This window comes from Acipenser ruthenus, chromosome 8 (assembly GCF_902713425.1).
Source record: "Acipenser ruthenus chromosome 8, fAciRut3.2 maternal haplotype, whole genome shotgun sequence".
Classification (NCBI taxonomy): Eukaryota; Metazoa; Chordata; class Actinopteri; order Acipenseriformes; family Acipenseridae; genus Acipenser; species Acipenser ruthenus.
In genome coordinates this window covers 16,984,243-17,091,036 of record NC_081196.1, presented here as the reverse complement: position 1 = coordinate 17,091,036, position 106,794 = coordinate 16,984,243, and the positions used below count along the sequence as shown (strand labels likewise).

The window sequence follows — 106,794 nt, the reverse complement described above, 5'->3', positions numbered from 1 at the left end:
AGAGACATATCATTCCTACTTGAACTAGTAGACTAATAACATCGCAAGCTGTTATGGAAGCAAAACAGAAACCAAACATGTACTTATCTTTCTTAGCACAACACATTTCTTGCAAGTTCCTTATTACTTTCCTGTAATAGTTTAATTTTCTGGACTTTGAAAACCACCTATAGTTCAATGTGCAGCATGGGTAGTGTAAAGTATAGGTGTGGTCCTTATACCTGCTACACAAGAAGTGGATCTGAATAGTGGTGGCAGGATCAAATGTGTTTGTTTATTTCTTGTTTATGCTAATTTTTTTTGGTTATTTAAGAAAGAACTACAGGGCGTACATAAGTCAAGGGAGACGGTTGTGTCGAAGAACACTAAAGGGAAGAGCATAGCAATTACACTTGTCATATAGTTTATTAACTAAATTAGTTGAGTTGCATGTAAGGGTTCTTGTTCTGAAACCTAGACTTGTTCATAGTAAGCAGTGGCTCAATGTTATGTAATATATAACAAGCATATGCCTTTTCTCAGCTCAGAGTTTATTGAATCAGGCCTTCAATCTTTTAGGACGTGTCACATAAGACTCATCGTTTGCTTTGCTGATCACGTGATGATTCTACTGTGCAAATGCTTTTCATACAAATCTTAAAAGGCATACCCAAAACACAATTATTCTCCTGACAACCATAGTTATTTCTACAACATTCTCATGAATTAATTATTGTGTGTTTGGAAAAGTCAGTTTATTCAAAGTCATACAAAGAGTAATTGTAAAAAACAATTTTGCTCACAACATAATTTTACATGGTCATAGCTATTTGAATACCTTTGTAAAAACACTATCATATAGTATTTACAAAAATACAATTGAATAAATATCTGTCGTTTATAAAACAAATTATAAAACAAAACAAATAAGCTTTCAATATGCAACTAAAACACTGATTGTACAATTATATAGAGTAGAATAGCCTCATTAATATTAGGTCAGTAGTTCAATTATTGTGCTAGCTTTTGTCCACCATCTTCTCAAGTTCTGCTACCCAATCGAAAACTGATTCTTCTTCAAAGTCCCTGAAAATAGAAAAAAAGAGTTGTCCTGAATGTTGAATACAAACAAATGCATACATAAAATGCATCAATAAATCTTATAAAGCAAATAATGAACACTTCAAAAATATATAGTTGTTCTGGAGAGACATTTGACTGTTACTCAAGACTTACTGGATACAACCAGCCCTCCATCACACAGTGTCTGTCAGATCTGCTATCTTGCCCATCATGACTGAAACCAACTTTGAACAAGGTAGTGTAGTTTTAATATATTACAGGACATGCCAGGGGTGCTTTTTGAATAACAAACTAATCTGCACATTTACACAAACGTGGACCTATATATGATAGGTATGTCTATTTGTCCAAACCCTTTAGCCACACAGACTTGTAAATATCAGAACTTTTTTGTTTGAATTAAACTCACGTGTCCTCGTCATCAGAACGTGGCTCTAGTCTGGCTGAATCTACAGTTTCTTCCATGTCACCATCAGTGTCATCTGCTCCGACATGTGACAAGGGGCCATGGAGTAACTCATGTGAATCTTGATGGGGAAAAAAATATATAGGTAGGGGTTTAACTTTAAATTGGAGTTGATTAGAGCATGTAATTCCTCATATAAGTACCATATGATACGGAATTACAGTAAAAACCTCCCCAAAACATTCAGTAAAAAAATAACTTCTACATTAAAAAATTACCGTATTCCTTTGCATTTAAGATGCACTTTATAAACCATTTTTTTCTTTTAAAAAATGGCCTGCGTCTTAAGTTCGAGTATTATTATTTTATTATTATTTATTTCTTAGCAGACGCCCTTATCCAGGGCGACTTACAATCGCAAGCAAATACAAATACATTCAAGTGTTACAATATAAGTCATACAATAAGAACAAGAAATACAATAATTCTCAAGTGTGACAAATCACAATTCAATAATACAGCAGATAATAGTGAAAGTTACATCAGGATATGATTAAATAGTGATAGTTACATCAGGATATGATTAAGTACAAAATACTACAGATTAAACACTTGGCAGATTACAATATTCTGAGGTACAGGATTAAATGCAGTAAAATAGGGGGCAGATAAGAGCAAAATAAAGCATATTTAAATGAAGGGTGATAGTGTCCCAGGATACAACAGAGGAGTTCTACAGGTGCTGTTTGAAGAGGTGAGTCTTAAGTATAGTGATGATGGTACTAAAATCTCCAATAAAAGACATGACTACCCGAGTACAGAAACAACCACATGACTGCTTGAATTTTCCATAGGCGTGCGATTTTCTGTTGTTTTTTTCACATTATTAATAGCTGTAAAAATCCTGAAAACTGCCAGCACTAAACGCACATCACTGTGAGGCAAAGAGACATATCATTCCTACTTGAACTAGTAGACTAATAACATCGCAAGCTGTTATGGAAGCAAAACAGAAACCAAACATGTACTTATCTTTCTTAGCACAACACATTTCTTGCAAGTTCCTTATCACTTTCCTGTAATAGTTTAATTTTCTGGACTTTGAAAACCACCTATAGTTCAATGTGCAGCATGGGTAGTGTAAAGTATAGGTGTGGTCCTTATACCTGCTACACAAGAAGTGGATCTGAATAGTGGTGGCAGGATCAAATGTGTTTGTTTATTTCTTGTTTATGCTAATTTTTTTTGGTTATTTAAGAAAGAACTACAGGGCGTACATAAGTCAAGGGAGACGGTTGTGTCGAAGAACACTAAAGGGAAGAGCATAGCAATTCCACTTGTCATATAGTTTATTAACTAAATTAGTTGAGTTGCATGTAAGAGTACAGAAACAACCACATGACTAGCTGCCGAGAAAAGACGAACAAAGACGTCACTGCCCAAATACACAAGCAGCAACGTGCTGAGAAAAGATGAACAAAAACTTTATTGCCCGATCTTGAATCATCCATGACATACAATCAGCCATTTTCAAAAAAGCCTCATTAGCTTCCTGAGGAATTCGAAGAGAAGCTTTTACAATTTCAGCATTTCGTTATTAGGCTCAGTTCTAACAAACCGTACCAGCTTGGACAGATTAGAAATGCTGATCAGCCCCCCGTATTTTTCGACATGCCAAGCAATACCACAGTTCACAAACGGAGAAAAACAGGTGTGAGTGGAAATGAGAAGCGGCACATAACTGTAATGTTCTGTGTGACAGCAGACGACAGCAAACTGCCTCCATATGTGCAATTGAGGTTGTATCTTTGTAAATGCATATTTATTTGAGGTTTTATTTTTTCCTCAAATTAAGGGTGGGAAATTTGGGCTGCGTCTTAAATTCGAGGGTGTCTTAAATATACTAATAATGCATAGCACACAGTTCTCGGATTGTAAGAGTGAAACTCCATTCATTAAAAGTTATTTACCAGATCATATAGTTTTGGTGGAAGTACCTGTAATAAATAATTTAACACACGTGTAAGTACAGCATTGTTAATAGTCCAGTTTTTTGTAAGTATATTGAAACTAAGTCAAAAATCCCAGGACAACTGTTTATGTAAATGTATTCACTGAAAGTGCTCTTTTTGTCTTTGAGGTTTACTAAACTGAATTGAACTCATGACTAATAAATTAACAAATATGTAACTGATTAAAGTTAACTTGCAATTAATCTTAAGCTTTTAAATCAATTAAAACCTCAGCTATACGCTTTCAAAACATATATTTATTCATATTTCCCAATCTTTAAAAATAATCAGGTATAAAACCAATGATAATAAGCTTTATGCAATACTGTACATTGCAGTATGAAAATATCACAGATAAATGTGTTTGCATTTAATGCAAAGCCATAAATATTTCATAAATGGGATCTTCCATTTCTAACCTACCTGGTTTATGTATGGTATATGTTTTAAAGGCAAGACTCAGGTTCGCATTCTGTAGTATATTCAGGAGTTTTTCTGGCGATTCCTTGACCCACTGTTTCCTAGGACTGTTACCAATGCAATAAACCACGTCGCCACCTGTGTTGAAATCATAGACAGGCATCAAAGAATCGGTTACTGCAATGATGACTGCACTAATCTTGGCATTTACCATTGCACATTTTTTGGGTAAAATGAAAAACAATTGGTAGTAAATGGATAACATATGAGTTTTGCTTATTAAAATCAGATATATTGATATATTCTGTATATTCTGGGTATACATTTTGGTGTACCACTGCACTTGTAAGATCTACTCATTAAAATAATTTGCCTATATTTGGAGAGCAGACAATATATATGTTTTACCTATGTATATATATATATATATATATATATATATATATATATATATATATATACACACACACATAGAGTGAGAGAGAGAATTCAAAAACAGCAATCTAAAATCTGAAATTATCATCAATTATGATGATGCAAACTTATTCATGAGAAAACTAGAAAACCGCATCCTTCTTGAATCAATACATAAACCCATATCCCTCAGATATTTTTAATCAACAAACCATCAAGCAACTTTAATAATCGAGAGAATCTCTGCAAAAATAATGTCATATCAAAAATGAATTCCATTTGTGGTTGATTTTGACCCAATTAGTGCAATTAGTGGCCAATTCAGTCACACTCCAGAAAGCCATTCTCAAGCCTCCTGTCATATCCATAAATTGTCAGTAAGAGCTGAATTAAAACAATAAGACATAAATCCTGGATCTCAGCGCTGTACCTCAAACAGAAGCACTACCTTTGATCATCTTGAAAAAACTGTTACTTTCAATAGTACCACAAGTAGAGAAAACAGAATATCTCCTGCAAATCTACGAATGTCATCTATGTTATACAGTGCAAACGTCTTGACTGCAAGAAACAGTATGTGGGTAAAACCACCAATGACCTGCGTACTCGTTTCAGAAAGCATAAGTCTGCCATAATTACCAAGAAGCTGGATCAACCTGTTGCAAAGCACTTCAACTCTCAAAACCATAGCCTTACTGACATGAAGATTCTTCCAAGAGAAAAAGTGTACAATCCTAACATGTTAGATAACCGGGAAAACATCTGGATTCACAGAGTTAAGACTTTATTTTCCCATGGACTAAACATGGAAGACAATGCATCCGTTTACCTCAGAACTGTCACAGTGTTCTTAGAAAATTAATCTAAGTCCCTGTGCGACTTTCAAACTTAAACAACATCAGAAGGCGAAAGCTGAAACATTGTAGCTAATTACTAAAATAGTATATGTCTTGTTTTTAAGTATATTCTGTGAGGCATTTAAAATGCACCCCACTCTCACTGATAGGTGTGTGCTCCTTGTACTCCCTCTACCTCAGTATGAGGATACAGATGTGAATGTATTAATACCAGCATTGTCTGCAGGCTCCAGTGTTCCAGATGAAATGAGTGCTGCATTCTTCAGGGTGTGCAGAACAGTATTTGAGGGCCCTTCACCCCACTGCTTTCTGGGGAGGCCTTTTGAAGCATCAGGGAATATTACATGAGGTCCAGCTGGGGTCACTAAAAACAGAAAGATCTTGTATTACACTATTGTGACACGTGACTACAAGCTTTTTTAAAAATAAATACTTCAGTGCATGGGGTTGTGGGTGCCTGTATATGTTTTTGTTTTTTGGGGAGGGTGGAGGGTATCAGCAATACTTAATTAAGAAACCGTATTACCTTCCATTTCGGAAGTGGTTTCTTCAAGGGTTTTCTCACTCAAAATCCTGGCGACCTTTTCACCTTCACCTTTTTTCCACTTGCTCACCTGCTCTTCGTTCTGATTAAAAGAAAAGCAGAGTTGGTGTTTGACTGTAAAGCATTTCAAGTACTTTCTAAAAACCAAAACTGAATCAGCACAAAAGTAGTTAACAGGCAATTCCCAGCTTACGTAAAATACTGGAACATTGATGCAATTGTTATTTAGTACCTTTATGGAGGTGTTCGTGTCATGTGCAGGGTCACTTGGGGAACCTGTGAGGAAAAGTTAAATACATTGACATTTTGAAAGTGTCAGTTATCAATTTCAAAATGGGATGTCAATTTTGAAACCTGAGGTCCATGCAAGTTGCTTCAATGGTACTGAGACAGCTGATGCCAAACTATTGCAAGCAACTTGTAATTGCAGTAGAACCTCAGTTACAAAGTTTTCAATGGTTTTAATAAATGTGGACACCTGCTATCTACACCCTCAATCTGAAGAATAACACAAGCACACAGCACAGTAATGCAATACTCATGTTGTTGTGGTGCTCAAGTCTTTAAAACAGTACTAATAAATGGAACAAGGAAAATTTAAGTTACTATTGAAATTGTAACTGTAGCAAAAACACAGATTTAAACATACAGGAAAACATGGGTTAAACAAAATGCATTCATGGAGATTGCTCAGTCATTCACATCCTTTGGCTTGAAAATAAAATCCAACACATGTGCTTTGTTTAAAACTAAAATGTTGCTATTAAAATTGCCCGAACTTGCTTTGAAATCTGCCTGGATACAGTTGGAGCAGTGATTTTGCCTTATAAGAGTGCCTATCTAGCAGCATTGCATGCATGGATGAGTGATTGCATACTTTCGGGTGAAAGTGGTCATTTCATAAGTTTTATAAAACACAAATACATTGCTGTAATTCTATATTAAAGACAAAAACACTCTTCTTACCACAGTGTAACAGTCAATAAACAAGCCATATCTTTATTTTAGGAATACCTTTTGTTGCTTTAAGTTTTCTGTTGGGATTTTTAGGTTTTCTTTCCAGTTTTTCAGTACCCACTGCGTTAAATACCTGAAACACAATGCAGGAACTATGGCTCAGGACTTTCTTCTGATCATTTTTTTTTGTATAAATGGCAAACAGCACCATACATTTTGAACAATGATTAAATAATTAAAAACGCAGAATATTATTATCACAGCATGGTCTGCATTAATACCAATCATATCTGACCTAAGGAATTTTGCTCTCTCATTGACTTGCATTATGTCTATGCTCGTCCATGTATCAGCATTTTGCTTCCAACACACTGCTTTTTGTTGGAGCTACTTGTAGAAACGTACCTCAAGGGGTAAATATTTTTTAATGAGTTTGGACACACGGTGCCTGGTGAGAATATTGCTGATAGAAGGCCGGTCCTTTGGGTTTATTTTAAACATTTGCTTTATCAAGTAATGGAGCTCATAGGAGTAGTGAGGAGGAAGTGGTGGGTATGACCCCCTGCAGATCTTCAGGATCAGATTCTTCCAACTGTTAGCCTGGAACTGGTATTACAAAGAAAAAGGCAAAGGAAAAAATACAATTAGGCAAAACACTTACACTGTTTTAGTTACCCATGATTATTTGTGAATACGATCCCCAGGTGTTTCAGAAGTTGTTTTATAATGAAGCCCACATTTTCAATAATTTCAGTTTACTTCAGTTACATTTTTGGGGGTTTTACCAACAACTACAGTTTATAACTTCTTTTTTTTTTTTTTTTTTTTTTTAAATTTAGTCGTTGCCAATTAGTTTTTATTATTTTCTCCCCAATTTGAAATGCACAATTATTTTTTAGGCTCAGCTCACCGCTACCACCCCTGCGCTGACTCGGGAGGGGCGAAGATGAACACACGCTGTCCTCCGAAGCGTGTGCCGTCAGCCGCCCGCTTCTTTACACACTGCGAACTCACCGTGCAGCCGCCTCAGAGCTACAGCGTCGGAGGACAACGCAGCTCTGGGCAGCTTACAGGGAAGCCCGCAGGCGCCCGGCCAGACTACAGGGGTCGCTGGTGCACGGTGAGCCGAGGACACCCTGGCCGACCAAACCCTCCCTCCCCCCGGGCGACGCTCGGCCAATTGAGCGCTGCCCCCTGGAAGCTCCCGTCCACGGTCGGCTGTGGAATAGCTTGGACTCAAACTTGCGATGTCATTTATAACTTCTTTTGAGCAGTGTTTTGATGCAGCCCCTATTTACGGTCCTCTAACAAATGATATCCAGCTCAGAAATGATATGCAGCTCACTGACTGGCTAGATCTGATGACATTATTCATAATAGATTGTAAAATTCACGAAACTTACAGGATGCTTCAGGGTGCAGAGCTCATACAGGACGCAGCCAAGAGACCAAACATCACTGGAAGTAAAACACACACGTTGTTTACTTCACCCAACGGGTTATGAATAGAACAGCCCTCTAAAGCTTACAGGGACTTGGGAATCTTGAAACTGGGTCCAGTTTAAAATAATACCTAAACACACATGTTTTGGTATATAATAGCATTATTATCCTTAACAGCAACAATTACATTAGTCAATTGTCCTTTGGTTCAGAACCCCTAAGTTAAATAAAATTCAATTTTGGTTTGAAAGGCCATTTCTTATTGTTTTCACTGAGTACTTTTATTGTTAGGTAATTCATTTAAAAAAACAGAGATGGCCATAGGAGACAAAAGAGTGATCAGTATCACGATAAAGTAGATCACTTTGACCTATCTCCACCGTATACAGACATAGACAGATGGACAAGCACTTCCTTATTACAGATTCTGATAATCTCAGTAACTTGTAATAAAAAATGTCTTATACAAGTTTAATCACAAATGGATAATTGTGAAATATATGTCAAACTCAGGCACCTTCACTACGGTATATCACAAGGGATCTGCATCTCAAGAACCAAAATAATGGTGATCTTTCTAAAAAGCTAAAGTTCTGCCATGTTTAGCACTTACCTTTTATTGTTGTACGGCTTGCTGTCCCAAATTTCTGGAGAAACGTAATAAGGAGTTCCAACGTAAGTGCAAGCGTAGGCCTCGGGACTAAAAAATGAGGGATATGACAAGAACTGCTTACAGGATACATAAAACAATACAATGTAACACGTTAATTCCGGAAGATACAAATACACTCGATGCATGTATTCCCATGCACTAGCACATGACCTGCAGAAAACAGTTTTCAAATGTGTTTTCCATACCTGTTCAGAATGCAAGCAGATCCAAAATCTCCTAGTTTGATTGTTCCTTTATCTGTGAGAAAAATATTCTGCATAAAACAAAGAAAAATTTAAGGAAGTGTTTCAGTTTTTGCAGGTTGTGTACGTAAATGCACTTGCCAATAAATCAGCATGTAGCAGAGTATAACCTTTTTATGTGCTCTAAAAAATACTACTCAAAAAGCCCTAAATACCCCACCCCCAAACAGCATGATCAGTCTGTTTAGAGAGAAGACACTATGGGGTGATAGATCATACAGTATTAATACAGTGAAATGAAATGCTGGCAGCAGTTAAATCTGCTACTGTTTAGATCATTAAACAAACTCCTAGATGTAGTTATATTTAAGTACCTTGGATTTGAGATCTCTGTGCAACACCCGCTGCTCATGTATGTACTTTGTACCAAGGCAGATCTGGGTAAACCAGTTTAGTATCTGGAAATAAATGTTCAAGTTAATTCAAGTAACGTGAGAATGGACAAAATATGTGAAACACCTGCTACAACAGTGTTAATATGCAGCCAATCCCAAACCAACATCTGCCTCTCTGCACTGGTCTGTTACAGTACCACATTATTTTTCTTTATTGAAGTGTTTGTTTGAGGAATAGTAAAATAAAGAAGGTAACTTGGACTGCAGAGGCATCTGGTAATAAATTCATTAAAAAATATATATATAAATGTGTCTTTGGTTACCATATCTTCAGGGAATAGCGATCCTTTCTGCCATTTAAGCTTTTGCATTAGATCTCCGCCAGCACAAAACTCCATAACAATGTAAAGGTGGCCTTCAGCTATAGGAAAAAGAAAAGAGAGAGACGGTCTAACTCTAGATGAACCTAGATAGTCTCTGCACTCCTTTCGGTCTCTGTAATCTTGCATCAGTCCATTTATGAGAGTGTGAATCAATGCACACAATAAATCCAACACTGAATGCAAGATCTACCAACAACAGGCTATACCAGTTGGATTGTCACCAAGTACCAAGAGATTACTTCAGTAAGATCTCAGTCCTAAATACAAAACGCTACACTGTAACTGTTGAAAATAAACTTCTCAAGAAATGTTTACTTTATCATTGTAAATGGCAGAATTGAGATCTGAAATCGTTTGGATCATTAAAATAGACCCCTGAGGGTTTGAAGTAGGGGGTCAAATGGCTTACCTTCAAATGATTCTCTGAAGATAACAATATTAGGATGTTTCATTTTAGCCAAAAGTATTGCTTCATTCCTGGAGCTCTGTATTCCTGATTGAGTCTAAATTGAATATTTAAAAGAAGAATAAAATTAAGCAGCGACAGTTTTACTTGTCACACTAATAAAATATAAACACAAGAATTCACAGCCTTATACTTTATCATCAGCACAACCAACTAGAAATACTTAAGGAGCTCTTCAATTAAATTCCTTTCAAACAAGACCTACTGTAACTCATTTTTATATTGGCAAGCAGTTTTCAATGGCAGAGGCATGTGTTTCTACAGTTAAAAAGAACCATTGAGGAATGTAAACAATCAAAGCTATGGAAGAATGTAGTAAACAGACACCAAGGTTTTATATTTGACTGTAAAATGTAGATTACTGTGGGAAAGCTACATTGGCTGTCATTTATAAAGACACTAAAGAGTACAGATGGTGATGGGTTTGCAAAAAAAACTGTTGTAAAAATAAAAAATAAAAACTGATCCTAACATTACCTTTGGCAGCCTAATTTCTTTCAAGACATATTTTTCACTTTCCTTCCTGGGTTGCACCAACAGAGCTTGTCCATAGGACCCTTCTCCGATAACTTTCAAGACTGTGTAACAATCCATTTCAGGCTGCTTACCTAAAAGTAGACATTGCATTCAACCAGCTTATATTGGTTTCATTAGTGTTACTCAGGTGAAGGAGAAAAGTTCAACATTGTAATGATATTTTGATTAGTTAAAAGCTATTTATTTGGTTAAACATCAAGTTTATTTTTGCCTAATCATCAGCAAGGATTTTCTGAAGATTGAACTCCTGCTAATTGTCGTCCTGCTAAAACACCGTACACGGTCAAAGTGAAAATAATGTCTGGAAAACAAAAGGGCTGTACTGTAGATAAGTGACCTTTGTCTCCATAGGTAGGTGATTATAACTTATTTATTTGTTTTATTCCTTCCTTAACATCCAGTATGTAGTATGATCATCAGAATTTGCTTCTTGATCTTTACACAACATAATCAAATAGCCTTACCAGTTAAAAAACAGCATAGTTTATAACATAACATCTCTTTTAGAAGTTTGAAACATACCACAGTTATACCACAATAATTATGCCAGTGTACCCTAAAGATTGCCAATGATTCTTAATACATTTCCCTTGTGCTACTGTATTGGCCATATGCCATTGCCATTGTGATGTCACTGCACCGTCTTCAACTTCTGAAAAGATTGTTAATTCCATGTAAGAAAAAAATAATAATTAAACTTATACTTTAATTTATTCAATGATAATTGATATCAATATATGCTGAATTTACTAAAAATAATTCGTAACACTGCTGTTGTACAACACTGTTTAAAATACTTATCATGCCAAAAAATAAGAGTGATGTAGGGTATGTTTTTACAGCATTACACATTATATAAAATTACATAATTATATGTCAAAACAAAACACACCAAATTGCGGTCTCCAATAATTCAAGCAAATGCTTGAGTTTAAAAAAAAATGTACAGTTATGTACTGTGTTGAGGTTGGATACTGTACCCCACTGTAAATCTTCAAAAAGCTGTCTGCCTAAATCCGCAGAACCCCACCGGAAAACTCGGCTCCTGATGTGTTTGACTTTCAATCACACATTGTTAACAAACTTCTACATAATATGTATGTAACATATTCAAAATATTATCTTTTTTTCAGTTCCAGCGCTTTGCTTCGAAAATGGTAGTTATTTCATTGACTCGACAATAACACGGAAGTCGAAGTACCTACCTGTGTTGCATACTGGGATATGTATTGTTTCTCTGCACACTGGTCTGCAGTCCCTTGCGCAGATTGGGAGACTGCAATGTTGCAGTGCAAATCTCTGACACTGCAGCTGCATTGAACCACACAAAGAAAGCTGGTATATATGCATGCATCTTATACAAATATATGAATGCATCCGAGCACAGAAACACACGGCCTGGTATTAAACTAATGGTTTATTTCAGAGGACTGTGATGATTATCTTCTCTTGATTCAGCACGTCGGACAGTAGGGACCAGTTTTCGGATTAGTTTATGGTAGTTCACTGTGAAACAAGTAAGCGGTCGGGCATACACATTTACATGCTTCCAAATAGTACTAATCAATCATAATACATTGATTTAAGGAACATAAGTGGTTCGTGGTTTTTGGTTAAGATACTGTGTAATAAGGAGAAGTGTGGACCAGAAGCAGAATTTGCTAAAACCAACTAACTTTAATTATACCATTTAAACGGTGGTGAGGTCATATAGCTATAGAAAAGTGTAAAAAAAAAAAAAAAAAAGATGGGCAGTTAATGTCAAGATATATGTCGCTAATTATCACCCATGTTTATGTTGTGGTGTATATTCTTGCTTTGGTGAAGTAAATACGTATTCAGGAAACTGTTCGACAAAGACACATGCATCCACTGTATTAGCGTGCACCAAACTAAAACATGTAACAAACAGACACCAATAAATTGTTGAATATGCTGATGTGACACTGCAGCTTTAAACTGGGCATATATTGAAAATTACATCAACCACGTTTTTTCATGAATAGACAGTGTAGCAGACAGTGAATCAGAACTTATAATCTAAAGGTTTAGATTTTCAGAAAGAAAATGCAATTGTTATGATTTACTGTTGGGATAGCTGCTGATTCCAGGACACTGAGAATTACATTGTTAAGAAATTACATTTACTCAGTAATCACAAATCACTGCTGTCTGGCAGTTCTGGAGCTGCTTTTTCAAACATTTATAACCAACTCCTGTTAAAACAAAATCTATAAATAACAGTGGCCTACGATACACTGTAGAATGCTTGATAGGTCTCAGTAATCAATTTGATTTTATTGCCACTCATTGGTTTGTAATTTATCACCAAGACCCATTATGTTTCCTATATACTATATGATTCACCTTCATGAGATCATAAACATATTTAAATTTAAATACACAAAATAGTTTCTATGCCATCAAGATCCTACAAATTCCTCAGCTACTTTTTATCAAACATGCCCCTTTGAGAAAGGTGAGTCTTACCAAAATGTAGGTTACAGACACTGCTCCAAACAGGGATATAGAAATGTGTATAACATGTATGTGTATATAGCCTCTCATCAAAACTCATTTCCAGTATGTATGACTGATGTCAGGCATGTATTAGTGTCTGATCCTAGCAGGATCAACAATAGGAGTTACGGAAAGTGAATAATTGGCACCAGTGTATGTTGCACTGTTTACATATTACCATTAAGTAATGTTTTCTGATGTCTTTTCTCCATGTATATTAGTTTCTCCCACCTGAAGTTCTCATAATCCCTACAAGTTATTTTGTAGATGTTATTCAGGTTATTTGTTTTTAGAAGCACACCACACAAACACAAAAACGTTGTTCAGTTAACTTTTATTTAGTATAGAAGATCATTTTCAATACTACTCAGACAACAGCAGGCTCACCCATATTTTTAGGATTTTTAAACTGGTCCAAGCAGGCCTGTTTCATGTGAACCAACAGCTTTGCTGTACAAAGATGCACATTATAAACTTAACCAGACAAGACAAACAAGAATATAATTGTCGTGAACTGTTTCTGTCAATATCTCCTTCAGGAAGACAGACCAGACTGCAACAGAAGCAGTACAATTCACATTAACAACAATCTTTAGTGTGCCTAAAACACATATTACCAACTCAGTACCTAACATTAAAACATGAAAAAAAGAACATAGTAAACACATAAATGAAAGTAGACAACACTAACAAAAACACAAAGGGCTGTCTTTTGATGCATGGATTGGATTAAACATTTAGACCAGAATGGCACAAGACATCTTGCTAGCTTTCTATAACACTTGCAGTAAACACCCAGTTGTAATACCATATAACCACCAATCGGAGTAAATCATTGGTCTGCTAACCCTTTGCCCATTACAGTATGGCGTTACATCAGGGGACCAAATGCATTTTTCTGTCCTTACAATGCTAGTTCTTACAGTATTTTACATTTTTAATGCAAATTACAGCCATTTGGTTTCAGACTATATGAACAACAGCATACATTGTGTATAAAAGAATAATTAGTGTGCAAAGACATATCTCTAATGAGAAAAAACCTGCATTAAGTGTGAGGTTTTTCATTTACATTATTTGACCCGTTAGTGTGGTGTATTAACATTTCTTGTTACTTCCAAGCCAGTTAAATTGTACACAAATACCAACATAAAAAAGGGACTTCAACCATTGTGTTTTTTACACAATGGACAATCTGGGACTCATTTAGTCTGTTGCAGCAGACAACCTTGTGACCTCTTGCAGCGCAGGGTTCTGCCTGTAGATGTAGGCGTTGGCTTCACCATCCAAGCCAGCCAGCTCTGCCAAAGATGAAACACAGGGATCGTGGTCCATCAGCATCTCTGGCAGCCGATAGGACATGCGGTTGATTCTCTGGGAGCGTCGCACAGGGGTTAAGAACTTCAGATCCTTTATAGCACCTTTACTTCCTTCACCCTGAATCCTCTTCTTCACACTGAGGGAAAAAGCAAGATGTTATTATGGTAATACTGCGATTATGTTTCAAATCCTACCATGCCACAAAAAACAAAAGGGCTTGATTTGAACTGTACCCCAGCGGGATCAGCCAGAGATGGATTTTATAAAACTAGGGAAGACACTGAATTGCAATAACCACTTTATTTCAGAGACAATCAAGGATAAGTGGTGTAAAACATGGTTTTGGTGGATGAAGTTTTAAAAGTCAGAGTTAACAAAACAGAGTTAACAAAGTGTCTTGGCCACTTAGGAACATTTGTTGTGCAGTAAAAAGGTGTTTTGGGAGTATTATCCTTTAACTGACGAAAGGGAGGGGGAGGAGTTGTTGTTCAGTGGCAAACATTGTCACCAGGGGTAGCCACAATGAATAGGAAGGACCCAGCAACATAACATCATGGCCTTCAAACATGAAATCGTTTGATCTGCTGTTTGTTGTCTCATATGCAAGCCACTCTACCGTAGACAGGGATGGAGATCACATTGAGCAAGTGATAGGATAAACAGCACCCCCTGGTGGCAATGTGTTTTCAAATATATAAAACAGAATCCTGTTTCCTGTGGTCTGGTGAATGCTTTGCCTAACAGTTCTCCTGTTCAGTAACCAGTATTAAAAGTTATTGCTGTCCAAAATGGCCTAAGAAAAAACAGACCACGGTATGAAAAGGAGAGAACTTAGAATGTAAAAAACAAAAACTACAGAGAAAAAGATGCATTTATGAGCGAGTTGGTGTTTAAAAAATGGCACCCTATATAGCTGTCTTATAAGATCAGGATGGCAATGGAGGCATACTTTTCAGACATATTGGAAGGTACAGGTGTAATTACTCTGGGTTCCTGGCACATTTTTAAATGGATATTGCGCAACATTCGATAAAAACAACTTACCTTTGTAAGTAGGGTGTTGTCTTTACGCTGTATTTAACCACAGAAGCCTTCGCAGTATCTTTTCCAGGAGTTTTCATTGCCACGTTGTGTGCTTTCTCGTCTATCTCTTCATCCTCTTCAGATTCATTCTCCTCTTTGCACTGCTTCTCCGCCTGGGCTGGACTTCGGAATCCATGCTCCAGTTTCAGGTCTTTCTCTTCAGCTTTCACAGAGTCTTTCTGATCCATCCCAGTGCTCTCCTCGCTCTCACTGCCTCCTCTCTGTCCATCTGTAAAGAGGTCATACTATTATGACTTCTTGTATCTCATTAGTACAACATTCTCCAGACTTATATTCTTTTTTTTTCCTGATTTTTCACGTTGACTCATGAGAAGCCAATCAACCACAACACATTACTCCCTATGCTGTAAGCAAATGGACCCCACCTGAGCCTCATGATCCCCTTTTATGGCACACATAGTAAACTATGTGGGGGTCTTATTCCCTGTAAAACTACCAGAAAAATCTCTTACTTTTCTTCTCTCCCTTTTGTTTTCTTTCATTCAGGTCATTTTTAATACCTTTGGGAAACACCCCTGTACTTGCTCAGCATATTCCACCACTAAGGTTCTACTCAAGTGTGAGTGATATTTACTGCCAGTTCCCATAGGAATGCACCAACCCTTCCCAATATATATACCTATATCTATATTTTAATACCACTATATACAGTTCTAAATTAGTACACTGATGAAAGCACGCTGGTCTACTTGATCAACATATACAGTACCCTGCCAGGATAAGCCACAGATAACTTTTAATAGAGCATCTTACAACACTAGGGAAATCACCCTGGATTGTATCCAGAATTCTCAATAATATTCAAGTGTTTATCTTAGTTGGATACAAGTTGATAAAATCAAGCGTTTTCTTTTTTTTTTTTTTTTTTACCTCATTTTTGATTGAATGTTTTTGAAGTTTGGAAAGGCAAGCAAGACTGAATTTTGCACCAATATAAACTATTGGCAGACTGTTTAGCGTTAGATTACAGTAGTTTCACCTAGATACGAACCAAATCTACTGGATGGGGGTATATAACCATTGGACTCAAACATATGGGCACTAGCAGCAATCAAATACAGTCTAAAAGTAGATGGCTTGGTATTCACTCACCAGTGTTGGATTTTGAAGTAGTCAACATATCTGCTAGTGCACAGCATAACTCATCTATTGGCTGAAAAAAGGTGAAACAAGTGGTTACAGAAGTCTTTGTCCAACTCACAAAGCTGGATATCAAACTGTATTTAGCAAATTGCAAATTGCACACTAACGGGGTAATGGATGCAATTTAAGTTATTTGAAGTTCTTCAAAACTATATCACTTTGAAACTGAACTACAGTTTCTGCATTATCTGTGTGTGCCAACTTGGTTCATGTAAAGTGCAGTACCCTGTCCTTTCATTTTGAATATATACACCTGGAAGTTCTTACCTCATTCGTTTCCTCAGCTAAAACAGGCAGATCCTGTTCATCGTTATCTTTCACCTCCATAGTTGTATTCAGCTGGGTTATTGGTTCTTTTTTGGGAGCCTGCTTCAGGGTGGCACCCGCCTGCAGTACCATGGATGGTCTCTTCAGAGTTTTGCCTTTTGTAGCCAACCACTCAGCCAGCCTTAATCTAGAAACAAGGGTTACTCAAGAAGGTTAGCAAAAAATAATGGCACCCCAGTAGTTTTGATGTTCACTTGTATTATATATATTAACAAAAAAGAAAAGCCTGTCATTAAATACATAAATAAAATCAACTGTGTGAAATCAAACAGTAGTACAACAGTGAAACACATTTTTCAATATACAAATTATTTTCAATTACAAACTTAATTCCTGTTGACATGGATTTGAATGCGTTAAATAAAGTTTGATTTTCATGAAATCAATCAAGACAGTAGTAATAAAAAAAAAAACATGCATCTTTAGAGCAATAGTAACTAACAAAACAATATCAGGAATCTCAGCCATTTCACACTTTCCGGTACATTGGTCTCAAACGAGCAGTTTTAAAAAAACATGTTACAGCACACTTGTATTTTAATTTTAAAACAAGATTTCCCTGCAGTAGTTCTGGTAGTAGATGCTCTCGGTTTCTATCTCTTATTTTTGTGTTCTCTGTTTGCACTTGCACTTCCTGGGTCATTTCATCAGTGTCTTCTGGGTCAAAGCATGTTCCTGACAAAGCATTTCAGTCAATCGAAGAAGCACCTGATTGGTTATTTACAGGAAAGAAGCCCTTGCAGGGGTGGGGACAGTGTCACTCTCCAGATGAAATGACCCAGGAAGTACAAGACAGACTAAAAGCATAGCTTGTAAACTGTTTTCTTGAACTTACTGTAGAACCAAATAACATGTTTTAAAATGAATAAACACGTTTGCTAAAGTGGGTTTTTCAAAATTGCACATTTGAGACCTATAGAATGAATAGATATGCATGTCAGAGACATTGTATGGAACTATTTTGTTAGCTACGATTACTTTAAAATACATTTAAAGTACCACCGACGTTTTCTCAAATCATCTTTCATTGCTTACCTTCGCTCTTCCGCGGTTTCTTTTTTGATCTTGTATTTATTACTTATGACTGTGTTCGATGGCTTTGCTCCATTTTTACTTGTGGCCTCAGAGGTCTTGGGGTTCACTTTTGGGACAGAGTCATTTTTCTTCATCGTCACTGGCAGCCTTGGCTGTGGTGCGGGACCCGCGGTGCCACTGCTAACCAGCCTTCTAGCAGCCAAAATGTTGGTTGCTTTAGGCTCCTTCTGTTGGAAAACATTTTCTCTTAAGGGTGGTTTTGCAATTTGCCCCTTTTGCATGTTTGTTGTAGTGGACTTGGCTGTCTGGGCAGAGGTTTTTGGGACACCAATCCCTGGCTTCTGCACTGAAGCTTTCCCATTGCTCGCTGTATTCGTTTTCTGTGCAATTGGTTTAGAGGCAACGGCCTTCACTTCCGGTTGATTCTTCTCTTCACCAGTGGTTGCTGGCTTCCTAAAGGAGCTGACTTTTGACTGAACAACCTTGCCTCTGTAGGCACCCAAGACTGGTTTGGAGGCACAGGGCACAGCAGGCTTTGGGTTGGCACTCTTCTCCACAATGAGCTGCTTTTGCTGATTGTTTCTGTGAGACAGGAAAGAGTAGCTCAGGGTTGTACGTCTCCTCATTTCAGCAGGATTTTTGGATCCAGTGTTTCCCACTTGATTTCCCTCATCCACCTGCTTATCTGAATCTCCACCTTCTTTCTTCACAAGTGCTTCTTTCTTAACTGCATGGTCCAGTTTTACAGCCTTTTGTTTTTGGGGTTCAGCCTTAATAACATTAGGTCTGTTCCATTGCTTTTCAGGTCTGGTATTTTCTTTATTGACCTAAAAGTAATGAAAACATACCCTTTATAATGAATGGTTACACACATATTATATATTATATAAACCTATATTTTACTACATCATCATTCACACTGGTGTTGCTTTAAAATAAGCTGCTTTCCAGAGACCTACAGCTGTTCATCACTGAGACAGAGCACTCTCCATTGCTTATTATTATGTCTATGACTGAGCCAAGGCCAGGGCTGGGAAGGTAACTGAATGCAACTGTAAAAGACCAGCTGTGTCTTCACCATCAGCATCCAATGTTTGTGAATGAATCTACAGCCTAACATACAATATGACAGAACAAAAATGTGTTAAAGGGATTCAAAGAAACATACCACTTTAGTATTAGGTAGTCTATTAGCCGTGTGGTCTTTCTGGGTGTCCTCCTTCATCCTATAAAACAGGAAAAGAAATACAGTATATTCATCTAAATTTGAACATTGATTAGAGATCCACGCTACTCTTACATCGCATCTGTATGTCGGATTTGCAAAGCCTAGCCTATTCAATGAACTAAAATAGTTTATCAAAGGTATTATCATTACAAGATTTTGAAACTGAAGTAATTGCTATATCTATTTTTTTAAATAACAAAAGATATTTGAAAATTAAATCGTTAAAATATTATACCTAAAATAATGTTATAACACTCACCTTGGGTTTGTGTTCTTTAGTTGTGGCTCCATCTTATGAAGACTTTTATCTGAAAAAAATAGTTTAGGGTTCACGTGTTATTTGTAGACCAATGCACAAAACTTAACATAACGCTAAGTGTACCCGGCGGTAAATTGCTAAAGTGAACACCAACTGAACATATAGGAACAGGTGTGTTACCCCGTTTCAGTTTGGTCAAGAATTACGTGATTAAAAAGCTGCAGTGTCCCACATTCACCACCAGTACATACAAACATACACATTCTTCTGTTTTCTACTATTCCAGTCAAATTGTTTATATGAAGCACATGATCCACATGCTATAATATAGCCTCGAAATGTGTTTATTCATTTGGCTTATTACATCATGACAGGAATGGAACGAAGTCTTCTTGCATGTTCATCACGTGCTAACTGTATTCGAATTTCTGCAGGACAACCATTAAATAATATTCATCTTTATTTAAAAAAAAAAACAAAAAAAACATGTAATGTTATTTAACCGTACATCAATTTACCAGTACTGTATATTCACATCATTCACAAACATATTTTTGTCAATGCACTTTATTTTAAACTGTACACGAACCCTCTCAGTTTTCTCTGTGAACCCAATCCGCCGCCACAGCAATACATACAAAACACAAATATTGTCAAACAAACAGTTGAGTTTACTAGTAATAATTGCATCAAACAGTCCTATAAATAAACCATACCTTTGATTGTCGTGTTTTAGCTGGTTAGCAGTTGCAGTGCTGAAATGCGATTCCGATACTACTCATTTCCAAATTATACAAACCAACAGCTTATTTCTCCACCCTGAGTGACCCAACAACGTTCTGCGTTTGATTTTCGCTCCGATCACACTGTTTACCCGTTGATTGGCTATGCATGTTTCCAAACAAATCAAACTAACCAATGAGGAAGCTTCGAGGTTTTTTAGGCGTGTCCCAATAAAAATGGGACGTGGCCAAAATTCCATTTTGAATTTTAAACCAAAATAAAAAATACTGTATTTCAAATCCCATTCGTTTCTGCGTTCAGCAGTAACATTAAGTACAGTTATTCACACTCCTACAATAAGTTATAATCCGTTATATTATAGTATAATATATAACAGGATATTACTGAAAGTAAAATACGACATTACACAGAATTAAACGCTTTCACAAACAAATAATGCAGCAAAGTTATGACAAATGTATTTTAATTTGGTAAAGGTGTAGATATGGTTTGAAATGCCCGCTCAACCATGTTTGACAACACCGATTTTAATAGACTTTCTTTATTAGACATTGGAAGTCCCTTTCCATTTATAACTGCTCTTTTTTCCTGAAACTTCTGGACAGTAGAAGAAATGACGGTTAAGTAATTGCAATACTGTTTTGGCATTCTGGTTTAATATTATGAGAGACACAAGGGGACGCTCCAGCCACTGTGTTCATTTTTGCTTGGCTGTGTTATTGGTATGTCAACAAACGAGGAAGTGTAGGTCTGATTTGCTCATGTAAAATCAATAACATAACAAGCCTGAGAAATGGACCGGTTCGTGTGGTCCAGTGGTTTGCTGGAAATTAACGAAACTTTGGTGATCCAGCAGAGAGGCGTCAGACTGTATGACGGAGAGGAGAAGGTAAAAATGAATTAAACACCACTCATTTGGAAGAAAGATACTAGGGCATGCTATTCAAGGCGAGTCCCAGGATTCAGGCCTGTGAAAGAAAGTTCGTAAAACGTTTTAGATAAAATCAAATGCATTATTTGTTTTGTATTATACATGCATTTATGTCGCATGTTGTTTGTTAATACCTGTCAACTAAATTACCAACTATAGCGAGACATTTTCCCCAGTAAGTGTAATAAAAATAAAAAAAAATCATACGCTACTGACGTGTAGATTTATTCTCATCCTCTGTCAGTATGCCTACTTCGATGTTTGTTTTGCTGGTTTAATGTTAGTTAAAGTTATTTGTGATTACAGTACAATATGTGCCGCAACTACAGATAGATCACACGGAGGACTTGTAATGGTCCCTTGTTAATTTTCAAAATGTGTGCTTTTTTGTTTGTTGATTAGGGGAAAATGGATGTGGGGATTCTGCTTCTAAGCACGCACAGATTGCTCTGGAGGGACCACAAAAATCATGTAAGTTGATATAAAATTGATGATTTAGCTTAAGTGGTTAACCGGTCTTGATAGAGGTTGACATACACATCCTATACTTTCATATTTGTGGCCTCACATGTGCTTTTTTTGTACAAAAGATACTCATTAGAGATCCATGCCAATATTGTGTTTGACTTGCATATTAAATTAAAACTTGTAGTAAAAATGTTTGTTGTATTTTTTGTAACGCAAGAAATGTACCAGTAGACTATTTGCTTTATTGCTGAAATCATGATTTTCCATTACTGCTCAAAATCAACGTGTGCTCTTTCTGTTTGTTTCAGGACTGCTGCATTGCCATGCCACTGTCACAGATTGTTTTATTTGAGGAGCAGGCAGGAGGGATAGGGAAGAGGTAAGCAACCATAAACGAGAGGTTAGCCTCTGCTTGTTAGTCTCTTCTAGCTCCTTTTTGTGGGAATAGTCTTTTGTGTGTACTTAAACATTGTTGCTGATTGTTGAAGTTATGTAGACTTAAGTATTCTGCCTTGGCCATCATAACCCTTCAATATCACTGCAATTGAGCAAGGGTGGGATGAACTTACATTCATGGGTGAAATCCTCAGCTTTCCTCATTGATACAGTTTCGGGCTGTACTGCTCCCTCATGACATGAAGTTTGAGGCATTCTCACTTGGCAATACAGAAATCTCCACTGCCATCACATATTGGTACTTTTTACAGTTTCATATTTGCTTAAATTGAATCTTCCTACAACAGGCAAGGAATATGACTTTCTCTCAAACAGTAAAATCCTAATTGTAGGTTTTGACATTTTATACATTTTGAAAGTGCTTCATAGAAATCTCAAATTATAATATCTATGTCACTTTTTTTTCTCCACTCAGTGCTAAGATAGTGGTTCATCTTCACCCAGCGCCTTCCAACAAAGAACCTGGACCATACCAAACCAGCAAATACTCTTACATAAAACTGTCTTTCAAAGAACATGGACAGATTGAGGTAAACAAAACATAAAACTGCACACATTTCATATTAAAACTCCCTGGACATAGGCCGACATATCTCTTTGAAAATGACTATAGGTCCTTTAGAAATGAGAACATTGATTTTGTGCCATTGATCAAGGCCAAGAGAGTATACTGTTGCCCATGTAAAACACAACTATAGTGGCTGACTGTAAATCTAAAGTGAATAAGGCTTGGCAATGTGATTACATTTCTAAATCAGTGATGTTTTATTTGATTAATTAACCATGCTAAATGTGAGGGTGTATGTATAATAAATATAACAATATTGATCGCATGATGAATTTCAAAACTGTTGACCTGCTGTTTTAATGATTTGTCAGTCCTTTCAGATCTAGGGATTATAACTTTGATTGTGTAGATGTAAGCTCCAATTGACTGTTTGCAATTAGTTTTCTAGGCGATTATCAGAAGAGATGACTCAGAGGAGATGGGAGCATATGCCAGTGTCTCAGCCTATTAATACAAGCACCACTTCACAGGTAAGAAAGCTTTATAAGAATCGATCAAAGAAAATCAAGCATATATTTACAGTAAAAGCATCTAAATGAATAGATCAGCTCATCATTAAATGTCCATCTTTTAAGACAAACTCTATTTTAATGATATGTCCTCATGGAACACAAGCTTGTTCAGAATTACAATCTATATTGAAAGTCTCCACTAACTTGCCCATGCTAAATCGCCATACTGGAAATATTATATTCTGCCAATGGAGACCATGTTGAATGTTTCCATTTCATGGTTGTTAAAATCGAGCTTGAATAAATCATAACCAAGGCTTTCAAAAATCATTTTTTTATTAGCATGTTGATAGTGCTGATGAGAGATAGCATTATTGATGGAGAACTCTGAGTCTATTAAGCACAAGTGCCAAAATAGTACAACTGAACAATGGGCATATCTGGAGAGAAATTAACATGCTGTGCTTATGGGGTTTTTGTTTGTTTGTTTGTTTGTTTTTTAATATTGAAAGGCATTCCTTTACAAAAGCAAAAGCAATCAGCATGGTAATTTCTACAATGTCATATTTTGGCTCCGGTTAAAAGATAAATAAGGTTGCATGAACTATATCTACAATCAAGCCTATCCTACCCTTTCAAGAAAACAAATGATGATGAAAATACAATTTTGAAAAAAGTTGTCAAATGTTTGCCAGCTACACTATAGTTTTAAATGTTGTGAATAAATAGAGTAAAGTATTGCTAACTGATCGAGTAACGTTTGTTCATTGCATGTAAACCCATCTGCTGCGAAGAACGATACAGTGGATTGTGTTTTAGTGTGACCAGAGTGTGGCACTGTTCTAACACTATTGACACTGTACTATCATATGGTAACCAAATAACCAAATGGTAATTAAAAAAAAAAAAACTATTAAAAACATAGATAAAAGGTTCCTGAAACAAAAGGCTTGTTCGTTATAAACAGTATTTACAACAGAAAATGTGTAATATTGGATTTATCTTTTTGTTAATAACATTGAATACAGAAAAAGGCAACATTTTCTGCCTCTGTTACAAACAGAAAAGGAACACATTTTTCTTGTCTCTTAGAACGGATGACCTGTTAAAAAGGTGTGAAATTATTAACACTTCCTTCCTCGTTCCTGACTTGACTGCAGGCAGGACGAACGCGGGCAGTTGGAATTGTGGGTATTGAGAGGAAACTGGAGGAAAAGCGAAAAGAGATGGACAAAAACATTTCAGAGGTACGAGGATCTATTGCCCTTGAGGCCAGCCATCTGCCTGGGCTGCTGCAGCAAGCTTCCTCCTACATCCTGGAGCAATTCCGATCCAACAGAAAACAAATGGGAATATTTTTAAAATGTAAACTCTTTTTGAAAAGAGAAAATACACCTGTTCATTTTAGAAAACTAGAACAAAAACTAACATCATTCTCTGAAGCTGATACTTTGTTATTTTGTTTCTCATTTTTGTAAAACTAAAATACATTTATTTTGATAACCAATAGTAATTAAAGACAGTAAATGCCCTAGGAGGGCATGCTTATATAGATGCATAATGAATTGCTATATCTCTGGGAGTATTTGTTTCATAGACATTGAAGGTCTAAAATCTTTGGAGCCTGACAGACATGGTATAGTTTTTGTTTCTGTTAACAATGTCTCCAAAACTGCTGAAAGGAAACTGCAGTCAGTTATTACCCTTGATTCTCTATGAAGAACTGCTACAAAAATGTTGAATAGATTTTCTTCAAACGTTAGTAAAATATTTTATATGAAGGAATATTAACTAACCATACTGCATACGGGCAGCGGTGTGGAGTGGTGGTTAGGACTCTGGACTCTTGACCGGAGGGTTGTGGGTTCGGTCCCCAGTGGGGGACACTGCTGTTGTGCCCTTGAGCAAGGTACTTTACCTAGATTGCTCCAGTAAAAACCCAACTGTATAAATGAGTAATTGTATGTAAAAATAATGTGATATCTGTATAATGTGAAATAATGTATAATGTGATATCTTGTAACAACTGTAAGTCGCCCTGGATAAGGGCGTCTGCTAAGAAATAAATAATAATAATAATAATAATAATACTGTATATTGTTGCTCACAGGGATATTCTAGAGGTGCCATTCTGCTCACATTGTTACCTATATCTTTATAACTGTGTACTCTTTGTTATAAAACTAAATATTAATGAACTTTAGCAGAAGGTATTGAGTTATAATTTAGGTGAGTTTTTCAGATTACTAATACCTGATTGGCTGACCAATCCTAGCCTATATGTTGGGAACTTCTCCAGCAAAATGTAATTAAGTTTTCAATGGATATTTGAACAGGAAAACAAAAACAAAACACTCTTTGTTAATGATTTCAGTTGAATTCTAGTTATTGGCAGATTACAGTAATACTTGTTATTAATATGTGAAACTAAATTAAAGACATTTAAAGGGAAGCCTTTAAATTAAAATGGTACAATGGTTTTACATACATATGTAGTCCTACCAAATGGAAAGAATGACTTCTCAAAGAGACGTGGTCCTTTGTTCATTACACTTTAGGAAAACAGAAACTGCCAATTGTGTCAAAATATGGTCTATTTATATGACAGCTTGGTACGAGAGATTAGAGTTTATCGTTTTTCCCATTCATTTTTGATTTAATAAACCAAAGATACCCTTTTATGGTGCCCCTACAGTTTAACAAAGGCTTCCTGCATCGGCTGTTTGTTGCTGATAAGAATCCAGTGTTTCAGCTTTTGTTTATCTGAGGAAGTTCCTGTTAGGTGTGTGCGGTTGCCTTTTGTTCCCAGAGTCACCCTTTATGAAGGGGATGGAGTTGAAATAATAGAAAACAAGCTAAGAGGCTCATTTCATATCAATATATCTGGAACTTTCCACCAACCTTACAGGTTATGTGGAAACATACATGAGTGCTACAGAGAGGAGTAAAGCTGCCTTTCCTGATGATAATACCTCTAAGTTCTGCTGACAAGTCGATCTTTCCTGGTTTTTTAATGCACTATTATATTTCTACACCTAAATGATGCTTCCTTAATAATGTGCTGTGCTTCTTTAAATGTGTAATAACCCAACCATTCAAAGTTGAACAGACTTTAAGGCATCAGCTGCTTCACATGCCCCTTTACATTTTGCTATAAATCATTTTGTTTTCAAGATGTCATTTTTACTGTGACCGTTTAACATGTTGCAGGACCTCATGCCATATGGAGCTGTCTGTGAAGTGAGCTTATAGTGTTGTGGCAGAATAATGGTATTCACATGAGTCAAAGCAAGAATAGTGTCTGGAAAACAAAACATTAATAACTCTAGTTAGGGAATGATAATTGTGAGGTGTATGAAAAATATGTAAAACCTTTGTTATTGCCTCTTACAGTTGTTCCTTGACACAGTTATTTGTGTCAATTTTCATCCACGTAACTGTGCCTTTGCATGCTATTATAAGCATTCAAGGTGTGTGCAAGCAATATCGAACATATTGTATAATATTAGTTTAATCTCCAGACAGCCTGATACAAATATGTACGCGTTTTCTTTGTTCTGTTTCCAATTGGTAAATATACAGCGTTTCATTTTAATTTATGATGTGTTATCTTTCCTTCAGGCTTTTGAAGATCTCAGCAAGCTTATGGAAAAGGTAGAAAATTATACATTTTATCGGTCATGTATTTTGTTTCTGTATAATCAAGATCAAGAGTTCAGCTTTTTAACACTAAGCCATTCATTTCTCAGGCAAAGGAAATGGTGGAATTATCCCGGTCTATAGCTAGCAAAATCAAGGATAAGCAAGGTGACATCACAGAAGATGAGGTAATTCTTGGCAGATGTGGAAACTACAGCACAGTGTTATTCATAAAATCTTGTTGCATTTCTGTGCTGTAAATACTGTAGTTTTTTCACAACAGCAGCAGCAGCACCAAGTAGACTTAAAAATCACCCTCTATGTAACATAGATTGTCATCTTGTGATGGATGTGTCAGTTTCTTTAGGGTTTCTGTACATTTGTAAACTTTAATAATGTAACATAAAAATACCAAAACTTGAATTGTGTTACTTATATAGTGATATATATAGCACCTTTAGTGCTAAAAAGAAGACAGTACTCAGTACTTACTCCTTCCAGATTTTACCAAAGAACTTGGGTTCTTCACTGAAACATATTTTAGTTGTTCAACCAGGCTTTGCCACTTAATGTAAGGACTCTATTGTTACTGTCATCCGTTCATCATTTCAGTTGTGTTTCTGTGCCTGACTGAGCGCACACAAGATGTCAGTCGTATTTTACCACCTGCCTTGTCAATCCAATCGAAGGGCCGTAAGTAGGAGGCTCATGTCTGACTTATTTATATCAGAAAGTTCAACTTCAGAAATGCTGTTAAACATGAGCCCCCTGTCCTCATTGGAAAATTGTACCAAATTGTGAAAAATTGAAGTTGATAATGTATTTGCTGAACTTGTCAGACAGCTAAATAATGTATTTGTTAATTGAAATCAGAGGATGACTGTCAATCTAATGAGCATCACTGTATTTCAAACGTTTTATTTCCCACAGACTATCCGATTCAAATCCTACCTCTTGAGTATGGGCATAGCAAATCCAGTCACAAGGGAAACCCATGGGTCTGGAACACATTACCACATGCAGTTAGCCAAACAGCTTGGTGAGATACTACTGGCACCACTGGAGGTAAGGACCCCGTTCTTTTAATACCGCAGTCATCATAATTCCAAGCAGGGACGCAAAAGAAAAGGTGTATTTCTGAATAAAAATATTACAAAGATATACTAGTAGTATGATACAGCCCAACAGTCATCTTTACAAGCACTAAAATGTACTATGAACTCTTGTATTTATCAGAAGCAAGCACATTTGGCCTAAAAAGAATGAACTTGTTGTAAATAAATTCTAAAATATTCACTAACGAATGTGATTTTATTTATTTTAATATGAAGATTACAGTATGTAGCTTCTTGTTTTAAAGTTGTTGAGAAACGGTAGACTGTATTGCTTAGATATCAGCTAGGCAATCGTTGTGGAACATTACATGGAAAATGTCAACTGTGGATCATGCTTTTAAGCTACAGTTACAGTATGTGTCTATGTGCTTCTTGGAATATTTGGTCAGTCTAATGGATTGTGGCAACTGTATGAGAACCACAAGAGCATTTCAAGAGGATAGAACCTTGTATAATATGGAATAAGATTGTTTTTAAAACTGTGACAACTGCTAAAAGTACCTTAAACAAGCCATGCTATTGATCAGACCAATATTTTTAACCATTGGTCAGACTACCTACTGATCAAGTTAAATACATTGTAGGAACAAGGAGGCATGATGGCATTGACAGAAGTGTATTGTCTTGTCAACCGGGCTCGTGGAATGGAGGTAAGAAAACAAAGGGTTTAAAAATAAATACATAAGTAGAAGATTTCTTACTGATGGAAAAAGCATTTTATGAATCAAGGTTTACAAATGTGTTATAAAAGCTTGGTCCACATTGCATGGAATACAACAAATCCCTTTCAACATGCAAAGGTTATAAGTTAGACTGAATGAAGGGATGTTCTTTCCAGGGTAGTTTTTTTATTATGATTAGGGCTTCTGTTTCTCAGGTTTTATTAATTGTATTTTTTGGTGCTTATTTTTACCTATTTTCGAGTTTTATGTAAATCGTTTTTTGGGTGGGCTTTCGTTTTTGATATACTGTATGAAATGAGTGTTTTCGGTTACTTCTTTCCAAAATGCTTGAGCATTTTTTTTTTGTGTGTCAAAATATGTATAGTAGTAACTCAACAGTACTTGCACACTTAAGTTGTACCTTCTTTCCTTTGCTGTCTTCCACAACAAAATCCCTGTGGTCACGGGCACATTCTTCTGGGGTTTTTGTGTGTAGGCATTTTTGTACCTTTCACCACACTTGATACAAATCTTAAATAAGCACTCTGCCACTACACATAATCGTGAGTGCTGGGAGATTGACCAATCTACTTTTAATTAGGGGAGGTCAAGAGTGACTTAAGTAATTAGTTGTGACACTGATCCCATTTGGTGCAGGAATTAGCATCTTTGAATTAAGCTAGAAGCACCTGATGGCATAATTCCTAATGGGTAGGAGGGACCACATTTATCTGGCTATTTGGAGGAAGCCAGCTGGGTGTACAATTGTTTTGTATGTTTTTGCCTACAGGGTGTAAATATGCTGGTAGAAGTGCTTGTGTATATTTTGATCATGGAAAACCAGTAAATTACATGAGGCACACTGTCTGGAGCAAAGCAAATGCATGTGCAGTGACAACACTAAAAGCTTTCCATATTATACAGATATTAGCTCATGCTAATGTTGCTGTTTAGTTATAGTTAAAATTATATGTATCTATTCTGGGCTGACATATTTATGGTAAGATACTGTTGGTTGTTAGTGAAGTCCTGGCAGTCAAAGTAACTCATTTAAAAGGGTTCAAGTTACAGATAGATAGTGTTCCTTGAGGAAGAGGATGGAGGAATGTTGTGATAAGGAAATCAGTCAAGGGCAGTAACAGTGTTGGGCCTAGCAGCCTTTTCCTGTTCCTAAAATTGTCTTTGTTCATATGCCTTGATGCCAGAGGTAATTGATCGCTGTCCACACTTTTCATCTCTTTTTATCTTTGTTTGTCCTCAGTTACTTTCTCCAGAGGATCTTGTAAATGCCTGCAAAATGTTTGAGGCACTTAAACTGCCGTTAAGGTGAGTAATTGTACTCCTGTAATAGTTGAAGGTAATTGGGTGGTAATTGTTGCACTACACTGCTGGAGGGATTTCCAGATGTCTTCCCTTCCTTCATCCTGTTTTGATGAAAATGTTACTTTGTTTCACTCACACAGAGAAAGCTTTATGCCAAAAAATGATCACTGACACGTTTTGAACGAAAATGGACAACCAAACTCCCAAAACTTTGTAAAGCATGCTTGTGTTCTACCCTAGAAGGATACCGGCCACAATTCCTAATTTTAACCTGCTTGTATCAATTTTGCAAATTTAGAGCCACATGGATATCCCAGAACTGAGCTCTATCTCAGATACATCCATATATCCAGTTTGGAATGCTTCAGAGCTTGACACAAACATATACAGAGTACAGCATGAACATTTAAGTGTTCATTAACACATTTTTTATTTTATAAAAAAATAGATAGTTAGATATACTGTACTATGTAATTCGGTTGTGGTAGTGCAGTGCAATGTAGTTTAAAGGTGGATCATATCCAGGGTCTGAAGTCTCCCATTTCATATTTAAAGTATAAATGCTTTAGGAACCAATGTAGAAATCCAAATAAAAATCAAATTTCAATAAATATAAAAATATCAATTTGAAGTACAATTCAAGCACAAGGCAGTCTTAAATACACAATCTTAGTAGTTTTTTTGTCAGATATGTACTGAAATAAGAAGTTCTGTAGATGTATATAATTATATTAATGGTGCACACTTAATTATAAGAATTCTGATTTTTATAATCTGTACATCCTACCTGTCTGTAGGTTGCGTATCTTTGACAGCGGGGTTATGGTGATTCAGCTACAGTCACACAGCGAAGAAGAAATGATTGCTTCTGCTCTAGACAACGTAAGACATATTTTATTAATATTTAAGTACTAACACTATATGATTGTATTATGTACTGTAAACCTCTTTTCTCCATTTGTACCTGAAAAAAGCCAGCATATTTAGATACTGGATTCTGGGGCAGGCAGCAGTTTCTCCAGTCTCAAACACTCCCATGATGAACATCTGATTGTAAGGGAAGACAGAAAGATGCAGCTAAACCTATGATGTTCATTCAATTTCCACATTGCTTTTTCAGGTGTCAGAAAAAGGATCTCTTACGTCAGAAGAGTTTGCAAAACTTCTGGGGCTTTCTGTTCTTTTATCAAAAGAAAGGTTATTATTATTATTATTATTATTATTATTATTATTATTATTATTATAGTCACAAAAGCTACAACAGGTTAATTTAAGCATGTGATTTCCAGCTACGTTGTTTATTACTAGGTTTGTAACATTTTGATATGTTTTACTAAACAATACTCCCAACCTGGTGTAAAAAGCGTTGACAGATATGGGCCCAGGTGCATAGTTGGTCTTATAATAAACAGCTGGTTATATTGTGTTATTTATTATTTCATAATAGAAATGTATAATAGGGCATCTTGTTTATTTTTGTATTTCTCTCTTTCTGTAGGCTGCTTCTTGCTGAGAAAATGGGTCACCTTTGCAGAGATGATTCAGTGGAGGGCTTGAGGTTTTACCCAAACTTGTTCTGACTCAGAGCAGAAGGACTCTTTCATTTTCAATACTGTTTTCTATTTACATAACGTACAGGACTACCTACAATTTAACAAAAACAAAAACAAAAACAAAAAAAGCTTCAAATACTATGGATGAAGAAAACCTTTGCACCATCTTACTACAATCTGACAAAGTAAATACACCTTTGTGACCTGGAGGCACCTCAAATGTCAATGCCTTTCAAACATGTGAAGGTCAATAGTAACAATCACACTGGTGCTGAGGAATGTTGATTTGGTACTGCAAATTGCTTCTAGATTCACACACAACTGAAGTAACTTACCATTTCTAGATATTGCGAACTAAACTGGTAAGCTTGTATTCACAAATGAATCAATTCTTTCCTGGACAGTTCTCTTAAAAATTCATACTGCACATAGCAGATTTGTAATGGGTGAATTCAGATGCAGTCACATTTATTATTATTATTTATTTCTTAGCAGACGCCCTTATCCAGGGCGACTTACAATCGTAAGCAAAAACATTTCAAGCGTTACAATACAAGTAATACAATAAGAGCAAGAAATACAATAAAACAAGTAAAGTACAAGTTTGACAAACCACAATTCAATAATACAGCAGGTAATAGTGATAGTTGCATCAGGATATGATTAAATAGTGATAGTTACATCAGGATGTGATTAAATACAAAGTACTACAGGTTAAAAACTTGGCAGATTACAGTATTCTGAAGTACAGGATTAAATGCAGTAAAATAGGGGCTGATAAGAGCAAAATAAAGCACATTTACATGAAGGGTGATAGTGTCCCAGGATACAAACAGAGGAGTTCTACAGGTGCTCTTTGAAGAGGTGAGTCTTAAGGAGGCGCCGGAATGTGGTCAGGGACTGGGCAGTCCTGACATCTGTAGGAAGGTCGTTCCACCACTGCGGAGCAAGGGTGGAGAAGGAGCGGGCTTTGGAGGCAGGGGAGCGTAGCGGTGGTAGAGCTAGTCTTCTAGTGCACATGCAGTGTAGCCTGTGTACCAGCCTTGCTTCTTTGACATCCTCTCTGGTTCAGTATGCAGGTAGCTGCTGCCTATAGAACTGTACATATTACAGTGTAATAAAACAATGTCACATTATCAATGCATTTGATGTGTTTCGCTTTTTCAAAAACTTGAATGATTTATTAACAATTATTGGTGTGGGGCAGTGTCCTGTTCAGGTTTCTTCCATTTTCAAACTTGGATTGCTCATAACCTTGTTGGGATCATCAATGGAGTCCTTAAAGGTAAGCTGTGACACACAAGTAGCTACTTTGTAACACTGTTCTGATTTGATTCTCAGGTCTCTCTCCCAAACTGCAGGAGATTCACCTTTTTCATACAAGAGACCCTATACACAACCTGCTTTGCTCAGTCAGACCCCTTGCTCACTAAATACATGTACCTTGATATTCCTAAATAGAGAACCACATATCCAATTGTGTTACGTAGTCTTTGCCATGAGAGTATCGAAACTTTGTATTTATGGAGGAACCTGTCCTTCTGTCTTACCTTTCTGTCCAGCTGTATGTCACTCCTATATTTGTGTGTGCACATACAGTGGATGAAGTTTATGATCTGCTTTTTCATCCTACTGATGGCTCTAGTTTTGTAGAAGTAGCTGTGGCAGGGGATACATGTCACGGTGCTAATATTTAATTTACTAACAAAGCAGATCGACTGGGAATTTGTACTTCATTTTTCACCCATGTTTTAGTTTTGTTTAGGTTTAAAACTTGATTGTGACAGAAAATGCTTCACTCCTGTAAATACATTTCAATGGATAACATTGTTATGATTTTAAACATGGTATAAGTTATAAGATAAATAAGTAAAAAAAAAAAAAAAAAACATGTTTTTAAGACTTGGTGTATTCGTATATAAATAAGAACATAAAAGGTCATATGCTGCTGACACATCATGAGAGAAAGATATTTGTTTTGAACCGAAGAGCAAGGAGACAACAGCCCGGATTTTCCATTCTTTCTCAATAAGGTGTGTTGAAAATGTACCAGAAAATCTGTATTTTAGGAGTTAATGGAGAATATCAAAACAGGTGTAATTACAGAAAGTGTGGTTGTAGCTAATGGTAGGGTAAGGATAAACTACCATCATGCTCCTTTGCAGTTCATCAATGGATCCCAAACTTCTAGAATATTTGTTGCAGAAGGCCCACTACACCATATACTGTAGTTGGGCCTTTTGTGGAACTCCTTATGAAAGTCCCTGCGGTGTAACATGATAATATCTGTCCACAAGCTGCAAGTGAAATACAGTGTTTCATGCAGCACAGAAACATTACTGTGCTGCCCTAGCTTATGTTTTTAAAAGATTTTAGACATCAGCATGTCTAGGTTTAGATTTGAATGCTGCTAAAGGTGACCTAAAAACAGCTAAATGCAGGTTGCTGCTGAGGTGCAGACTCATACTAGCAGCTCTCTTCCTCAAAGTGTATCAGGTCTGTGGCCATGCAACTTTAATTTGTCCAGTGAGGAACAGGCCATTTGCACAAAAGTCTCTTCAGGTGGCAGCTGTTACTCGTTTTATGTAAAACCCTTACCCCAATGTTTTAGTGAAATGTCAAATAAATTCAAACAAACAAAAAAAATCACATTGTACATACTGTAGTTAATTTGTAAATTCATCCATGCAATGGAGTGCATGTATACACTAAAACCACATGTTCAAGAATTAAACAAATATTTATTGTTAAGTGGATACACTTTAGACGCACAAAAACGTGTTACCAAAATAAACATTACAGTGTAACGTATATTAATGCAAAAATGTGTTTAATCTGTTGTATAATATTTATGTTTAGTACCTAAACACTTGATTTACAGTGTATGTACTTCAGCGATGCAGAGATTACCGTAGATAAAAATGTTGTACCTGTGTGTCAAGACTATAATGATACATTACACTTTTTTTTATCTGTTTCCTTGAGTCGGTTTTCCTGGTAAGCGTCTCACTTTGGTGTAACCAGTAGAGGGAGCGTCATCTGCCAAATTTATTGCGGTAGCGGTTGGCACTCATACCGTTATTTCATCTCGTCAGCGTGAGACCTTTAGGTGTGTCACTCGTTGTAGTTTGTCAGCTGGGATAGAGACAAATGCTAAGACTTTATTTAAAAAACTTCAAATGTGCTATCGTATGTAATAGAATGAATCTTTTGAGTACGTTGTCGTTTAATTGCTGAAAACGCTTCTGATTTTAATCCAGTGAGCACACCAGCAAATCCTGCTTTACACTTCAGGTACTGTACTACTGTATTTATATCTTGACTACATTTCGCATGCATGGTTATTTAAGAAATATTGAAGTTGTGAACGACTTGAGTTTTTTGTGTTTAAGAGTGTAGAGCTTTTCAAAAAAAATATCTAGATGGCCTTGTAGAAAATTCTTATTCTTTTTTTTCAGAAAGCAGAGAAGGATGTTTTGAATGGTTCGGTCTAAGAAAAAAGGTAGTACTGTATAATAAATTAGCGGGGATTTAAATTCAGTTTTTACAATGAATCTGAGGAACATTGGACAGCATTTTATAAAGTAAATAATGTAAACTGACATTTAATTTATGCCGAATCCTGTGCCTTACAGAAATACTGGTGATAATATAACACATTACAAACACATTAGGACGACTTAAAACCTTGTGTTCAAAAGAGGAACATATACTTGGAAATCTTATGAAAATAATTCAGAATATAAATTCTAGCTTGTGTTCTTAAACTACAAGAAACAATTTAATAATAGAATTGGCAATGGGTCAAATGCTACAAAACTATAGCCTATTGTGTTTAAAAAATATCAAGGGAATAGAACTGAATACTTCGCCAATTCAATCCCAGCTCAACTCATATAGATTTGTTCAGAATTAGCTTCTATTAAGTATATGTAGATATTCTTGTGCATCAGCCACATTTAAAATGTAACCAGATTCACATAACTGTCACGAAGGTGCAGTTGGTTGAATCGGATTTAGTCCCTTTCATTGCATTTGTACCAATTTACTTTCATAAGGTTTAATACAAAACATGTTTAATCAATAGGGTTTTTTTAAACAGCACCTTGAATTCTGGAGTGAAGAATGACATGAGGTGTGAAGGGATACTCAGTCTCATTAATCGGAATGCAACAGACCTGGCCAGGTTTCACACCAGTACTGCTGCTGATACTCTGTGGTTGTGGTAAGTTATTGGGGTGTGGTCTCTTCTCTAGAAAGGCTGCCTCTCTTGAGCCTGTATTCCTTGTGCAGTCTTGGATACAAAAGCACCTACCAACCAATCTACTTTCAAGGAAGTCTTGTCCATTGTGATTGAAGCGGACTATAGCAAGGAGATAAAGCTTTGCTATATTACAGAATACATGCAGGGAGGTTATTTGCATAAAATAACAGTCCTGTGAGATGCAGCCCATTCATGCAAAAGTGAGTGAGTTCTACATACTACAGGTGTTTCTATTTTTTGTCATTACATCTTTTTTTTGATTGGGAGGTGACCTAGTGTATAAGAAACCCTTATGTCTCGCCCAATTATTCTGCCTTGGTAATACATTAAGAATATTTGTGGTAGCCCTTCTGTTTTGTATTGCTGTATTTGAAGATGGAACAATCTATTTGGTGATTTAATCATCATATTTAAAAAGTACTGAATACCAAATCAAAGCACATTTGCCATTACTGCTATTATCTACTATATATATATATATATATATAAGTGGCAAATTCTGTTTCTTTGACATGAAATCGAGAGGGAACCCAGCAAATCAGTTTCAGTCATGATGGGCAAGAGAGAAGGTCTGATTTACTTTGGAATAGAGGCCTGATAGTTGGCACTCCATACTTAAATATGATTTGACTTTAACAATTGCAATGAAACTGCTCATTTATTTTATGTTTATGTGTTACAGCTCTTGCAGAAATCCTTTTAAAGAAACCACGGCATGTCGCTTTAAGCAACCAGTCCATCTTTGTGGATTTCCAGTACGAAATCAACGAAACAGCCACTGGCATGACAGTTTTACTGGTGAACCTTCTCACTAACAAAACAGTGGCCAGTAAGCCTGTGCCGGTGAACCAGTCTGAAGGCACCATGGAGTTTGACTGTTCTTGCTTTGAATACGCTGGGAAATTTCAATTCAGACTTCAGCCTGAGAAGGGTAACCTAAGCCATAATGACACCCTGTGGTTGAGTGAGGTACTGCTGGTACAGTGGCCTTCATTTAACATTGATGTCAGAAGAACAAGCAACATAACTGGGAACTCCTTTCAGATAGGGATTTCTAGTACTGAAGAATATTTTTGTCCCTTCAGTATTAATTCATCAGCTATCTACCTGGAGGTCACCTATATGGAATATACTCAAGTGGGGAGGTCCTATGATGATAAAATGAAGGCAGCTATCAGAAAGCAAATTTCGCTTTTGAAAACCCAGTGGGTAGAACTGGCGTGTGTGTTCCCTTTCAGAGAGGGGAATTTTATCAAGGTTTCCCTGAGGTCCCGCCATGCTGATCTGGAGATCAAGTCTTCCGGACGGCTCTTTCTGTCCCAGGTTTTTAGGTATAGGTTACATATTGAAAACCAGCACACATTCAGCTGTGAGGCTTCTATTGTGGTATACCTGGTCACCCCTCCATGTGCTTCTACGGAAGGCAAGGTCATAATGTATCCATACAGTTCCAGCGCCACTGGGAAAAAAAACATCTTTGTGGCACAGGAATTTCTAACTAAAGGAAATAATAAAACTGAATTCAACTGCTCCCTCTTTTACCCTGGGAGAAATGAGTACTGTTTTGAGTTTGTTTTAAACTCCAGCCGCTCTGCCAGTGGGGCTCAGCGCTGCATTGTTGTACAACGGAACGTAGGTTTGTATTCCCTATTAATGTATATGTTTTATTATTTCTCAAGGGAGCATATTTAACACAGTGAAGGTATTTTAATTGTATGTACAGTTACTGCTACTAAATGTTCAGCCATTCACTTAACTAATGAGTTATCAGCCACTAAAATACATCGGTATGTTACTCATTTGCATGTTGTTACTTTATCATTCATTTGAGGATGTTTTGTTAACTAATTGGGCCCTAGTGTTGAATGTATTTCAGTGTAACACAATTATTCCAGTAAATCAATTAGATCTCACATTTTTGAATATGAATGATGGACACATTAGGGTGCATTTGATTTTTATATCTATTAGTGAACACAAATTGCCAAATGCTTCTGTACTCTTATGTGTTGCCCTTCCAGTTATTTAGGAATGCAGCCGACATTGTGGGTTGAATAAAATACGTTGGTTGCTTCTCGGAGATTAAAACTTCCAAAGCATATTTTTTATATAAATATTTGTCAAGAAAATGTATTTTTTACATTTCTGGTATTTACAAAAACTCAAACTCCAGAAGGTTTGAGCTTCAGCTCGCCCTTCGAGTGATAATCAATGTTTTTCCTATGACCGATGTGTTTTCAATGTCAGCTGTGTTCCTTCATGCCATCTCTTGAATTAAAATGCTGTGAAGCTCAAAAGTATGGCTTTTAAATAGCTGCAAGAATCCATCATTTCATTTTCTTTACTAGTAGCATATGAAATACAGTAAAATCGAATTCACATTATAATGTGTGCATGACTCAAGATATTACTTATTATTTGTTATGTTTTTAACAAAAATAGAAATTAAACATCCTGTACAGTGGGCTTTAAGGGTCGACATGCGGCCCACAGGTGCCCTAATTTTGTAAAATGATCAGTTTGGTGTTACTTTCACAAGAAAATATTGAATTTGCATAAATACCCTTTGCCCTGTAGCAACATGGAGTCAGTGGCTGCGGTGGAGCCCCTGCAGTGTGAGCTGTGGTGACGGGGTGAGGGAGCGGTACCGCGAGTGCCAGGGGTCCTCCTCAGAGAAATCACACTGTGCTGGAATTCACAAGGAAACTTCTCCGTGCTCGCTGGAGGAGTGCACAGGTACAGGACACTGAGGATAAAAAAACACATCGATTTCTTGTGTTCTAAAATGTTATTAACTTTAGTTTCATTCCAACTCTTTTCCTAATCATTTTTATAGCTGTGCCACAATTTACCATATACATTTACGAAAATTCACATTTCATTATACAAGCTTTAAGAGCCACCTAATATGGATTTCTTGTTGTTTAGATTATTATTAAATAATTATTAATATTATTAATTTCTTAGCAGACGCCCTTATCCAGGGCGACTTACAATTGTTACAAAATATCCCATTATTTTTACATACAATTACATTATTTTTTACACATTAATTTTACATACAATTACCCATTTATACAGTTGGGTTTTTACTGGAGCAATCTAGGTAAAGTACCTTGCTCAAGGGTACAGCAGCAGTGTCCCCCACCTGGGATTGAACCCACGACCCTCCAGTCAAGAGTCCAGAGCCCTAACCACTACTCCACACTGCTGCCCTTAGATTCACTTAATATCATTTACAGTTTCGGTCCTCTTGGTGACTATTTAAAATTTTAAAGCACCACTGTGATCTCAGTAGAACTCTTAGAATCATGTCTAACCTCTTAGAACATCTTGTGCACCGGAATGTAACCAATAACCTCCTCCCCCTGCTACACTCTGCCCCTAGTGGACGTAAGAAATACCACATGTGGTATTCTGTGTAGGGGGACAGGGCAACAGTTACACTCTGGTATACCAGGTGTACTTAGGAGATTTAGACATGAATCTGAGAGCTCTACTGAGGCCACAGGGATGCTTATAAAAGATAGGGAGTTATTAAAAATAGGATGCTGCTTGACCCCCAATTAGTTTCCTGCATGCAACATAAAATGCAAGGGTAATCAGTTAGGTCCTGCTACCTGTAACACAATGAGAGGTAAGAAAAATTGTTTTAAAGCCTTGATTATTGCAGGTTTAATAGCCTCTTTCTGCTCTGCAGCACTGCTTTCTTCCAGCTGTAGTTTACATAATGTATGTGTATTGAACCACATTTTGATAATAAGAAACCAAACAACAGTCTTACCATAATCCCCAATGGCAAAAATTAGATCTGTACATGGCAAAGGTACAGTAGCATATTAAGTTACTAAGTTAATTTCTTTCTTTTTTGAAACAACACAGCAATAAAGACAACAACTTTGGCACCACTTCACCCTCAAAGGACGCAAGCCAGCAACATTGTGACTGTGGCCGGGATTTCCGTATGTTTGTTTATCATCATCTCCACCATCTTCATCACGGTATGGAGGAAACTATGCAGGGTGCAGAAGTGTAGCTCAGTGAGGCACAACTCTGTGCATTCCCCAAACTTCAGGAAGAACTCAGATGAGGTCAACATCTACCATGAGAGCCAGCAGCGAGAGAGCTTCTCTGAAAGCCTTGATGTGAACCCAGATTCGGCAGACGATGGCATAAACATGACCTCAGGCTACAGAAGGAGCCAGCACTTTCCTCTGGAACAGACTATACCTATCAGTGGTGACCCCCAAGCAAGCGTTCAGAAGATCATGCCCCCAATTTTTGGGTACCGACTTGCCCATCAACAGCTGAAGGAGATGAAGAAGAAAGGTCTGAAAGAGGCGACGCAGATGTACCACGTATCCCAGAATCCCCTCAACGACACTGTTCTGGATGCCACCACAGTGCCACCCATGGACAAGGAGAGTCAAGAGGAGGCCAACCTGAACAGGTTCCGGATCAAATCTCCCTTTCTGGAACCCAAGGTCCCTCACTCCAGTCTTCAACCAGAAAGGGTTAGCCCAAAAGTGGACTTCAGTGTTCCTCAGCGGAATCCAGGGCTCCTCTCTCACCCAGCGACCGCTCGGTACAGCAGCCATAAATACCAGGACGACTGGGTGGAAATGGTTGACCGAAGTTATCTCAGGAACCCTAATTTCAGGAGAACAGCGAGCTTTCATGAAACCAAACAGTCCAGGCCCTTCAGAGAAAGAAGCATGTCCACCTCTACACCCAGGCAGCTTTCTGTCTACAGCTCCAGGGCTAGGGTAGTGGACCAGCCATTGGAAAGGGGAGGAGTTAGGCCTAAATCTCAACTAGGGGATGCCAGAGCTGATAGATGTTCACCTTGGAGTGGCAATGTGTCACCTACCGAGGCTTCTGCGTATTACCCACATGCAGGTCAGCCTGGTGCCGGCGTCAATAAACATGACCTGTTAAGTGGCCGCCAGGCTGAGGGCTGGACTGCAGGAGTGGACATAGTAGAACCCAACAGAAACAGGAGAGGGCCTTCACCCAGTCACAGGAACATAATGGCCAGGAAGAGGAAGGAGGCTGATTCTTCTGCGACATACAATCGCCATAGGAGTGCCACCCTAAGCCCCTCACAATACAGGAGAGACAAGTGCCGGAGCCTCCCACTGGATCCTGAATACACCTTGTATGACAGTTCATCCTATGGTCTCACTGAATCAGAGCGCCGCATGATTGACTTATCTGGGTACTTCGGATCCAATGGAGAAGAGGAGGAAACTGGTGCCCCCAGCATTGAGAAGATGGTGATATGAATGTTTATGCCCTGCTTAGAAAAGCAATGCAATAAATACCATTTACATCAACAGTTCTTGGTACAGTCAGCACCGCTTTATCAGGACGCCTCGATAGAAGTAAAAATATCCCACATAAGCGGTAGTGCCAATTAAACGAGAGGCATTTGAGACAACCTTAGTCACACTTTTTTGTTTCTAAATGAAAAGAAAAAGAATGAAATCACATCACATTATGATTACATGTTAAATACATAATTTAAAATACGAGTCAATTGTTTTTTTTTACTCCTAAACAAAATTAATATGCCTTTTATTTATTTTAAGAATGAAATCACATCTTATCACAAAGCGAGGCACCTGCAATGTTGACATGCCAACTTTCTTTGCAACAGCAGCCTGAGAAACCACAGGAGACTCCTTCTTCAAGAGTTCAATGTGGTTTACGCAATTTACTCAAGTCACAGCATAATCATGTACTCCCTGCACTGTGCACATGAACCGGTCTTGCTCTGAAAAGCGATCTTTGTTCATTATTTGAAAATACTGTATCCTAATTAAACAAAGTGATGTGCCAGTTAAACGACAGATATAGTAGTGGGAAGAACCGTCTTCCAGAGTTCTATCCCATTCAAGCAGCAATTCTGATTAGGCAGCACCAACTGTATCTACATAAAAGCATTGAACTGTTCCGTCTTTCCTGGATGTGTAACATAACCAAATTCAAAGGTAGTTTCAATAACATTTTGAGGACAAGAAGTTTGTATATGCATTGACTTTATTATTATTATTATTATTATTATTATTATTATTATTATTATTATTATTATTATTATTATTATTATTCATTTTAAACCAACATTTTATTTTAATAATAAACCTATTTTGAGGAACACAGATAAAGATATTCCTATAGTCTGAATGGTGGTGAGACAAAGATACAACATTTACATTAATATTCTTCAGTCCCTGTAATAATTGTTGATAGGTTTTATAAATAAAATAAGAATTTTATTGTGTGATGCATTCTAGGTTCCTGTACCAAAAATATGCACAGATACAACACTATTTTTACTCAATATTCCTGTTACAGATATTTCTAATGACACATGATAACTAAACAGTCGCTGTATATGCACACATAACAATGCACTTAACTTTTTCTGAACCACTGTACACTAGTTGAAATGTTTGTCAACTTGATTCACCTCAGAATGTATGATTACATGAATACACAGCTTACCTCAGTCTAACAAACAGTATAATATCAAATATAGAGTATACGTTAATAAGGGTCTTTCCACCTGAAGTAAGACAGAGTGTGTGTTGACATATTGACATGTGCTCTGTGAAATTCAAATACATCTGAACCTAATAAAACTACTAAAACATTCCCTATGCCTCTAGACAGTTCTGGGGCATTACAGGAAGACAGCCTAGGCTTCTGGATTGATCTACAATGTTCCATGTGGAAAACATTCTCCAAATGTGATTTACAAAATTGCTTCTAAGGTTGCCGGAAAGCTGACCCGTGTTTCATGACATTTACAGAATACAGACTTTTGCAGTTTGAAAAGTAGAATTTTAGCAGTAATGATGGGGTGGCATGCTGGAATAGCCTTGGTGACTCAACTGAAAGCAGGATGTCTTGTTCCCTGTTTGGGATAGAGCTGTTCATTCCACATTCTGCTAGATCGGGCCCCCGTCTCCACTCCCCAGACTGTCCATGAAGTACGGAGGCCTGACCTTCATGGTTGTGAATTTCAGGGAGTGCCACCACCCCCGCCAGGTGAACCAGAGGACCCCGTTGTCGTGTTTGGCTTTGTATTCCCCTCTCTTGTAGTACTTCCCATTAAGGTTGGCTGCATGACACCTCAACAGAAAAAACAAAATGTATATATATATATATTGTTGGGAGAGCAGATGGTATTCTGTGAAGTTCCATTACAGGTGGTGTTCAGAGAACATGAACTGCTACAGTGCCATATTCATATTTAACCTCAATCACTGACACAAACTTTGCACATTTCTATATTTACAAACCATTCAAGAAAAAATGGTCTGGGAATAGTTCATGTAACAAGCTTCAGCTGGCCAGGCACCCTCAAGGCCCAGCGGAGATTTCTTCTGGGTTCAACATGTGAAAACAGGTCAATGACTGCAGGAAAAGTGCTGATTCTTGATTTTCAATGACACCTGAGATGTTCACTTTCATTTCATCATATAATGCTGTTCTTATCCATTAGGTTTTTACCTGTTAAACCACCAGCCTCCTTTGTTTTCTTTGGCGCAGTTGCCCTGTATGAATCTGTCATGGTCTGCGTCAGGGGTGCTGAACTGCATGCTGTTGTGAGATGCAGACCATTGCTGTTCCACATTGCCTCCACCCGACAGTGCGTCACCAGCAGTTCCACTGTAGAGGCCAAACTGCAGCCTGTAGTTATCCTGAAATACATGAAAAACAACAAATGCCATGAACCATGAACTAACTGGCCACCAGCTGTGGCTGCGATTACTGGTGGCTTCTTATTCAAGACACTCCTATAGTTCAGGTGACCACACAGAGAGGCTTTATTCTGTCACTATGAGCTAATTATCCTCTGATGAGAAAAGGGTTTTTTCTGCATTCTTTTTTCTGTCTCTAGTTCCATCTCTCTTATTTGAGAGATGTCCTCTTATAGGACACTGCTGCTGTACTCTTGAGCAAGGTACTTTACCTAGATTGCTCCAGTAAAAAAACCCAACTGTATAAATGGGTTCTATGTAAAAATAATGTGGTATCTTGTAACAGTTGTAAGTTGCCCTGGATAAGGCCGTCTGCTAAGAAATAAATAATAATAATAATAATAATAATAATAATAATAATAATAATAATAATAATAATAATTTGTTTTGATGTGCGATAAGCATGCTTGACCATGAAATGTGCAACGTGATTGAATAAGATCTGGAAGTACTGTTATGCATTTCAATTACGGTTACAACACTTTGTGAACTTCACAAATGTGCCACTAGGTGTCACTGCAGCTATTACTACTCTTGCTTTGTGTTTTGTTCAGCAGATATCTAATGATTAATATACAGATGAAAACTGTAGCCCATCATTTTTCTTTTTTTTTTTTTTTTTACCTTTTTGGTCAGATTACACATCACATCCTGGATTCAACTAAATACATCACTTAAAACGATATCACAAATTATTTTGTAAAATCTTACCCCACATCCCTTTCAATCATTTATCTAATTTATTGTAAGCAATAGTGAATATCACTGCAATATATTGTGGTAGGGGACTCAAAATAAACACACATGATTTCCTGTTCCCTGTGTAAATCTGTAATTGCATTATCTTACACTTTAAGAATATGATATATGGTATGTTTATTTAGGCTACATGCAGTAGAAACAAACAATCAGACTGAAGTGTAGAAAACAATGCAAATTATTTGTATAGATTTAACTTACTGGTTTAAGAGCAGTATATCAAAGTTGTAAATTGTAAACCTATGAGTTGACCTCCATCATGTTGCCGTTAGGGGTTAGTTCATGTAATATAATGTGCTACCTGGTGGTCATTGAAGGGATTTCAACACTAATTTATTTTTAAATACTGAAGGGGTAGCCATGGCAACGTGTGTGGTTACCACTGTATAGCCTGTAAATGTATCCCTTTCAAAAATCAATATATAAAACAATAAACTACAATGACCAGGTCACCTCCCAAATAATGAATGTATCAGAAATGATTCTTGATCTTTAGACATTCTGTAAAGTACATTTAACAGTGTTCACCAGATTGTGGTACATTTACAAAGACTGTTTGTAAGACCTTTTCAGCAGCAATTCTGAAGTTTTCATAGAATGCATGAGCCTCCGCCCCTGTCCAGTCCATCAGCTCTATCTTCATCAAACTGCTCTCTGGTGTGTGAAAAGATATTTGTGAAGACCACAAGACAACCTGCAGTAATAATGAAGCTATTCCAGTGAACAGCAGAGATATGCAGGCCTGCAGATACACAATACCACTACATTTTACATTTTATTTTATATATTTTCTTTCTTCATCAAACTGTTAGAGATTGTTGTTCAAAGACAACACAATTTTAGAGCAGGAATACTACCAGTATCAAAATGTATTTTTGTAGAAAAAAAACAAAAAAACATTATTTAAATAACTGATGAGTTAAAGCTTTGTGAATATACTCACTTGTAGTGTATATATAGGAGCATACTTCCTGTATATGTGCACGGTTTTAAATACTAGTTGTAAAAATAATACATAATGTAGCCTCACTGTAATCTGAACCAGTTTCTCAGTATTGCTGATAATCTGTACTATAATAAAAGATCTTGTCTAGCCCTTCTTTTGGTTTTGATATTTTATCAACAATTGGTAACAACCTTTTATACAGGCATACAGAGCTAACTGCAGATGTTTTACACACTCACCAGCACACAGAGCTTTTTTTCCCCTAGTTTTACTGGCATTATTGAGTTATTTCCTACAGTGATCTTACCACTCAAGAGAAGTGTATACATGTGTTCATTGCCCAGCCAATACTCATCGTTCTTCATTTTAAAATGGCCAAACCCATCTTTGTAATCACTCCACCCTCTAAAAAGTAGAAAAATAATGAAATTGGCTTTTTGAATTGGTTATACACCAGTAGGTCTGTCCATGTTTAAGAGTAAGTGCATCTTTATGAACATTTCCTAATTCTATTTTTCTCCTTGGTTACAAAACCGTAAATATGTTTAGTTTCAGTGAGGACACATACAGTTTAAAGTATTTTAGAAGTTATACAGTTAAGCATTAATAACCTCCTCAGCAGACATAACAAACTAACACAAGGACATCTACAGTTCCGTTATTTAGCAGGTGATGTATTGTTTTATGAACAAAACATTCTGAAAATCAAACAAAGCCGTTTTCTGTTGAAGTGGTATTCATTTGGTAATTCCAAAAGGGACATCAGTCATAAGCTGTGCCAATATTTATTTATTATTGGGCTGAAGAAGGCCTTGAACTAAAGTGACTGCAATTATATTCATCATGGCGTTGAGAAAGGCGAACCCAGTACCTGTTAAAATCCACACCTCCATTTCTCCTCCGTTGCAGTATAGTCCACCCGCCCCCGTCCTCCATGTCGCAGTACACAAGGAAAGGCTCAGCAGCAGTCTTGGGCTTGATGCGATAGTACCCACTTGGAGCCTTCTGTCTGTCATACAACATAGAGCAATCTGCATGGGAAGAAACTCAGAGTCAAGCCAAACCTTACTGCTATAACCTGTTACAGTGTAAGAACCTACCAGTACTCATTTCACTCTGTCAAGAAGCAATGAAGGCAGCAATCAAAAATGACAATTTGAATCAACACAGTATTTAGTACTCAGACCTAACTCCTCAACTACCCCCAACAGCCATTCTTTCAACAAGTAACTAGATACTTATTTCAAAGATGATCTCCCTTAAATTATTCAAACAGAAGAAACAATGTTGATTCATTGTTGTTATATTGTTATTATTTTTAAATGTAAACATCTACACTAGCCTCAAATATATTTTTAGAAGACATCTAATCAGATCAATTATTCAATGAAATGCAGAAAAAAAGGAAGCCAAGTATAAGGTAAAACTATAAGAGACTACAGTAAGTCAATTAGACAAACGTTTCACAGTACACTGAAAATGGGCAAAACATTTGTCAACTTGACATGGTTTCTTCTACTTCTACCTTTGTTTTATAATTTACTTTTACCTTTGTTTTATAATTTAGCGTTTGGAGAGTTATGGATGAAAATACAAGAAGCATGTTGCTGTTGATAACAAAGCCAGCAGACACACTGAAATCAGAAAACTAAAAGTGCATTAAAAAAAATGTAAGGATGAAACTCAGGGTTACTGTATATGGGATCAGGGCATTAGGATTGCACTCTGCACACAGGACCATGCTTCCAAAGGCAGTGAGTGTTTGCTCTTATGTACAAATACTGCACAGAAGCTCTAAGACACATGGCACTGATGTGGTACCATGGTACTACAGCAAATTACCAGTGTCTATTGGTTCGCTCCATTGTATCTGTAGTTGTGTTACCATTGTCCTTATATTGCTATAGTAGCATACAGTAGTTGTGCCATCCACTGCTGGTCATTCGGCTTTAATACCCACCATGGTCATAGACAATGAGGTTCCCACTGGTGGTTGGCAGAAGCGTCATGTGTTCATTAGTTTCCTTGGTTGAATTTTGTGAAAGCACCCGACTGTACATCCAGCTGTTTTCTCTGAGTTCCTTCATCTGCCACTCTCCGATCAGTAACTGATTCTGTAGACCTTTAATCTTGCGCTGGAGTTCGGAGATGTCTAACAAGCATGATTCACTTTCCTGTGGGTAGAACATTGATGTCTTTAGCCAAACATGATCTTGCTATATATTAGTTTCTTATCAAAGAAGTATAGCTACCCAAAATATCAACTGCTGTTTTGCTTTCAAGATTTTCAGTGTGGAAGAAAAAGTATTTCCTTTTAAAGGTGAGGTCCCTACAGTTTTACTATTGATTTTCCTCGCCTTTTTTAGGTGCATTGAGTGTACGAGGTGATAACAGTCTTCTGAGTGAATACTAGTTCAGGTGACTTATCTACAAGTTCACTTGATGTGCCCTACTTTTATAGCTCTTAAAAATCAAGTGGTTTGGTCTCTGAGTCCTTTCCCAGTTAAAACACTACTGGGCACATGCTGTGGTGTCCTGCTCCATCACATCCTCTGAAAGAAACACTCTGTCCAGCACACAGAACTAAGAGACTCTAGTACCTGCAGCTCAACACGGAGGAGAAGGATACTCTGCAGTGTTGTACCTTCAGAGGTTAAGGTACAAGGTTAGTGAGAATTGTACTTAATACACAGGGGTTAGTAAAAGACAATTGAAATAAACGTAGCACATGGTGCTGTACATACTGAAGGTCTGGGTGCAGCAGTAGCTTGGCTCACAATAAGCAGAAACAACATCAGCATCATGTCAGCTCCTTTAGATTGCAAAAAGATGTATTTTAACAGCATTGTGTAGTACTTTCTCAATGGGGTCCAAAGACCCCACAGAAAAAGGTTGGTTCAAACAATTGGGTGGAATCTGGGCTCACATAATCTTTGTAAGTTTACATTAGAGACTTTTTCTCCTGCACTATAAAGACTCACATAAGTAACCCTGTTAAATTGTGTATCTGTCATTTTTATGCATTATAGAAAATTGGTATGAAGAAGAATGAACATCTTTATAATGCAGTTTAAAACCAATACAGATGATATCAGGACCAACATCTGGAGCTTCTACATTAATAAAAAATACATATACCCAGAAACTTACCTTTACATGAAAGGCATGTGTGGATGGGTTCTGCAGCATGGAATATACCCTTGGAAGCCTATGAGTGGTAAATAAATGCTGCTGTTATTTCACTTCTTATATGTGCTCCTCGTTCCAGATGGATCACATTAGAACTATAGATAATATTACATCACTGCCTTTCAGGCCTGGAATGGCAAGCAAATACCAGGTTAGTGTTGGTCTCACCAGCCAAAAAATAAATTAAAAAAATCAACGGGTCATATTTTCAAAGCATTCACTTTAAAAACATGTTTTTTTTTAAAGGAGAACAACTGTTTTTTAAAAAAGGAGAACCAAATAACTATGTAACAAAAAAATCAAGGTCTCTTTAGCATTTTGAAATTATTTGTATTTATATTATTTTTTTTAATTATTATTATTGTTTTCTAAATTATTTTACCCCTTTTTTCCCAAGCCGACTGCCTACGCCAGGGGTGAGCAATTCCGGTCCTGGAGGGCCGGTGTGCCTCCTGGCTTTTGTTCCAACTTTGCCCTAAATTACTTAATTGGACCAATTATTACCAATTATTTGTCTAATTAAGTAATTTAGAACACAGTTGGAACAAAAGCCAGGAGGGACACCGGCCCTCCAGGACCGGAATTGCCCACCCCTGGCCTACGCTCAGCCCATGGAGTACAAAGTCCAGACCTGCAGGTTTCTGCTTGAGTTCACTGGGCACCTGGACATTTCAAACAAGAAAATATACACGGAATTGATGCTGGTGAATTTGGTTTTGAAGAACATGTCTCCTTATCTAAAATAAATATGCATAATACATATATCAATCTTGTAAACCCTGATATCGATGTGATGCAGCTATCTGAAATGTCTTTGCCTGAGATAGATTAGATTTAGGTTGCTGTGTATGTTAATTCCCCTTTATTGTAATAATATGCCAAAGACTGGAATTGTTTTTACTGTATGCTTTAACACTATTTTCAAAATAGTGCTGCAAAATGTGAAAATAAAGAAACTTTGTTTTGGCAATAGTTTATCCAAATCTTGCCTTGCTGAGAGAGGCAGGATGAAATGGCACAGTTTGAGAAGTGAAAACTGCTAGATTTACAGACAGATGAAATTCAATCACTATCTGTAGCTGGAGGCTGGTCAAAAGGTACCATCAACCTGGATAAAGGAATCCGTATCTTAACTTAATTTGTCTTAGTTAGTCTAATCAACATCACTATCTACAACGTGTCCAGTAGGATTGCAGCATCCTATCCTGAGATAATACATTTGCAGTTAGTCCTTTTGCATTTTGTCATAAGATCTATGCATGGTAGTGGTACTCAACTCTGACCCTTGAGATGTAGTGCAGTCCTGGTCTTTATTCCAACTAGGTCCTAAATTAATTAATTGCCTCTTAGCAGCTTTAACTACATTAGAACCTGCTTAGAATAAAAACCTGGACTGGATTAGATCTAGATTAAAGTTGAGTACCACTGCATCAGGGACTACTGATATTCTGGTCCATACTTAATCCAGGCTGGTGGTAGCTTCTGACCAGCCTCTAAACTACAGATGGTGATACATCTGGATCCAGATGTTGCTTCTTTCAAATAGATCATTTTAGTTTATAACTTGCTAAATCCCACCATTCTGTATATTTCAAGACAGTCTTGTTCTAAACTTGCTAAATTGTTCAACAACTTACATTCTTCAGAAATTGATGGTTTAAGGATACCTATAAAACCTGCTGGATTGTGGATCTCCAGGACCAGGGTTGGCCACCCCTGTTCTATTGCAAAATCTAGTCTCATTTTCATATCTGTATGTATTATTAGTTTTCTTTGGTGGCAGCTTTTCAATGTAAACCACATTCCTATAACCTCCTTTGAATGATCCTATTAATGGCTGTGCAATTCTTTTAGAAGTGATGGTAAATAGATATTCCCCTGATAACACAACACTCCTTGCAAAGGGGTTCAAATGTTCCCTGTAATGCTGCAATATCTGTTGCACTGCACCCATATAAATATTGAGTTTTTCCACAAAATATTCCTTTGACTACATACAGTATGTCTTTTTTTTACACTGGTTAAACCACAGTTCTTAATTTGTTTCACTGGTTGCTTCCACATTATTTTTAAAGCGATTAGCAGATAAATAGTTACTAATCCCAATTTCTACCAGATTTCAAAGAAATACCTGCTACAAAGGAAAGGAAAATTCATAAAATGTAGGAATTACTAAATTCTGAGCAATAAATTGCTTTTCAACAAAATAGGAGTTAATAAAAGATCGGAGAAATGCTTTTAAAATACTGTATATGCTGTTTAAACAATCTCGTTTTTTATTAGGCTCCAAATGTCTTTCTTTCTTAAAGCTATATTCAAACAAGAATAATGACGCCTATGTATTACTATTCTGCAGGAATTAAGAAATAATTTTGGATGCTGATGAATTTGTTTTCGAGAACTTTTTTTTTTTAATGGGAAAAAATAATATGTATAAATATATGAGACTGGAATTGTTTCTACTGTATGCTTCGTTCACTATTTGCTAAATATTGCAGCAATTTGGTAATAAATAAAGCTTGTTGTGGCAATAGCTCATCCAAAGCTACCCTACTTCGCTGAGAGTCAGGATGAAATAGCAGAGTTTGGGAACATAGCTGAGGAAGTGAAAACCGCTACGCCTGCAGACTACAACGGTGAGACAGAAAAGGAAATATAACCCTTATTATCAACCTTTGAACCTCATTTCTTCAAGACAACGGAAGAGTCACAAGACATTTCACATATTCAGTTTAAGAACAGGAACATTCTCTGGCTTTTGTGGCGTTAAAAAACGAGAGTTAATTTTAGGAAAAGCTGAGCTGAAAATGTGTGTTTGAGGAGAAGCGGAAGCTTTTTTTTTTCCAGAAGTTGGTGAGCATATTTCTTCATTGTGCTTTTTAGGACAGACTGTTGTTCAATAAAATTGATTAACGTTGCAAATGAATGTGCAATAAGAGCTTTGTATTTAAACTCCGGGATTAACACCGGGTTTTTAGTATCACGGATCAAATACTTACTGTACCAAAAGTGACTACAGTAGTCAGTACTGTATATGTATTTTAATGAATGGAATGCATTATGTAAGCTGTTACTTATACTACTTTTTCGGTTTTTAATTAGGTGTTTGTAAATTATTTGTGAATTATTTTTCCAAATAGAGAAAAGGCGTGTTAGTTTTGTTACTTGGTTATTATTATTATTTATTTCTTAGCAGACGCCCTTATCCAGGGCGACTTACAATTGTTACAAGATATCACATTCTTTTTATATACAATTACCCATTTATACAGTTGGGTTTTTACTGGAGCAATCTAGGTAAAGTACCTTGCTCAGGGGTACAGCAGCAGTGTCCCCCACTGGGGATTGAACCCACGACCCTCCGGTCAAGAGTCCAGAGCCCTAACCACTACTCCACACTGCTGCCGGTTCTCTTAAAAGCCACTATATAAAAAATGGGGTTAGATTGTTATCTGGTTAGGCTTGCTTGGGTGAACTGTAACAACTTCCACTATTATTTAGGAAGTATCTCACTCTCTTGTCAGTGCTAAACTATTTCCACTAGTTTTTACAGTACATTAACAAAACCCAAAATTATTAATATTGTAAATGTAGATTAAAGAGAAACACTTTCTAGGTAACCAGATATGGTTTGTTGATTCACTGAAGGCTATAACTCTGGTATAATTTATAAGGAGAATGTGCTCTACAGGCAATGGATGTGGTATGTGGTTATGTTTTGGTGGTTTCTGGCAGACTTGCAAGCTTTTACAAAGGGAACCTCCTTTGGTGTAAATGCTTCTATGCAACTTTTTAAACAGATTAAGATGCATCTTAATGATGCTGTTGAAGTCAGAGCACATGAATGTGAGAATATCAGCAATGGCATTTAGTTTGTATATACTTTGACTAAGGCTGAACTACATGTAGCTGAGACAGCAAAAACGCAGCTCAGTTTGCATGAATGAACATAGGACGTTGTTCCCACAAAAGACTTTTAAAACTTCTGCACTGTTTCCTATTGCTGTCTGCCGTGTGCCACTTACTTATCTTTTAAACACTGTTAAGTTTCTTATTATGAACTTCCATCAAAATGTTTAGTGCTATTGTTCAAGAGAATATCCTGAAGAGATGTACAAGTCAGTTATATGGATGTGGTACCACCCAATGAACACCATGGTTGTTTAGCAAACTGCCCTTTCGAGTAAAACGTCTGTTATGACAGGTGATGATGACATCACCACAATGTATGTGACATACTAAGAAAATCTCATGCCACAATGCGCTTCAGTTATAAATTACTGTGTCAGAGTGCTGGAAACACTGATAAGACACCAAGCTACTGTATATCCAGGATACTGGTATGTATCCAGAAATTATATTTTTATATTTTTAGCTAATGTCTGGAGGAAGGCCACACCTAAATGTATGTAAACTTTAACTGTTGTAAATATTGGTGGAATTATTTTGTATCAGCTTCCCAGTAAAATATGTTAACAATGCTGTCACATTGACCAAACAGAATGTAACATACTACAAAGAACTTCCTGAAAAAATCATGTGTTAAATGTGAGCCTAACCTGTACTGTTTTCACAGCACTAGTGGTTTTAAAGAGAAAATAAAGACATAAAACCTTTGTCACTGGCAAGATGGCATCTGTGAGATACGATCCTGGGTCAGATACCAGAGAAGTTAATGGGTGAGTTAGCAGCCTTGCAACATTACTGTATAAATAGCTTGATTAAATATTAACTTGGATGGTCTTCTAGCCTGAGTTACCATTACCCGTTCCCCTCAAATACTGCCCCTAGTGGATGTAAGAAATATCACATGGGTCACAGGGGCATTTTTGAGTTTTAAACAGTCACCAGGATGTGATGAGAAAAAATGCTGTACAAAGTGATTCTAAACAACATCAATAATATTTTATAGCTGCACCAATTTGCACCTGAACTGCTTATTTTTTGCAGACTGATATTTACTGCAGCTTTGTTACCTCTTTTCTAGCTTCGGTATAGAAGAGAAGGTTGAGGCAAACATACACATTGATGATGGTAAAATGGAGACCAGTGAAACAGACACAATGTATCAGTAAGTATGTTGTTACTATCAAACACAGGTAAAGCAGAAGTCATTTTAAAGTAAAAATGCAGTACATGAAAAATGCAGAACCCATTGATTGTGTGACTGACATGTATAGCAGAACATGTACTAAATCTGACTCAGGACACAAATAAATCACTTTGATGGTCTCATGTTACATTAATCCATATCAAACAGCTACTGGTACCACACCATCTGGAACAGTTTGCCTGTTTGAGAGAAGCCAAGGACTGAATATCAGGGGGTACACAGGTGAGGATTAGATGCACTCACTGAGCTATGAAGTGAGGCTCCTGATTAGCCACAGTCTTATGTAATAGTGAATAGCACTGTGTTTTAGGTAAGTTATTATAATATGATTCTTTTCTCCTTTAAAGTGGACTCTGGTGAAGTATGGACCAGGACTAAAAAAAACATATAATCAATGCAGTGCCTTTATGCTGTTTCATTCTAGTTTTAATACACTGTCCTTATTGAACCTACAGACAAATCAGAAAGATGATTGCTCCCTTTGTGATGTCATTTGGATTTCGGTAAGTTTTTTGTAAGATTACCACAGTAAAGGGTATTTATGAATCTCATGTTTGTTTGTTTTTTTTTGTCATCTAGAGCTCTTGTCTTAACCTGGGTAACTTGCACAGAAATGTTGGTGTTTCATGTGCTTTCCCCAGGCTTGTACCTTGCATTTACATTGCATGACCACAATTTGACGTGATTTACAATGCTTTACTGTTCTTTCACTAAGATTCTGCCGTGAATTGCTACACTTTGTTTTGTTTTGCTTCTATCATGATGTAGATGCATTCTTGAATTGTTAAAGTTATCAGTTCAACAAGAGCTTGATTGGTCTGTGAATAATGAGCATTAAAATGCGTACCAGAAACCCATCTGCCAACAAAATGGTATAAATTCTGTTGTGCTAAGCAATCTGCAACAACTGCATGTTGCAGACAGGGAATCTGATTTTCACTTTTGAAAATGTGGTTACATTATTTAAAACCACATTTAAATGGACTTTAATCGGGTAACCAGTTTTTATCATATTCCATGTAATACGTTACTTAAAAAATAAATAGATATCACGATCACTATTTACAAAAGTAACATTGATTGATAATAACTTATTTATAACTTATTTATCTCCATTTCGAGTCTAACCTTAATCTAACAAAACATCTGGGGTGTAGTAATCAGAGGATAACTCTTGTTGTTGACAGACCAACTCTGAATAATCATTTGTTATTTTTTGTAACTAAAACAGATCAATTTAGCACAGTAAGAAGCGATGAATCTGAACAATGTGTGAAATATTTCTTGGAATTGATGTTTAAAAATGTCCTGTTACTCTTTTTTTTTAAAGGAATACATGAATGAATCACAGCGATGCCCTGTCAACAGATTCCAAATTGAAGTGTATAATACAAGCAACAACAAAAAAAAGCCTTATGTATTACTTCTTTTAGGGAGTGAAATAGTTTCAAATCATTGACACAATTAAACAATTGTATTTGTATTCTCTTGTAGGATTTTTGGTATGCTGCTTATAATTGTTGATATCACCGTGGTCATTGTCAACCTTGCCACTTTAGACAATGCCAGTATCTTTGAGGGGATTTCTCTGGGGATCTCTTTCTTCTTCCTTGCTGATGTGCTATTGAGAGTCTACGTGGAAGGGTAAGCTAAAGGCAAAAGGAATTCATTTTGTGGGCTTAGTTGATCCCTCAGCAGACTGATAAGTCCCATATATTTACTGCAGTAAAAGTCTTTGATAAAATTATTCACATTTGTGTATTCCCACACCAATTCCACCAAAACAGGTGAAGTTTATCCTTGACAACAGGGAAATAGTAGTGATGACCTTCTTAAATTTTTACTTCACAAATACTAAAAACTACACACCGTGTTGTGATGAAAAAAATGATAATTCCTTTGCACTGGTTCCTCAGGTTTTCAGAATATAGCTATTAGGGAACAAAAAGACAATACTACTAGGTTACCATTATAATATCATTGCTTAACCTTGAGGTACCATGAGTAGACTGCAGAATATACATTTTTGGTACAACACTGCAGTTGAAAAGTTGGTAACGTTTTATATTAAGGTGCTACTTATTAATATTTTATAAATGTGTTAAATATATAATAGATCCTTTATGTAATATATTGTTAATAAAACATTATATATGGTTTATAAGCATGCAATAGCCATATACAGACTTACAGTTTTATAAAGGACACAGTTTTTAGCCACCTGTTGTACTCTGGGATGTTTAAATGTAATTTTGTCTATGGCTATTGCATGGTTATATACCATGTATAATGCTTTATTAACAATCTATTACATAGTTATTAAGCATATATTATATATTTATAAATGCACCTTAATATAAAGTGTTACCGAAAAGTTTCTGCAAGTTTCATCACAATGAAAGCTGGAACAGTGACTGTTAAGTTAATAATGCAAAGAGGAAAATCAGTTTGAAATCATATTCTGTGTTGCATGAAAATGAAGATGAGCGGGGATTAATTGATCTTGTGCTACATGTGTTCCAGGTTCAATACCTACTTCAGTTCTAAGCTGAACATTGTCGATGCCTGTATTGTTTTTGTCACCCTGGTCATCGCTATGGTGTTTGCCCTTTCCGATGTCTCTGGAGTAGCACTCATTCCCAGGTATGTGACCATTATATAAATATATAGTACCCTTCAATAAGCATCAGCACACCCTGGCCGTGAATGTTAAGTTCACGGAATAGAAAAAGTAGCATAATACAGCATCTATGCTATGGGAATTGCATTTTGATTGCTGACAGTAGTGTAGTATGCGGTGATACATTGATGTTATGGTGCTTGTAATCCTTGCTGGAATGAAGAAACATGTTTTTTATTTAAATTCCACAGCCTTTAGTCACACTGACTTATCACAACGAGAGACGTGTTTTGCCACCTGTTTGCTGCTAAACCATTTTCTGCATGGTAGAAGAAAAAAAAACAGCTTTAGAGTGGATTGGGCAGAACTGACACCAAAGGTTATGGCAGCATGCCTGAGTGAAAGAAACATTTAGCTGTCCACAGAGCCTGTTACAATGAATTCAAACAGGTGTCCTTTCTAGCGAGGAAATGCTTCTGGAAAGGGCTGTTTGTTCAGTTTTATAGCAATATTGTGGGTCTCCTGTTAGTACCTTGATCCTCACTTCACCACAATAAGCCTTGAGAAATATTTTCAAAAAACAATTTTTACTGGAACATTTAGGAAGCATGGTAAATAATGATGGAATCAGAAACAACAAAGTATATTATATCCTTTATTCAGACATTTTTAAAGACGTTTTAAATAAAGTTCATTAAATGCAGTTCATTAAATCTTTTTCAGTTGTTTTTGTTGAATGAAAAGGAAGATGTATCTCTTTAACTATCAGAGTTTTGCTGCATTTACCATCCTATCAGAAAAGCTGAATGGATTTCACCAGGAGCAAAATAGAAAAACAAGCATGAAATGTAAGCCTGATCGAAACATAACGTACACTGATGTTCCACCAGGTCAAGCAGACCCCAACAGCACCAGACCCTGCAAAGCTCTGTCCATAAAAACATGCTGGTGGCCAGGCTAAACTGTTTCTTTTCCATTTTTTTTCAAGGATGTTATCCTTCCTGAGAGCAATGAGGGTCTTCATCCTTATTAGGATTGTCAGGATTGCCTCTCAAAGGAAGCACCTTGAAAAGGCCACCCGACAAATGGTGAGTACCCACTGCACCTGCCATGCCAGATACAGCAAGGCAAGCAGAACAGAATGTTCCACAAGTGCAACTGCTGTGAAAAGGGGAGTACACCGAATCAAAGCGTAGTTAGTAATTACTCATTTGACTGCAGTTCAACTGCGTGCAATGTCCTATTGCATGCATTCCCATGTGTCAAAAAGGAGACAGAAAAAGAAGAAAAAGAAGAGTGACACAATCAGAATGTTCCTTGGTTCCATGTAATAAAGAACCAGTCAGCAATACTTTCATAATAGCCCTTTATTATAACACTGATTTCATATTTCAGCAGGGCTTTACATATGTCTGCAGTCCACAAGCAGATCACTAGAATACTAGAAATGAACAGTAGTTTGTTGAACATAGTTTGATGCTGTTGCAGGTCTCTGAAAATAAAAGGCGTTATCAGAAGGATGGCTTTGATCTTGACCTCACCTATGTTACCGGTTGGTATAAATTGAAATCTTTTATATGAAAACTGAATGGAGAATTCCTGAAATGCCTGAATCTGCTCAAGTTTATTTATTTATTTTTTTTGTTTAAAGATCGCATCATTGCCATGTCTTTCCCATCTTCTGGAAAGCAGTCTTTTTATAGGAATCCTATTGGGGTAAGTTTTTGTTAAAGACACATACTGTACGTAGAATGACACTGATTTGACATGATTATTTTGCAAAGTGCTAAAAATCGTTCTCAACTGAAGCGATATATTTGTCAATGTTTAGGAAATGTGAAGGTATTACATGAGCTGTGTCTCAATTTTCACTGTTTTCAGTCATTAGCGTACTCCCATCCAACTATTGGCCAGGCCCAAAGTTGCTTAGCTTCTAAGATATGACTGGAGATTTTGCCAAAGCTTAATACGAATTCACACCTTCTGTGCCATTAACTGAGAAAAAAATCAAACCTGAATAAATCTGAACCTATTCATGTACAGTAATTCTATACTAAATGGTTATTGTATAAATATGAACACTAGAGGGCACTGTAAACCAAGAAGCTAAACCTTATACGTAGAAGGGTGGAAGGTTATTTACAATTACCGTTGTTTTAAGGGTAGGCCTGTGAATGTTTCAAAAGGAAAATCATTTCATACACCTTTTTTTTATTCTGTAGGAAGTTGCAAGATTCCTGGATACAAAGCACATGGATCACTACAAAGTGTATAACCTGTGCAGTAAGTACTTTGTTTTGTGTATTTTAAGTAAGGTCTGAGTGACACTGCAGGTCTGGGGTTGTGAACTGTGCTGTTTAGTTTCTCATAGCATTGCTCAGCTGTCAATGAAGCTTGCTCTCTAGGAAACTGGACACTGTAAGTAAGGGAACACTGCATCTCTACTGGATGGAGGTATGCAGTCTTTCAAGTCTAACTTTTGGCAAAACAGGTTTTATTTAATTAATTTAGCAAACCCAGAGCCAGACTGCCATGTACACATTGGGCTGCAATTCCAAACATAGATAAATACTGTATACTGTACATTCTATATTAATGTAGAATTCAAGTGATATTAAATTATACCACCCATTTTTGACAGGTGAAAAAGGCTACAATCCCAAATTCTTCCATCACAGAGTAGAAAGAATCTTAATTGATGACCATAACGTCCCTGCACTGGAGTAAGCAACTTTTACTGTACCTTCTGCATGTTCTTTGGGCAAATGAATGAAGTGGAACTACAAGGAGTGATGTCCCTTAAAGATAAAAAGGCTTTACAATTATTGTCTAATAATTAGGCCCTAGCTATGTATTATACCCAGATAAAAAATAAAAAAAGGTGAATTGAAGTATTAAAATGGTCTCAATGACCCCTATTGCAACAGCCTTACAATGTGTGTTAAAATGATTCACTACACGATGACAATGTGCACAATCTGATTTGAAATGATTTTAAGTATTTTATGTTGGTTCCCTGCCTGTGTCCACCAGGAAGCTTTTGTAAGCAAGGTGTTGCATCTCTGCAGTTGTATCTTGGTTAACAAGATACAACTGATGCTTTAACCAGGTTTTCGCTCTTTGGCCACACAGAGACATGCTGAAATACACTACAGGTGTTCGAGAGTGGATGGCTGCCGATCCTCGGAACATCGTTGCCATTCATTGCAAAGGTGGTAAAGGTAGGAATCATAATGACAGCTGCAAACCATTCTACAATACGCATCCTGAGACACTGGGAAAATGTTTCCCTTATTTCTTCATTTGACTCCCATGGGTCCCACCTCGGACTACACAAAACATTGCCCTATCTAAAATCCCTCTTCAACACAGCAGACCAGTTAACAAGTCCCAGTCTTGGACATGCCCCTATATCATTATTGTATGACACTGATACTATGTAGTAATGTAGTGGAGTGCTATTCAGAATGTATGCAAATGTCCTAAAAGGGGTAAAATACAATTGAAATGGCATTTTATAGCCATTTGTCCTCTAAGTGGAATTTTAGCTTAGCCGACGGTTCCATCTGGTGGTCCAAATTTGTAATTTCAGCAAGGATCCTATAGCCTGGTGTCAATAAATGTTTATTTTGCAGGTCGAACTGGAACACTAATCTGCGCCTGGCTTATTGACAATGAACAGTGTGCAAATGCAAAGGTATATATATATACACACACCCTCTCTTTTTGACAAAAGAAACATGTGCACAGCAGAAAAAAGGTGCTTTTAAGCACACAATGTTTAGTTGTGCTATCCTCAGCAAATCTTTTACTTTGTGAGATGTAAAAGTATTTGCCCCCAGGCTTCACCCTCATCCCCCAACTTTAAAAAAGGCTCTGGTGCCAGTGTAATTGTATTTGATATTGTAATTAGCTGCCTGGTTATTAGTTAGTAGTTTTGTGTTTAGTTAGTACTCCGGGAGGGAGTTAGGATTTTGTTTTGTTTTGTTAATTTTGTGATTCTTTTAATTTAAAGAATTTAACTCATGTCCTCTGCACAAAAACAGTTTTGAATTCAACTCTGTCGTCCGAGTATTATACTTCTTACCAGAAGACTGGTATTCACCATGTTAAATGGTGATAAACAAGCCATTTTGTCACAATATATATATAAAATAATTTATTTCAGGTCCTGAAAAAGAATAATTTTTTAATCATTGATACCTTTTGTGTTTTGTGTACATTTTTTTCATATGTATATATATATATATTTCTTTTTTTTTCTTCAGGAAAGTTTACAGTATTTCGGAGAGCGAAGAACTGACAAAAGTATGAGTTCAAAATTCCAAGGAGTTGAGACCCCCTCCCAGGTAAGAAATATTTAAAGGCTGAAAGCAACAAATACAGTGTACATATCTAGGGCAAGTAACATTTGGGGGGACTTCAGTTTCAGCATGGAAGCCAATGTTAAAACAGCTTTGTACACTGCTGGTATAAAAAGCATTTATATATTTCTGATATAATGTCAAGTTTTACCCATGTTGGCTCCAGCTAGCTTCACTAAATAATGCTGGCTACGTTGGAGCCACAGTAATGTCAGTCTCATAACCTGTTCTGCTCTATAGACTGCAGTATGTGCTGAACAAGAGCGTCACTGTAGCTCTATGATTACACTATCTTCAGTTTCCTGCTTAAATGTTTGAAATACAACCACATTATACCAGTACTGCAAACACATAGATAGGCAGGGATTTCACAGCCAGGTGGAAGGACTTCTGATATCAGGAATCGTGTTTGTCTTGTTTATTTAGAGCAGATATGTTGGCTATTATGAAATCTTGAAAAAGAAATACAACAGGCAGCTGCCGCCAAGCAAGAGTTTGAAAATAAGGAGCATTAGAATCCACTCTATAACTGGTAAGTGTACTGATTCAGTTAAGCATTTAGGACCGTTTCACCTGTACCATCTCCTTTAATATTTACTGTTCTGTATGTTTAAGAGTTTCCAAGTATTTGTTTTTTGCAGTTTTTGTTCCTTTGTTTTATTTGAATTTAGAGAATGACTCTAAATATTCATGTTGATAGACATTAACTTGCATGTTAAATACAAGTTACAATCTTTGAAATCCTTTTTTCATCGTACGAGATGCTAATGTCTACATAGGGATAGGTTCTCAAAGCTTTTCAAGTCATCATGTGCATGATTTCTTTGTTTTTCTTCAGAAATAAACAACTCATACATTTCATTTAGGACTAGCTGTCTCTTAAATTGTTTCTTAGCAGTTTTAGTATTTTGCTTGGAGTTTTTTCTTGTTATGTGGTGGTGATGGTATTTCATCTGAAGTATGCCAGGGTTTGACCCATTAGAATGGAAAGTCAAATGGATTACCAATCCCTTTTTATCTCAAATGTGTTCTCACAGGTGTTGGAAAAAGCAATGGCAGTGATCTCAAGGTGAAGATTATTGTGAAAAAACAAAATGCATTTCAATGTGTTTGTGCTACTCAGGAAAGCTGTAAGGTAAGTAATCACCTTAAGTATTATATAATTAAATATAATTACAGAATTTAACTTAGAATATAATAATAATAATAATAATAATAATAATAATAATAATAATAATAATAATAATAATGTTTAAACATACACTGTGTCATAGAAGGTTAATCTGGTAATAGTCAATTAAATACAGTTACATTGGTAATTACAATTATTAATAAATAAATATGTCCATATATACACTTAAACTGTTAAGGAATAACATTTATGTTAAATACTGGCCTAATATGCAGCTGTGTTCAATTTAAATGTGAAATCATGCATTCCCTTCAGTAATGCTGCTCAATCACACTGCTATTAGTTACACATATGATGGTCCCTAAAGTCCTGTAGCCCTTCCCTATACAGCGTGTCCCCGTCTTGCCTTCATTTCGTCTCTCCAGTTTTTCACATGCTTTCTCATTTTGTTCTACAGCTGTTTTTTGATGCTGGTGGTAACGCCGCTGTTATAAGCTTACTTGAGTGTCCTGTTTTATGTGGAGATGTGAAAATCATGTTCGAGTCTAGTGCAGTAAGTGCTGAATATTTGTCCCTGTATACCGTAATGTGTTAGGATGAACCGTGTGACTTAAGGTTATTCTGCACTTTGCTCTCTATTTTTTATATTTAAAAAAAAAAAAATCAATTTTACTCCTGTTTTCTCCAACCCAATTTGAAATGCGTAATTTAAATATCGCCTCAAGACTGCAACCTACTTATCGATCAGGAGAATTAAAGATCAACAGGCAACCACTGTTCACACAATCAAGCCAGTCACTTATTTTAATTAATGGATGTTACCAAGATATAGCACAAGCCTGGAGCCAATTCTGTCCACTTAAATTAAAACAAGCTACTCAAACTTTCATGATTTAATCCAAAGGCAGGGTTTATGATATGGTAATTTTTCCCATGGGCAATGGTGGCTTACACTTCTGAACCTGATCTAAAAAGAGTATATTGTTTTTTAGGCAGAGTGTTTTGCATTGTATGTTGCAAGTTATATTTGTGTTTAATGTCTAGGGACTTCCTAAAGGTTATGAAGACTGTCCGTTCTATTTCTGGTTCAACACTTCTTTCATTGAAAATAACAGGTAGGGTGTATGTATGCTTATGTACCATACAGGCTTCTTGGGCACGGTTTAGCAGGAGAGTTCTTTATTATGACACTTACAGGGACATTTTTGGCAGAAAATACTGTTTGTTTTATTTGACTGTAAAATAACTCATTTTGTAACGTTAACATGGTTTGATCTCTAGTCAAAAAATAGGAGGTAATTACATGCTTTGAATTTAAATTAAACGTTTGCCTTACTGTCTTTGACTTTAGAGTAGATTTGAGGATAGCAAAAGAGATTATCAAGCATTTTATTTGAAAAGATTATCAAGCTTTTCATTTCATTTCCAGTGCTGCCCGTACTGCATAGACCCCAATTTTCTTTCAAATCATTTGAAACCCACACATGTACAGTAGTGATATACAAATGTTCCTATAGGGATAGTTCCTATATGGATAGAACTGATAGGATTCTGAACAGGACATAATGGGGCATTGATTTGTATACTTGATGTGTGCTACCACAGTCACATTCTAATACTGTAAGCTGCTGATTTTACTGTTTTGTAGGCTTTACCTGTCCAGAGAGGAACTGGACAACCCCCACAAACCAAAGACATGGAACATCTACAAGGAGGACTTTGCTGTAGAACTGACTTTTTGTGATCCATAGCGCTGGAATCTCTGTGCTGTGGAAACACTGGTTACAACAGGTTTTTTTTCAGCTGTTATAGGGCAGGTTTGTTTTTCAAAACATTGCTTAATCTGAAAATGTTTTTAAACACTAGACAATAAAGCTGTCATTAAAAAAACATTCCTTCATGTTTTGTAGATAGGGTTAGCAGTAAATAACAGATTTTCCCTGTATTGTTGTTTTCTTTTGCGTGAATTGACTGTGCTGAATTAAATGGTGAGGCCTTCCCCTTCAGCTATTACAAAATATACATTTCTTAATTTAAAAAAAGCAAAAAACAAATTATTTCCAGACAGTTAATATCTTCAAATGCCAAATGGTTATGGAAACAGGAATGGGAGGACTGGTACCATTAAAATATACATATTTGTGATTGTAACGTAAGTACTGTAGTTGTATAAGAATTATAACACTAAATACTGTGATTACCTAGCCAAAACTGTTTTAAAGATAATATTAAGGATTTGTGTGAATTGTGATTTATAAAATTGATTCTTTTCAATATTCAATAAAAAAAAAAAGTTCAATATATTTTACACATGGTCCATAGACTTTATACAGACTGTATTTACAAAAATAAAAGGTATTTAGGAAGTGGTAGAGATCTTTTACCAATGTTATCTTTTGCTGTGGTATTCTTTTCATCAGTTAGAAAAGGGTGTAGCGCTGATGAAGATTCTAGCAACGGCTGGTGACCAGCTAGTTGGATATTGGGGCAGATATTTTTGGGCCTATTACTGGGCACCCATCTGATATATAAAATCTCAGACAAGAGTCTTGGATACAGAAGCACCTGTCAACCAAACATGTACCATCAGCCCTCCATCAGTCTGTCTGATCTGCTGTCTTACCTTAGCAGAATCAATAGAACATGACACGCTTATCAAATTACATAGCGATCCAGATACAGTATCAGTCCAACGGTGGTACTGTCACAGAAATGAATGTTTGTAATGATGACTGCAGAGCCTGGGACCACATTACATGTCACACCAACGTCTGCAGCCCCATAGCCTGCACTCGAGTATAGTTTGGATGAAGAACCATGAATAAATGGGTTATGAAGATGGTAATTCAGAGGAAACATAAGATGCCACAATGAAAGAAAAAAATACAAATATCAAACTCGCCAAAACAGACTTTTTAATAGTTAACTGTATTTTAACTTAAGAACATGGGTATTCAACACACTATGAGATGTATACTTAAGACCAGTGTGTTTATGTAGTATAACAGGTCGCAAGTAGGCAGACATGTACTGAAGCTCATCTATAAAGGCAGTAAACACACCATGGTCGAAAAATATGGAAACATTGCTCAAAACAAAATGTTTTTTTACCCTTTCTATTAATGAGCATCTGGTTTTCTGTCAACATCATAGTCACATTAATAGAAGCAGCAATACTGGTAACAGAGTTTAACGTTGTAACTCCTGACCGGACAGACATGAACAATATATAATTTACAAGGAGCAGGTATCTTGCCCTCCTGAGATTGTTATGCTCCCCACCACCTCCATCACTTCTCTTACTGTAGCGCCCATGTGATCTTCAATATCTCCCTAAAATAAAATGCTTTCTAAAGAGATTCCAAACAACTCAGGTGTCACGTTTAAATAATTTAGTCCCTGTAACTTTTGCCAACATTGGAGAAATGTAACTGCATTTTCTGCTCCATCCTGTTCCTCACTTTCTCTCCAGCAGATCGCTGTCATTATTTTAGTAAAGTAAATCTCCATCCCCTCACACGTTCCTCCAGACAGCTAGATTGCCTTTGGATTGTCTTTTTACAACCCTTCTAACCAAGTTACTACTGTATACAGTATAGGTCTTGACTCGGAGAGAGTCTAGTGTTATATTTCATGCTATTTTTTTTTTTTTTTCATATTGCAGTTTTAGCTTTGAAAGATAATGCAGTTTGAAATCATATTTCCATTTTTTGGCCGTGGTGTTTAGTCTTTAAGAAACAGTTTTGGTGGGAAGAGACAAATTAAGAAAACATTATTAAAAAGTGTTTTTTTCTTATTAAAACAAGGATTAAGAAGTCTTTTGCATTAACTTAAAAAATACACTAAAATATTTCCTCTCTTCTCGTTACTCACTGCTGAGAAACATTGCTATTAATGCTGCAATATGCTTGATGTTACAACACCGCAAGTTACACATTATTGGAACTGTTAATCATACTGTAGATGCATGTTAGACCAGTACTAGCAACTAAACCAATAAATACATTTTTAAAAGTCATTCAGAAAAAAACACTTTCAGAAACCACAAAAAAAAAAAGAAAGATTATAGAAATTATACTTAAATTATACTTACATAAAGTACCGTTTCAAGTATTAAAGGCTTTTAAAAGAGAAAAGAAGTTCTTGGCAGAATATGAAAAAAAACAACATTTGTGTCAGCTGTCCATTAAACAGATCAACAACAGATAAGTCAATACTACAATATTGTACTAATGTACTGCATGGACAGTAAAATGTGATGTCCCTTTTGGAGAAGTAATTCTAGTTCATTAGGTTTCACATCCAGTTTACTGTAAAAATGTGCATTGTTTATTAATTTTATATTTAAGTATTAGCACCCTTTAATTTCAATATTATTCCTCTAAGTGGCATGCAATAAATGTTGATTTAGATTATGTTTCGACACTGGGGTAGAAACGTCAAGGTCCATAGCCTTGACTAGCTCCATTTCTGAATCAAAGCGAGCACTTCCGGACTGAGTTAAAGAGTTGGCCTTTAATGTACAATTATGATAAAAACGTGTCTGACGGACCCTAGTGCTGTGTATCACCACCTAGTAGACGGCTTGCATGAACCCCATATAAAAAAGTCTTTAAAGCAATCAGTCTTTCTCCAAACAGAAGGCGAGGTAGGCAGCACATAGCTCAAGTGTCAAACTGCTTCATCATCATCTTCCTGCTGAGCTCATAGGTCAGGAACAGTGCACCATTGGCTGGGAAGGTGCGGATCATTGTTGGAGTCAGGCCGGAGTACAGGGCTGGTATTCCTGGCGGGGAAGCAAGACCCAAACAACTTTAAACATGAAAGCACATGGCTGGTCTCATTTAGTATAACCTTCACTTGATATGAAACACTACAAATACTGTATTGAGACATTCAATAAACTTGGACTGTAAGGCCCTATAAATCCTGAAAATAACTCAGGGTTTGTGAATGGGGCCAATCTGTCCAATAGACAATGCAGTTAAAAGAAACTAAATGTCTTACTTTAAGTAAAAGATACATTGCACATACATACATTCACTACTAAATGTACGTTCTGTACTGTGAATAAACTGTTTGGGGAGGGGGTTCTAAAAAAAAAAAAGCTTCTGCATAGCCTATAATAGAATTATGAAAAGTACTGTATTTGCTGGCTAGCGAATGCTTCTGTTTTATCTATTACTTACGTTTATGAATACGAAGTAATGATTTTTAAACGCAAGTAAAATTTTTGAAACAAGAAAAGCGCCTACCTTCGTATTTAACGATACTGGTAAAGGTTTTGAGAAAGCCTGCCTGCTTCCCTGCCATGGAGAGGACCTGGATTCTGGATTTGACACAGTCGATCGGATACACAGAGAGCCAGAGACAAGCCCCTCCAAACCCACCACTGAATACCACAGGAAGGACACCTACACATCAGCACAGGAACCTTGATCAGGTCAAGCCACGACAATAAGAAAGACCAAGCAGACCCATTCTGGAGTCAATTGATATAAACGACAGAGGATGCTAAAATTGTCACAGAGCGGTTTGTTTCTTTTACCTTAGTAATCAAAATGTACTACAATCTAAACTGGTGCAGGACTTACACCTGCCTACAGTACAGAAGTGTACTAGCAGCAAACATTTTGTCAAAAGGCTCCAACATTAAAAAATGTTTACATTATCACTAAAAGCTGAAAATGATACTTACCCAAGTCATCCTTGGATTTGCCTCCTGAAGCAAATACACTGCGGCTGAATTCATAGCCCCCAAAAAAGAAAAAGTATCCGGGCACTTCCCTGACCAGAGTGCTGGTGAGACCCTGGTACATCCCCAGAGGACCGTTGGAGCGCAGGACTCCTTTAACCACTGACCACACCGTGCTGGAGACAGAATGCAAGAACAGACAGGATACTTTATTACGCTTGAAAAAACAGTGACATTTTTGTACTTTCTGTACTTTAGCTTATGTAGCATACATAGTTTTCTGCGTTTCCGTTTATTCCGAATTTTACTGAAAAATGACAGGATTTTTTAACTGGACGTCGGTTTTTACTGATTTATACCCGATTTTTGTCTATTTAATATTTTCCAGGTACTATTTTCTAGGAAATACACAATATTTTGTTTAAAATGCTGTTTTATTTTGACTCTGACATTGTAATAAGCAGCCCTACACTGTATCCTAGGGTACAGCAGATGTTTAGACATCAAATAACGTTCAAACGTGGTTCTCTGTCACTTCACAAACACACTTCAGTTCACTATCACCAGATTATGTTGGCCAATCAAAGTCCGATTATTGTGGCAATTGCTGGGCGTAGTAACTACTAGCTTGATCAAAAACTAAATTGAAATACACGAAAATATAAGATTTTTACTGAATGTGGAGAAAATGTATATCAGTTTATGAATATTCAAAAGAAAATGAATGTTTCGAAGTATACAAAAGGCAAAAATAGCAGAAGTGGGCCAGATGAGGCAGAGGATGCATAGCGCTGCAAATACTGCTGCTTTGAGGTACATGTTCTCGCTGACAAAATAAAAGAACATACTGAAAGTGACACATTAAGCTAAAACAAGAAAGTGAACTGAGAGACAAGCAATCCATTTCTGTGGCTTTTACACACGCTTTAATAAAACAGAGCGCAGAATGACTGTTAATGAGTTTGTCAGAGCGCTGTGCTTTGCTGGACAGCCACTGTGTATTGCAGAGAGGTATGTATTAGTACTGTGGCACAAAGTCACCGTCTGTCCATCAGCTAAAACACTGACTAACGCCGACAATCTTAATCGTAAATATCAGAAAGAAAATGGTGATGATATAGTTGGTAAACTTATATGGAACACATTGATGGAAATGTCCAGTGTTATTTTTGACGAGTCTCCCAATGGCTTGCACGTCAAGGCAAATAAACCTGGCTTGTTTTGTGCTGATGTCATGTTCATATATCCTACATCTACTCTAGATACTATTTCTGTCAGCACAGCGATTGCCCAAACGTTTGCAAAGTACCAGCTAATTTTTACGACTTGCACATATTCTGCTTCATCATACATGCCAGGGACATTAAACTTAATCAGAAACCAGAACCGCTATGCGATATTCCACATGTAAAGTGTGTATATTGAGATCCGCCCCCCCCCCCCCCGCCCCTGTTTTTTACAGATGTTTCAATTAAACTTTTTTTTACCGATTTTATCCCTATTTTAAATATATGTAAAATATACTCCGAAAAAAATTCCCGGAAAAGTTTTTTAAAGATTTAAAAAAAAAAAAAAAAAAAAAGAAGGAAACGCGGAACACTAAGCATACATAACCATGTCATAACATGTAACAATTGGTAGAAAACGGGTGTAATTAAATGGGAATGACCCGTGTCATGCTTTACCAAGTAATTGCATCAGGTAACAATAATTTCCATGTGCCGTATTCCTTCGAATTTTCCCACCCTCAATTTGAGGAATAAATAAAATATAAAATAAAAGATGCTTTTACAAAGATACATCCTCCATTCCACATATAAGAAAACGACGTATGTTGTCACACAGAGCATTACAGTTATGCGCTGCTTCCCCTTTCCAGTCGTGATTACTTGCACCTGTTTTTCACCCTTTTTGGGAACTTACTGCTTGGCATGTCGAAAAATACGGGGGTCTGATCAGCATTTCCAATCTGTCCAAGCTGGTACTGTTTGTTAGAACTGAGCCTAATAACGAAATGCTGAAATTGTAAAAGCTTCTCTTCGAATTCCGCAGGAAGATAATGCTGCTTTTTTGAAAATGGCTGCCTGTATATCATGAATGATTCGAGATTGGGCAGTAACGCTTTGGTTCATCTTTTCTTGGCAATAAATCCCGTTGCTGCTTGTGTATTCGGACAGTGACGTCTTTGTTCGTCTTTTCTTGGCAGCCAGTCACGTTGCTGTTTGTGTACTCGGGAAGTCACATCTTTTGTTGACAATTTTAATACACATCTCTATACTTGAACTTAAGACGCAGGCCAGTTTTGGGAAGAAATAATTGGTTAAAAAAGCACGTCTTAAATTTGAAGTAATACGGTAAATACACTTTACTGTGCAAGAGTAGTAACCATTGTTAATTACCAGTAATTGCAATGTAATACAATTCATATCATGTAATCTAAAGTGCTGCTCAAATCTCTGTATTAAAACAGAGGCACCTGAGCCAATCCTCCAGCCAGAAATGCATTCACAATATTTTGGCTGAGAATAGCTGTTATGACAACAACCCTCAAATCAGTTAGGTGAAACCATCAAGGTCAATTTATTTAGATAGCAAATACACTCCTTCACTTATAACTATGTAGCTGCAATTTGAAAAGTAAGCATACCTACATGTTAGCACTGCAACAGCCCTGAACAAAGAGCTACCAATTTTTTTTTTTTCAACATATCAAGGTTACACACCTGTTATGAAACAATTGAAGACAAGATACAAAAACAAGTATGTCAGTTCTCCAGATAGATGTAAAAAATAAAAGTGCAACAGATATCCCTATGTAAAGACAGATAGGCACTTCATTCTGTGCCCAGATTCTGATATTTTCAATAAGTTGTGCTAAAGAATGTCCCAACCCAGTTTCATCAGATTTCATCCCAGCAGAGGATAAAGTAATCATTTGTCGTAGCTTACTGGGACAATCCAACTTGGTTTAATTTTGTTTGGGGGTTAAAAGAACTTTTACTGAAATGGATTTAATGCAAGATTTAGGTTACATTGAAGTTTAATTAGATTTTGAGGTTGGAGTGAATACAAGGACAAAAATGAAGTTAACTGCGATTAATTGACAGCCCTAAAATTGTATATATATTTATTTAATTATATATATATTTATTTAATTATATATATATTTATTTAATTTATATATATATATATATATATATATATATATATATATATATATATATATATATATATATATATAATTTGCATCGTAGAGCTAAGCACTAAAAGAAGGACTTATGGGAAGTTTATTTTTTTAAAACTTTGACAGTTCATTGGATGGAAAGACTGTTACTTGTATCTGTTAGTTCCAGTATCACAGAATGCATCTAGTTTGCTGTACCAGCTGCGTGCTGTAAACACGACTCCACTTCTCAAAATACACATTCTATCAGTTCTTCTTCAACAACAGAACAAATAAAACAGTCAGTTTCGAAAGAATACTTTTTTTTTTTTTCAAATTCATGATTTCTGCAAGTCTGTGAATCATGCTACATCGTGTCCGTACGATACAGGGTATAAACCGAGTTTGTAATAATGAGGATTCCTGTACATGTCAGTGCAGTACTTAATTGTATTTCAAATTACCAAATTTATTTTAAGATATTGTTTATAATTAAAGGAACATATAACTGTTACTCAGCAAATGTTTTGTTTTATTTAGATATTTTCAAGTTATAAAAAACACTGTAATACCCTTTTAAAAGGAAACTGATAAGAAAATAGTTGAATTTGAAATGCTGTAAAGGGAGTAACAACATTAGATTCTTTTCTATTAAGATCTTTCTGCATTTACAACATTTTTCCACCTGGTAACAAAATAAACGCTACTGAAATTGGTGTAAATAAAAACAATGTTACAAGGCTTGACTGATACTATGATGCCACTCCGGTCAAACTTACTTTTGCCCTTTTGCTATCTTGCCCGACACCTCCATTTCATGCATGGCCTGGAGTCGACATTTCACCAGCTCCGTTGGGCACAGGACCAGAGAGGAGAATACTGAGGCAAACGAGCCAGCTAGAGCATTTTCCACATTGCTGCAAAGTGAAGGGAGAAAAATAAGAATGCATGGATTAGAGGGATAATTTAGATACAACCTTTGAAAACACCAAAGAGCAAGAATACATATAAAATATGGTTTTCCACTTCACAAAATGTAACTTTACTGTAATTATTAGGTTTGTGACAGTCTGGCTCGCAGTGGTGACGTCACAGACCAGGAAGTAGAAACCAAAACAATGAATGGGCGGTTGAAGCTGAGTGCTAGTGCACTCAGCGTATTTAATAAACAAAACAAAAGATTTAAACAAAACAACAAAACAAAAGGCGCGAGGGCCAAACGAATAAACAAACAAACAAGTAAGTGTCGTGCTGGCTAATCCAGCACGTTTTAGCAATTGTTAATTACTTTTTATTCACTCCGCTCTCTCCGCTCTCTCCGCTCTCCTCTACACTCCCAAACCCCGAGTGCATAGTGCTGCTGGTTTATATACTCTGGCCGAGGGATTTAACTAGTTGGTAATTATCTTATTATCCCCCGGCCAGAGTCTGCACGTGTTTGGTAAGGATGCATGACTGTCAGCTAGTTAAATAATCAGTAGCTGATCAGCCATGCATCCTCACGAGGTTTTTAAATATAACAATAAAAGACGCGGCGCTTTTACCCGCGCCGCAAACAAAAATACAAATAATAATAAATAGGGGCGGGACACTCCGCCACACATGCCCCCCCTTGTGCGCAGCACACATGGCCTTTTCGGCCACCTCCCCCCTTAGTCCCCAAAGTCCCGGTTAGCAGTCCCGGCGCAGGAACAGGGGCAGCAGCGGACCAAAGGTGGCGGCCACGGTGGGATGTCCTCCTCCCACCCAAACAGCCGTAGTGTTCCAATGGCCCGCGCACCGGCCAGCTCCTCTGGCCAAAAAATTTTTGGGGGTGGTCTCCAGACCTGCCCCCCCTTCTTCATGGCCGACAGCTCCCCTCCGTGGGGCTCTGGCCACCCTTTCTCCTGCAGCGAAATTGCTGCGGGGGAAGCTGGTCTCCTGACCTCCCCCCCCTTCTTCATGGCTGACAGCTGCCCTTCACGGGGCTCCAGCCACAGTATTTCCTGCCGCGAAAGTGCGGCTGGGGAAGCTGGTCTCCTGACCTCCCCCCCCTTTTCCATGGCTGGCAGCTCCCCTTCGTGGGGCTCTGACCACATGATCTCCGGCCGCGAAAGTGCGGCTGGGGGAGCTGGTCTCCTGACCTCCCCCCCTTTCTTCATGGCCGGCAGCTCCCCTCCGTGGGGCTCCGACCACAGTGTAGTGACCCCAGGCGAAGCAGGATCCCTGGCGACCCCAGGCAAAGCAGGATCCCTGGCGACCCCAGGCGAAGCAGGATCCCTGGCGACCCCAGGCGAAGCAGGATCCCTGGCGACCCCAGGCGAAGCAGGATCCCTGGCGACCCCAGGCGAAGCAGGATCCCTGGCGACCCCAGGCGATGTGGAACAGGCAGCCCCAGGCGATGCGAGGCAGGCATCCCTGGGTGGTGCGAGGCAGGGCAGGAGCAGTCCTTCCCATGACGGTGGATGTGGAACCAGCAGGTATTCACCCTCTGCTGGTGGAGGTGGGAGGGGAAAGCAGTCCTCCCACAGCGGCTGAGACGGAACCAGCAGGTATTCACCCTCTGCTGGTGGAGCTGGGAGTGGCAAGCAGTCCTCCCACGGCGGCTGAGGCGGAACCAGCAGGTATTCATCCTCTGCTGGTGGAGGTGGGAGGGGCAAGCAGTCCTCCCACGACGGTTGAGGCAGAACCAGCAGGCATTCATCCTCTGCTGGTGGAGGTGGGAGGGGCAAGCAGTCCTCCCACGACGGTGGAGGCGGAACCAGCAGGCATTCACCCTCTGCTGGTGGAGGTGGGAGGGGCAAGCAGTCCTCCCACGACGGTGGATGTGGAACCAGCAGGCATTCACCCTCTGCTGGTGGAGGTGGCGGAGGCAGAGGCAGCTCTTGCTGCTCTGCTCCTGGTGATGGTGGAGACAGAAGCAGCTCCTGCTGCCCTGCTCCTGGTGGTGGTGGAGACAGAGGCAGCTCCTGCTGCTCTGCTCCTGGTGGTGGTGGAGGCAGAGGCGATGGGGCGGATGCTGGCCACTCAGAGGGAGGCTGTGGCGGTGCTGGCTCCCTCTGCTGTGGCGGCTGGGCTGGTGTGTGCCGTGCTCCCTTCAGCAGCATAAATAGAGGCTGCTGGGGAACACCAGCATCCTGCCCTTCTCCCCCCCAGAAAAATTCAGGGGGTTGAGCCTGTAACTCCTCCCCTTCTGGCTCTTGGGACTGCAGCTTGGGTCCTACGGCTGTGGAAGCGCAGACTTCCACCTCTTGGGCTATGGACGCACCGACTCCCCCCTCTTTGGGCTGTGGACGCACCGACTCCTCCCTCTTGGGCTGTGGACGCACCGACTCCTCCCTCTTGGGCTGTGGACGCACCGACTCCCCCCTCTTGGGCGTAGGACGTTCGGGCTCCTCCCACTCGGCCGTAGGACGTTCGGGCTCCTCCCACTCGGGCGTAGGACGTTCGGGCTCCTCCCACTCGGGCGTAGGACGTTCGGGCTCCTCCCACTCGGGCGTAGGACGTTCGGGCTCCTCCCCAGGCTGTGGAGGCGAAACCAGCAGGCATTCTCCCTCTGCTGGTGGAGACAGTAGCGATGGCTCCTCTCCCTCTGATGCTGGAGACGGTAGCGATGGCTCCTCTCCCTCTGATGCTGGAGATGGCAGCGATGGCTCCTCTCCCTCTGATGCTGGAGACGGCAGCGATGGCTCCTCTCCCTCTGGCGCTGGAGACGGCAGCGATGGCTCCTCTCCCTCTGGCGCTGGAGACGGCAGCGATGGCTCCTCTCCCTCTGGCGCTGGAGACGGCAGCGATGGCTCCTCTCCCTCTGGCGCTGGAGACGGCAGCGATGGCTCCTCTCCCTCTGGCGCTGGAGACGGCAGCGATGGCTCCTCTCCCTCTGATGCTGGAGACGGCAGCGATGGCTCCTCTCCCTCTGGCGCTGGAGACGGCAGCGATGGCTCCTCTCCCTCTGGCGCTGGAGACGGCAGCGATGGCTCCTCTCCCTCTGGCGCTGGAGACGGCAGCGATGGCTCCTCTCCCTCTGGCGCTGGAGACGGCAGCGATGGCTCCTCTCCCTCTGGCGCTGGAGACGGCAGCGATGGCTCCTCTCCCTCTGGCGCTGGAGACGGCAGCGATGGCTCCTCTCCCTCTGCTGGTGGAGACGGTAGCGATGGCTCCTCTCCCTCTGATGCTGGAGACGGCAGCGATGGCTCCTCTCCCTCTGGCGCTGGAGACGGCAGCGATGGCTCCTCTCCCTCTGGCGCTGGAGATGGCAGCAATGGCTCCTCTCCCTCTGGCGCTGGAGACGGCAGCGATGGCTCCTCTCCCTCTGGCGCTGGAGACGGCAGCGATGGCTCCTCTCCCTCTGGCGCTGGAGATGGCAGCAGCAGAGTCTCTCCCATATCCGCAGCCAGGTAGTTGAACACCATGGCTGCGATGTCTGGGAGGGAAGCTGGGTGGTGTTGCTGTTCCCAGGCCTCCCAGCGCTCCCCATCTCTTGCCCACAGGAGGTTGATCACTGCAGGGAGGGCTTCCTCATAATCCCTCCCCGGCTCCACCAGCCAGTCCCAGACTCCCTCAGAGGAGAGTGCATTCGTCCTCTTTGGAGGATGCAGGTCCTCCCTCACTGGACGCTCTGGCTCCTCTTTCTCCTGCCATGGAGGGGGTTGGTCTGGTGCCACGTGCCCAACCTCACCAACCGCGAAGCACCACTCCTCACCCTTCAGGCAGGTGAGGCAGATATCCAGTGTGGCAAGGTAAGGCTGATGTTGCTGCGCCTCCTGCTGCTGTTGTTGCTGCTGCTGCTGCTTTCTCCTCCGGCTACTTTTCCCCATTTTTAATTTGGAAAAAAAAACACGAACAAACAAAAAAAAAAACGCACTTTTCAATCCTGGTCCGGCTGTTGGAGGCGTTGTTTATCCCACTTCTGACACCATATGTGACAGTCTGGCTCGCAGTGGTGACGTCACAGACCAGGAAGTAGAAACCAAAACAATGAATGGGCGGTTGAAGCTGAGTGCTAGTGCACTCAGCGTATTTAATAAACAAAACAAAAGATTTAAACAAAACAACAAAACAAAAGGCGCGAGGGCCAAACGAATAAACAAACAAACAAGTAAGTGTCGTGCTGGCTAATCCAGCACGTTTTAGCAATTGTTAATTACTTTTTATTCACTCCGCTCTCTCCGCTCTCTCCGCTCTCCTCTACACTCCCAAACCCCGAGTGCATAGTGCTGCTGGTTTATATACTCTGGCCGAGGGATTTAACTAGTTGGTAATTATCTTATTATCCCCCGGCCAGAGTCTGCACGTGTTTGGTAAGGATGCATGACTGTCAGCTAGTTAAATAATCAGTAGCTGATCAGCCATGCATCCTCACGAGGTTTTTAAATATAACAATAAAAGACGCGGCGCTTTTACCCGCGCCGCAAACAAAAATACAAATAATAATAAATAGGGGCGGGACACTCCGCCACAGGTTACAATAGGACAGTTTGCACCCCTATATGTGTGTGTATTCATACCTGTTACATTGTTGTATAATTACACACAGATTTGTTAAAAGAATGACCCCTTTTGCAGGGCAAGGATTCTAGAAATTATTAAGGGAAACGAAAGAAAACAGGGTCTAGCATTTCTTATTGAGCAAGCCTACGTTCCTGTTGGTGTTGTCCAGCCCTCACCTGAGTTTTGTCTCGCTGTCTATTCCTGCCAGATTCCTAACTACCTGCTGACAAAAGCCGTAACACATGAAGAGAACAGAATTCTCTGCAATGTTAGCCATGAGAGCCGGGGTAGTACCGTGGTAGAGTCCTCGGAAACCGACCTGCTTGTATGTGCTTATAAAACAATTCACAAAGCCTTTGTACATGGTTGGGAATGTTTGCATCTTCACTTTGGCAGTGTCAAAGGGCTGACCGCTGAGCACACAGGCTGTTCCTCCTAAAAAACAGAAAGAAGAATATACTGATGCATTAAAGAGCAAGTAGCTTTAAATTAAAACATTTGATTGTATGACGTATGAACGTAGTGTTATGATAGCACTAATTAACAGGTGCCTCTCGACAAACCCCCTGGGTAAACTTCAGAGGCACCACTTTAGAAAAACAAAGCAGGTTCAGTGAGGGGTCAAACTAAAGGGCAGCCAAAACCAGAATGATGAAGGTGCAAGAGAAAACTAAAGTTGCTGGGCTTTCAAAACTGTGCAAAGCACTGTCCCGGACCATTAAAGAAACATCAATGAAACTCAAAACTACTTATAAAAAGGCAAGGCACAGTTTAAAAAAGAAATCTAAAATGTAATTTGAAGCTGCTTTCTTTTTAATATTGTATTCTTAGAAAATATTATTATGTTGCTTTTATTTTTATTTGATTTGACTGTACATGCCAAGTAAATTGGAGCGGTGTCGCTATGGAGGTGTGTGGCAGTCTGGTTCGCAGTGGTGAAGTGGATGACGTCACGGACCAGGAAGTAACTGACACCAAAACAGTGGATGGGCGGGTGAAGCTGAGTGCAGTAGCACTCAGCGTATTTATTAACAAACAAAATATTTAAACAAAACACAAAACACAAAACAAAAGGGCACGAGGGCCAAACGAATCAACAAACAAACAAGTAAGTGTCGTGCTGGAGAATCCAACACGTTTTAGCAATTGTTTTTTCCAAATGTGACTCGCTCTCTCCGCTCCCCGTACTCTCCTCTGTACACCCAACCTCGAGTGCAGAGAGCTACAGGTTTATATACTCTGGCCGAGGGATTAACTAGTTGGTAATTATCTTATTATCCCTCGGCCAGAGTCTGCACGCGTTTGGTAAGGATGCATGACTGTCAGCTAGTTAAATAATCAGTAGCTGATCAGTCATGCATCCTCACTGGGTTTTTTAAATATAACAATAAAAGACGCGGCGCTTTTACCCGCGCCGCAAACAAAAATACAAATAATAATAAATAGGGGCGGGACACTCCGCCACAAGGTGTCACAGCAAATGTTAGGACACAAATCACTGTAAACAAATAGGCCTTGTTTAGTAAACTGAACTGGTTCAAAACAAAAAGGTTCTTAAAACACAAAGACAATAAACACAAAGTAAAACTTACAAAAATAAGGCTTCCAGGCTGAGCTTTGCCTTCACTGGATTGCAAAATTAACAAAAACAGCACACAAAGAAAAAACACCCTTGCTACCTCTCCCTACTGAGGCACTGAGGCCTTCTTTTATGTCAGATGGCTGGATGCTAATTGATTGTTCATTATTCCCACATGACACAATAAACCTGGGCAGGGAGGAGAATTTAACCCCATCCCTGCCACATTTGTACCAGGGCAAAGGGTAACTTAAAAAAAGAATGTGGTTTTGTGTATACTGAACTAAAATAATGCTGTTTTGTTGAGATACAATGCATGGCTCTGATTTCCTTTCACAGTGCAGTGCTGAGTCAAGTATTTCCCTGACTGTCACTGACTTTCCATTGTTTTAAAGCTTGCACCCTAAACTCATCTGCTCAGGCTGGCATATCATAGTCACGCTATCCCCAGAAGCTCCACTGTGGGGTTACCCCTAAAGTGTGGTTTGTCAATCCTCATAGCTTACTGTGCATTTATTAGATCCGGCTTATCATTATCTAATGTCATTATTCTGGCAATTAACCTGTGGGATTCTGGATACAGACCCAATCCATTAAGGATGATTTTATCCAAGTCCTCAGTTGCATTTCACCAGTTTTAAAAGTTCATGCAAACGAACTTGAAACCTTACCAAACTATTCGGGTCAACAAGTCAAATTTGGGTTTGTCTGTGCAGTTTTTAATTTTTTTTTTTTTAGACATATGGCAAGGATTTGTTTGTTTAGAAAACTTTAGGTCCTGAGGAAGGTGCCTGGTAACACCAAAATGAAGATTTTAAAACACGCATGTTAGAAATGGAATGAGGTGGTGTAACCATCCACAGCAAGCGAGTGTCTTAACCACCATGCAAAAGAGCCAGGCTCTTCTGCATTCATGGTTATAGAACTTTTAACGTCATTTCATCTCACCGACAGGGAACAGAATCCACAGCACTCCCCGTTAGCACACACTGTCTGACTTCAAATACAAAATTAGAGCTACAATATTAAAAAAGAATCACCATGAAAATATGGCCCTATGTGTTGTCTTACCTATAGCCCCTGCAGACAGGTCAATAACAGCCTGGACAACAGGATGGGGGCTCATTGTGTCCTTCTCTGTTGCTTTCTGTGTAATCCTATTGTTTCTGTGAACAGTCCTACTTGAAGCTGTGTAAGTAAAACCTGTGTAGACAAACAAAAATAATTTAGTGGACAATCATCTGTTTCCTTTCCTAGCAAATAGAATGTTTGTTAAAATCAGTTCACTAGCAGGTTCTGGTCTGTGACAAGGGCACATTTCCATTCCACAATTTGTTGCATGGGGTTTTGTTAAGTGCAGTAATTCTTCAGAACTGGCCACCTGAATTTATAGTAGTATTACACATTCAGTGACCTTGGGAAATGGCTGAATCCAATTCTAATGAAGTGTAATCTATGTGGTAAGGTCCTCAAAAGCTCAACCTTCAGCTTCTGTGACCTTGAAAAAACTACCAGGACACAATTACTGAACCCAGTACAATGTACTAGTATGATGAGTATTTTGCAGCACAACTGCTTTGCAGTCCAAAATATTGTTTTGTAAGGGTTACTGACCTTGTGTCAATACAGCCTACGTGTTACAACATCACCCATGCGCAACATCAGGGTTACTAATGTCATTTTAAATACGGTGACCATATGGCTTCGTGTTCAGCGGGACAGTTTGGGATCGTTCATGCTTTTCAACTCACAACCCAATGAGTTGCAACCCAGTGAGTTGAAAAGCCCGAACTTTCCCAAATTGTCGCGCTGAACATGGAGCCATATATTTACCTTAATTTTACATCGTTACTAAAAAAACTACAAAAATAGACAATTGTACATACATAATTGTAATGTTACAACATAATATTTTAAAAAATATTGTCATTTTTTTTCCTTAAGAACATATGTCAGAACACAATCGAATGCGATCGAGAACGCGTGCACCCAACAGCACCAGATAACAGGTTTCAACTCCATTCTTTGCTGTTGTGCAATCTATTGCATATCACCACGTTTATGACGGCAGCTAGATATAGTCCTATTACACTGAAGAAGAAAAAAAGTTACCTCTTCAAAGAGCCAAGTTCACATGTTCACACACTCGTCTTCTTGCGTGTAATTAATTGTCATTCATCCACTTCCCAGGGGTATCTGCCCGACAGATGATCACAAACAAGGGTTACAGTTTCTAATATGTGGGTTAGGAGGTTATTATGTACGAGTGAATAAATATTGCCATCAGTGACATAAACCCATCCCCCTTCCCTTCTCAGCCAAACCTGTCTGTTCAGAGGAGGAAACACACGTAGCTACGTACTGTTCTGTGGGGAGCTCCCTACGGTCCTAGTGCCTATATTTTACTGCACGACGTTAACCTTCACAATCATGTCCAACCAGTTATGATGATGAGGACACCGAGGTCGTGGCTTTGATTGATTTTTTGCATCATCAATGCTAATGCTCATGTACAAATTCTGGTAAAGTACAAAGCACTCCTTAATTTTCTCTGTTGGAGGTTGAATAGTAAATACCAAGCAGTCATAGTACTGCCAGCTATAGCTTGTTGAAATAAGTCCGACCACTGGAACCTCAGCTCCGGTTACGACGCTGAGTGCAACATACTGTACAAGTACTTCATAGCACTAGTAGTGTTCGGGAAGGAAAATTAAGTATCCAGGTGTTTAATTGAAGTGTTTTCACGACTTCGGGAGAGTGTTTAAACGCAAGTCGATATTCGTTTTGAGATTTTAAACTGTGATTCAAATAAACAATAACTAAGCAACCACTTGGCAGACAGGGCTCTTGTCAGCTATCGTGTTTACACAGTATTATTATTATTATTATTATTATTATTATTATTATTATTATTATTTATTTCTTAGCAGACGTCCTTATCCGGGGCGACTTGCAATCGCAAGCAAATAGATTTCAAGTATCACAATACAAGCAATAATACAATTAAGAGCAAGATAAATACAATGACTTTGGTTCAAGCAAGTACAAGTGTGACAAAATACAATTCAATAATACAGCAGAGAACAGTGTCAGTGATAGTTACATCAGGATATGATTAAATACAAAATACTACAGATTAAACACTTGGCAGATTACAGTACTCTGAAGTACAGGATTAAATGCAGTAAAATAGGGGGCAGATAAGAGCAAGTAAAGCGCATTTAAGGAAGGGTGATAAGTGTCCCAGAGGAAAAACAGAGGAGTTCTACAGGTGCTGTCTGAAGAGGTGAGTCTTAAGGAGGCGCCGGAATGTGTCAGGGAATGGGCTGTCTTGACATCTGTGGGAAGGTCATTCCACCACTGCGGGGCGAGGGTGGAGAAGGAGCGGGCTCTGGAGGCAGGGGAGCGTAGAGGAGGTACAGCCAGTCTTCTACTGCAGGAGGATCGGAAAGGCACGCTTTGGTGATTCTCTGATTTTCTCATGAGTGGACTAAGGACTGGAATGGCAAGGAGTGCTGCTTTCTAGTGACAGTTGAAAGAAATTAAAACTGTGTTGTGCCAAATACTTTCCATTGTGCTTCCTGGACTGGCAGTATTGGCACTCTGTAGCCCAGCACAATTGTATCCAATTGCAAATTACAGCTAAGTAGCAATGTACAATATAGTGTATAACCATATTGATTTAATATTATAATTGTTTTACATGTTTACTTCATTAAACCAGTTTGTATTTTATACGTTACGGCATTGCTCATTATCTTTTTTTTCCTCACTCCAAAACAGCACTAAATATCGTAAAAACAAAAATAAAACAAACAAACAAAACAAAACAAAAAAACCTATCAGTCTCCCATACAGTTCACAAAGGACAGAGGATGCTAAGCCCAGCACACACCTGAAAACCACAGTTCGCACGGTACGTCATGTTAGCTTTTATACACCCCTCTGGATAAAAACTGGTACAAAAATAAAAGCTTGATTACATACCTTAGGCTCGTGCTCCATCTACTGGATGGATGATTGGATGTGCAATACTAAGTACGTGATAATATTAATTAAGATATCTGGGTCTTGTATGACACGGGGCAATCCAATATTATACCATGTTTAATTTACTTATGTATTTACTTGTTTATTTATTTATATCACGACTTTATTCACTTCTAATCTGTAACTCACATCTCACTATACTTCCCTCCTTGAAGCGGAACCTTTATCTTGATAAAGCGTTTCCCTGTCGGATGCTTTTCAATGCAGCATCGGTGAGAGGTCAGTGAAACATGCCTGTGACATTGTAGGATTTTAGTTTCACAGGTAACTTGTTAACTCTGTCAAATTATTAAAGATGTACAGAAGGATAATTTTACTGACAACCAGGAACAGAAGCGGGATAAGCCGTATTGCAGAGCACAGTATAAACATAACAAATCAACAAGAAACGAAAAGAATATCGGTGTCAACATGCCCTAACCGGCAAAGGATGCTCTATAACAAGGGGTAAGGGCATACTGTATTTTTTTTTAATTTTGTTTGTACTGTACGCTAAGTGTAGGATGTGTGTTTAAAAATGTAAGGACCTGCGATATGTAGAAAAATACTTTCTGTGGGGGATGTCTTGCAATTAATTTGTCATGCAAACAGAACCTTGACACAGAATGTATTGCATGCAAGTCAGTCAGCCAGCCAGCCAGAGGGAAACTTATACTGTGCTTTTAAGGTCCTAGTTAATACTAACATTCATGTGGCACATGCGACAGTAGGGCTTTAAACGTGTTTAATATTACCAGTACTACTCTCATAATAATGTACACAACAAGCTTTTAGCCTTTATATTACAGACGATGACAACATCATTTCACAGTTAAGGCACAATCCAGTTCCCTGAAAGTAAATCTGAGTAGTTAAGACTGTATTTTTCATAGTACAAGATGAGGTTCAAGTAATCTATCAGACAATTTCCCAATCCGGATTCCTCCCCAAAGCTGAAGGAAGAGCTGCTCTTTCTGAGGGCAATGGTTGAGCTGGCCAATACAGTAGTACAAAAAAACAATACAGTTTCATCAACGGTTTAAACTTTTTTACAACTTCTCATAGCAAAGGCCTTTGTGGTGATACTGTATCTGATGACCAGTCAAGAGGAAGCCTGTAAAGAGAGCTTGCAGTGCCCCATTGACTGACAGACTTTAGCCCCAGAGGATATTTCTTGCATGTACACAGCAGGTATTTTTATTTTTGGAAACGTCATATAATTTCCAATAACGTGACACTTTAAGTAACACAAGTCACGTGCAAATATTTTTAGTTTTTGTCTGTAAATAGGAGGTAGGTAGTTTTAATAAGATTTGGATGAGACTTTCAGGGTTACTCATCCAATCCAAGATGAAACCTAGGTCTGCTCTTCCTTTTGGTTAGATGAACAATAAAAATAAATCTGTCCAAATTCACGATTACTGTAAAAAAAATATGCTACATCTGTCTGTTTTCATGCTATTTAGTATTTGTTATTGGCAACTTCTCTTTTTTTCTTATTACAGAGTCTGTACTCCCAACAAGAGGCCGTTTAACACAAGCACAGCCATCTCCAAAGAGAATGAAGAGTCTTCCGCACCTAAAACTGGAGTGACGGAAGCCAAGGTGAAAGAGAAGGAGTCGAAGAAATCTGGAAAAGAGAACCTGTTAGATCTCCTGAGTGCAATGAAAGTAGACGTGACCACAAAGAAGAAATTCCAGGCTTTAAAATCTCAGAAGAGCAAGGAGCAACCAAGAGTTCACCCTGAATCCATGGAGAGTGCAACAAGCATGTTTCAGAAAGCTACCACAGAACAGCAGGCTCAGAAGTAAGCCGTCATCGGCAATGCGAGTTAAAGTAATTGTAGCTGTCAAAATCATTTCATAAATGAGCTGTTTTGCACTTCCATTACCTGAATGTGGAGTTTTAAAGAAACATGTTATTAAAAAAAAGATGATGTTTGGTACTACTTAAGGTTAAAGAAAGCTCTGTTTTAATGGCATATTATTGGATTATCTGTTTGCACATCCTGGGTCGTGTCCCCTCAGCAGTGTCTTCTGGGTCAAAGCATGTTAGTGACTGAAAGCATGTCAATCATTAGGGGGAGCAGTTGATTGGTTATAGACAGGAAATGTCAGTGAAGGAGTGTGTTTAATTTCACCCTCCAGTTAAAATGACCCAGGAAGTGCAAGACAGTTAAAACCGTTGTTTTCAAAAAGGGATGTTTTCAAAAAGGGATTTCTTTAAGTTTCTTTATAGTAGTACCAGATACAGATGTTTTAAAATGAAAATACATATTTACCTAAATATTAGTTTTTTTTCAGAACTGCACATATAGAATGAATGGATGTTCTTGCCAGAGAAGATTTCTGGAACTATTTTGTTAGCTACAATTACTTTAAAGGTATACAAATCAATTTTCCACTTTTGCTGCTTATTCATTTATTATTAAAATTTTCACTTGTCGAGGTGTGTGTTTTTCTAATGTTGATTCTTAAGCGTGAATTCGAGGTGTATTGTTCTGAAAGTACTAACTGTCTGTGTCTGTTTGAAATAGAGAGTCCCTGAGCCCAGAGCTCGTCGCCGCTGCCTCTGAGGTTGCTTCCTCCATGCCTTTGAAAAAGTGTCAGACGGAATCAGAGCTGCTGCAACAGCTACGGAAACACGCGTCGGACACTGAGGTCCATAAAAAAGCTGAAACTAACAACATTGGGTAAGGCTGCCTTCTCATGCTAGAGTTTTTCTGACTAGTACTACTACATGTTTCAGTCATGCCTAATTCATCGTTCTGCAGCAGAGGTCAGATGCACAACACAAGCCAGTAAACAGCACAGCAGCTCTATTAAGCATTAGAACCTGATGAGCGGTGTTAAATGTCCTGAGCCGAAGGCGAGATGCATTCAGCATGACGAGACGGGCCTTACCAGACGGCACAGCCCTCCTATGAGGGTTCTATTGCTGTTACAAAATTGATATGTTTAAAAAAAAAAAAAAAAGTAAAATGTTTGTTTTATTTTTTCGTGATTTTAATTTCCTCGAAATTCCATGAGTAATGTGATTTACTCAGAATTCCGTCTGTGGTCTGGTAGCCTTCAGGCTTCATTATTCCAGTGGTGGACTATGTTGCTTTGTAGGTATTTCCAGTAGCATAAATAATACCTCAATACTATATAAAAATCTTCTACTTACATGGACATGAACATGGCTTGTGAACTGTTTGTAAAACATGTAGAATAATAAAAGCACTGGTACCTTTTTTTATTTGAGTGCAGGCTTGTGTATTTGTGTTAGCTAGTATTTAAGTTACCGTGAAGTCCTAAAATGTATTGGCTAAATAAAAGTCAATAACACTGAAAGTAAGCTCATTGTGGTGCTAGTGAATACTAACATTCATGTGACAAATGGGGAAGTGGGGCTTTAAAAACAAAGAAAGTTTTAGTAATTAAAAATATCTAGAAGTTTGTTCAGTAACTTGTTCATAAAGTTTATTCAAAGCCTCCTTCCTGGCTTTGTTAGAGTCCAAAGGAGCATATCCTGTGGTGTTACTGTGATATGCTGAAATAATGTTGCTGAAAGCTGTCAGACTCGTCATTCAAACCGGAGACTAGTTGCAATCGTGGTAACTGTGTTAAATAGATAGACTGAAAGTATAGGACAGCGAGGAAGCAGACTTCGTCTAAATTGACAGACAGCATTCAGGGGCCGTGTTATTTATTAGAGCAGAGATTTTCTTTCATCAAGCAGAAAAAAGGTAAAATACATGAATACTTTATTTATGTATTTTCCGGCAGATTGATTTGGAACAGTGATTAAACACAGTTTGAAGATAACATTCAAGGTCCTTCACCAGAGATTAAGGACCTCATACTGACCAATCAGGTTAAAGGCAATCTGATACATTTTCTAATATACATTAAGGTAAATATTTACTTCAAACTGGCGTAACTACATTGTCACGAAAAAGTAAACACGACTTGGAAACTCTCTATTGTAACAGTGCTGTTGGCCTGTAATACGCTGAACCCATGCATTTTTTCTGTAATAATGCAGTTAGTAACTGTTCACAAAACCACGTCTAATGCCCTACTTTGTTAATTGTCTCAATAGAACCGAGTACCTGTTCTTAAATTGCATTAGGTTAATTACGCTTACTGTGGAAGGCTAGCATCGAATGGATCTCATAAAAATGAACATGCTGTGCTTTCCTTTCAAGGTCTGTTATAAGTGCTTCTGGTTTTGCAGCTCCTTTCATATGGATAACTATTTTTAGCCAGTGCTGCAACAGACTAATGCTTACAAAATGAATTCTGGCACAGTAAACACTTCAAGGGTTAATCATTTTTGACCAGTATAATATAAAAATCTTGGATCTGAAATCCAGCCTCTCTTATGATTTATCCTAAAGCACATACAAAGGTGCGTTTTACAAAAGGAACACACATTTGCTTGCTTTTGTAGAAATACTCCTAGCAAACAGAGAAATGCTGAAAAATGTACACACTTGTCTTTAACATGATTAAATGGTTTTGCTTTCATAACATTCATAATGTCAGCAGTATATAAAATATGTTTTAGTCTCCATGCCCATCCAATTATGGTTAAGGGTATTCTTTTCTTTGAGAAGGTTTTCAGAGGTGAAACAACTGCATTAATCCACTGTGACAACATCAGAGCTGGAATTTAGAGAATTACTATTATTCCATTAGGGCCCAAAGCTACTGAACATGCAAGCAGCTGCTAATGTGAAGAGGACAGTGAAGAGCTAAATGGGGGGAAAGGGGATATTGAAATGAATCTTTTGGGGAGAAGTAGTGCAGTTACAATATCCTGTCACCAGGTGGCAAACATTTTCAGAATTCTTTTTACCAGAGCTGTTCTGATTTTACCACTGTTCAATGTACTTAATGTGGAACACAATGCTTGTATTCAGGTTCCAGTGAAACCCTTAAGCTGCTTGGGAAGTACAGTATTTTAATGCAGCTGGAGTACTCTGGAGCCATGAGTTTTTATTCAATTATAGGCCAGTTGGATTTTATTCAGAGTAACCTAACAATATCCTTTCTATAATGATCCCCTGATAGAATGGATTTGGCTTACACATAAATCCTTAATTCTTGTTCGCAGGTTCAGTGACAAACAGTAATTGGTGTCATATGAGTACAATTGCTTTAAACCCTGGTGCCAGCTGTGTAGGTTTTCCTTCATGAAAACGGAATGAGGATGCTGCCAGACATCTGTTTTCCCTTGCCATGTGATTTCCAATATTACTTGAGCCCTGAGCATACTGGTGCAAAGCTGTGGGGGGATTCAAAGAGATCTTTGAGCAGACACAGTACCAGCACTGCTGACTTGCTGGTGTTCCCAATAATGATTGACCAAGCAGATTTCAGAAGTTCAAACACATCTAGTAAATGGCCATCAGTGTATTTTAAACACTTTTACAACAACATATTAAATTCTGATTGCAATTAAAAAATGCATTGGCCTTCAATAGATTTCTATCAACGTTACTGTAAGAAAAAAAAATAAAAAGTTTAGTTGGTTCGGGGGCACAAACTTACCCCAGCGTGAAACCGCTTGCCACTGTTTCACTTGCTTACCCAAGTAGGCATGCTTCTGCTACTCCTGTCCGTATGAAGTTGTGCATTATATTTGTTACACAGTAGCTTTGGAAGGGGGATGCCTTTTTGCCAAATATTTTTTTATCTTGTATTTCAACATTAAAAATAATAGCCACATCTCCACAAAGCTATGTGGATGCATCTTTCTATCCAACCGTTTAGTGCATTTCCATTCATTTTGTAGATCTCAAAGGGTTTTAAAGCAAACATTCATTTTGATTATTTTTGAATATTATAAAGCAATATCACTGAGGGCAGCTTGCATGGTAAAACCTAAAAGAAAGTCAAGTTGTTGTTATAAAGTCTTAGTGATGGTGTTTTTTTTTTAATTTTCAGTAACATCATTGCTGACATGAAGGTAGGCAAGCACCCCAATGCTAGATCGCCTAACAGACCGGCCAATCAGATTCGCTTTGATGACGATGGCCGTGGCTATACTCACGACAGAGGAGTTGTGAATGAGTTTGATGCAGTCAGGAGGAGGTAAGAAACTGAACGGAAGCTTGTTTTGGAGTGTTCAAGTTTAATGTCTAACACTGTGTTTGAAGTTTATTTTCAAATCTTAATTTAGATTTGAGGACCACGTGTACCTCTTGGTAGATTTACAAGCCTCCTGGATTGAGACGGCTTTCTTATTCTATTGAAATTACTCGAATATTATTTTAATAAGTCTATTGCTCTTCAGTTCTAGTGGCTGCTATGTAATGCAGGGTAGATCAGCCAAAGTATCTTTATATAAATAAGTGCAGCTACATGAATGGGAGATCACAAGATAGCGCTGATCTTCCCTACGTTATCGATGGCAGGCAGTTAAAACTGAAGAGCTTCTGAACTCAAGCGAAAGCACCCGAACATAGACTTAAACACAGGATCTGAGTTCTTGGACTAAGAACCACTCAGAATAACAAAAATGTCAGTAGACAGGAAAAAATAAGAATTAAAACTGAAGCTACTTGCTCTTTAAGAACAAAAATATAAAGATAAAATGGATTAAACATATACCAGTACTGAATGTAAGTGGCATTTATTTGAAGTTTTATTGTCACATTTCCAAAAACAGCTAGAAATAAAATGCTATTGACATTTATAGTTCTTTTGCACCAATCTGAAATTCATGATCCTCCTCTTGTTCTCAAGTTTATGTTTTAGTGCCTACCTTGATTTGATTAGACATGAAATCAAATGTTATATTCACCTTTTTCCAGGAAAAGTTTGTTCACTGGCAAGAGACTGAATATTTTTCCATCCACGACAGACACAACAGAAACAGAACCCAAAGAAGGTTTGTACAAAATGTTGAAAAAACACAAAGCTAATAGTACATTTAACACAAAGCTAATAGTACATTTAACAGTTGCTTAAATGCATGTAATCACAAGCACAGTGACAACCACTTATGTTTTGAAATACAGTACTGCTTTCTAACTTTGATCTAAAAGTGATATTTATTTTTTTTGGTTGTCATATATTGTAGAAAATGTTATATGCTGAATATTCCCAGTAAATTACCTTTCATGTCAGTGACTGTTGTACAACACCTGCCAATTTGTGAGAGAAAAGAAACTCAGTGCCATGGGATTACCTGATATTTTTAGAGGCTTACTTTGTATATATTTTCAATATTTTTACGTATAAAAAAAAGCCTTTTTGTTACAAGTTTAAATTTATTTTTCTATCTGATCTGTGTCAACCACATTTTTTAATGTGAAGTCTGGCTGCATGCACCACTGCTCGGTTCCATTGTCCCTGTTGTTTAGACACCTTGCCCCATGCAGTACTACAGATTGGGTTATTGATTGTAACTCGCTGGGTTATCTTTCCAACCTAACTAGGTTTTTTGGTTCCCTGATGAACTTAATGCTCCAAGGCTAAAACAAAACCATTAAAGCAACTAATGTTAATGTGTGGAATACAAATAAATAAATCTAATGCTGTTTGAGAATCTGTTTCACAGCTTGTGTGGAGAACAACAACATTTATTTCACAATTATTTTAAAAGCACAATGAACCTTATATCATCTACATCTATCATTATTTAAATTATCAGGCTTACTTAAAACCATTACATTTCTAAATATCAGTCCCCTCTGAAACTGATTTTCTATAGAGGTTTTTGTTTAATTTTCTAACTCACATTTGAAATAGAGGGGGCTGACATTACAATTGCACACCCCTAATGGTCATTTGTAAAACCTCCTCACTTTAGAAATGAAGCTTTTTTTCAGTGGTTAGTTGGCATGGTAAACTAAAGGGGAAAAAAAAAAAATTGAGAATACACATACTCTGGTTATTAAACAGGTAAGCAATGACACAAAAACAATTTAGATGGTATTATTAAAAAAAAAAAAAAACACACTTGCAGAGATTTGTACAGTATATACTTTTGTTCTTTTATAAAGGGGAGGTGATTCTCACCAGAGTTGATACTGTTCTATGAAACGTATTTCTTTTCATTTGCTAGTTTGTGATCTGTGTTCTGTTGTTAATTCATTAGTATCTGTTCCCTCCCTGTGGGATATTGAGCTGGCTGGTCAGATTGCAGCTGTTATCAAACACCTGCCCCGGAATGGATTTGAGGAAATGATCCAGTGGACAAAGGATGGAAAACTCTGGCAATATCCCATTAACAACGAGGCTGGTAAGGATTTTAGTGGAGGACTGGAACTCTTCTGTTCCTGTACAGGAAAACAGATTTGTGCATTCTGTGACTTATTCTGAAAAGTAGTGGCACACATATGTCAAAAAGTAGAAACGTTTAGAAATTGCATTCTAAATTATTAGAAGTCTGACAGTATCAGTCTAATGTTCTAATCCAGTCATGGGTTTTTATAATTAAGCATATGACATAGGTGCCATTGAACTGATCCAGTCAGAGGAGGCAAGGGAGGCAGTGCCTTCTCTCTCTATCTATCTATCTATCTATCTATCTATCTATCTATCTATCTATCTATCTATCTAAATATATAAAATGGTTTGGGAGATAGCCACGTCCTGATTGGCTGATAATCATTCCAAGCCATTGAATTATTACAGTACAACCAAAAGGTAAAAATAAAGTCCCAGCAAATAAGACTTTTTACAAACAAATATTATTGTGCCGAGCGTTTAAGAACATTAAAAAAAATTGGCTGGCATTTTTTCCCCAATAATAATACAATGTAAGACTTCCTCCATGAAAATTTGAACTTTTTTGGTGACTCCAATGTAAGCAGTAATTAGAAAAAAAAAAAAAAATGAAGCCGTGAGTACTGCAAGACCCCTCTCATTCACTACTGCTGAAATACTAAAAAAGTATCCACTTGGGTTGTGTCAGTTTTTAATGATTGGTCAGTACAAACAAAAAGTAATGTGGACTGGAAAACTGCACATAAGACTGAAATAAACACAGTTTCTTTACTGAAGTGATAACATCGGCTGGCACACAGTATTCAGTTAGCAGCTACACAAGCTTGCGAGCTGGCCTGAATCGTTTTTTAAAATTTTTCCACAGTGGGATGATCTATAAACCTAATTTCAGATACCCACTTTAAAAGAGCAAACATCATCTTCATTTCTCCTGAAAACTTACATGCGACAACAAAAAGACAAGTCACAACATCACCCTGCAGTATCCCAAACAGACTTAAACAAACTTAAGGTACTCAGGATGCAGATATCTCCCAACCCATTTTATAAGGTAGTTTAAGAAGCTATTGGGCACCAGCTGAGAAAAACAGTAAGTCCTGGAGCTACATCCTCTCTGCAGTACCGTCGTCAACTTGTAAACAATAGACAGAAACAAACTCCTGTACTCACCAAACAGTGCCACCTACTGCACAATCTGTCCAACTGTGTAACCAGCCATTTAATTAAGAAAACTGTACATTCCCTGGTACAGTCAACTTCATGAGACAAATACTGAAAATATTCTGATAATTTAATTTATTTGAATTTATTTAATTTATTATTAAACATAATTTGTTTATCTATTAAATTCATTGGGATTATTACATCTATTGGATCTATTTTTCCTAGTGTAGTAATATATTTATGAAAAAATAAACCTATATTCATTTTTAAATAACTGTGTCTATCTTTTTATTTCTAAAAACTAGTAACCCATTTTGTAAGTGTAATAAGACACTCCAGGGGTTGTTGGTTGTGCTAGAATAACTGCACTTCCAGGGGCTAAAGCTTACTTACGGTTTGATATTTTAATCTAAAGTCTATAAAGTCCACATTCCTATATTGACAGCAATTCTGGCTGCTGAGAGGAGCCCAGAGAGGTTTTTTCCTCAGAGGAGACAAGCCTCCATCATTAACTCCTACCTGCTTTTAAACACAGTACAATGGTAGTGCTGTATGTTAAGCTTAGTTCACATATATTGGACAGTAAACACTAAACAAATACACAATTGGTCCAAATTAATTTTATTATCCACCACAACCAGCCAATCAATAGAACAGGTCATTTCAGAGCGGTTGGTATGACGAAGTGAATTGGCTGAACGGGGGTGCAGCTAATAACCATCTTGCTGGCCCTGTTTACTTTTCAATAACTGAGATTTTGCCCACACGGACAAAGTATGTCTCCTTTTTTTGCATGGCAGATTGATGAAACAATGGGTTTGTAGTTGTGCCTCTTCTGACTTAACAACTTTGCCCTCTGCCTTTTTTTTTTGCCAAGACAGTGTCCCAAAACACACATAAACAAGAAAGCTAAGCTATGTGCCTTTTAAAATAATGTTGGTGAGCTTTATTAATTAAAAGCTAGTGTGAAAAGATGTTTAGTACACAAAATGTGTCTCTTACATTACAGTATGTATACCAGTAGCTTGTTTCTGTGTTTGAAAGCCCCCTACAATGATGATTCTTTTGTTTTAATTCCAGGTCTTGAGGAAGAATCAGATGTCCCATTTCATGAACATGTATTTTTAGATAGTCATCTGGAAGACTTCTCAAAGCAAGGACCAGTTCGCCATTTCATGGAACTTGTCATTAACGGGTTGTCTAAAAACCCCTATCTAACCGTCAAGCAAAAGATGGAGCATATAGAATGGTTCCGTGAGTACTTCCAGCAGAAGGAGGAGGTTCTGAAGGAGAGTGAAGCTTACTGAGTAGACCTGGAAATCAGGGAGACACAAACCAGCTAAATGTAATGCTCCTTCTACGCTGTACATAAGCACCGCTTTTGCTTTGGAAAACCCAGGAGTCCAGGTCTATCCCATCACCCCAAATCACATTAAATTGCTTTGATCCTAGACCAAGTAAGTCAATATGGGCTTGTGTTGAAATTTGGTATTTTGTGTAAGACAGGAACATGATGATCCCCATGTAAAAAGAGATGTACAAGTACTTTTTGATTTAGCTATTAAATGGAGATACCTGATACAGAATACACATTTTGTTCTTTCCCTTCATTGTTTTGTAAAAATGTGCATTTTCGACTTACATATATATAAACCATTGTCTCCCCTATTCAGAAAGAGGGAAAAGAAATCTACTCCTGGATATCCATGTATTAGTCCAGCTTATTGGTATGTAAAGGCAACACAAAGAAGATGATTGTACTCCAAACTGGGTGTATGATAGCAGAAACTCTTTCACCAGAATTTTGCAGCAATGTCATAAATAAACATTTTAAAAATGTATTGAATTGAACAGTGTTTTGTTCATATGACAATTTCACCCTGCAATACATGTAGCATGACAACTTATATGACCCGATAAGTAGATTCTTGGATTTTTATTAATTACAGTTTGCAACACACAATAAAAGTTTGAAAACTACTACATAAACATTTATAATATAATACACAACAGCATTTTAAGCTTTTGCTTGGTTGGATGTGTTTTTTGTATTCAAAAATCTGTCTGGTAACATGTAACCTCTTTTAAAAACTAAATGAAAAAGTGTAACAGATACACTTGTTTGTACCTTCATGACTGCATGAAAATGAATAAACAGCATAACATACCTGCTCGATGTATTAGCCTGATGCACATTTAATAAAAACGCTGCCCTTTTAGAAAGTCTTGGTTTCGTGATTTACCACGAGATAAAGCACAAGTGATGTATAAAAATAGTTTATTGTGCAGTACTTACTCCCTGTTTATTGAGGGTGTAATGTACACTGCGTCTTTTAATTGTACCATGAAAGGGTTTTCTGATAAAACCTTGTTAGTCATGTCTCATTAGCCTCAACTCTTTTTCTGGATAATACTTGAGCATCATTGCATAACATCCCTAACCTGAATATCATGCATATTTCACTGTTATACAATATCAATGTTGCTGCTTTCTGAAAAGCAAAAAACATGACAAGAATGTAATAATTTTGAAAATGTAAATCTAAATGCTACATTAATAGTGATAAAGGGCATTTAAATTAAAATTAGGAAAAAATATATATTAGCACGGCACCTGCATCTTCACTTTTTACAGAATGTTGTTTAAAAGTTTTATTTTTTATGGAAATTTAACAAAAATTGTTTTGGGCTGTTTATTTAAAAAAAAAAGTTTGTGTTTTTTTGTAGTCATAAAAACAGACTTAAAAGATGCCAGTTAGCTTGGCTAGGCACCATATAAGATTCCCCTCACAGCTTTGCACACACACACAACCTTTACATTTCCGTTCCCTTCTGAGATTCTGTCAAGCTACCACTTAAGCTGAATTGAGTGGTTTGTTTAAAAAAAAATAATAATAATAATTTCCACGTGCCTATTCAGGCTGTCGTCGACTGTAGTTTTAGTTAACGGTTTGTCCAGTTTGTATTTTTCATACACCAGATGAAGAATCTAGCCCAGAATCTAAATGATATTGAAACACGTCTTTGGATTGGAAAACAGCATGCTCATTATAGTTGAGGCTTACAGTGGGTGTTGCATCCGAGTATGTGAATCAGATGTTCCTCAAGAAAAGAGGCTTACTAATACAGTTTGTTGTCAAGGACTAGTACTAAGGGGTTTTGTAATACACAGCTAGGAGTTGGGAGTAAGCAGCTTTATCAAATTTAAAGATGTTCAGATATGGAAATTACCTGTTGGGGTGTTTGGATTCTCCCAAGATGATTCTGATCTTGCCAAATTGTTTGAAGTACTACTAAAACCATTCCCACTGACAAGCTGTAAAAACATGAATTAGAATGCGTTACAAAATGGCAATAAGATTCAGACCTACCACATGGTGTCAGTAAGGTGTTTGGTTTGGGCTGCAGCTGAAACACATACAGCGTGTCAGTGGAAAGAAAGTCATCACGTCGAAGCAGCAGAAGCTATTACATACATGTGCTTTAGGTCTGTATACAGAAATATTTAAACTATAGGGTACATGGAGTAAAAAAACACAATTGTTTGATTCAAAACTCTCAGTGATGTCCATAGCCTAACATGAAGAGGTCTCACATAAGCAAGTCGTGCAGATATCCTGGTGCAGTCCCATGGAGCGACTTGTACATGAGGAGCATGATCTTAAAGTCCACCCTGTATCGTATTGGGAGCCAATGTAATTTAAAAAGCACAGGTGTAATATGTTCCCGAGATGCAGTATGGGTTAAAACAAGAGCAGCAGAATTCTGCACATATTACAACTTGTTTAAAACTCTCATGCAGACTCCAGATAGAAGTGCATTACAATAATCAAGCCTAGTAGTAATACAAGAGTGAATCACTTTTTCAGCATTAGAGTGAGATAAAAGGGGCCTTATCCGTGCAATATTACGGCGATGGAAGAAGGACACCCTAGTGACATTTTAAATATAGGCTTCAAAGGTCAGAGTGGAATAAAAGATAACGCCCAGGTTACATAATACAGTAGAAGCAGATACATTTATATGATCAATATCCAAATAAAACTGACCAATTCTGTGAACCAGGGACTGGGAGCCGATTCAAATAATCTCGGTTTTATCACAATTTAATTTAAGAAAACTGTTGAATCCAAATTTTTATATCACACAAACAGCTGCTTAATAAAGAAGTAGCAGTGCTTGTGTTTCGTGCACAAATATAACTGTGTATCATCAGCATAAAAATGATACCTGAGGCCAAAACGTCTGATAATCTGACCAAGTGGTAACATGTAAATACAGAAAAGTAGGGGACCTAAGAGAGAGCCCTGTGGGACACCCTGAATGACTGGAGAAATATCTGATTTAAAGTTTTTAAACGTTACAAAATGTTGTCTATTAGACAAATAGGACTTAAACCAGCAAAGAACGGTGTCAGTAAAAGCAAGTAATTTATCCATATGTCAATCAAAATATTGTGGTTGACTGTGTCGAAGGCTGCACTTAGGTCTAATAAAAGAAGAAGGTTAAGGGTCCCTGTGTCTGCAGTCATGAACAGGTCATTGGCTAATCTTACCAATGCTGTTTCAGTGCTATGCCTAGCTCTAAAACCAGATTGAAAAGGTTTAAGTAACTCATTAGTCAGCAAATAATTTTGAAGCTGAGACGAAACTACTCTTTCAAGTATCTTAGATAAGAAAGGTAGATTAGAAATAGGCCGGTAGTTGTTTAGTATATCAGGGTCAAGACTAGGCTTTTTTAAAACTGGCGTAATATCAGCAATCTTCAACACTTATGGAACAGAACCAGATACCAAGGAGTCATTGATTAATGTGGTAACAAAAGGACCTAGAGCTGGAAAACAGGCCTTAATTAAAGTAGTGGGAATGGGATCCAAAAGGCAGGTAGTGGGTTTCATTTTACCGACAAGTTTAGAAGTATTGGAGGTATCGACAATAGAAAAGTGAGATAGCCTAGACACCGGTGAAGCAGGACATGACACAAGAGTAAAGTCAGGACAAGGAGAAGAGAGTAGCTGGTTATTGATGTTATCAATCTTATTCTGAAAAAACTGTAAGTATATATTGCACTGGTCAGTAGATGCTGAGGATACAGTGTTGTGAACAGGGTGTAACAGCTTATTAAAGGTGGATTTCTGCTCCCTCTCTTAATAATAGAGGAATAGACTAAAGATTTAATCTTATTAATAGCAGCTCTATAGGCAACCTGGTGTTGTTCATAAATCTGCGCATGGATAGTCAAACCAGATTTCTTCCACTGTCGTTCTAGACGACAGCCAGCGGCCTTTAAAGAGTGTAGCTCTTTAGTATACCAGGGGCTAGCGCAAGTAAACAAAACCACACAGGTTTTAAGGGGAGTTAGGACATCCAGAATAAAAGTTAATGCATTATTATAGTGAACAACAGATTCCTCGATTGAGTAGAACTGAGGTTGATGAAGAGGCCAGTTTATGAATGCCTCAGATAGATGATCAGGATCAACTGACTTAATATTACGAAAAGTGATAGTACGGCTACTAGGAGGAGGCAGAAGAGGAATAGCTATATTCATAAAGATGACCTTGTGATCAGAAAGCCCCAAGTCAATCCCATCAAGCCTAGGAATTACCACACCAGTAGAGCAAACTAGATCAAGTATATGACCTCGTTGTGTGTTGAAAAATCTACATGCTGAGTAAGACCAAAACAATCGAAAACAGCTAACAGTTCTGTTGCAAGATTACAATCAGGGGAATCAACATGTACATGGAAGTCACCAAGTAAAAGAAAAGCAGGGGACAGAGGACTTAGCATAGTAAGTAGTTCACACAGTTCAGTTAAGAACACCGGGTTGGGTTTAGGTGGGTGGTAAATAAGAATAACCATCACAGGTTGAGAAGTTACAATTTTAAAAACCAGACATTCAAATGAAGTGACATTTTGTACAGGGACCATTTTTATATGAAGGTCACTGCGATGGATAACTGCTAAGCCACCACCACGGCCAGAGGCACGAGATTTCTCAATATAGACATGGCCAGGTTCCTTCAGTACACAATCACTGCATTGTCATTATAGACCTTTTTGTATTGCCACTGAAGATCACTGGCTGAGAGCAAGAACGTTATAACTTAGTTTTGAGATTCAAGCATTTCAAACCTTTAATAATCATGTGGCATACTCATTACCAATCAAATCTCAGGGAATGGGTATTTTAAGCCTAGAATGTATGAGATAATAAAAGCAAGTTGTGAATCTGCTATAAATTGTTACACAGGGGGAAACCCATTTTAACACACCCAGCTGATGCCTCTCTTGACTTACATTCAATTCACATTTTTGACTTTCCACATTTCCTTCTTATCATCTTTTCTTCTATCTTGATTTGTACACTGTTTGTGTATTTATTGCTTGAAAAAAAATTAGAAAGATTTAGAAATACAAAAATAGACAAAAATAGTATTTTTTTTTTAAATATTTTTTTCAATTTGGCATGTTATCAGGGCATTATCACACCTCATTTGCACTAAAGGGTTAACTGGTGGCTAGGACAGCACAGCACTTTGACACACCATACTGGGATAATTGCACATGGAGTAGGTGTTTGTCTGTCATACAGTACTAGCAGGATTGTAACCTTTGACATTTAGACTGAGCTAAGAGTGCTACTGTCTGAGCCATTACCTCCCATCAGCGATTCTGAGAACTGGGTGTTTGTCATGCACAGCTTTATGGCATGACCACGTTTTGAGGTCAAACTTAACAGAAACAGACAAAGCAGCATTCTACGTGGTGTTCCATTACAGATCTCACACAACACAAAAATGAAAGAATTACAGAGCACTGTTGGTTTGAAACTGCTGTGCATGCAACGGGTAATATCAAGATATTTATGGAGGAACAATAGAACCTACATACACAGTGAATATGTTTCTGATTCTGGATTTTTCGTGAGAAAAACTTTCATTTTTCTAGCCCCGATGTTTGTGTACCTGTGACCTATTTTTTGAAGTACAGAATATGTTGTTCCCCATGTTTGACAACCCACCAACAATTTACAATATTACGTTCTTGAGTGTTTAAAAATTTAGAGCAACAAGAGAAGAATAACTAACACAACAGTAGAAGCACTGCCCTTTAATAAATATGAAGGAGTTTACATTTTATGATCTGGAGGCCCTCTTAGGTGTGAAATCAGAAACATTCTGTTGGCTCAGTAGCTGACACCTAAACATGAAGATCAATTGGTTTTGTTTGTCAGCAGGACACATGCAGGCGAAAGCAAAGCTCTGTTTCTTCTCAAACTCACTTTCACCTGATGAAAGGAGTTGCTGTGTGGTCTTGAAAGCTTCTGTGTTTGACCTTCTGGTATACACTGATCCAATAAAGAGTGCCAAACATTCCTTTTTTTACCACACTAGGCCTACCGCGTCTTGCTCTCCCAAGGCCTCACTTACCAGGGGCCCTGGCAAGACCTAAAGAAATATCTGAGTTTGTTGCTACAGGGGCTGGAAAAAACAATATGTTGAACCCACTGTTGCATTTGCATAAATGGTCTGTGCCTTATATGGCTGGTTCATTTGTTATATCACACCCCTCACATTCTGTAATACTGTACATGTCATCCATAACAAAACATTCAATCACAAAGGAAAACCTTATAAGAAACTACAGTGCTGGTAAGTCACTGTGTACACTAATGAAATTCTCTTATGATTTCTCTGTAGATTTTACAGGTAGATCAACAAGCATCTTGCAGTCAAGCCAATTGCCTCTTTTCAGCTGAGAAGACAAGCATTGGATTTTACCAGCTACTGAACCCTGGAGGTGAAGGTCCAGTCAACAGGCCGGAAAGTCTCCATTTGGTCTCAGCACCTGACCAGTATAAGTCATCGATGCATAGAATTCCCTAGCAATTTTCCTTCCTAAACCTAGTAGAACGTTTTTGACACTTACTGTCTCTCCAGTGTTTTTTTTCTTTCTCATATCATTTGCTTGTCAATTTGACTCCAGATCCCAAAAGTTTTTGTTTTTGTTCCAATATTAAATATTTGGGGAACTAACAAAATGTCTAGCATTCTTATTTTAGTGTTTCTGTATCGCTTCAACTGCCCTGATAGTGTATTTTCTATACACAGTACCTGGAGCTTTACATTTAGATATTGGTGATAAAAACATTAATATTTTGTTGTAATGCAAATATGTTAAGAACACCTCAAAAATGTAAGGTGATGCAATATTTATAGCCACCATTCTATTCTGAATGCTGCTTCTATAAAGATAAAAGTTTGAAAAAAGTAGATAAGCAGCTTCAGTGTCAGTAAAATGATGAGCATTTTAAATCATGTATTAATTCACTTCTGTAGGTGGTTTTGTCTGAATAAGAAACACGAATAAATGAGGAATGTGTATTCTCTTTACAAAGCTTTACAGTGTAACCTAGCTACCAATTAATTCATTGTGTCACATGGTCCCAACATCATTACAGACAAAGATCCCAAGCCTACTCGAGTTTTGTGGTTAAAAGCAGGGCACATTTGCTTGTATGGTTCATTTATCTTACACCTTGAAAAAATGTCAAACTGATGATCCCAGCTGTCTTGCTAGTTCATCAATTTAGTATCCCAATTGTCTCCTGAAGTGGAATGGGGTTTGTGCCATCCATCCACTAGATTGTGATTTACTTTCTATTATTTTCTGTTCTCCCTGAAATAATAACACACTATAAAAACAGTCATGGTTCTCAACTCCTCAACTGAGCAATATCTAAAAGTGCAGTTCTAGCTACTGTATATAAACCCTCATGCCACCTCTTGTACAATGTACTACTGTTGATCCCTGTTTAATGGTCCACTCGTGCAAACTTTAGTAGCCTGAAGTCTGAAGTGTACTTGATCCTGAAAAATATTTTTGTTTCTTGTTAAAATTACATGTAACTGCTAATAAGAGTCATAACTTTTGATAACCTGAAAGCTGAAGTGTACTTGATCCTGAACATTATGTGTTTCCATTTTTTTATAATAATGATAAATAATGTTAAATTTTTAGCAGATAGAGCTACCGGCAGAAGGTCGAACCAAATGAAAACAGCAATCCCAGAGAAGGCGCATGGTGCATAAAGTGAGTCATATTATCCTGGGTTAGGGAGGAGAAACAGCTAGGGTTACATCATGCAACAGCGACACCTACTGCCCAGTATAGCAATTGTCAGAGGGTGATTGAGCATCTTCAGTCCCTGCGCTCTGGGACTGGAAAAAACGTATTTGCTGTGTAGTACTGTGTTTTTCACCATTTGGCAAGTTATCCCACAAGATTGTAATATATATATATATATATATATATATATATATATATATATATATATATATATATATATATATATATGCCTGTATCTTTTAAAACATGTAAAATGCTTGAGAAGGACTATGGTATTTTGGTCCCCTTAGATTTAGATCAATAAATAAAGGATATTATTATTATTATTATTATTATTATTATTATTATTATTATTATAGACATAAATGAAAAACAAATCCTTTCTGCACAATAGTGGCTTGACTGCTACAATAATCTGATAAGAAATATTACTGGTATATATACACAAAATCACTGTTGCACTTTGCTATCCAGGTTCCCATAAACAAATTTTACACATTCCCACCATAAACCCTGTCTGGCATTTTTGTACACCCATGCTTAAATATTGCATTTGTTTTCCAATGCACAGCAATCAGTGTTCCTATCAGTCATGCTCAGGCTCCAATGACAGCAAAAATTGGTCAGCAAACAACAGAACCTGCAAATACCCATATACAAAAACTTTCTCTGAGAGATCCATATCTGACTACAGCAAGTGTTTCCATTATAGCTAAACTCCACAAACCTTCACCTGGATACTTTGGAAAGTAAATATTAGGAGTGTGCCTGAAAATAAAATATGTTTTTAAATACATACTAGGTCATGTTTTATTTTTATAGCATATGTTTAGCACTTCATTTTTTATTAGAAAGCACACTATGTTGACAACACAGTTTGCTTACTTTCCAAGGTAAGTTAAGCTGCTTGGACACAAGCGTCCTCTCTCTAATAAAACTTGCTCCTAGTTTTTTTTTTTTTTAATTTAGTCGTTGCCAATGATTTTTACCCTGGTTTCCTCCCCAGTTTGGAATGCCCAATTATTGTTTTTATCCCAGTTCACCTCTGCAACCCCCCGGTGACTCAGGAAACGGAAGCTGAAACACGCGTCCTCCGAAAAGTGTTCCTGCCAATCTATCATTTTTTGCAGTGCGGATCCACAGCAAAGCCACCAGACCTATAGTGCCAGAGGACAACACAGATCTGAATGGCTCCACTGCAGACTCGCAGGCGCCCTATCAGCCACAGGGGTCGCTGGTGCGCGGTGAACCGTGGATTCCCCTGCTGATCTAATCCCTCCCTACCTGGGCGGCGCTTGGCCAATTGTGCGCCGCCCCCTAGGAACCCCCGGTCACGGTCAGCAATGACATAGCCTAGATTCGAACCTGCGATCTACAGGCTATGGGGCGCATCCTGCACTCCACACAGAGCGCCTTTACTGGATGCTCCACTCAGGAGCCCCGCTCCTTCTACAACAAGTTGTACAGTTATAAGTGATATAAAATAACATGTGTATTTTGTAAATACTGATAACATTTTACAGGAATCACCAACAGAGCAGATACAGTCATAATTGACAACAAATTATATTAGATGGGACACTGAACTAGATAGCATCATAAGAAAAATCCAATGCCCAATTATTTAAGCCCTGTTTTTCCTCACAAATTTTAGAATGTCTAATTATGTTCTCTCACTGCAGTGATTCCCCCACAACAGCTCAGGAGAGCTGAAGGGCAGTGGGCAGCCTTCGATCTCATGACCAAGCCAATTGCTTCTTTACACCCAGAATCTGCACAGTGGATGTTGGGCCAGCCCAGCAGGTTTCCTCCTGAGCCCTTGTAACGTGGTCCCAGTGAAAATAGGCAACTTGTCACAGCCAGGCAACAGCGTCATTTTAACGATAAAGTTTACTGATCATAAATGGCTGTCTATTTATCTTCATTTTACCTGTCAAACAAAACTACAAGTGCTGGACAAGAAAAGAGACACATTGGTCATAACAATGTCAATAGGGTATACAGTAGGCCTAAGACCACCATGGGAAGCCAAGACAGCATAGATTGAATTGCTCTGGAGAGATCCATGATCATTCCTCAGTGACATTACTGCCTCTATTTCCTTCAGGGAAGTGTGGCGTGGAAATCAGCATGGCCTATACGCCTTATTCACGCAGCGGCCATGTTTGGTTGAAAACGAGGCTTGGTGTGCAAGCAACTGTCATGGCCGCCACAGCTACTGTTAATATCACTATGAGGATGAAATCTTTAATATGTGTTCCTCAAATAAAAGTTGAAGAAATTGATAATTGAGCAGATAATAATGCGAGGATTCCAAAAAACATACAGCAGAAAGGGTACAGCAAATGGATCGAGGGTTATATTCACGAAGTAGAAGGTAAATTAGCAAGCGTATTTGTGATCGGAAAGTGAATAAGCTACTAACCTATACTAGATTCGTAAAATATGTTTAGATCTCGCAGTTTTAGTTAGAGAATGTTTACTTTAAATAATATTGATGTTGATATTAAGCCTCTGTATTGTTTCACTTTTATTGGTTTGGTATAAGCATGTGTTAATTGTTTTCTAAATACAGTTAAGAGACAGGAGAATGGATGTAGCGTTAGGCCTAAGGCGTTCTGGTCAATGAAAAAGTCACCTTACAGGGTTCAGGTAACACCATATCCGAAAACCTAGGCTTGGTTTGTTTCTCCAAGCTTAGTTCTGTTCAGTTATTAATCCCATTATTAAGATTCTGTTCAGTTGTATACTAATCCGCTGTTCCATTAGCACAGTCAATGTTTTGTGTGTAGAACAAGTGTAAGTATAATAATAAGAAGGTAAGTAAAGACATTTTAAAAACAAGAATCAAACATCCCTCTTTCTGTTATTCCTGTACAGTTTATTTGGAGTTAATGTAACTTTAAGGATCTCCTTTCTGACCAAGTATTGTGTAACTCAAGCATATTTTTTGTTAACTCGCGTTACTAAACGTTTTTGTAATTTTGTTCAGTTGTGCTTAATAAAGACTCTTTTAGTACAGTCAGTGTGTCATATACGTTTTTTAATACAAACTGGGCATTGCATCCCACAAGACACATTCCCTTTAGTATCCATGCATAATCTCAAGCTTCTGCATCTTACTTATCTATTGATTAGGACTGATTGGAAATGCTCAATTGGCTCCCGGACAGTATAACTGAAATGTAATCAAATTTGTGACTATAATGAAGAATATGTACATTCACACAGAAATGAAAGTTGAGATTTCTCTATATATATAATTAAATAATACATGTACAGAATTTGGAGTTTTAACATCTAAAAAGGGTAATGTGCACTGGAGGATACAATTAATAACTTTCTAAAAATTAACATATATTATATAAAAAAAGTGAAATATGTTTGTGATTCATATGTACAATATATACCATTAGAATAATTTTCCTTAGTCAAAATGGCAATGTGAACCTTTAAAGGTTAATATAATGATTCACGAGTCTTTGCCCCCACCCACCTCCTTTTCAAAATAATAATAATCATGCCCTCTGTATACAGTCAGTCTTCTTATTTTATGTACCCATTCCTTCCTAATTTTTTCTTGTTTAGGAAATCAATTAAATTATATATTTTTCGACAGATTATTTCTTAAATCCGAACCACAAAACGGAACACACCAGTGCAACGCCATAACTTCTCTCCACTGCAGTTGGAGACATCAGCGACCGGAAGCTAGCAGCTGCACTCCAAGCCTCGTTTTGAGTCTGGTGTGAATAAGGTGTATTAGCCACCAATTTTATTACTGCTCCTTGTGAAGCATCCTTCAAGTTGAACAGTCTAGAGTATGAAGGGATTTACTGTACAATTTTCTGTCCAACTCGTGTAAATCAAACCATGAGCCTCTAGTTCATATTATATTTATGGACTACAATGGGTTATATTGGTCCACCGTACCAGACATTGCCATCTATAATTATATACAGTAATTTGTCTGTTACTTAATAATCTCTTTCCATGTGAATAGACATGTTTATTTATGGCAATAGCTAATTACTGTAACTTTTTCAGAAAAAGGGAACGTAACAAGACTGGCTTGATTGTTACATAAGTACCTATTTTAATGTTACACAAGTTACTGTTTTACCACACTGAAACTCAGGACAGCAATGTCCACAAAATTGTCAGACTTCCTAACATCTTATTGGTCAGGGCAGTATACCAAACATATTTTTACTGTCCTAATCTCAGATGAAATAACATGTTTACTTGACATGGGAAGCAGGAGGACATTGCGTCTAGACAGGGAAAAAGTACGCATTTACAATATAATATGAGGCTAATTATAGCATAACACTGGAGTTCTTCAATCGTGAGAGGGCCCTACAAAGGTGACCCTAAGAAATACTCTGAATGATAATAGGCTTCTTTATCACTGGTGAATCGTGATACAGCATGTAAACTGCATGTCTTCCAGGGTTTAATAAGATATAAAAAATACACAGTCTATGGCATTAGGTGGCAGAGGTGGGGTCTAATAAAAGATCTGCTGGTTTTGTGTTTTAATTGCATGCTGAATAACATAGACTCTTAATTCTTGGCCCAATGCCTAATGGGCAAAAGCAGGTGCATTCCTAGTGTATTATGCATTGTGACACAGGGTCACGTGGGAGCAGATGTAACCTTTGCCTTCAAGTTGTTACATTACAGCAGAGATTATAGAACTCGTACAGTGCTTTACTCGGACACATTTTTAGGCAGTGATTCAAGAATGAAAAAGAAAAAAAAAACCCATGTTGTTTCATTAATACGTTTTGCAAGTTTGTCAACCCTGTAAAGCAAACTTTTGATTCAGACTGTGATGTGATGTTTGTATGTATGGTTTATTCAGTTAAAGCCTGCAATTAAATGGCTGAATATGACACCTCAGGTTTTCTTGTGATCTTTGAATTATACCGCTGAGTGTCTCTGCAGGCTAATGAAAGCTATCAGAAGATTTAATGAACATTTCATTTTTTGTAATCTTTTTTTTTTAAATTTATAGTCCCAATGAAATTATATCACATTGTACATGAACGCACACAGTTTATATTTCATTGTAATTAAAATGTATATTTAACATGTAATGCAATGTATTTTATTGCATATGTTTGAATGCATATGTTTGAAGCTTTATACCCAGCGGTTGGATGAAAAATTTGAAGTACCTGCCATAACACTGTAAATAGGTTAATAACCCTACCTTTTCACAACTATATCAACAGTATCAACTGAGCTCACTTGATAAGACGGCAAGGTGTTACATTGTTCTGCGGGGGCTACAGGAGCATTTCTCAATGATTAAAATCTAGAAGCTGAGGGAAGGTAGGAGCTCTGCAGATAAACCTGATCTATGGGCCATGGAGTCGTCACTTTTGAGAAACACTAGTAATTTGTTCAGTCTTTGATACAGAAGTGCCAGCTTGTCAGATATGCTGTTGCCTAGCATGCCTACATGCAACTTCATATAGAATGCATGTTAAGAATTCCATTGCCACACAGTACAACAACCAGTCATGTGAGGCAGCGAAAGCATGTTTTGATGGAGTTTTTTGCAAGGCTAACAATAACAGTACAGATATATTCACAATCACCTTTGTGGACAGCAGGTCATCAGTTTATATTTTAAACATGAAGATTGTGTAATGTAGTGGAGCCTTTCTTTTGTTGTGCAGTAAAAAATAAATAACTTATTTTGGACTGATGAATATAAACCTACAAATGGATGATCACTACACAAAAGCAGGAGTCTAAATGTATTCATACTGTTGGCTCAGTTAAAATACTAACATAAATTATTTTCCTAGCTAAAGTCAACCAATATGACAATACCACAAAGTAATCACTGACACTATACTGAACATGGAAATTGTTACCAATAATACTTGTATGAAACCCCTTCTTAACCACCCCTGTTTAACTTGTAATAAATACTCAACCCCAATGCTTGGCACGACATACAGTTGACTTAGGTTTCTGGGCTGGGAATCTAAAACAAAGCTAATGGACCTACTTCATCTCAGCTATATAAACATTATATCCGTTATATCATAGTATTAATACCTGGGGTTGTCTGAAGTACCTTTAGGTTTTAGAAATAAGATTAAGAAATGTTACCAAAAACTATTTGTAAAGCACTAACATATTATTTTAACCTTTCTCAACTGTACTTCAATGGAACAATGTTGTAGCTTGAGTTGAATTTTCTAGATGTACTGCCTAATGCGGTTTAGGTTTACATACCTATTTGTAGGTTGCTACTGTACATATAAACCCATTCTAAAAATGTAATCTTTAACGTTTCCTGTAAAACCGTATGCATTTTCCTTTCGCTAAAGTGGAGCTTCCATATGGGGTCAACCTCCTCCTACTGCAATACAGTGCAGGATAAATGAGCGTAGATTTATTTCACCGAGTAACAGTGATATACGGTGACGAGGAATCTTGAAAGGTGAGGAGGAAGGAGAGGAAGTTCTGAAATATCCTGTAAAACGAAAACAATCTTGAATGACGACAATGTCGTTTCTGTGATGGAAAACGTACACTGGAAGACTGACTATGGAACT

At 37.7% G+C, this 106,794-nt stretch overlaps 8 protein-coding genes across 18 annotated transcripts; 4 read left to right on the top strand and 4 right to left on the bottom strand.

Moving 5' to 3' along the window:
• Positions 1–590: 590 nt before the first annotated feature.
• LOC131696571 (serine/threonine-protein kinase Nek3-like) lies at positions 591–12,049 on the bottom strand. 6 transcript variants are annotated; one of them, XM_059028638.1, is made up of 16 exons: positions 11,732–11,939; positions 10,692–10,822; positions 10,158–10,251; positions 9,689–9,786; positions 9,345–9,428; positions 8,974–9,041; positions 8,729–8,815; positions 8,076–8,130; positions 7,078–7,272; positions 6,730–6,805; positions 5,909–5,991; positions 5,698–5,797; positions 5,383–5,535; positions 3,904–4,038; positions 1,472–1,589; positions 591–1,065 (listed from the first exon to the last, which is right to left on the bottom strand). In XM_059028638.1, exons 2-16 carry the CDS (start codon positions 10,806–10,808, stop codon positions 999–1,001), a joined length of 1,530 nt encoding a protein of 509 aa, XP_058884621.1. In that variant the 5' UTR covers positions 10,809–10,822; positions 11,732–11,939; the 3' UTR covers positions 591–998. The 6 variants fall into 6 exon arrangements, with proteins under 6 accessions (XP_058884621.1, XP_058884623.1, XP_058884619.1 ...); XM_059028636.1 differs by lacking the exon at positions 11,732–11,939 and adding an exon at positions 11,957–12,049 and having other exon boundaries at positions 593–1,065; positions 7,078–7,278; XM_059028635.1 differs by having other exon boundaries at positions 593–1,065; positions 7,078–7,278.
• A 1,539-nt stretch (positions 12,050–13,588) lies between these two features.
• LOC117405565 (cytoskeleton-associated protein 2) lies at positions 13,589–20,566 on the bottom strand. The gene is made up of 8 exons (XM_034008728.3): positions 20,404–20,566; positions 19,688–19,736; positions 19,369–19,426; positions 18,201–19,027; positions 17,106–17,292; positions 16,788–16,848; positions 15,636–15,903; positions 13,589–14,727 (listed from the first exon to the last, which is right to left on the bottom strand). Exons 2-8 carry the CDS (start codon positions 19,717–19,719, stop codon positions 14,478–14,480), a joined length of 1,683 nt encoding a protein of 560 aa, XP_033864619.3. The 5' UTR covers positions 19,720–19,736; positions 20,404–20,566; the 3' UTR covers positions 13,589–14,477.
• Positions 20,567–21,044: 478 nt separating this feature from the next.
• On the top strand, positions 21,045–32,734 carry LOC131737739 (vacuolar protein-sorting-associated protein 36). Its single transcript, XM_059028633.1, has 14 exons — positions 21,045–21,320; positions 21,765–21,833; positions 22,139–22,209; positions 22,702–22,816; positions 23,235–23,324; positions 24,467–24,553; positions 26,928–26,960; positions 27,056–27,133; positions 27,876–28,010; positions 28,645–28,710; positions 29,984–30,048; positions 30,843–30,927; positions 31,166–31,242; positions 31,544–32,734. The coding sequence occupies exons 1-14, from the start codon at positions 21,225–21,227 to the stop codon at positions 31,623–31,625; spliced, it is 1,149 nt and encodes a 382-aa protein (XP_058884616.1). The 5' UTR covers positions 21,045–21,224; the 3' UTR covers positions 31,626–32,734.
• A 147-nt stretch (positions 32,735–32,881) lies between these two features.
• LOC117406635 (thrombospondin type-1 domain-containing protein 1) lies at positions 32,882–41,396 on the top strand. 4 transcript variants are annotated; one of them, XM_034010813.3, is made up of 6 exons: positions 32,882–34,892; positions 35,057–35,100; positions 35,701–35,823; positions 36,545–37,498; positions 38,440–38,598; positions 39,745–41,396. In XM_034010813.3, the coding sequence occupies exons 3-6, from the start codon at positions 35,766–35,768 to the stop codon at positions 41,145–41,147; spliced, it is 2,574 nt and encodes an 857-aa protein (XP_033866704.3). In that variant the 5' UTR covers positions 32,882–34,892; positions 35,057–35,100; positions 35,701–35,765; the 3' UTR covers positions 41,148–41,396. The 4 variants fall into 4 exon arrangements, with proteins under 4 accessions (XP_033866704.3, XP_058884613.1, XP_034778554.2 ...); XM_059028630.1 differs by having other exon boundaries at positions 35,686–35,823; XM_034922663.2 differs by lacking the exon at positions 35,057–35,100.
• A 574-nt stretch (positions 41,397–41,970) lies between these two features.
• On the bottom strand, positions 41,971–48,598 carry LOC117405265 (fibrinogen-like protein 1). Its single transcript, XM_059028634.1, has 8 exons — positions 48,487–48,598; positions 48,081–48,148; positions 47,297–47,510; positions 46,208–46,367; positions 45,644–45,741; positions 44,956–45,044; positions 43,381–43,571; positions 41,971–42,999 (listed from the first exon to the last, which is right to left on the bottom strand). Exons 2-8 carry the CDS (start codon positions 48,138–48,140, stop codon positions 42,816–42,818), a joined length of 996 nt encoding a protein of 331 aa, XP_058884617.1. The 5' UTR covers positions 48,141–48,148; positions 48,487–48,598; the 3' UTR covers positions 41,971–42,815.
• A 2,480-nt stretch (positions 48,599–51,078) lies between these two features.
• LOC131737737 (phosphatidylinositol 3,4,5-trisphosphate 3-phosphatase TPTE2-like) lies at positions 51,079–64,057 on the top strand. Of its 3 annotated transcripts, none has more exons than XM_059028626.1 (19): positions 51,079–51,378; positions 53,102–53,204; positions 53,513–53,596; positions 54,094–54,141; positions 55,133–55,282; positions 56,162–56,281; positions 57,247–57,346; positions 57,747–57,810; positions 57,910–57,974; positions 58,481–58,541; positions 58,900–58,981; positions 59,391–59,479; positions 59,894–59,955; positions 60,527–60,607; positions 61,049–61,154; positions 61,660–61,757; positions 62,212–62,307; positions 62,799–62,869; positions 63,403–64,057. In XM_059028626.1, the coding sequence occupies exons 2-19, from the start codon at positions 53,155–53,157 to the stop codon at positions 63,503–63,505; spliced, it is 1,530 nt and encodes a 509-aa protein (XP_058884609.1). In that variant the 5' UTR covers positions 51,079–51,378; positions 53,102–53,154; the 3' UTR covers positions 63,506–64,057. The 3 variants fall into 3 exon arrangements, with proteins under 3 accessions (XP_058884609.1, XP_058884610.1, XP_058884611.1); XM_059028627.1 differs by having other exon boundaries at positions 51,080–51,161; XM_059028628.1 differs by lacking the exon at positions 51,079–51,378 and adding an exon at positions 52,842–52,865.
• A 589-nt stretch (positions 64,058–64,646) lies between these two features.
• Positions 64,647–80,026, bottom strand: LOC131737738 (mitochondrial ornithine transporter 1-like). The gene is made up of 7 exons (XM_059028629.1): positions 79,773–80,026; positions 78,732–78,863; positions 76,258–76,516; positions 71,392–71,529; positions 67,453–67,625; positions 67,010–67,168; positions 64,647–66,540 (listed from the first exon to the last, which is right to left on the bottom strand). The coding sequence occupies exons 2-7, from the start codon at positions 78,784–78,786 to the stop codon at positions 66,419–66,421; spliced, it is 906 nt and encodes a 301-aa protein (XP_058884612.1). The 5' UTR covers positions 78,787–78,863; positions 79,773–80,026; the 3' UTR covers positions 64,647–66,418.
• Positions 80,027–81,887: 1,861 nt separating this feature from the next.
• LOC117406929 (small ribosomal subunit protein mS31) lies at positions 81,888–92,920 on the top strand. Its single transcript, XM_034011349.3, has 7 exons — positions 81,888–82,157; positions 83,195–83,497; positions 84,227–84,382; positions 87,627–87,773; positions 88,496–88,572; positions 89,785–89,928; positions 92,160–92,920. Exons 1-7 carry the CDS (start codon positions 82,006–82,008, stop codon positions 92,384–92,386), a joined length of 1,206 nt encoding a protein of 401 aa, XP_033867240.3. The 5' UTR covers positions 81,888–82,005; the 3' UTR covers positions 92,387–92,920.
• The last annotated feature ends 13,874 nt before the right edge of the window (positions 92,921–106,794 follow it).

What these genes read in the sequence shown, in the direction of transcription:
- LOC117406635 (XM_034922663.2), top strand. Translation starts at nt 35,766, where the DNA reads ATGCAACAGACCTGGCCAGGTTTCACACCAGTACTGCTGCTGATACTC. An exon ending in TGTTGTACAACGGAACGTAG is followed by an intron (nt 37,499 to 38,439) that starts GTTTGTATTCCC and finishes TTTGCCCTGTAG; the next exon opens with CAACATGGAGTCAGTGGCTG. An exon ending in CTCGCTGGAGGAGTGCACAG is followed by an intron (nt 38,599 to 39,744) that starts GTACAGGACACT and finishes GAAACAACACAG; the next exon opens with CAATAAAGACAACAACTTTG.
- LOC117405265 (XM_059028634.1), bottom strand. Translation starts at nt 48,140, where the DNA reads ATGATGCTGATGTTGTTTCTGCTTATTGTGAGCCAAGCTACTGCTGCA. An exon ending in GGAGGTGTGGATTTTAACAG is followed by an intron (nt 45,742 to 46,207) that starts GTACTGGGTTCG and finishes TCTACTTTTTAG; the next exon opens with AGGGTGGAGTGATTACAAAG. An exon ending in TCAGAATTGCTGCTGAAAAG is followed by an intron (nt 43,572 to 44,955) that starts GTCTTACAAACA and finishes CATGTATTTCAG; the next exon opens with GATAACTACAGGCTGCAGTT.
- LOC131737738 (XM_059028629.1), bottom strand. Translation starts at nt 78,786, where the DNA reads ATGAGCCCCCATCCTGTTGTCCAGGCTGTTATTGACCTGTCTGCAGGG. An exon ending in CCTGTCTGCAGGGGCTATAG is followed by an intron (nt 76,517 to 78,731) that starts GTAAGACAACAC and finishes TCTGTTTTTTAG; the next exon opens with GAGGAACAGCCTGTGTGCTC. An exon ending in CAGTATCGTTAAATACGAAG is followed by an intron (nt 66,541 to 67,009) that starts GTAGGCGCTTTT and finishes CTTCCCCGCCAG; the next exon opens with GAATACCAGCCCTGTACTCC.
- LOC131696571 (XM_059028636.1), bottom strand. Translation starts at nt 10,808, where the DNA reads ATGGATTGTTACACAGTCTTGAAAGTTATCGGAGAAGGGTCCTATGGA. An exon ending in CTTCAGAGAATCATTTGAAG is followed by an intron (nt 9,787 to 10,157) that starts GTAAGCCATTTG and finishes TTTTTCCTATAG; the next exon opens with CTGAAGGCCACCTTTACATT. An exon ending in TCTGCACCCTGAAGCATCCT is followed by an intron (nt 7,279 to 8,075) that starts GTAAGTTTCGTG and finishes TTGTAATACCAG; the next exon opens with TTCCAGGCTAACAGTTGGAA.
- LOC117406929 (XM_034011349.3), top strand. Translation starts at nt 82,006, where the DNA reads ATGTACAGAAGGATAATTTTACTGACAACCAGGAACAGAAGCGGGATA. An exon ending in ACAGAACAGCAGGCTCAGAA is followed by an intron (nt 83,498 to 84,226) that starts GTAAGCCGTCAT and finishes TGTTTGAAATAG; the next exon opens with AGAGTCCCTGAGCCCAGAGC. An exon ending in TCCCATTAACAACGAGGCTG is followed by an intron (nt 89,929 to 92,159) that starts GTAAGGATTTTA and finishes TTTTAATTCCAG; the next exon opens with GTCTTGAGGAAGAATCAGAT.
- LOC131737737 (XM_059028626.1), top strand. Translation starts at nt 53,155, where the DNA reads ATGGCATCTGTGAGATACGATCCTGGGTCAGATACCAGAGAAGTTAAT. An exon ending in CTACTCAGGAAAGCTGTAAG is followed by an intron (nt 61,758 to 62,211) that starts GTAAGTAATCAC and finishes TTTGTTCTACAG; the next exon opens with CTGTTTTTTGATGCTGGTGG. An exon ending in TCTTTCATTGAAAATAACAG is followed by an intron (nt 62,870 to 63,402) that starts GTAGGGTGTATG and finishes ACTGTTTTGTAG; the next exon opens with GCTTTACCTGTCCAGAGAGG.
- LOC131737739 (XM_059028633.1), top strand. Translation starts at nt 21,225, where the DNA reads ATGGACCGGTTCGTGTGGTCCAGTGGTTTGCTGGAAATTAACGAAACT. An exon ending in GGAGGGACCACAAAAATCAT is followed by an intron (nt 21,834 to 22,138) that starts GTAAGTTGATAT and finishes TGTTTGTTTCAG; the next exon opens with GACTGCTGCATTGCCATGCC. An exon ending in TCAGCAAGCTTATGGAAAAG is followed by an intron (nt 26,961 to 27,055) that starts GTAGAAAATTAT and finishes TTCATTTCTCAG; the next exon opens with GCAAAGGAAATGGTGGAATT.
- LOC117405565 (XM_034008728.3), bottom strand. Translation starts at nt 19,719, where the DNA reads ATGGAGCCACAACTAAAGAACACAAACCCAAG. An exon ending in GACTACCTAATACTAAAGTG is followed by an intron (nt 19,028 to 19,368) that starts GTATGTTTCTTT and finishes CATTACTTTTAG; the next exon opens with GTCAATAAAGAAAATACCAG. An exon ending in TAGCTGAGGAAACGAATGAG is followed by an intron (nt 16,849 to 17,105) that starts GTAAGAACTTCC and finishes ACCTTTTTTCAG; the next exon opens with CCAATAGATGAGTTATGCTG.